This window comes from Cervus canadensis, chromosome 3, assembly GCF_019320065.1.
Source record: "Cervus canadensis isolate Bull #8, Minnesota chromosome 3, ASM1932006v1, whole genome shotgun sequence".
Taxonomy (NCBI): Eukaryota; Metazoa; Chordata; class Mammalia; order Artiodactyla; family Cervidae; genus Cervus; species Cervus canadensis.
Window position 1 is genome coordinate 84337764 of NC_057388.1, and position 144179 is coordinate 84481942.

Sequence of the window (144179 nt, forward strand, 5' to 3'; positions counted from 1 at the left end):
AGTAGTCCATGTGGTAGATGGAATAGACCCAGATCAAAAACAGAAAGATGATTTATAGATTCAAGTAGCTTCAAACATAAATTTTTGATTTATGGCGAAGTGGATTATCTTAGTCATTAAAAGAGATTAAAATTGCAAAAAAAGTAGGACAGTTTTCTTGAGATATGCATGCTCCTTATATTTGAATACAATTTTTACATGTTAAAGTAGTTGTGTGGCTATAATTAAATACAAAGAATTTCCAGGGGCAATCTAGAGCATTTTAAGTGAATCAGTGAAGAGAAAATAATGCTTAATTGTACAAATCCAATCTTGGAGAAGACTGGGACCCCTGTTATGTAACATAGTCATCTTTTCCTGAAAGGTTATGTTCTGTTTGTCTAAATAGATTATGAAATTGTATGTTATTAACATTTGTTTCTTTGTAGAGTCAGTCACACTATGTCTGCTATATGCATGCATGCTCATTCATGTGTGACTCTTTGGACCCCGTGGACTGTAGCCTGCCAGGCTCTTCTGTTCATGGAATTCTCCAGGCAAGAATACTGGAATAGGTTGCCATTTCTTTCTCCAGGGGATCTTCCCAACTCAGGGATGGAACTTGGGTCTCTTGCGTCTCCTGCATTGGCAGGCAGATTTTTTATCACTGTGCTGCCTGGGATGCCCATGCCTGCTACACAGAAGATACTAAAAGATATAGTATTACTATCTGATTTAATTAGTGACCTGATATGGCCTTCCAGATACATGTTCTGTAAATGTTCACCTAAGACTGCCAGCAGAGCCATTGCAGAGGGTTCATAATTGCAGTAATACTATGGAAGTACTGTTAATAACTGTCAAGTTAACCTAAATCCCAAACTTGATGTTATGAAGAGGAAAAGAAAAAACAATCTCCTAGACCCACTCAAACCTACTAATGAGAAATGAAAAACACATGAAAGCCTTATCTTTACTTATCTGTATTTTTTTTACTTATCTGTATTTTTAACAAACATATAGCCTTGATCAAAATATTAACTCTAAGAAGCACAAGATTTTTAAACATGTAATTATAAAAATAAAGTCAATATTGCATTGGAGATAGTCTGTGATGGTTTAGTCTCCAAGCTGTATCCAATTCTTGTGACCTCATGGACTGTAGCCCCCCAGGCTCCTCTGTCCGTGATACCTGCTGCTGCTGCTGCTACTGCTAAGTCGAGTCAGTTGTGTCCAACTCTGTGCGACCCCATAGACGGCAGCCCACCAGGCTCCTCTGTTCCTGGGATTCTCCAGTCAAGAATACTGGAGTGGGTTGCCATTTCCTTCTCTAATGCATGCAAGTGAAAAGTGAAAGTGAAGTCGCTCAGTCGTGCGGACTCTTAGGGACCCCTTGGACTGCAGCCTACCAGGCTCCTTCGTCCGTGGGGTTTTCCAGGCAAGAGTCCTGGAGTGGGGTGCCATTGCCTTCTCCGGTCCATGATACATACCAGGCAAGTATACTGGAGTGGGTTGCCATTTCTTTCTCGAGGGGATCTTTCAGACCCAGAACTGAACCTGAGTCTCCTGCATTGCAGGTGGATTCTTTACCTCATTTGAAGAGCTTCTCTTGGGTCTTCAAAACCAGTGCATGAGAGCTTGACAGAAGCAACTCTAAAAGGAGGCAAATAATTCAGAGCCCCTGGCCCTCCAGGCTCACACTAGCCTCGTGGAGGCAGTATCAGCTGCTGGCCTGCTTCACACCATGTCAGGAGCAGATGTAACATATTTATTTATCTTTAAGCCCCATCCTAAGCTGCAGTGGAGAATGCATACAAAAGAGGAAGGAGATGGACCATGGCTTTCTATAGCTAGACTTCTACTACCTTAATAATATGATCACAGCACACCCCACACTCCCCCTTTACCTTCCGCATAAACCCTTCACATTCTCCTAAATATTATTACTCAAAATTCTCTGGACAGAAGGAAATCAGAACATAATACAAGCCATTTTTGCTTCCTGCTCAATGTTTCTGAATAAATGAAATACAGTAAGTGAAAGTCGCTCAGTCGTGTCTAACTCTTTGCAACTCCGTGGACCATACAGTCCATGGGATTTTCTAGGCCAGAATACTAGCATGGGTAGCCTTTCCCTTCTCCAGGGGATCTTCCCAATCCAGGGATCGAACCCAGGTCTCCCTCACTGCAGGGAGATTCTTGACCAGCTGAGCCAGGGAGCAGAGAAGGGGGGGTGGTGGCGAAGATAAAGGAAAAACTTAGAAAAAACAAATGATAATTTCAAAACACTTATCTAGTCTCTCTGATATTTAAGAAAACTCATGATTTGGGAATATTAAACCTTGTTCTGCTTATTTGCTGAGTTGCGGTTCGTTCTAACCTTTAGTTTCTCAGCATAGGCTTTTCTAATGTCATAAAGATTTTTGCAAATATTTAAATTTTATGTTTTCTTTTCTGATATTTATACTGCTGGGTTTGCTTCACAAGTTAATACATTGGCCATCTTCTCCAGAACTTTAAGAAGTTATAGAATCATAATGAATATTTCTATTTTTCCTAAATATAAAGGAAGTGCTTCCTATAATTCTTTATTAGTCATGATGTTAACTATGGTTATGAAAAAGATATTCTTTGTTATAAGAGACCAGTAGGAAAGAATGGAAAATTCAGTTATTGACAAAATACACAGGATCTTGTTTACACCAAAATAAATCCTAGGTAGATCAAAGATTAAAAAAAATAATTAGATTATAAAAGTGCTTGAATAAAACTATGGAATAATTATTGGGTTGGCCAACAATTTCCATAACATCTTAAGAAAAACCCAAATAAAATTTTTGGTCAACCCAATGTATTTTTATTACAGGCCTAAAAATTATAAGTAATCTTCATTATTTTGATTTAAATTATGGAGAAAATTTAAAGGCCAAATGTATTTGCATTTGAGATCAGAAAATGAAGATTTCCAAAATCTTGAGTTTTCTGCTGATCTTAATAAAAATGCTTTAAAATAGTTTTATAACAGGCAAATACCCTGGTATATGTCACAAAAGTTTCTTCAGTTTTTATAAAAGTTCGCTATAGAAATACTTCAAAGATGGCAAATATATTTATTCTTGAACTTGAAAAAAAGATGCAATTCAATGAAGTAGGCTTCTGTGGTAGATCCATGTGCTAAATTAATGCCAAAACCAGTAAGACATTTGAGTCTAGTTGACTTCTCAGTTACAAGGGCATTTCTGGCCCACGAGATATTTCCATTCTTATTCAGAATCTCACACATATAGAGCTATTCAATTTGTCTTGATAAGTACAATGGATTATGAATTACTATTGTTACATGGCAGATTCATGCATATATGTTAAATGAATGGGCAAAAGAATCTCCTAAATAAACCAGGAAAACTCATTACCTAATAAGAGCTTAAATAAAGAAATGAATTATGAGATCATAGATTTCTAAACCCATCTACATTCACTCATGGTTTTTAACTTTTAGACAAATACTGGCTTTCCAATAGTCAGGATTTTTTAGCTTATTTGTTCTATCAGGATAAGACAGGACAAGAACAAGGACAATTTGGTTTGGATTTAATGCAAGACTGATCTCATAGGCTTCTGATCCTTTTACTCAGGATTGAGATCAAAAGATCTTTAAAGAGATATAGATAGTGGCTACACAGAAAAACCGGTTAGTATTCTGACCTTCTTCATACTCGAATGTTATGCATCTGAAACAAAGTCAACATTTTAAGTTGTTGAAGTTGAAAGCACGTATTTGTATTTGCAATGTGTGCAGTAAGATTCTTTAGCATTCACAAACCCCAAACTCATCCCTTTGTCCTTTTGTAAAGCAATTGCAAATGAATTTCTGATGGAAGAATAAAGAAATCCAAAGGACACAAATCATATCTGCTCAGAGAGGGTGAAATAGAAAATTTTGAGTATTGTAGAAAAGATTTATCAAATGGATTATTTTCTGCCTATCAAATCCTAGAGCTTCCCAGGTGACTCAGTGGTAAAGAATCCACCAACCAATGCAGGAGATGTGGGTTCCATTCCTGGATTTAGGAAGATCCCCTGGAAAATGGAATGGAAATCCACTTCAGTATTCTTGTCTGGAGAATCCCATAGACAGAGGAGCCTGGCAGGCTACAGTCCATGGGGTTGCACAGAGTTGGACATGACTCAGCAACTCAGCACGCACATCACGGTGTGAAGATGTGTAAAATCACTGTGTAATCACTGTGTAAATCACTGAAGTGAAGACAATGACATATATCAATTACCTTAATTTTAGGAATAAGGCTTAAATGGTCTACTGACAGCAGAAATGTGAATTTCCTTGGTTATTTCAAGTTTACTGTTATTTTCTCTGTTACATGCTTGTGATATTTGTTTAAGGTTATAACAAAAGTTACTAATTTAAATCATGGCCTATTTACAACTGACAAAACAGCCAAAAGCTCCTGTCAAATCTTTTAATATTAACTTGAACTTCTATTCAAATTAATATAAGTCCTATGAAGTCCTAACAAAAATTAACCTTCTCATCAAGGGCATAAGAAATAATGAATTCTGCTTAATGTGAAGCTTATGCAAAATGTAGAAGACTTACTTTACATCATGTTAACTTAAAATCAGCAAGGGGTTTCTTGAATTATGCATTGCATCTAGAAACCTAGTGAAATCAAAAAGTTTTTCCAATGATAATTATAAATTGATAAACTCTGCTGAGATCTCTAAATGGGATTTTTAGCATAATTAAAAATGACAGACTATACATAGTGTTCTACTTTATTGAAACGATGTTGAATTAAGTGATTTTATACAGATTTTGAAGAGCCAAAGCATTAATAATATAATATGGTTCTTCCATCCTAAATTTGTAAAGAATGCCTCTCTTGGTTGCAAAATTAAAATACCAGAAAATAGTGAGCTCTTTTCTTTTTATTAGTTTTCCTCCTTATTTCAGAGAGTAGTAACATGTTGTGAAGACTCTTATAATTGCTATGATATAATGAGACTGCTTTCTTTCTGCTAGAATTTTTCCTCATCTAAGCATAAAATAAGTAAAATTACAAAAATGTGTTTAAGCTTTAGTTTGAATGTGAGCCGATGCATGAACTTCATAGGATTCAGAAAAACACAGTCAGGTTCAAAAAATAAAACACAGCCCCAGACTGCTAGCATTCTGGTTGGTTCTGCCTGTAGTTGTTGGCATGCCTGTGATTTTGAAGGAAGGAACTGTCTTTGAGAGCTGTATTGTCAATTCTCATCACGGCTCTGAACAAATACCCGTGAAATATGCTTGCTTATTGAATAGATGTAGAGATACACATACTCAGATGGGGTCAGGTTGTTAGCATAAACCTTTCTTTTTACCTATAACAGTAAATATAAGAATTTTCTTAAATATTCTTCTAAAACATCATATTTGAGGGTTGCGTTATATTACAAATTGGGGGGATAACTTATAATTTGTCTAATTGGTATGTTCTGGGACATTATGGTTGTTCCCACTTTTTCTAAGTAGTATCTTGGGGGCATTATTGTCATTCTCAGTTTTTCATAGTTCATAAAAGAGAGGAAACTGGAAAGACATCGAAGTTAAATAAATGCTATAAAAGCATATTTATCCCTTCATCTATTTAATTCATACTGCACACATGGAAATATATTTGTGACTTCTCTCTACAAAAAGAAAAAATCAAATCAATTATTACTCCAAGGTTGGAGAAAGAACATAGGAATATCCAGGGCAAATCAATACCGCCAGTCTGTACTCTATGGAAGTGCATTATAAATTGTAAAGGGTTATTTGAGTGTACACTATTATTTCTTTAAATCTGTAAATTTCCATTTTAAAATAACACCTATTTCCTAAATCAACTGCCAGGCATTTAAAGAATATTAATCACTCCATTTTAGTTTGCCAGAACACTAGTGTTCAATGTTACAGATTGAAATTAATTGTAAAAAAGTTCCATTCAGATGAAGAAGGATCTAAGTAATTAATTTCCCCCTTTCTTAAAACACTGAAATGAACACAGAGAATCTAAATTTCTCCAAGAAAAATCTTTCAGATTCCAAAGAGAAATTCTCATTTTAGAAGAGGAAAGAAACCCAACAGGAAAGGAACTATGAAAGTAAATAAAGCTAAGTGTCTCTGGCAAAAATGTAAAGAATCTGCCTGCAATGCAGGAGACCTGGGTTTAATCCCAGGGTTGGGAAGATCTCCTGGAGAAGGAAACAGCAACCCACTCCAGTATTCTTGCCTGGGAAATCCCATGGACAGAAGAGCCTAGCAAGCTACTACAGTCCATGGGGTCGCAAAGACTTGGCTATGACTTAGTGACTAAACCAACAACAGTTGTGAAAGTGAAACCAAGTTTCATTAAATCAAAGAAATGTCAGAACTAGGAGGGATTTTAAAGATCATCCTGGTTCACTGGTTTACAATCTGGACTTCTGAACTATTAGAGGACTTTAAAGGAACAATGGGTAGAAAATGGAATTCTCAAACCATTTTCAACTTTTCAAAATGCTTAAAGTGTTGTACAATGACTCGTGAGAAATCTGCTCTGATTCTTTAACTTTGTTTGGGATTATATGAATTTAGTTAGACAGCACTTAGTTATATTAATCAGACCAAAACCTTTTATTTAGTGTTGTTTTTAATAAAAACAAGAAACAAATTCTTATTTAATAGATGAAATTTCACAGGTATAATCTTTATAAACTAACCAGTGGTGAAAACTTGGAAACAAATGGCCTATAAAGATGAGAGTCCAGAGAAGTTAAGTGAATTAGTGTGAAGGCTAGGACTGGATACCCAGTTTGCTGAATCCCCGTAGGTGAGAGGCAGGGTAAACAACTGCATCTTCTAGTACTGCAAACTTCTTAGAGACTGGTGCCTGGAGTTGATCCCATGCCTTAGAGGTGATGCCCAGAGTTGTGTGATGTGGGCTTCTTACTCCTGTGCTTGGGAGCCCTGTCCAGTCCTCTATTTCCAATAATATGTCACTGAAGATTTTATACTAATTTTAAATATTCATAACAACACGAAGTGTTGTCTTCTTTCCAGGCTTCTTTGCTTTTTATGAAGGTCTAAGGCTTTGAACCAAAGAACTGAAGCTCTTCTAAAAGAGGTTTAGCTTTTCACAAGGTGTTCTTTAGACAGACAGGAATTTCTGGTAAAGAGCCAGTGATTAAGGCAAATATGAAGTGGATTTTAACTTTCCAAAAAGACACTGATTTATTTAGAGTAGATCTAGGAAAATCATGTTATGAATGTTTGCAGTATTGGCTTCCCTTATTTTCCAGGCAAGAATACTGGAGCGAGTTGCCATTTCCTAGTCCAGGGGATCTTCTCAACCCAGGGACTGAACCCACATCTCTTGCATCTCCTGCATTGGCAGGCAGATTCTTTGCAGTAGGACCACCTAGGAAGCCATAGCAGAATGCCATGATCCTGCAGGTGTGGTCTAGTTCTGAAAGTTTGGTTTTACCACTATCTTACTGTAAGTAAGTCTTATGTGAGAAAGACAGTGATACACAGAAGCCAGATTTTAGCAAATTTTAAGTACCTAACAAGTGTCCTATCTGTAATAACCAAGTCTTATTTTCTGAGGTAGATAAATTATGATATATATCACATGCTTTTTTTTTTTGTGATCTGAGAGTAGAAACTAATTTTGCAGATTCAATATTGAAAATTCAGTGCTTTCAAAGAGGTGTCAGTTATAGTCTGTGGAACCATAAAATAAGCATTTAAAATATCTCACCAAATATACCAGTATAAAAAATGCACTTTGATTTGCATTTAGATTCAGCTAAAACTATAGGGATTCAACACTAACAGTGTATTACATCATTATTCTTTGTTCAAAGCTCCATTACATGAAAAAGAGACAGGTATGTGGAGTTATATAAGCCCATTCCAAAATTAGATACTATCCAGTATTAAAAAGAGACTTTCTTGATGACTCTCTGAAAAACAAATAGTGGCTAGTGAATGACTTGTTAAATATAACTATTTTTGAATGATGCAAGCATTGGGAAATCCATAGCTTTATTTGTATTTTAGTTTTAAGTGTCCAAGATGCAGAAACTGAAGAGACTTTTTCAAACTGACTATACTGCAAAAAATCTTCCATAAAATTATTATACAATTTTTCCTTTCTTCCTTTCCCATCATTGTTTTAGAGTTATGTTTTTTTAACCAGAAAACATATTTTTCACCTTTCCCAGTGACTGCATACTGTGTCACTGCATACTGTTCAGAGTCCTCCTCTTGTTACTTAGTCAAGCTATTCTCTATTTAAAAATAAAAATCAGTCATACAAGCCCAGGTTTAACTTGTATTTCTTTGTTTCCCTGTATTTTTCACAATAAAAATGAGATATTGAGGGATTTTCCTCATGGTCCAATGGTTAAGTCTTTGTGCTTCCATTGCAGGGGCACAGGTTCAATCCCTGGTCAGGGAACTAAGATCCTATATTTCTGTGGCACAGTAAAGAAAAGAAAAAAAGGAAAAGTGAGGTATTGAGAAAATGGGATTTAAAATAATGAAATTATCCAAGATAATCATCCTGGGAGAGGATTCTTTGGTCCACTGGTCCACTGATATTCATCTCATTCCCATTTTTGTAATAGCTACACTGGACTGGGCTGGAAAGACCCCAAGTGTGTGGTTCTTTCTCTTTGTCACAACTGCAGCAGAGCTTGCTTGGATGTTAAGGATTCTAAAGTATAAGAATAAACAAATTAAAAAAAAAAAAGAATAGCAATAAGGCTTAGTTTTTGTCACCAAAGTTTAGCAATCATATCTAATCCTTTATGAAGATTTCCTATGTGCAAGATTCTAAGTGTTTTACCTATTTATTTATTTATTCTTTCATTTAATCCACTGTCCCCTCCCTCTTCCCACTCCATGGTTTTTTGAGGTGGGTACTATTATTATTCTCAGTTTTCATGAGAGGCTAACCAATTTGTCTATGGTCAACAACTAGATTGGGGTGCAGATGGGGGCTGAATCTATGCAGTCCTGAGGAAAGCCCAAGGATTTGATGCTGCTAAAGCTCCCTCTTGGGTGATTATAATATGAAGTCAAGGCTAAAACCCACAGACTGGTTTTGATTCTAGTTTAAGGTGCTTCAACTCAAATGCTTTCAAGACCAGGTAGATAAAATAAATAAAGCAAACAGATACAGACTCTGTACTCTAAATAATTTGTAAAATAATGGTTCTGAATCTTTCACCTGAAAGGGAGATTGCTAAAAATGCAAATTACTTAGCCTTAGACCTATAGAAACTTTGTTTATTACCCTAGGTTTTATTTTTAAATGCAAATTTCTGGGTGCCAGAAATCAGTTTAAGTGGTAGTATCACCATAAGTGAAAGAAAGTGAAGTTGCTCGGTTGTGTCCCACTCTTTGCGACCCCATGGACTTTAGCCTACCAGGCTCCTCTGTCCATGGTATTTTCCAGGTAAGAATACTGGAGTGGGTTGCCATTTCCTTCTCCAAGTATCACCATAGGTGCTAGTGAATTCTAGTATTTCAGATTTGAGTCTCAAATATTTTGTTGGTTCTAGGAATATTACTAGGCAACGATTACACTTCTAGGTGCTAGGTTAACAGCAATGAAGAAATCAAACGCCTTTCTTCTGAGTTCATGTTTTTTTGGGAAAGGGAAACAGTATGAACTACCAAAAAAGATGTCAGGTGGATAGGTGCAATGGAGAAAAGCAAGTCAGGAATGGGGGGATGAAGCCTGATGGGTGGAGGGGTCTTTACATGATCAGGGAGGGCCTTCCTATAAAGTCTGTATGCCACAGAGGATGTGGCGGGATGAACCATGGAAGCTGGAAGAGTTCAACAATGTCCAGAATAAAGTAACAACATCGAGTTACAAAGTGCAAACAAGGGAACTCGTGTTTGGAGGCTGAGAGGAAAAATGAAATAGTAAAAGACATCAGAGAGGTAGTAAGGAAATGGATCACACTGGGTGGGGAAGGCCATGGTAAGTTCACTTTGTGTGACATTAGAAAACACTGAAAAATGATGGTATCCATCTTACATTTTAATCAATCAGTCCAGTTGCTGAACAGAGACTGTTCCATGTGGGGAAACTGCGGAAGCAGTCAGGCCAGCTGGGGAATATGGCTGCAGTCAAGGCAGGAGATGGCTGCGTGGCCAGTGAGGTAGCAGACGAAGCACTAAGAAGTGGTCAAATTCCGGATGAATTTTTAAGAGCAATCCATGATCACTTTTCAGATGGATTGGATGTGGACTGTGAATGAAATAGGCATCAAGATGACGCGATCTATTGTTTGGGGCAGCCGCTGCTGCTTAGTTGCTTCAGGCGCGTCCGACTCTGTGCGACTCTATGGCCAGCAGTCTACCAGGCTCCTCTGTCCATGGGATTCTCTAGGCAAGAGTACTAGAGTGGGTTGCCATGCCCTCCTCCAGGGGATCTTTCCAACCCAAGGATCGAACCTGGGTCTCCTGCATTGCAGGCAGATTCTTTACTGCTGAGCCACCAGGGAAGCCTGTTTGGGCAGCTAGTGCTCAGTAAATTTGATAAAATACTCTTCCCAGCAAATTCCCAGTTGGGCACCAGTGTGGAGCTTCTTTTACTTATGACTAAAGTAAGTTCCTTCCCTGGAACACTGAAGGTGAAATACGGGAGCGCATTATCTTGCAAAGGACTGTGATTCATTAAAACCCACATTCTTCCTGACATGAAACACTGAACACATGACATCTCTTTCATTTCATTACCTGCAACTAAAAAAGAAAAAGGTAAAAAGCTAATTTTCTCAGTGATATTTATATCAGAAGGGAATTGACTTTTTTCTCTGTGTTAATTCATTAATGCGTCTAGTAATTCTTGAACATACATAGATATTTGAAACACTTTAATCACCAATAGTAAAAAGAAAAAAATGCCTCATATAAGAACCAAAAGGTAGATAGCCAGTGGAAAATTCCCTTACTCTGTTTCATTTTCAGAGCTTACCTCCCACCATTCTAGATCAAGTTTTAAAATAAGTACTATTAATCCCCAAATCATTGTTGTTTCATGTGTTTAAAAATCTACCTTGTCTTCAAATTGAGGTTAATAAAAGTTTGTATCTAAAGAAAGATGTAATTCTTATTATTTAATAAGAACTATGTAACCTGTTATATGTTTGTGTGTTCAGTTCAGTTCAGTCGCTCAGTCGTGTCCAACTCTTTGCGACCCCATGAACCACAACACACCAGGCCTCCCTGTCCATCACCAACTCCCGGAGTTTACTCAAACTCATGCCCATAGAGTCGGTGATGCCATCCAGCCATATCATCCTGTCATCCCCTTCTCCTCCTGCCCTCAATCTTTCCTAGTATCAGGGTCTTTTCCAATGAGTCAACTCTTCGCATGAGGTGGCCAAAGTTTCGGCTTTAGCATCAGTCCTTCCAATATTATTCAAAACCTGCAGTAGCCCATAGGTTTGAAATTTTGAATTGCTTTGACACTCTTCTCTTTATTTAGTTCTTGTCTTCTTGCTCTATTTCCAAAGGCTGTGTCCCATGTTTCTATTTTATTGTAAACCACATCCAGCTCTTCTTTGGATACACACAATATGAATTATAAATGAATGTAAATGCGTGAGCTGACTTTTAAATGCCTACTCTGTATTCTTGATCTAACCTCCATTTAAGCTTTGATCATTGTGCAGAAGTATTTGTTAATGATTCCAAAATTTAAGGGCAAGTTTAACATTCAAGAACCATGGGGAGTAAGCACATAGGACTTCCTAAGCGAAAATGTCAGTCACTCAGTCGTGTCCAACTCTTTGCAACCCCATGGACTGTAGCCCACCAGGACTCTCTGTCCATGGAATTTTCCAGGCAAGAATACTGGAGTGGGTAGCCATTCCCTTCTCCAGGGGATCCTCTCAACCCGGGGACTGAACCTGGGTTTCCCACATTGCAGGCTTTACTGTCTGAGCCACAGGGAAGCCCATAGTACTTGCCACACAACCCCACAAAACCACAACTATGCCTACCTATCACAAGCAGTGTTTTCACCTGACTTCAGCAACTGTGATTTTTAAATGTATAACCTTTGTTATTAACACGGGAACTTGGGACAGAAAATCATTTAAGAGGTAGCTAAACTTGGCAAGAGAAATTCTAGAAAGACTTTGCCCTCTAATGGAGGACAAAAATCTGCTGAGGGATAGTTTTATGTAAAGACAAATTGGCTTTATCTGTAAATCCATATTGCACAACAGGGAAAAATCATTCTGAAGGTACAGGAAAACAAAAAATGTATATACCAGGGTTTCAGGTTATATATGAAAAGGTACCTATTTAGAAATTGCAACAATATTTGATGGAATGTTTTATTAATAGATGATAAGGCTTTCAGTAAACACAGGCTCCACATCTTCAAAGTACTGTGGAATAACTGAAATAAAAGAAAATTTTCACACAAGTTGGAAATGTCTTGCTTTGGCAGTTGTGGGTAAGGTTGTCAAGTAAATCCCAACACAGTGCCCTGCAAAGTGAACTCAAAGCAGAGAATAAACGTGAGCATATACTCACATGCACACACAAATACCAATGTGACTTTGTGGCCTAGATTTCAAGGGGAAGACAAGACAGACATTTATCAGGATATTGCTATGGTCTAAAAATAGTAGAGGAGTCTCTGAACTATCCATGTTTCACCAATCGGCACATCTGAGGGAGAGCTCCCTTATACATTGATGCATTATCTTTATCATTGTAATTGATGCCTAATGCTTTTCTACTCATCAAAAGCAGTCTTGAATGGAAGGGACATTAATCTCCTTGTAAGACGATCAGCACTTTGAAATCCTAAGTGATCTCACATTTCCGAACAGCTTAAATCACAACACTGAAGGGAACAATAATACAGAGTGCTACTGATTCATTTCCTGACTGCCAGAAGATATGATCTCACATACCTGAGCACCCTGGTGAGTTCTGATATTATTTCCTAGTACCAGAGGGTGGAGAAGAAAGATCACTCTGCCTTTCCTAGAGTAGGTGGGAGGCTTTGACACTATCCAGAGACCCCGAGGGGCCAACACAGGAAGAAATATTTTTCATTTCACCCAAAATGATGCTCTAGAACTTGAGTGTGACCCATCATAGCCGTCAAAGAGCCTGAATTTCCTAATGAAAAGTGCTACAGGAGGCCTTTTTTTTTTTTATAGTAACATGATTTTTTCACAATGAGTTCTTTAAAAAAGCATAAAAGAATATATCAAGGCAGCTATGTCTATGGCAGAGTCTTAACCTGTATTAGGAAGTATGGACAGGCTTTCAAAATTCTGATCACTTGAAAACCCCTAGGGGGTAAAAGTGAAATAAGGTCCCAGGGGCTCAGATTTATTTAAAGGGAAAACTCTTAAAAAAAAAAAAAAACAACTTTTAATGAAAGTTTTTAATAAAACTCCAGAATACTGGAGTGGGTAGCCTTTCCCTTCTCCAGTGACTCGTCCCAACCCAGGTATGAAACCCAGGCCTCCCACATTGCAGGCAGATTCTTTACCAGCTGAGCCACAAGGGAAGCCCAGAGGGAAAACAATACCGGATAAAAGAGTCTAAACAGTAATAATTGCCCACTAAAACGTTACTGAGTGATTACAAACAAGTTTCTAACACACGAGTGTGTGTGTTAGTCACTCAGTCATGTCCAACTCTTTGCAACCCCATGGAATGTAGCCCACCAGGCTCTTCTATCCATGGAATTCTCCAGGCACGAATACTGGAGTAGGTAGCCATTCCCTTCTCCAGGGAATCTTCCTGATTCAGGGATCAAACCCAGGTCTCCAGCATTGCAGGCAGATTCTTTACCATCCTGAGCCACCAAGGAAGCCCCCTTATATGTGTACTAACAAAAAAAGTCTGCAGAGTGACAGAAGCAAGTTGCAGAAATATATTCGTAACATGATGCTATTTTAAAGATGTATATATATACATAGTTGTTCTCAGGAAAAAGTCTGGAAAATGATATACCAAGTTATTGAAAGTGTTTTCCTCTGGGGTGCTAGTTAAACCAGCAATTAATACAAACTTATATAGCTTATGCTGTTTCAAACTTTTACAAGTACATAGTACTTTCTTTTTTTTTTAAATGCTGGATAAAAGCAAAACTCAATGAAACACATGGTCGAAATTCAAGACACTGAAAATAATCAAAATAATGTAGTGTTTTTCCCAGGTACCAGTGAAATTTTCCAGAAGGTATAGAAGAGAGTTGGCTGGGTTAAGAGTCACAATTAGTGACAAACGAATGCTTTGACTTTGGAAACAAAATGGCACTAAGCTGGTAAGCAGGCGGGAGGAAGATTGGTCCAGTCTTGTAAGTTCAAGTAGCTTGGGTGGTGGCTTAGTTGCTAAATCCAGTCTGACTCTCTTGCAACCCCTGGACTGTAGCTCTCAAGGCTCCCCTGTCCATGGGATTTCCCAGGCAAGAGCCAGTCCCTTCTCCAGGGGATCTTCCTGACTCAGGGGTGGAAGCTGTGTCTTCTACATTGCTGGCAGGTTCTTTATTCCTGAGACACCAGGGTAGCCCCAAGCTTGGGTGCAGGATTCAAAAATCCAGCAGCCAGTATTGTGTGGCGACTGCTTTCCCAGACATGTATTCAGCTCCTTCAAGACTATCAACATCAACATTTCTGTGTTTATTTAGAAACAATGCCCAATGTGCAACAACGTGACCAGGGTAAAAAGAAGTGGGGAATGACGCACTCCTTCTTGGTAGGTGTAAATCCTTCAAATAAGGCAGTATGAGGGTGGCCACAGAAACAGCCTGCGAGCAGGTACTTTTCATTGTCACATCTAGATAAAGAAGGATCAACTGCCTCAAATTTTCTAAGACATGTACTCTCTTCCTCATATACAACAGGGCAGGGGCTTCAAGAGTTGATCCAGTAGTGTCTGAAACAATGGAAGTTGCGGAGACTAGAAACTGAGGAAGAGGCTGAACACAAACAGCGTTCTTAAGTTTATGTCATTTAGAGTCTGGTGGGAAGTTTCTACCACCATTCACAGGGACCACAAAGGGGACAGGGTTTCAACCTGGGCACAATGAACTAGGTGCTGCTCCAGAAAGGGAACTCCTCTAAAACTTAGGGTTCCAGATTAGGGTAAGGTACATGTATCACTGGATAAACACTACTGGTCAACAAACTCTTTTTGTTCAAAACTGACAATTTAGAAAACAAAACAAATGACAGTCTTGGGGTTTATCAAAATGAACAAAGAGAAAGCATGAAAACTCATAGGAAGAGTTACTTTATTAACAAGACAGCCCAGGCTGACACGTGTGGTACCCACTGCCCTCTGACCGCTACTCCCCTAGACTGGGTGCTTCTCGAAGGAAGAGAAAATGCCTCTCTCCCTCGTCTCCCTAGCGTACCACCAACACTGAAACATACTGACTCAATTGTATGGTTCTGAACACTTTTTTCCTCCAATGGTTTGAATCAAGATTTTGATTCAAACTCTTGATTCAATGTTTTGAATCCAAAACAGCAGCATCAGTCTCCTTCACTGTCTCGAACATGCTGACAATTTGGTGATGGGGGGAGATGGGTATTTAGCCATGGAGATGTGTTAATATACTCAGGAGCTCTAATTTAGAGTTATTGTGAACAGAGGAAATCAGATATCCAATCCTTTTTTGTCAATAATGTGTGAAAAACCTTTTGGTTAGTGTCAGAGAACACATCACTGACTTCTCTTTTAACCTATCTCCAACATTACTTCAGATATTTAAGGGAGAACTCACTTGCAGAAAAATCCCATGCTAGCTTTTGCTCTAGAATCCTGGGGTGGTTATTAGCAGTGCGGCCTCTGAGCAGAGACAGTGTGAATTGAAGTGCTGACTGACAATAATTGTATGCATTTAGGCAAGTCAGCTTGTCAAGTCTTAGTTTTCTTATCAGGAAAGTGGGTTGCCTGAAACTAAAATACATGTTAGTCACTCAGTCATGTCTGACTCTTTGTGATCCCAAGACTGTAGCCCACCAGGCTCCTCTGTCCATGGAATTCTCCAGGCAAGAATACTGGAGTGGGTAGCCATTCCCTTCTCCGGGAGATCTTCCTGACCCAGGGGTCAAACCAGGATCTTCTGCATTGCAGGCAGATTCTTTACCATCTGAGCCACCACAGAAGTCCAAAACACAAGTTAAGTACTTAGGTAATATGTATCTGTTATATTGATACATCTGCTTTGACTCTTCACTTCCAATCATGCCTCAGCTCAACATAGGGCAAATAAATAAAAAATTGAAATTATATATTTATTTATTCTTTATTAATACTGAACTAGGTAGATCTGTATCTCTCAGTTATCAGCAAATAACATACACAAATTTTTACACATATACAAATATATACAAGTATTTGTATAAAACTGAATACTCATGATTTTAAATTTGACAAATATCATCAGGTAAAAAGCAGACTATCATACTGAATTAATTTCTCTCTCAATGTTCAGCCTGAAATAGAAGTCTATTTTACACAAGATGCCTCACAAAAAGGTTGATACAAGTAAGCCACGAACACTGCAAATTTGACCACCTGATTAGATTTGAGGAGGAATGGAATAACTTCTAGTATCATGTAGAGAAACAAGCAATCAAAGCACATGAGTCTGAAAAAATGGAGTTATCCTCAACGGGTCAAAATCAGCACCCGAGGAAAGCAATTCCACTCCTTGCACTTAAAGCGAATCACTCTTTAAAGCACACTGTAGCTCACGCAGACAAGCACTTCTTCAAGGAGTACTTGTTTAAGCAGATCCCTCTGTACAAAAATGAAACAAATCAAATCCTTGCATTCAGTAAAAGTTGAAGGTTTAAGGTGAGGACACTCCCTAAGCCCATAGGCTTGCTAAAATCATCCACATGGCTGATGTAATGCTGATGCTTTTTCTTCAGAAAAAGCAGTTCAACCAGTGATGGTGGATGGCAGAGAGATCAGTGGGTGACACATGGGGAACCAACAGGGGAGGGTTTCCAGGGTGCTCGTGCTCAACAGCTCAGTTGGGTCCAACCCTTTGTGACCCCATGGACTGCAGTCCCCCAAGCTCCTCTGTCCACGGAATTTTGCAGGCAAGAATACTGGAGTGGGTTGCCATTTCCTACTCCAACTGTTAGGGCAGAGAAGCAAAATAGCTTCTCTGAAAGGAGAAGAGTCAAGAGTAAGTGAAAACATAGTCCTTATTTATTTGATGTCTCTCTTTTATACCCCTCACAGCTATCATATTGGAGATTCTGAGCAACAGGAACATTTTGAACTTACAAGAAGGCATTAAGATAACACAATGCCTATTGGTCAAAAAAACAAAAAAACAACTGGCTAAAATGGAAAATCAACTACAGAATTAGATATTTCATGTGTTTTATAGCAATCTCATAGAAAATGGCAATGTTTTCTAAAAGTACAATATTTCATATGCTCTAAGCTGAATGTCAAAATTAGATAACATCATCTGCAATTGTAGTATCAAAAATCTGATAGCATATCTGCTGCTCCTTTCCACTTGTGACATTATATGACCTGATGAAGAATTCCAGCCACGGATACGCATCTACAAATCAAAAAAAGAAGTGATACTGAATCATTAAAACTAAACATATAGCTCAGTAATATGTATCTAAGCATAACACTTAACTAGTAAAATTAACATATTTAATTTAGCTTGAGAAGTAAATAAATACACTCACCAAATTTAACATCATCTGTTCTTTCAAATACACACTGGCTTCATGTTACTGCTTTGCAGCAATTCTGACTAATTTGAATTTTTTCCCAATAACAAGAAAAAGTAATGATGTAGGGTTTTCAAAACATTTGATATCATAGGTAGTAATCTAAATCATTCCAACTTTTTTTTACATTTTATTTTTGGCTGTGCTGGGTCTTTGCTGCTACTTGGGCTTTCTTCTCTAGTTACAGTGAGTGGGAGCTACTCTCCTGGCAGCGCACGGGCTTCATTACGGTGGCTTCTCTCGTTGCAGAGCACAGGCTCTAGAGCGCGCGGGCTTCAGCAGTTGAGCCGCAGGAGCGCTAACGAGCAGGCTCAGTAGTTACAGCACACAGGCTGAGCTGCCCCGTGGCATGTGGGGTCTTCCTGGGCCAGGGATTGAACGTGCGTCTCCTGCACTGGAAGGCAGATTCTCAACCACTGGACCACCAGACAAGTCCCTGGTGCGGACTTTCCTTTCTTTTTTTCCTGCCGAGTACTTGCTGATCTCCCCTGTTTTGCTTGTCTTGGCTGACTGTGAAGAAGCCAGCTCACCTTTACATCTGTCTAGCTGAAAGCCCTGTCAGGTACCAGGTACTCTGTCCAGGCAATATGGCAGCCACAGGTGCCATTTCCGAGCTTTGGTCATGACCACAGTGAATCTATATATACCTTCTAGAACAGTCTGGTAATATTTCTTAAAGTTTGAATTTGAAAGACTCTTAATATAGTCCTAACTGTTGGCAAGGGTCAAGCAAGACAGGCTTCTCCCACACTGTCGTTAGAACCATGAATAGGGAAAATGCTCTTGAAAAGCCATCTGGCAGTATGTATCAAAAGCCTATCACATCTATGCTTTTTGATATGACTGTTTTATTTTCAAATATCTATCCAAAAGAACTCAACAGCCAATAAAAATGAAAACTGACATCAAATAAAAGTATGTAAGTTAGACTTAGTTATGGATGTACAAAAACTCTCTCTTTGGAATTGTTATAAAATGCAAAGACTGATCAGGGGAAAATAAAACCTGATTTAAGACAAACTATAAAAGTTAAACTGACAACAGCTAAATTTGCTGCTGGTAAAATCTGTTACTGATGAAAAATTGTGATAAGAAGTCAAATTGCCTTAAAATGATTTAGATCTGCACATTTAAGGCAAAGAGAAATAATGGCCACCAAAGGGTGTAGGTGTAATCAATGCAACCTGACTTGAAGACTGGCTGGTGATCAAATATTACACAGAAAACAACAAAAGCTAACAAAATATTTAGTAAAATAAAAACTTATAAAATCTGAAATTAGCTAATATTGAATAAACAATTCATTAGTGAACTAAGTGAGTTTTTTATAGGAAATGTTTGTCAAAATTTCATCCCTGTTGGCTCAATTTCAACTGTTTGCATGCACAAGCAGCTTATCAAATGTGTTTGCGATCAAAACTGCCTCCCCTAAAAAAAAAAAAAAAAAAAAAAAAAAAAAAAAAAAACTGCCTCCCCTGATACATTTCAAAATATATAAAAAATCTTTTTTTCATTTCAGGAATTATGATTCATACCTGTCTTATCCTTGCCACAGTCTTCATCAGTAGGTAGGTCATATGGTCTCATCAATCACTAATTTATAAATTTATATGGATTCAGATTTCAAAACTTTTTTACCTCTCAAGGTCCAGAGATTAGCCATAAGCTAAGTATTATTTCAAGAAAAAGAATGAATGGCATTAACAAATATTACTGCCTACCAATTTTTGCTCCTGGGGGACAAAACATATCCATGATCATTTCCATGTTATGCTGAAGATTATCATTGTTTAAGACTTCTGATGCTGGAATCTGGAAGAAATTTTCCTTAAGAAAAACATGAAGAAACAAGGAAATGATTAGAAGTTATAATCAATGTGAAAGTATTTGAATATTATCTAATTAAAATCATCTAAACTATTTCACCCTATTTATATTGTAGAATTCATAAACTAGAGTGCTAAACTCTCCATTACTTTAATCTAAAGACAGCTTTGAGATACACATAAAATCAAGTTAAATTGTTTTGACATAATGATAAAAGTAGTGAGCAGAACACAGTGAAGTTTACTACTCTCTTGACAGCACATAGACTAAGCACCTACAGTGTCTAAGTGCCGAGTTTAAAAGAGTATAATATATACTATATATTTATTTGTTTAACTTTTTTCTCCTCTACTATTTGTAAGATCTAGGAGGGAAAGGAGTTTGCTTGCTTCACTCACTGCCATGTTCCTATCACAAAGAATAGCACTTGGCATAGAGCAGGTGCTCATTAAATATTTAATAAATGGATAAACTGATTAGGCAGAAGAAAAGGTGTCCTCATCTTTATCCCAGATTTGTTCCCAATGTGTGTAGTAAAAACCGCACTGGCCTGTGCCCTCAGTTTCTGAGAGGTAACCTCTAAAACCTTGGAACATCACGCCTCACAGATGTGTCTGCATTTGCCTGGGGAACCTGGGTCACTCTAACACTGTGATTTAGGGTGGAGAGTTTGGAGCATGTGGTTTTAACCTGACCGCTGGAGGGGCTGAAGACTGAGATAAGTCACAGGGGCAGCCAATAATGACTACCTGATGAAGCTCCAATAAAAACTGGATACTAAGGCTCCTTTGGGCTGCCCTGGTTGGCAACACCTCACGTGGACTGCTACACATCATTACCGGGAAAGTAACACTGTCCACAACTCCACAGGAAGAGAACAAATGTTAGCTCCATGTCTGAAACTTTCCTGGATTCAGATTCATGCACCTCTTCCCTTGATGATTTTAACCTATACCCTTTAGCCATAATAAATTGTTAACAGTGAGCATAATGCACACAGTAAGTTTTGTGAGTCTTTCTAGTAAATTATCAAAACTAAGAGTGGTTGTGGAGACCTCTGTACTTTCGATTGGTGTCAGAGGTAAGGGTCTTGGTCTAGGGAACCCCTCAACTTGAAATTGTTAGAAATGAAGGTAGTCTTGTAGATAGCTACCAAGCTTCACATAATACAATGGATCTCCCCTTCAAAGTAATTTCATTCTTTCTAACATGAAATGTTGGAGACTTAAAAAGCCCAGTGAAATGCTAATAGATAACGCCTGAGGGTATGGCCACACCTCGGCCTCCTGTTCTTGGAGTGGAACTTCTGCATGGTATAGAGAAGGAGTCTTTCCTTAAATGCTGATTTTTCAATTTCTCACTATTCACATATTAAGATTACAGTGTCAAATCCAGAGAGTAAATACATACATAATTTAAGATTTATGTGCTTGTGTTTTATTTATTCTTCTGAGTTGCCTTAAATGTTCTCAGTAATAAGGTAGGCATGGATAAATATATTAAAATTCAAAAAAGTACTATTTTGGAAATATCTTCTAATAGTTAGAAATATCTTCACTACCTCTGTTACTTACAGAATCCATGAGGTAAGCTTCCAATACTCCCGTTCCGTCGTCAAGGGTAAATGTCATCACAAACACTTGTCGGAGGGGAACAATGCCCAGTGCTAATGAAGGAAAAAAGTTGAAACCATATGAATCTCCTACGTCATTTTTCTTTGACCACACTATGCTCCCTCCAGTGGAGTCACAACCACTGGACCACTAAGAAGTCCCACTATGCCTTTTAATAACAGTAAAGAAAAAAGTTGTTTTGTGATATTATGTTCCTGTTAATCTTGTTTACTAAAATAATTCAAGAGATTAAAAAAAAAAAAAAAAGCACTCCTTTTTGTTCCCTGATACTAATATGTTAAGCTCATTTCAGAAGGGTAATTTTGGAATATTATACTACACCTGTATAGAGACAATGACTCAAAAGCAATGGTATCTTTGTTAATTTTATTTTCAAAAATTTATGTTTTGGCTGCACTGGGTCTTCCCTGTGCATGAGAGCTTTTTCTAGTTGTGAGTGGCAAGCGGGGGACACTCTCCATTGCAGTGCAGGGGCTTCTCACTGTGGGGGCTTCTCTTGTTGCGGAGCACAGGCTCTTGAGTGTGGGCTCAGTGGCCAGGGCACAAGGGCTTAGCTGCTCTGCGGCATGTGGGATCTTCCCAGACGAGGGAGGGAACCCATGTCCTTGTATTGTCCTGGATTCTTAACCACTGGACCATCAGAGAAGTCCCAGTATCTTTTTAAAAAACTAAATACTGATATAGCATTATCTTTAAAATGAGTCGATCTTCATAGAAAATATAAAAGGCAATTCACTGCATGTTAGCTTATGAAAGAGAAAATTTAAATGTCAGAATGTTCTTAAAAAAAATAGCATACAGTTCAATGGTTAGGATTTTGTAACCTGTCTCTATCCTTTGGATTTTAAGCACAGAGATCACTTATTTTTTAAAAGATAGCATCTGGTTGAATGATGCCAGAATCTGAGATTTCATAATTTGGTTAAGATGAGGAAAAAGGAAGAAATTAAAGTGATACTAAATCATATGAAAATGTACAGGTTAAAATGAACATCTTACTTTGTGTCTATAAATGAAAGACATTCAAGATGCTTATATAATGGAATATTGTCTTCCATCTGTGGAATTCATATTCAAATATGACTAATAAAGGGGGCAAGTAAGAAAAATAAATTAGGGCATACAGACATGAGAAAAATCACTAATACAGAGGAACTGATTTTCAAGATTCAAAAGTACTCAATAGACTGTGGGCTAAAACCAAGAAGGATGAACAGAAAACCTACTCTAAGAGACCAATAAGCAAACGAAGAACTACATTAAGTACAGGATGATGAGACCAAGCTTGAAGGACACAGCAAGAAACTCATGCAAAAGTTAACCTGGATTTTAACTGGACCACAAACAAAACATGAATTAGTAGTATCACATAGCTAAATTAAAAGAGAAAGAAAACAAAAGTAAGAATACAAACCAATATCTACACAATAAAATTTTCAGGCAAGCAGGAGCACTGTCCAATTTTAGGGAATAAAGGTTTTCTCCATATTCTGAACTGGCCAACATCTGCAGTCCTATTTCTAGCTTTGAGTACCAAACTTTGAGAAGAACATGGGTAAAATGGAATGCTTATTGAAGAGAAGAAATAAAGCAGTAAGAAACATGAGAAAATACCAAAGGAAGTGTGGATACCTGCTTGGAGAAATAAGGACTTAATGAATACTTGACAGATTACATTCAAATGCACAGTCTACTGATTTTATAGAAGAGGGAACACACGGACTCTAATTCTCTTAACAGTAGACAGAACATGACTCATGTTGAAATTGCAGGTAAGCAGATTTTGCCCCACTGTTAAGTACTGCATCTGAAAAATAGGATTTGTTACCTTACAATGAAAATCCCGAGGACAGAGGAGCCTGGTGGGCTGCTGTCCGTGGGGTCTCACAGAGTTGGACACAACTGAAGTGACTTAGCAATGTAAATGGGTCCCTAGTCGCTGAGAGTTTTAAGCCAAGGCTGGATGACCACAGTTAATGATGTGATATAAAAAGACTCTTATTATTCCAGCTAAAGACTTGTAATAGGTAAAAAGTTCTAATAGCTAGCTCTAAAATTCTTTTCAAACCCAAGATACCATAAACTGGAGAGATTTTTCACAAGTTGTATTTATGATTAATACTAAATTATTGAAAATTAAAATGTAGTAACTGAAAAATACTGGAAGATTCTTAAAAGTACATTTTCAGGTTTTTAAAATATTTAAATTTTTATTATGATGACTGTGAATGGTTCTGCTTAAGAAAAACTAAACTTTAGCATAACCTTTGCTCTGATTTTAAAATATCCACAAATACTGAAATATTATCAGTGAGATTATCCTATACAAAGACAGTTACAATTACAGGACAGAGAAATTTAGCTAACCTTCTGCCACAGAAGAAGGAATCCACGATGTTTTATTAACCAGGGAATTTAGATTTTTTATTGGTCTCAAACTAGAGCAGTGTTTACATCTGAAATCAATAAAAGAAAAAATAATTTATTATAAGTAATTATTACAACTCATTTAATTATTATAAATCTTTGCTGTTCAAGCATGCACAATTTAAGAAGTATATTATTAAACAAAAGAGCACTGCAATTTCTGTATTTTAATGTGCATATTACAAACAGAATTATTAAAACAAATAAACTCCTTACAATAGAAGCAATCAAAAAAGATAGTACAGTCAGAATTTACATTGCTAAGCTGACAATGAGAAAGGGTCCAGGTGCAGGCTGTTAATTAATTTGGCTAATTTCCTTATTCGTAAAGCGAAAAACTCTAAAGACTCTTTTGATTTATGGCTCTGAGAACAATATGTAATACCCAAGACCTTAAATTTATAAATATAGCCAATAGGAGAAAGTTACTCTAACTAAAGAAGTTAGTACTAGGACATATTTAGAGAATCATAGTTTATGATGCCTAATGCTATAGTTAGGGGTTTCCCAGGTGGCAGAGTGGTAAAGAATCTGCCTGTCAATGCAGGACAAGTGGATTCAATCCCTGGGCTAGGAAGATCTTTTGGAGGAAATGCTAACCCACTCCAGTATTCTTGCCAGGATAATTCAACGGAGAGAGGAGCCTGATGGGCTACAGTCCATGGAGTCACAGAGCTGGACAAGACTGAGCAACTGGGCATGCATGCACAATACTATATTTATTCTTTGTAATATAAACCAGTCTAAAATCATATAATACACTTAAATTGTACATTATCTAGTATAGATATTTTGCTTTACTAATATATAAACATTGTAAATATAAGTAATTTACTTTTTATTATATATTAATATTTAGGAGATATTGATAAGAAAATATGCTTGAACAAAAATATAAAAATTAACATTCAAAAGGTTCATGCAGAATACTTTTCATTTGCAATCTGGGGAGGAACAGAGGGTAACTATATTAAATATTATCTCCTTCCACTCTTCAAATACACCAAAGCATCTTCTTTAACAGAAAAAGGTAACTGGGGGAGTTACCTCTAAAAATGGCCATAATATTAAACTTTAGACATTGATCAAGTATACAAATTAAAAATTAAAAAGTAACAAGCATAAATTAGAGAATTCATTACTTCCAAAGTAATGAAAGAGGAAAAAGGAGAAAAACAAGAACATTTTTATAAACTAATCCAATAGATGACTGGAGAAAAAAAGTAATAACAAAAAAGGATGAAAAGGGAAACAACAATACTATGGTAAGTGTGGAGAAGGCAATGGCAACCCACTCCACTGTTCCTGCCTGGAGAATCCCATGGACAGAGGAGCCTGGCGGCTACAGTCCACGGGGTCCCAAGAGTTGGACATGACTTAGCAGCTAAACCACCACCACCACCACCACCAAGGGTAAAACAACATGAAATATAGTGTAGAAATAAAACCTAGATGTTTCAGCAATTAACTTATTTTAAAATCATCTACAAAAAACAACTAAAATCTACTGGTATTCATTTATGAGACCTACTAAAATACAACAACAAAGAAATATAAAAGCAATGGGCTGAGAATAAGGTACACCATGCAATTAATTACCAACCAAAAAAGCTGATACAGTTATAAGAATATGAAAAAAAATAAACTTTACAGCAAAAAATCATGATTATAGATGAAGTTTTTACATAAGGACATACAATACACTGAATTCACCAAGAAGATGAAATGCTGAACCTGAATGAACAAGCAAAAAAGACTCAAAACATATAAAGCACACATTGACAGAATAAAATGTCACAAACTCACAATCACAGAGGACATTAACTGTAGCCTCTAAGAAGGTACTGTATAGATAAAATGACAAAGGAAAGAAGGTTTGGATACAATTAATAAGCTTGTCTAATGAACATAACTAAATACTACTAAACATTAAACACAACTGTTAGAAAATACACATTCTTTTAAAAATCTATGTAATATGTACAAATTATGAAAAAACATATTCCTTGATAAAGCGAAGATGAATCATTATGAAATACATCAACCTACTTGGTTAAAAAGTAATTAACTAAAATATAAATAAGAAAGTAGCACCTAAAATGAGTGTGTGAAAAATTTAAAATACACAGTGAAATAATTAATGGGCCAAAGAAATCATAATGGAAATTGTGAAACATTTAGAAATGACAAGAAAAATAGGACCTATCAAACCTTCGGTTAAAGCTATGGCTATTTTCTCAGGGGAAAATTATAGACTTCAATATAAATATTTAAATGTATACTAAAAAACAATGAATTAAGTGAGGCAAACATTCAATTTAAAACATTACAAAAACGGAGTACTAAGGAAATCTACAGAAAGTAAAGGAAAAAAGTAAAGAACAATAACAAACAAAATACAGACCATCAACAAAACAAAAGCTAGTTGTTGCTTTGGCAAAAAAGGCCAAGGATCAAAAAGTTGCAAATAATATGAAGTGAATTCAAGAAGAGGAAGATTTAGGCACTATGAATAATTTTATGTCAATAAATTTAAACCTGAAAAACAAACAAAATACTATTCTAGAAAACTTTCATTACTAAAATAGATTCAAGGACAAACAAATTCTTAAAAGATATGCAACTGCTAAAAAACTGAAGCAGTGGTTTCAGTTCTATTAAAAAAGTATCATATCCAGAAATCTAAGTCAAGTTTTATAAAAACTTTAAGGTCTTGTCAAACATTTTGGTAAATATGAATATACTAATCTTGGAAAAATCTATAAAATAAAAGGAACCATAGTTTAAAAAGTATAGGACAGGCTAGAAGTTTGATGAGATGCATGTAACTGCATATAAAAGCTTACAAAAATTCTTTCTACATCTCTTTGTAGAATTATTAGAATCGGTTAAACACACAAGACTTCCCTGGTGGCTCAGACAGTACAGAATCCTCCTGCAACGTGGGAGACATGGGCTGGATCCCTGGGTTGGGAAGATCCCCTGGAGGAGGGCATGGCAACCCACTCCAGTATCCTTGCCTGGAGAATCCCCTGGACGGAGGAGCCTGGCGGCTACAGTCCATGGGGTCACAGAGTCGAACACAACTGAGTGACTAAGCACATAGCACAAACACACACAAGAAGCAAAACAGGGGCCAACAAGTGGAAAATCTGTACATGGAATTCACAGAAGAGAAAACCTAGATAGCCAACAAGCAGGAGAGATGTTTAAACTCACCAAAACAACATAGACACTATTTGATACTCATCAGTCTAACAAAATCACAAGTCAGACTAATACCAAGAACTAAGTGTCAAGGAGAATCCAAGGTAAGCAAATTTTTACACATTGCTGATTCACCCATACGGCAATCCACTCCAGTATTCTTGCCTGGAGAGTTCCATAAACAGGAATCTGGAGGGCTACAGTCCACAGGGTCACAAATGGTCAGACACAACTGAAGTAACTTAGCATGCACACACGCACGACTGAACCATAATCACTGGGAAACAGTCTGGTGTTCTCCAATAAAGCAGAAAATATTCTATAGCCCAAGGTTTCACAAAGCAGAACCCTTTGACTGTTTGATCAGGTGGAAACACAGGTGCTATCTACACTGCCTCTTTCCAAACCTAGTAAGTAGCTCCTAATGTATTTTTATATCTTTTACTTTCTCACTGGCAACTCATTTATAACTTTGTGGCACAGAAATTCTGGAATTCAATTACCTAACTTTTACTAGCATGCAGCTCTGAACCTTCTCTGTAACAAGTATCTAAATTTTTAGAAAGCAAATGAATATTAGCTTTTAGAGCAGCCTTAAACCTAGCAGAGTACAGACACTCAATATACATGCTATTCAAGAAGATACATGTACCAAAAAAATCTATCACCTATAAACTGGTACTCAACCACTATCCACTGAATACAGTAGTAACACGTGGGATAAAATAATAAACAAATACATAAAATTAAAAATTCCCATTATTGAAAACATACCCATAGTGATGTATTTTTCCTTGTATAAGAAATGGAGCTGAAAGGTCAAGGACTTCCAGGTCTTCATGGCCAGATCTTACAGGAATTACACTATGAAACTTGTCTGAGAGTTTGCAGATTTCACTGAGTGTACCTCCTATTAAAAGGGAACAAATAAACCCTTCAAATAGTACAAATATAAAGTAGACAAACTGGGGTATTTATTGTGCAACACCTTAGGGGCAGTAAAAGACTAAAAGGATGGACAGAAAAAGACAACACATGCCATGAATTTAACACACTTATACATTTATTGTTAAAAACAGAAATTTGTAAACTTAGGATCCTATTCATTGATTAAAGAAACCACTAAGCAAAATGCTGAGATATAAGCAAAACAAAAGGTTTGTGAAATATGAACCATCATCTTTTAAAATTTATACAAATTGCTCTTTATGCCTGAACACTTCGGTTCAAATGACCTAAAAAGAATGAAGTTGAGAATGAAAAAATGACAGGATTCCCACTATTAAGTTTGCTATACACTACTAATGTCTAGGCAAATTTAGTCTTGAGTTTGAAATGAATCTTTTCAGTTTTCACTTCAGTTCAGTTCAGTCTCTCAGTCGTGTCTGACTCTGCGACCCCATGGACTGCAGCACGCCAGGCCTCCCTGTCCATCACTAACTCCTGGAGTTTACTCAAACTCATGTCCACTGAGTTGGTGATGCCATACAACCATCTCATCCTCCGTCGTCCCCTTCTCCTCCTGCCCTCAATCTTTCCCAGCATCAGGGTCTTTTCCAATGAGTCAGTTCTTTGCATCAGGTGGCCAAAGTATTGGCGCTTCAGCCTCAACATCAGTCCTTCCAATGAACACTTAGGACTGATCTCCTTTAGGATGGACTGGATGGATTTCCTTGCAGTCCAAGGGACTCTCAAGAGTCTTCTCCAATACCACAGTTCAAAAGCATCAATTCTTCGGCACTCAGCTTTCTTTATAGTCCAACTCTCACATCCATACGTGACCACTGGAAAAACCATAGCCTTCACTAGATGGACCTTTGTTGGTGAAGTAATGTCTCTGCTTTTTAATATGCTATCTAGGTTGGTCATAACTTTCCTTCCAAGGAGTAAGCATCTTTTCATTTCATGGCTGCAATGACCATTTGCAGTGATTTTGGAGCCCCAAAAAATAAAGTCTGACAGTTTTCACTGTCTCCCCATCTATTTGCTCATGAATGATGGGACCGGATACCATGATCTTAGTTTTCTGAATGTTGAGCTTTAAGCCAACTTTTTCACTCTCCTCTTTCACTTTCATCAAGAGGCTCTTTAGTTCTTCTTTGTTTTCTGCCATAAAGCTGGTGTCATCTGCATATCTGAGGTTATTGATAATTCTCCCAGCAATCTTGATTCCAGCCTGTGCTTCCTCCAGCCCAGTATTTCTCATGATGTACTCTGCATATAAGTTAAATAAGCAGGGTGACAAGATACAGCCTTGACGGACTCCTTTCCCTATTTGGAACCAGTCTGTTGTTCCATGTCCAGTTCTAACTGTTGCTTCTTGACCTGCATACAATTTCTCAACTGGCAGATCAGTTCAGTTCAGTCGCTTGGTTGTGTCCGACTCTTTTCAACCCCATGAACCACAGCACATCAGGCATTCCTATCTATCACCAACTGCCGGAGTCTACCCAAACCCACGTCCATTGAGTCGGTGATGCCAACCAACCATCTCATCCTCTGTCATCCCCTCTCCTCCTGCCCTCAATCTTTCCCAGCATCAGGGTCTTTTCAAATGAGTCAGCTCTTCGCATCAGGTGGCCAAAGTATTGGAGTTTCAGCTTCAACATCAGTCCTTCCAATGAATACCCAGGACTGATCTCCTTTAGGAGGCAGGTCAGGTGGTCTGGTATTCCCATCTCTCAGAATTTTCCACAGTTTGTTGTAATCCTCACAGTCAGTGGCTTTGGCATAGTCAATAAAGCAGAAATAGATGTTTTTCTGGAATTCTCTTGCTTTTCTGATGATCCAGTGGATGTTAGCAATTTGATCTGGTTCCTCTGCCTTTTCTAAAACCAGCTTGAACATATGGAAGTTCATGGTTCACAGTTCTTTTCAGTTTAACATTTAATTTAAATATAGATGTGAACAGTTCAAGTAATCGAAACTCCTGTATAGTGTTTGTACATTTTTCCTATGAAAAATCATCACACCCAAATGTTATGACAGGAAGGGCACTAAAACCATCAAGTTGGCTGAGAAGAAATAGAATGTTCAATGGCATACCATTATTAGAAGGCAGCCTTATCTCTGATTACTCAAACCTACCAGTACCTTTTCTGGTACACTTTTACTTAGACTGATAATTTTTCCTCTCCAGGGAAACAGAACAGAATTTATAAAAATAGTTCTGTGTATTTCCTAAAGTTTGTGTAAAATTTGTAATGTTGAAATTCAATTGTGAGGGGGAAGTATTTCTGGCATAGCATAGTGGAGTAAAAACATTCAAAAATACACATCTCTATAATAGCAAAAATAACTTTGGCAAAAATTATCAAATTCAACTTTTTCAGAACTCTATTTACGGTAAAGAAACTGCCTGCAATGTGGGAGGCCTGGGTTCAATCCCTGGGTTAGGAAGATCTCTGGGAGGAGTGCATGGCAATCCACTCCAGTATTCTTGCCTGGAGAATTCCAACCACAGAGGAGCCTTGCAGGCTACAGTCCGTGGGGTCACAAAGAGTCAGACAGGACTGAGTGACTAAGTACAGAAATTAACCAAAGGTTTGCAACAATTCAAGGAGTGTTCATTCAAAAAAAGTGGATAAATCTTGGTGAGAACAGCAAGCTTTGTGGCATTTTAACTTGCCCAACTCCCATACCTCTTTTCTCAGCTCTGTAATAGCAGGATCTAACTACAGTTAAGATCCTAGCCTAGGCTTGGAGTTATAATACTCAGAAATATGATAAAATAAAAATAGCCTGGCTGGCTATAGTCTATAGGGTTGCAAATAAAGCTAGTTACACATCAGGTTTCCTACTCTAGGTGTTGAAGTTACATAGATTAAAATTACATGCATTCTGACCTCAGGGAATTTTTACATTCTAATAAAGACAACAAATCTATAAACAGACAGCTAAAGCACAAATATAAGAAAAATACCCTACTAGAAGTTCATATGGTATGTAATAAGAACCACTCAAATCTGCCTGATGAATCAGAAAAATGCCTGATGCATGTAGGTGTTCATTAAATATTATATGTGAATTGCTGAATAAGGAGAATTGCTGCATTTACTTCTGAAGAAGTTTTAGAGCAGAATTTCCCAGGAAAGTGGCAATGGAATGGCAAAGTGCTACAGAGAAATACACTAGGTTTAGGATGTATGACCAGTTCAGTACGCCTAGAGGGTGGGATGGGAATTGAGGTAGGAGATGAGACTGAAAGTTGGAGGGATAACTGGTAATTAAAGACAGAAGCAGGAACTACAGGGACTTCTTTGTTAAGCTTCCTTTGGACGCTCAAGGCCAACTTGGCTAAGCACAGAATTCTGTGGGAGGCAGGCAGCAAAGCACAGAAGGACCCGAAGGCGTATTTGACATCCTCTTAGTTGGCTCTACAAGGACAGTTCTAATATAGTCTGATAGGATCATGGCTTTATTTTATTTTTAGGGCATATAAATAGTCTTACTCCATTTGTGTGTGTGTGTCTTTCTGTTTTTATGTCTATCTCCTGGTACAGGTAAAAATACTGTTAATGGAGTAAGATATCACATTTCACTCATAAAAGTGGCCAAGTCTTTTAAAGCTCTAGTATATCATAATGATGAGGGTAGGGGAACAGATAATTTCATATGCTACTAAAGCATATGCACACTACGATAACTTTCCTAGAGAGAAACTGGGTAACATTTACTTAATTCTTTGTGCTCCCATAATTACACTTCATCCAGAGGGAGATAAAGTTTTTCACAGAGTTACTATGTCAAAAAACAGGAAGCAACTCAGTTTCACTAGTCATTATACTGGGAAAGATCTTTCTCTCTCTGTGGTTGTTTTCTCATGTATAAAATAGCTTATAATAATAGTACCAACTTCACAGGATTATTGTGATTAAATCAGTTAAGATATAGAAATTAATTCGAATAGTTTCCTGTATGCTATAATGTATTAAAACAAGAAATGTTCATGAAAACACCACCAATGTTTATACACATATGTACTCACATATATATATAATTATTTTTTTAAAAGATTACAAATTACTTTTATAAACAGAAAAATGTAATAAAAATGATCATAATCCACTGTAATAAAGATCAGTTCATTTACAAAATGAAACTAAAGTTTTCTCTATTTCAAATTAGAAGTGGTCTTCTTTTATTATGGATTGTTATATAAATATTAGATAAAAATAAGACAAAAGTATAAAAGAAATGCAAAAATAAATCTGACTTAAAGCTTCATTCTTTTAAAATACTGTATGTCAAGTTATCTTTACTTGAGTTAGGATTCCTTCCTTGCTTTTAGCTATCAATAGATGACTTTCATTATATTTTTTATGAAACAAGAGTGACATCCGGAGGCCAAGTCAACAGCAACTATATATAATAAACAGCTTCTTGATTATTATTTAGCTCAAAAACCACACTGGATCTCATTAAGATTGCATGCAGGACTCCAACAAGATGAACAAATGCAAACACTTGAATTTAATGTCTAATTTCAAAATGTCATTCAGTTAAGCTTAGATATGTATCTATTTGAATCTAATTGTTACATATATTATTTGAAATTTAAAGCAATAATATTTTGACTTTATATGTCCAAGGTTGCCCCTAAAATAAATTTAACAATAATTAATCAGAGAAAGGCAGAAGAAAAAGCTGTATGTTAATAAAACAGTAAAAACATCATACCTTCTATCAAAATTAGACAGTCATTTGAAAGTGGAAGAATACCATTATTTTTCACAAAATGAATAGCTACTTTTCGTTCTCCTTGATCTTTAGTGGTCCAGACCTTCGAATTATATAAGGATGTATTTTGTAGCTTTGTATCTGGGGTTGTGCTTGCACCCTCTTGGAAAATCTTATCCAAATCAATCTCATGTGGCACTTCTTGCCTAAAATCATCAACAATGGAATAACACAAAAACAACTGGTATAGCTTAGAAAGTCAAATTTAACAAATTATCCAATTAAAAGAATGTTTATATGCTTATGAACCATCTACTTATTTTAAAATATTGAGATAATTCACTCTGCAGATTAAAGGACTCATTCAATAGAAAGATATTTGATGACATTTCATGGCTAATTAGATCCATATCATAATTACATTAACAACCACCAATTTCCTTGCCTGGCTCTGTGATGCCAAGATTATGTATAATTATTTCTTCAGCAAACTGTTCTCCTCTGTAAGGAATGCTAAACCTCCCAGTAGGAACCCCATCTTCACTCCAGCTAAATATTCATTACCATTTAAGTAATTTCACTTTCATAGGGTGCCTACTTTATACACCAATATTGGATTCCTTTTAATGTAGAATATAATTTTTTAATATCATATGGCAAAATATGATACAGTAGAAACTGCATAATCTGGAATCAAAAGGTCTATTTCCTTTCCTGGTTCTGTCACCAATCAAGTGTGTAACTTTAGGTAAAATCTCTTAACCTTTCTAAATGTTCTGCTTTTCGGTGTTGTTTTTAATATTTATCTAATTTTACAGCTATGATTGGTCTTTGTGGCTGCACATGGGCTTTCTCCAGTTGTGACGAGTGGGGGCTACTCTGTTGGAGTGCACGGGCTTCTCAGGAGACTCCCTCGTGGCTCCCCTGGTAAAGAATCCGCCTGCAATGCGGGAGACCTGGGTTTGATCCCTGAGTTAGGAAGATCCCCTGGAGAAGGGAAGGGCTACCCACTCCAGTATTCTGGCCTGCAGAATTCCAGGGGTCACAAAGAGTTGGACACAACTGAGCAACTTTCACTTCACTATGGGCTTCTCACTGAGGTGGCTTCTCTTGCTGAGGAACACGGGCTCCAAGGTGCACAGGCTTCAGGAGTTGTACATGGGCTCAGCAGTCGGGGCTTGTGGCCTCCAGAGTATAGGCTCAGTAGCTGTGGTACACAGGCCTAGCTGCCCTCAGGCATGCGGCTACCTCCTGGACCAGGGACTGAACCAGTGTCCCTTGCAATACAAGGCGGATTCTTAACCACTGGACTACCAGGAAAGCCCCAAACCTCAACCTTTCTGAAATGTTTTCCTCATTTGTTTAAAAAAGGATCATACAGGGTGGCTTTGTTTGGTAAAGTTATATAATTTTACAGAATTTTACCAACTATAATTTGATAATACTTAAAGATCTAAAATCTGTACTTATACTCTATTATTTCAAGCCCAAATAGACAGAAAACAATCCCTTGTTTTGCAGAAGGAGATCTGATGATTAAAAATCTCCACAAACAGTACTATACTTACATTTCAGAGGGGAAACCATATGTATATTAGTGTATAGAGCACACCCACAAACAACATGTCCAAATGATGATGCACATACATGTATTTGTTACATACATAGAGGGAAGACAGTCAGGTTGCATAAATAGAGAAAGAGGGATTAAAAATAATTTTCAGAATATGTCTTGAGCCAATAATAAGTACATATATATTCTAATGTCCTATATATTTACTCATTTATATAAAAATTGATGCTTAGAATAAAGATTTTCAGAAACTGAGAAATCCTCAATTACTAACAAAAGTTTAAATTATGTTCACTGTATTGTAGTTATTAAGCAGGACAGGAATATTTCCAACAAGGTTTTCTCTAACAATTAAGAATTTCAACTAACCAGAAATCTTATCGATTTAAGAATTTTACTTAATAATGGTTTACTTTCAAGATTTTTTGTTACAAATAAGAAAGTCTGTTCAAATATTTTCATAGTCTGTTACTTGTTTGCATGTATCAGAGCTACTAACTTGAATTTCAGATCTAAAAATAGCACCTACTTTTTTTTTTTTTACTATTATGAAGAAATATCAAAAGGATTTATCTTTAAGGAATTAGTGTCTTTTCTTAAAAAGATTACAATTCTTTCAAAATACAATAGATTTAAACCATAACTGATTCACTTCCAGGACTTAAACTTATACATAAGAAAATATATATACACACATTTTATGAAATGAAAACTTTGGTTTTATTACAGAAAATACTTACAGTAAGTGACACTTAGGACAATAAAGTTTGACAGACTGAAAGAGTCTTTTGGGCTTATATGATCTCAGTTTTGCTCGGATACGATATTGTTGAGGAGCGTTTTGCTTCAAAATAGCACACAGTGGGGTTTTCTCCAAATATTGATGATCTGTAAGTACTACAAAGAATTTTTGGATTAAGTTAGATAAATCTATAAGGATATTAATGTATTCACGACAAGAATCTCCATGAAAAAATATACAATCAAATCTAATTAAGTTGTATTAACTGTCAACCTTGGTAACATTTTGCCACATCATCTCTGTCATTTTCTCAGTCTCTCCATATATATATATATGCATATATATATATATATAAATCTTACAGATACATGACTCACATATGCATATTTCACATATTTATATATACATATATATATATGAATCATTTGATAGTAATTTCCAAACATTATACCCCTTTATCCCTAACTACTTCAGTGTATATTTTACAAGAACAAGGAATTTCATTAACATATTATAATGCAATTTTCAACATCAAAACACTTACCAATGATTATTACTGAATCAACAGACGTTCAAATTTCTCCAACTAGCCCAACACTTACCAATGATTATTACTGAATCAACAGACGTTCAAATTTCTCCAACTAGCCCCATAATGCTTCTATTTAGCATTTTATTTTCAGGTCCAGGATCTAATCCTGAACAACGCATTGTATTTATTTCTTCTGTCTCTTTGGGGTCCTTCAGTGTAGAATAGTTCCTAAGCTTTTCTTTGTCTTTCAAGACACTGATATACTGAGAATTTGAGGCTGTTTATTTGGGTGTGTCTGGTTTTTATCATGATCAGATATCAGTTATGCGTTTTTGGTAGGAATACTACCATATAAGTGATACTGTGGCCCTCTCAGAGCATATGAAGAGGCACATGTATCAGTGTTTTCATTCCTGGGGATGTGAACTTTGCTCAGCTCATGAAGGTGGTGTTCAGTAGGTTTCTCCACTATAACCTTATTATTTCCCCTCCATAATTAATAAGAAAGCATTTGATAAAATATAAATATCCCAATTTCATCAAATGCTTAGAATCCTGCTAGCTTAGGATCCACCAATGACAGGCAACTGGCAATTAATAAATTATCTTAATAAATTATCACTATCATAATTAAAAATGGTGACTTTGTGCCCTAACTTGATTATTTCTTTTATATTTATCAGCTGCCATTCTACTTAAAATAACAGTTTTCTATTCAACCTCATTTATTTGTTTTCTTCTTTATTTACTCTCCATATGGACTAATAGATTCCTACTTTACTCAAGCAGTACTATCCCATCACTAGTAATTTTAATTTTGACACTTAAATTGCACCAGATTTGACACCTGTCACCATTAACCTGGTGGACTTCTCTACTTTATGGCACAATAAGATGTTCCAGAATCACCTTACAATTCTGCTTCCCAATTCTGGAATATGCTATTTCTCCAAGAAGCCCTGATTGGGGATATTATTTATAAATTAAGATCTGAATACTAGGTGTGCTTATTGCTACTGGGTGTCATTGTTTCCATTAGAGCTGGGGCACATATGCATGTATGTTTACACCTATACTTACACATATGAGCCTGCATGTGTATGAATATATACATGAGTGAATACATATATACAAACACACATATATATTTCTTTATCTGTCTCTAACACCATGAGTGCATACTAACACCTCCAATTCTAATATAATACCATAAGCTTCTTTCTTCCAGCCCTCTGCCATTTCATAGTTATACATCCTTTCTCCAATCATGAAAAACTCATGTTTTTATAATAGTATATTACAGAATTTTATTTAATACATTATGTGGAGAAATATTTTCTTAATTGTTCTATTTCACCTTAGCTGAAGTAACAGACTTCCACACAATTGCACTCATCTCACATGCTAGTAAAGTAATGCTCAAAATTCTCCAAGCCAGGCTTCAGCAATACGTGAACCATATACTTCCAGATGTTCAAGCTGGTTTTAGAAAAGGCAGAGGAACCAGAGATCAAATTGCCAACATCTGCTAGATCATCGAAAAAGCAAGAGAGTTCCAGAAAAACATCTATTTCTGCTTTATTGGTTGTGACAAAGCCTTTGACTGTGTGGATCACAATAAACTGTGGAAAATTCTGAAAGAGATGGGAATACCAGACCACCTGATCAGCCTCTTGAGAAACCTGTATGCAGGTCAGGAAGCAACAGTTAGAACTGGACATGGAACAACAGACTGATTCCAAATAGGAAAAGGAGTATGTCAAGACTGTATATTGTCACCCTGCTTATTTAACTTAAATGCAGAGTACATCATGAGAAACGCTGGGCTGGATGAAGCACAAGCTGGAATCAAGATGGCCGGGAGAAACATCAATAACCTCAGATATGCAGACGACACCACCCTTATGGCAGAAAGTGAAGAGGAACTAAAGAGATTCTTGATGAAAGTGAAAGAGGAGAGTGAAAAAGCTGGCTTAAAGCTCAACATTCAGAAAACTAAGATCATGGCATCCATTCCCATCACTTCATGGCAAATAGATGGGGAAACAGTGGAAACAGTGTCAGATTTTATTTTTTTGGGCTCCAAATTACTGCAGATGGTGATCGCAGCCATGAAATTAAAAGACGCTTACTCCTTGGAAGGAAAGTTATGACCAACCTAGATAGTATATTAAAAAAGCAGAGACATTACTTTGCCAACAAAGGTCCGTCTAGTCAAGGCTATGGTTTTTCCAGTGGTCATGTATGGATGTGAGAGTTGGACTGTGAAGAAAGCTGAGCGCTGAAAAATTGATTCTTTTGAAACTGTGGTGTTGGAGAAGACTCTTGAGAGTCCCCTGGACTGCAAGGAGATCCAACCAGTCCATCCTAAAGAAGATCAGCCCTGGGTGTTCATTGGAAGGACTGATGCTGAAGCTGAAACTCCAGTACTTTGGCCACTTCATGCGAAGAGTTGACTCATTGGAAAAGATCCTGATGCTGGGAGGGATTGGGGGCAGGAGGAGAAGGGGATGACAGAGGATGAGATGGCTGGATGACATCACCGACTCGATGGACATAAGTTTGAGTAAACTCCGGGAGTTGGTGATAGACAGGGAGGCCTGGTGTGCTGTGATTCATGGGGTCGCAGAGAGTCGGACACGACTGAGCGACTGAACTGAACTGAACTGAAGTAACAGAAGATGGGTATCTGATGAATTGATTATCATTGCTAACATTAAAATTTTGGGGAATATTTTAAGGAGCTCCTTTTTGGGTATACCATTAAATACATAGTGTGGATTGATTAATACTAGATAAAATATTTTATACTCTCTGCTATGCAATGGGGCTTATTTTTATAAATATGCCTTACAAATTTTATAGATAAATGATATAAAAATACACACTCAATTTAAAAGCATATATCTTTCTGGGTTCCATTTTATGCCACTTAGCATGAGGTAGAGGAATAAAAGATAAATATGGGTATGTTTTTGTTCTCATGGATATGTGCTCTCAACATTAGATAGTGATAAGTGAAAGTCACTCAGTCGTGTCTGACTCTTTGTGACACCATGGACTATACAGTCCATGGAATTCTCCAGGCCAGAATACTGGAGTGGGTAGCTGTTCCCTTCTCCAGGGGATCTTCCCAACCCAGGGATTGAACCCAGGTCTCCCACACTGCAGACAAATTCTTTACCATCTAAGCCACAAGGGAAGCCCAATGATGAGTTCCTTATTAAATTTAAAGACAGACTTCATTAAGCTTATTATTGTGTCTCAATTTCAAAGATGAAAATGGTCTTACTTGTAGCTGAGAGTTGTTGACATCTTTCGACTTCATATAGTGATACTGATCCAGAGCCTATTAGGAAAAAGGAGAGAATTATATTTGAAAATCCATTAAAAGCTCAATGTGGCAATGAAAACTATAAAACATTACTGAGAGAAACAAGAAACCTTAAGTCAATGGAGAAATTTGTTTATGGATTCATGTCATTTGTTCATGGAATGGAGAGTTCAATATTGTAAATAACTGATATTCTTCCCAATTGATCTGTAGTTTCAATGAAATCTTAATCAAAACTGCATAGGCTTTATTATAGAAAGAGACAAGTGGATTCCATCACTTAAGTGAAAATGGCAAGGAATTTAAAATCTAAACATTCTAAATTTCTTGTTTAGAATCCTAAACAAATATTGAACTGTAGATAATGATGTTCATTCACTGAAGTGTTTGGGAGGTGTACTTACGTCTGCAAATTACTTTGAAATGCATCACAAACTAAAACAAACTGATGGATTAAAAAAGAGATAAAAGATACAGCAAAGAGAGTAAAAGGTTAACTGGAGAAACTGATGGTGGGAATACGAATGTTGACTGAACAACTGTTTCAACTTTTCTATATGTTTGCAAGTTTTTCTTATGTTGAAAAAGTAGACTGTGATGGAAATAAGGGATAAGTGGATAAAATAATAAATTTACTAAGTTTAATAGGATGACTTGATGAATGGCATCAAATACAATTTTACTTAAACAAAACAGCAAAAATAGTGATCACAGCAATGCATTTTCATGATGCTTTCTAAAATGAAGAATTGAAGACTTAAAAAAAGTATTCACATTTTGCACTTATATTAGCTTACCACATTCTGTTACATATAATAGTATGTTATATTTTTATAATTTATTATATGAAACATCATATACAAATATATGGATTACTTGTTCTTCTTCAACATCACTATTAAATGGCACAAGGACCCATGGTAAGAGAAACTGCATGGACACATTAAGCTGGCAAACTATCTGATTACTTAATACCTGCTATTCTGCATGAAGTGAAACAATGTAAAAGCCTGATTAGTAAACAAATAATAAGAAAATAAGAGAAAAGATGTGCAAAATTGTATTAAAACCGTCTCCCACAGACTGATAAGAATAAAGATAAAGAGCCCAACAGAAAATCAGGTAAAGGGTAAGAGCAGACAATTCAAAGAAGTAAGAAGGGTCGATAAATATAAGATTTTTTAAGTTTACAAGTACTCAGGGAAACTAAATATACCTAACACCTGCCAAACTGAAAAAAGTACATATATTGTTAAAGCAGTACCACTGACAGTTTGAGGAAGGGACATGCTCCCACACTGTTATTTGCATTTGAATTCTATGACATTTTGGCATATAATCTGGTGTCATCTATGAAAATAACATGTGTTTACTCTTTGATCCTTCAACCCCACCTTTACGAATTTTAGAGAAAAAATAAGCTTGAATGTGCAATTGTTCAAGGATGTTTATTAAAGCATTATTTGTAAGAGTAAGAAACTGAAAACAACTGTCTATCAAATAGAAAATGGCTGAATTCATTATATTAGATTAATGTAAAATATAATGCAGCTATTAAAAGAATGAGTTTGAGTTATATGAATTAGCCCAGAAAGAGGTCTATAATCTCTCATTAAAGAAAACAACCAGCATACTAAGGTCTCACTTTTGTGAAAATTTTAAACAGAGGAAGAAGATATATATGTTCATATAGAAGTATGTATATTTTTATAAACATGAATGGTTTGAAGAATTCATAGTCAGCTGTTACCTTTCCCTCAGCAAGTGGGAATAAAGGCATGGGAAAGCTATACGTAACTTGATACTGTCATATGTACTACTTCTGTAATTTGAAAATAATCAGAAAAACATTTTAGGAGAAAAGAGATTTCAAAAAGTATAATTATAAATCACATTGGCTCTAAATGATTGTCAACTGAAGTAAATTGGCCTCATAATGGGTAGTTCAAGTAGTCACAGATTAGGCTAAAATGCTGTCATCAAGGTGCTAGGAAATATGAAGAATTTTAAAGCACATAAAATGAAGAAATAAACATGGACAAAACAACCAAATCGCCAGCATTTGAATGGCACTGACTTTGCCATCAGTTAACAGTAAGGGAGGTTGGGCAAACTATATGATTCCCATTACTCAAAGCCTCAGTTTCCTTTCTGCAAAAGGGAAGAATAGCAACCTCACAGGAGTGCGGTTAGGATCAAATAATGACTGTTAGCACTTATTTAGTGCCTATCGAGTCACAGATGTTAATTTTAATGCTTATTATTACTGATATAGATAGAAAGAGCATAAATATTCATTAAACAGATCACAGTAGGGAAGAAGTTAGGTTGTAAGAAAAAAAAAACAATCATACGGGATAGAAACATGATATAGATTTTAAAGCTCAGGATGTACAAGCAAATACTGAGACAAAATGGTAAAGGAAAAATTACTACAGATTTAGCAAATTTTTAAAATTTATATTTGAATAGCCATCTATTCAGGTAGATAATAATATAAACATACCACCAATTATCTGTTAATATTTTATAATTAGGTACTTGATTAATTCAATACAACTGGGAACTCTTAAGATATGTATGATGAAAAAATACTTGGGCTATTGGAAGTAAAGCAGCAAAAATAACCTTTGTCCCTTTGAGAAACTAACAAGCAAACAGTTGAATGGGAAATGAATACAGATTTTTAATAAGTTATATATATTTTTGTTGTTATTGTTGTTTACGCGCTAAAGTTGTGTGGGACTCTTTGCCACCTCATGGGCTATAGCCCATCAGGCTCCTCAGCTCAGTTCAGTCGCTCAGTCATGTCCGACTCTTTGTGACCCCATAGACTGTAGCACACCAGGCTTCCCTGTCCATCACCAACTCTTGGAGCTTGCTCAGACTCACGTTCATTGAGTCAGTGATGCCATCAAACCACCTCATCTGGTCGTCCCCTTCTCCTGCCTTCAGTTTTTCCCATCATCAGGGTCTTGTCCAGTGAGTCAGTTCTTTACATCAGGTGGCCAAAGTATTGGAGCTTCAGCTTCAACATCAGTCCTCCAATGAATATTCAGGACTGATTTCCCTTAGGATCTATTGGTTTGATCTCCTTGCTGTCCAAGGGACTCTCAGGAATTTCTCCAACACCACAGTCAAAAGCATCAGTTCTTCGGCGCTCAGAGTTCTTTATGGTCTAAATCTCACATCTATACATGACTACTGGTAAAACCATAGCCTTGACTAGATGGACCACTGTCAGCAAAGTAATCTCTCTGCTTTTTAATATGCTGTCTAGGTCGGTCGCCCTTCATGGCATCTGGTCCCATCACTTTATGGCAAATAAATGGGTAAACAGTGGAAACAATGACAGACTTTATTTTCTTGGGCTCCAAAATCACTGCAGATGGTGACTGCAGCCATGAAATTAAAAGACGCTTTCTCCTTGGAAGAAAAGCTATGACCAACCTAGACAGCATATTAAAAAGAGAGACATTACTTTGCCAATAAACGTTCGTCTAGTTAAAGCTATGGTTTTTCCAGTAGTTATGCATGGATGTGACAGTTGGACCATAAAGAAAGCTGAGTGCTGAAGAACTGATGCTTTTGAACTGTGGTGTTGAAATAGACTATTGAAAGTCCCTTGGACCGCAAGGAGTGATCTCCAGTCCATCCTAAAGGAAATGAGTCCTGAATATTCATCCCTGAATATTCAAGGGACTGATGCTGAAGCTGAAACTCCAATACTTTGGCCACCTGATGCGAAGAACTGACTCATTTGAAAAGACTCTGATGCTGGGAAAGATTGAAGGCAGGAGAAGAAGGGGACAACAGAGGATGAGATGGTTGGATGGCATCACCGACTCTACTGGACATGAATTTGAGCAAGCTCCGGGAGTTGGTGATGGACAGGGAAGCCTGGCGTGCTGAAATCCATGTGGTCACAAAAGTCAGACATGACTGAGCGACTGAACTGAGGTTGGTCATAACTTTTCTTCCAAGGAGCAAGCATCTTTTAGTTTCATGACAGCAGTCACCATCTGCAGTGATTTTGGAGCCCAAGAAAATACAGCCTGTCACTGTTTCCCCATCTATTTGACATGAAGTGATGGGACTGGATACCATGATCTTCATTTATTGAATGTTGAGTTTTAAGCCAGCTTTTTCACTGTCCTCTTTCACTTTCATCAAAAGGCTCTTAAGTTCTTCACTTTCTGCCATAAGGGTGGTGTCATCTGTATATCCGAGGTTATTGATTTTCTCCCAGCAATCTTGATTCTAGCTTGTGCTTCATTCAGCCTGGCATTTCGCATGATGTACTCTGCATATGAGTTAAATAAGCAGGGTGACAATATACAGCCCTGACGTACTCCTTTCCCAATTTGGAACCATTCTGCTTTTCCATGTCTAGTTCTAACTGTTGCTTCTTGACATGCATACAGATTTCTCAGGAGGCAGGTAGGTGGTCTGGAATTCCCATCTCTTTAAGAATTTGTTTAGGAAGCATAACTACAAAAAAAGCTAGTGGATGTGATGGAATTCCAGCTGAGCTATTTCAAATCCTAAAAGATGATGCTGTTAAAATGCTACACTCAATATGCCAGCAAATCTGGAAAACTCAGCAGTGGACATAGGACTGGAAAAGGTCAGTTTTCATTCCAATCCCAACAGGTTCCTCTGTCCATGGGATATTTTCAGGCAACAATACTGGAGTGGGCTGCCATTTCCTTCTCCAGGAGATCTTCCTGACCCGAGAATCAAACCCATGTCTCCTGCATTTCCTGTATTGGTAGGTGGCTTCTTTACCACTGAGTCACCTACAAAGCCCAATAGGTATATATACACACACATAAATGTATATACATAAATACTAATATAACCCAAATCAAGTAATCCTTACCATTCCAATTTGAAAATGTAACTACATAATTAAGGGGGTTAGGGTTAGTAAACAAATTAATGTTTATCTTTGTACTAGGACACGTAAATGTTTAGCATGTCTCTTTATAATGAATATCAATTTAACAAGTAAAAAAGGAGATTGGACGGTATTAAAAAAGAGAATTTATGTTGATGTAGTAATTTTACTTAACAGAAACTAAACTGGCAGCATCAAAAATCACCCTTAGTTCTTAGGGGTATGGAATTAGCAGATATACACCACTATATATAAAAACTGGTAAAAAACCAGAATTTACTGTAGAGCACATAGAACTATATTCAATATCTTGTTAATAACCTATAATGTAAAAGAATCTAAAGCTGTACACCCGAAACTAACACAATATTATAAGTCAATTACAGTTAGGTAATGTATTAAAAAACTGTCCTTACTTGAAATGTTTGAAAAGCTGTCCTCTTGCTCTGATTGACATACACCGACAAAACTCTGGTTGGGGGGCAAATGTGCAGATTCTAAAATCCTATAATTGAAAGAATACAACTTTTAATTGCATAAAGCACAATCAAACAATGGTCAGTTTACCCTTAGAAAGCAAGAGCTTAGTGAAATTACGTAAAAATTCTGTGTGCGTTTGTGTGTGTGTATGCATTCTGCAGTAGGTCTATAGCTTTCATCAGATTATCAGGGGGTTCCAAGAGACTCTAAAATGTAAAAAACCCAAGTCTAGAAAGATACAAGTGAAATAGTGGGATCATGAAATACTGCAAATAAGCTGGGTATATAATGCATGTCATTCTAAGTCAGAACAATCTCACTCTAGACTCAAGCAATGAAATACTATATGGCTATATACTGCAATCTAAGAAATAAAGTAGGAAAACTGATATAAGGTTATTAAAATAGCTAATTTCATTGATGTTAAAGTCATCTTGATTTCAATATGTTAAAACTTAGAAAATAGTTTTGTCATTTCAATTTACTGAACAGGATATTTTCTATATCTCTTTGAAAATATGCAGAAGACTTTTTATTTCCCCAGAGTATAGATCAAAGAGTTTCTACACACAATGACTAATAGGAATACTTCAGGGAAAAGGGAAGTACAAGTGTAGCAGGATTTAAGGTACTATTCACTTTCTGGGAACACCTAAAAGTTTTAAAAATATGACACCATGAAATATTTATGCTATCTATTTTCTTAGGTATACACACTTTAAAAAGGCAGGATTTTTTTCCACAGAGGACCAAGTACGTTTGGCATCCTAGGTATATATATCAAGTTTTCCAAATTTTAGCTAAGCTCCAGTTTCCACTGTTTGTTTCCATACTTAGAGAAGGTGGAAAATGGTAGAACATAAAGTGCAAAGAGTAAAAGTAAGAAAGAATATAAGTAAATGTTGGAAAACTAAAGACTATTCAGCTCTGCTACTGTTTAGCTATTTGAACCAACAATCACTTGATTTGTTTCATTTGGTTCAGCCATTTAAAAAAAATGAATAATGGTACAGAAGGCGCTGAGAATGAATTACAAGGGATTCATTAGATTCCCTCTCCTCACCTCAGAACTACATTATCTTAGAAATCAGCTTAATTAATACCTTATTTACAATTTCTAGATAGGTATATAATAGGCTTACTTTTTCAGCTGATCCACATCGGAGTTATTTTCAGGCAAGACTCTGATTCCCCGACCATAACTTGTGCCTCCATGGAGATGAAATTCTAGGGCTAAAGACGTTGCTAGGTTCTCTGAACTGACTGACTGAAGTTTGGTATGGAGGCTATAAATTCTAAGGAAGCTTCCAACCTAAAAATAGACGGTTTATTATTTAGAAAATGGAGAAAACTAAAAAAAAAATCTGTGATATAGTATTTAACAACTAATATGGGGTACAGACCAATAACCAGGGGTGTAGACCCATCAGAAAGGGAACTGGTATACTACACTGATGTATACTCAATATCAGCCCCAAGGACACCATACTGAAACCAAAATGTGTGTATGTATACACACATATACATGTATAGATATGTATGTATGCATTTTTTCAAATCTAAAGGCACATTTTCATTTTGGGGATATTAAGACATGAAATATGACTGAGTCCTAGCTCTGGTAAAATACAGTAGCTTAGAAACCTATTACCTAAATCAAATCCAAGCCCCCTATTTGATTAGGGTTTTTGAAAATAACCTGCTTTAACTAATTTAAGGTATCACTGATGGCTGGCTCACTCAGTTGTGTTTGACTCTTTGCTACCCCATGGGCAGCAGCCCACCATGCTCATCTGTCCATGTGATTCTCTAGGCAAGAATTATGGAGTCGGTTGCCATTTCCTTCTCCAGAGAATCTTCTTAACCTGGGATCAAATTCGTGTCTCCTGTATTGCCAGGTGGATTCTTTACCATTAAGCCCACTGGGAAGCCCAATTTAAGGTAACATTTAATTAAATATGACCAATAAAATACTCTCATTATGAGAATACTAAAATATTTTCAAATGTATTATTATATCAAAATAATAAACTTCCTCTATTCCACAAGTTTGGGCTTCCAAGGTGGCTCAATGGTAAAGAATTCACCTGCCAGTTCAAGAGATGCAAGAGACACAGGTTCAATCCCTGGGTTGGGAAGATCTCCTGGAGTAGGAAATGGGAACCCACTCCAGTATTTTTGCCTGGGAAATCCCATGGACAGAGGAGTCTGGTGGGCTACAGTTCATGGGGTCTCAAAGAGTCTGAAACAACTGAACAACTTTGAATGCAGCACACATTCCACAAGTTTGATGGAAAGAAAACATTTGCAAAAACAATTTCTGTCAGGACACCATAATGTGAAACACATTCCGTGAGTTCAAATGTATAATTAAACAATATATTTTTGAACTAAATGTCCTATTGTTAATTTTAGATGTTTTGCCAAACTTAGTCTTAAAAATTTAACTCAGATGACCATTATATCTACTACTGTGGGCAAGGATGCCTTAGAAGAAATGGAGTAGCCATCAGAGTAAACAAGAGAGTCTGAAATGCAGGACTTGGATGCAATCTCAAAAACAACAGAATGACCACTGATTGTTTTCAAGGCAAACCATTTGATATCACAGTAATCCAAGTCCATGTCCCAACTAGTAATGCTGAAGAAGCTGAAGCTGAACGGTTCTATTAAGACCTACAAGACCTTACAGAACTAACACCCAAAAAAGATGTCCTTTTCATTATAGGGAACTAGAATGCAAAAGTAGGAAGTCAAGAGATACCCAGAATAACAGGGAAATTGGGCCTTGGAGTACAAAACGAAACAGGGCAAAGGCTAACAGAATTTTGCCAAGAGAATACACTGGACTTAGCAAACACCCTCTTCCAACAACACAAGAGAAGACTCTACACATGGACATCACCAGATGGACAACACCGAAATCAGATACATTCTTTGCAGCCAAAGATGGAGAAGCTCTATACAGTCAGCAAAAACAAGACCGGGAGCTGACTGTGGCTTAGATCATGAACTTCTTATTTCCAAATTCAGACTTAAATTAAATAAAGTAGGGAAAATCACTAGACCATTCAGGTATGACCTGAATCAAATCCCTTACGATTATACAGTGGTAGTGAGAAACAGATTCAAAGGATTAGATCTGATAGACAGAGTGCTTGAAGAACTATGGACGGAGGTTTGTGACACTGCACAAGAGGCAGTGATCAAGGCCATCCCCAAGAAAAAGAAATGCAAAAAGGCAAAATGGTTGCCTGAGGAAGCCTTACAAATAGCTGAGAAAAGAAGAGAAACTAAAGGCAAAGGAGAACAGGAAAGATATACCCATCTGAATGCACGGTTCCAAAGAATAGCAAGAATGCCCTCCTCAGTGATCAATGCAAAGAAATAGAGGAAAATAACAGAATGGGAAAGACTAGAGATCTCTTTAAGAAAATTAGAGATACCAAGGAAACATTTCATGCAAAGATGGGCTCAATAAAGGACAGGAATGGTATGGACCTAACAGAAGCAGAAGATATTAAGAAGAGGTGGCAAGAATACACAGAAGAACTATACAAAGAGGATCTTCATGACCCAGATAACCATGATGGTGTGATCACTGGATTAGAGCCAGACAACCTGGATTGTGAAGTCAAGTGGGCCTTAGGAAGCATCACTATGAACAAAGCTAGTGGAAGTGTTGGAATTCTAGTTGAGCTATTTCAAATCCTAAAAGATGATGCTGTGAAAATGCTGCATTCAATATGCCAGCAAATCTGGAAAACTCGGCAGTGGCCACAGGACTGGAAAAGGTCAGTTTTCATTCCAGTCCCAAAGCAAGGCAATGCCTAAGAGTGCTCACACTACTGCACAATTACACTCATCCCTCATGCTAGCAAGGCAATGCTCAACATTCTCCAAGCCAGGCTTCAACAGTACGTGAACTGTGAACTTCCAGATGTTCAAGCTGGATTTAGAAAAGGCAGAGGAACCAGAGATTAAATTGCCAACAACTGCTGGATCATGGAAAAAGCAAGAGAGTTCCGGAAAAACATCTATTTCTGCTTTATTGACTGTGCTGAAGCCTTTGACTGTGTGGATCACAATAAAGTGTGGAAAATTCTTCAAGAGATAGGAATACCAGACCACCTGACCAGCCTCTTGAGAAATCTGCATGTAGGTCAGGAAGCAACAGTTAGAACTGGACATGGAACAACAGACTGGTTCCAAATAGGTAAAGGAGTCTGTCAAGGCTGTATCTTGTCACCCTGCTTATTTAACTTATATGCAGAGTACATCATGAGAAATGCTGGACTGGATGAAGCACAAATGAAATGAAGATTGCTGGGAGAAATATCAATAACCTCAGATATGCAGATGACAGCACCCTTATGGCAGAAAGCGAAGAAGAACTTAAAAGCCTCTTGATGAAAGTGAAAGAAGACAGTGAAAAAGTTGGCTTAAAACTCAACATTCAGAAAACTAAGATCATGGCACCTGGTCCCATCACTTCATGGGCAAGTAGATGGGGAAACAATGCAAACAGTGACAGACTTTATTTTTTTGGGCTCCAAAATCACTGCAGATGGTGACTGCAGCCATGAAATTAAAAGATGCTTGCTCCTTGCAAGAAAAGCTATGATCAATCTAGACAGCATATTAAAAAGCAGAGACATTACTTCACCAACAAAGGTCCATCTAGTCAAAGCTATGGTTTTTCCAGTAGTCATATATGGATGTGAGAGTTGGACTATAAAGAAAGCTGAGCACCAAAGAATTGATGCTTTTGAACTGTGGTGTGGAGAAGTCTCTTGAGAGTCCCTTGGACTGCTAGGAGATCAAACCAGTCCATCCTAAAGGAGATCAGTCCTGAATATTCATTGGAAGGACTGATGCTGTAGCTGAAGCTACAGTACTTTGGCCACCTGATGTGAAGAACTGACTCATTGGAAAAGACCTTGATGCTGGGAAAAATTGAAGGCAGGAGGAGAAAGGGACGACAGAGGATGAGATGGTGGGATGGCATCACCGATTCTATGGACATGAGTTTGATCAAGCTCCGGGAGTTGCTTATGGACAAGGAAGCCTGGCATGCTGCAATCCACAGGATCACAAAGAGTCAGACATGACTGAGCGACTGAACTGAGTCCTAAAAATACCTTTAATATAGAGTATTGATACTCTCTTAAGAAGACTTATAAAGAGATACATACAGAACATTATTAAAGCAACTGACATCTACTAAAGGAAGAAGCTGTAAAACCTAAATCACATTTATTATAAATCAATTTCCCACCTCTGCTTATTACTGTCTCAGTTCATTGTATTTCTCATCATCACTCTCTCGATTTGATAGAGGAGAGAAATGGTGGGGGAAAGAAAAGGAGGGGGAAATCCACACTCCTTGAGCTACTTCTTCATTCTCAAGGATACTTTTCCCAAATAATCATGTGTTTTATAAAGAGGCAAACATTTAGTCTTTTCTTCTCTGACTTCTAACACTGACAGAACAGCAGGGGAGCAGGGTAAATAAACTCAAAGGAAAAAAACACAAAAGGAAAAAGAAAAAAAAGGATGACAAATTGATTTTCCTCATGGTCTCCAAAGTAAAGTAAAAAGAAAATATAAAATATATTTCTATTTATGCACTTCTATCTCATTCTTTTTGAACATTTATTACTCTATAATTCTTTTTAATATACTCAATATATTAGAATAGTATTTGTATGTAATCTAAAAAGTACTTAAGGGCAGACCCAGGTGAAAGATACCATATCCATAAGTGAAAAGTTTCAAAATATAATGATAATTTCCTAATTAATTATTCTTTAAAATCAATGCAATTTCTGTCAAAATCCCCAGTGCCTTTCCTGCAACTGTAAAAGCTGATCTGAAAGTGAATAGTTAAGTTAGTTTTGAAGACTGAATTAGGAGTGAGGTATCATTTAAAACCTGTGAAGTATCATTTAAAAATAAAGGTATAAAAATTAAAACAGGCTGGTTTTAATGGAGACACATGTATGATCATGCATAAATCTTAGAAATATAATGTCAAAGGAGAAAAGCAATTTATAGAATGATAAATAACTATATGCATTTTTCAGAAAAAAATCATAAAATAAAAGCATACTAAACATGGTTGTATACACCTACATGTTAGGATAAATAAAAAGAGGATATTGGGAAGCAAAAAATTAGGATAAGCAGAAGTACAAAGAAGGTTCCACATGTAGAGTTTCATTTCTTAAAGTTAAAAGTACCTAAAATAAGTGTGCAAAACATTTATAAATATTAAGTTTGGGTGACAGACACATGGATGTTCGTTTGTCTCTACTAATGCATTTCATAATTAAACAAAATCATATTTTAAAGATCAAGAGAGAATTTGTATATACACAGGCTATAAAAATGACAAGTTGCTATTTCCAGAAATTCCTTCTGGAGGCAGCATTGTATTTTTTTAAGCTTGCTAAATATACTATAAAATATGCCAGATGCTCTGTTAAAATAGACAAATACATAATAAATAGTCTTGTTGTTAATGTGGTAATATTCCAAAAATACAGGTGAGGGAATCATAACTCAAAAATTATAAAACATATTTCTAAACACTGTTATAAAAGTCCATTTTAATACATAAACCAAAAAAGCAAAACAAACTGGCTATTAAGAAATTATTATTCCGTTTCAAATAATTTAAATATTCCTTATAAACTTTCAAAACTTTCCCTTTAGATTTAACATTTTTAATAACCTGTATATGTCTGAAAATAATCAAACTATAGTTCTTGGGTCACCGAATGCCAAACATACTAACTAGGTATATTTTATAATTATTTTTAAATTGTGTCAGAGTAAGTCTGGGGACTGAAAATACCCTGCTTTCATTTATAGACAAAATGTTTGAAATGTCATTATGTGTGTGTTTGTGTATTAAACATATAGGGAATGTGATATCTTACTTAAAAAGCAAATTTTCAGAAAAATGTTAAAAACGTTACCGCTAAAAAAACTTAAGTTGTAAAATGTATTGTACAGAGAATTCAATTATATCGTGCTTTATAACTGCCTTAACTGTTCTTTATTAAATATAATAAAAACCACATTTTTCCTGTTCCTACTCAACAAAAATACATGCATTCCATGCATTTCAATATACATATGCAATTTTAACCAGTTTTCTTCAAGCACTGATAAGAATTCATTGGCTATCAGTATCATTCGACTCTGGGGATTTCTTAAAGTAGTATGAAATGGTTGGTATGGAGGTTACCTCAGAACAAATAAAATATGCTATCAGTGTACATTAAATAAAAGCCTACAGTTATATTACTTATATACAGATAAAATTCTTTCCATTTTTCTATTACATTACAGATAAATATGTCATGATATCTTTAGATAAAAATTAATTGCCTACATTTTCTTAATTATGTGTGCTCAGAGCACCCTCTAGTGGGTGAGATAAAGCAGCGAAAAGGGAGAAGAAAAAATTTTTTTAAATTTCAGGAGGCTCACTGATTGATTCATTCATCAGAAGATAGTATTCACTTCACCCTTACAATACGGAAAGCACTTGGTAGGTACTGTTCAGGACTTGGACAGGAGAGGAACAGAAAGACCTAGAGAAGCAGCACAGGAAGGGAATTAAATGGTAAAAGTCCAATTTTAAATGTAAATTTTTTCATTTGTAAAAGAACTCTACCTGTATCTTAAAAAGATTTTAGAATTGGCTTTATCATTATATTATTTTTGAAACTAATCAATGCAGATAAAATCAGGGAAAAGCATCAAAATATATCTTCAACTGTCAGTTTTCTGACATAAAGTATGAACACACTCCCAAGGGAAAAAAAAGTGCACTTATCACCTTCCTTGACCTGGACTTGAACCTAATTTCTTGAGTTGGGTGGGCTTATTTGTAACATGATATGGAAGTGGAAATATTTCCTCTTCAAGAACATTTATTTGCAAAAAAGAAATTAGGCAGTAAAATTCATATCTAAAAAAAACTGCAATTCACTTTCACTGTTTTCTTCCTATTAAGTTGGCTGTATAACTCCCTCAAGGTAGGATGGAAGCTTTATTTGCAATAAAGGAAATCATTTCTTTATACTGCTTAAGAGGATTAGCTCTAGAAGCAGACACTGTACATTCAAATACAGGCTTCACCCAAGTGGCTGTGAAATCTTGGGCTTAACCTCTCTGAGTGCCTCAGTTTTCTCATTTGTAACAGAAATGATAGTACCTACTGCCCGAGACAGTGCTAAATACATATGAAGTGCTTCATCAATGTTACCATTATGATTGCTATTATTAGTGATACTATTCTTGGCAAGAAAGGATACTTGCAAACATAAAATAGAGTAAAATGAAGAAAAATATTCTTCAAAGTGTTATTAATAAACAAGAAGTGCCATAATTAAGCAGGATGCTTTTACCTAGAAAATTTTATCTCAAAAACTGAGCAAATTCTAATAAACTGCATGATACACACAATTTACAATATATTTTAGAGGTAGATTAACAATTTCTTAGACCAATGAGTACAAAGTTAAAGACTGGATTTTATCAAACCAATTAAAAAAGCTTAGCATTTTTTAAGTTTACAAATATTTCATACATCCTCCATCAGTTTCAGCAAATTTTATTGCAGGATGAAATTTTTATTTCTTATTTTCATAGCAAAATTGGGCACAGCTTTAAGATATTCAGAAATGCTCTTAAATTTTAAAAAGTTGTTCAAGCCATTGTAATTTAATGTATCATCTAATAATTTATTTTAAACATGCATTTTACAAATTAGAAATTAAAGAAAAAATAAATTTGGAGTTAATTTCTGGACCTCAAATATCACCTACCATGTGATTTACCCTAAAATTAATGAAAATACAAAAGACAAACAAGTTTGCAATGTAACATCACCTTTAGAGATTTAGCCACTTGAACATGGTTATCATAGACTAAAATGTCTACTGTCAGATTCTGCAGCTGATGGATGCGACTTAAATCACCTTCAAGAGCAACGTCTTGTATTAAGACTCTCCAAGATGGGAATGGGGTCCTGGTGCCATCCCATACCTGCATAAGAGGCAGAACAAAACATTTATGATCTTTTTATAAAACTGTGGAGGCTAAAAGAGGTTTATTTGCTGGTGATATGGCTTAAAAGTAATTAAATATATTCCCCCAATTATCTGGTAAGCTTTAAATATGATCTATATTTTTTCCTGATTGTACAAGGACTACCTATGTAGAGGCAATGAATAAAATATAAGTAAAAAAATTCAAACTGAGCTTAGAAAAATGATTAACACATTGCTTAATTTTATTCTTTTTTCTTTTGTGTATTTATAATATATATGTCTTTTCCTTTTTACCAAACTGGCATTCTACTCTGCTTTTATGTCTTACTTTACTGCTGGGTAGTTTTTCAAGCAACCTTATATTAGATGTAATGAACACAAATGAATGAAAATCATGGGTCCTTGAAAAGGGAAAGGTATGCTGAATTGCTACTTAAGTTACCTTGAGACAGAGATGGGAAAGGAGCCCAGGACAAGGATGCACTATCCCATCCTCAAGACCTGAACTAGCCTGTGCTAGGTTGGTAGAGATGACTGATGCTTTGTTATGCTAAAAAGGCATTGCGAAAGACATTTAATAGAGGTGGGAATGGCCCTGCATGTCCAAAGTCTGGCTGTACACGAGAAAACAAGCTACTTAAGTAGAAAACTGAACTGAAGTAGAAAACACATTTCTTTCTTTAACTGTTTTTGCTTTTTTTTAGTTGATGTAGAGCTCATTTACAATGTGTTAGTTTCAGGTGTACAACAAAGTGATTCAGTCACACATGTGTGCAACCAGTTACACATGTGTGAGCACGCACATACATACATGTTACCTTTTTCATATTCTTTTCCATTGTAGGTTATTACAAGATATTGAATATAGTTCTCTGTGCTATATACAGGTCCTTATTGTTTACTTTATATATAGTAGTGTGTATCTATTGATTCCAAATGCCTAATTTATTCCTCCCCTTGTCCTTTCCCTTTTGGTAACCATAAATTTGTTTTCTATGTTTATAAGTCTATTTCTGTTTTGTAAATAAGTTCATTTATTTTTTAAGATTCCAATCATAAGTGATATCATATGCTGTTTGTCTTTCTCTTTACTTAGTACCATAATATCTAGGTCCATCCATGTTGCTGCAAATGGCATTATTTCATTCTTTTTTTGGCTAAATAATATTCTAGTGTGTGTGTGTGTGTGTGTGTGTGCATGCACGCACATAAAAATGTATATCTTCTTTATTCATTCATCTGTTCATAGATATTTACGCTGCTTCCATGTCTTGGGTATTGTAAATAGTGCTGCTATGAAAACTGGATGTATCTTTTCAAATTAGCTTTTGCCTTTTCCATATATATGCCCAGGAACAGGACTGCTAGATCATATGGTAACTCTATTTTTAAGTTTTTTAAGGAACTTTCACACTGTTCTCCACGGTGGCTGCACCAATTTACATTCTCACCAACAGTGTAGGAAGCTTCCCTTTCTCCCTACGCTCTCCAGCCTTTGTTATTTGTAGACTTTTTAATAATGGCTATTTTGCCCAGTTTTGATAACTCACTGTAGTTCTGATTTGTGTTTCTCTAATAATTAGTGATATTGAGCATCTTTTCATGTGCATTTTGGCCATTTTCATGTCTTCTTTGGAGAAATGTCATTTTAGGTCTTCTGCCTATTTTCTGATGGGGTTGTTTGGAAAACACCACATTTCTATACAAGTGTCTGCCAGGGTCAGCTTACAGAGGAAGTATTAAATAATGCTGGTGCCAGTGTAGGTGTTAAAGTATCGTGAGTTTGTGTCACTAGCTCTGTCACTTAAAAGAGCTAGGACAATAACGTTGGAAGTAGTAACATTATGTCCCAGACACTTAGCTTTACTTGGAGTTTGTTCTTTCATTGTGTGTACATGTTTTTGAGACTTTAAATGGCTCTACAGACCAATTCATGAGTCTTTTGAAGGATGGACTAAAAGAGTAGAGTGTAAGTCAGACTTTGCTTTGAAATTCTGGAACTTTTGCAATCTTGTATCAAAACTCAATGTGTTAGGAATTTGCATATTATATATAGATCTTTTTTCCAAATAGATAACAATCACCATTTAACAATCTTTCTTTGTCAATTTGAAATGCTAATGTTATTTTTATTATTATATTAATAGCAGCATGGAAACAAGAGAGGATGGCAAGGAGAGAAACTTTTTTATTAAGTATTGTTTTTAAAAAAATCTTTTAAATTTCTGGGCAATGCTAAGATTACCTACCCCAAATTAAATACCTTATTAAAATACTACCTTGTACTTTCCACAGTTATGTTTGTTACTTTTTCAATTTCTTGACTTGAAAGATTATTCTAATACGCTATGCCTTTTTTTCTTTCTTTGTTCATGAAGACATTTAAGGCTCTAAATTTTGTCTTTGAGTATACCTCCAGACATAGCCTTTAACTTATCTTATTAACATAATAGTCTTAATAACCTATAATTAAAATTAATTTCTTTTAGAAACAGCACTATATAGGGGAATCATGTCTACTAGAATAGTTAAAGTGAATGTATTATAGTTACTAACAAGGAGACTGATATTAGTATCATCTCAGTTGAGAGGAGAAACAATTATGTTATATTCCATGGTGACCAGAACTCATTTGGAGTAAGATCTGGCTCCTTTTGTTTTCAAAATAAAATTTAAAAAATATATAGTTCCAGGTTGGGATAGGAAAATCAACTTCAGAAAAGAAAGTATTAAAATCTGACTTCCTATATGTAAAATGAGTAAAATATTGCTATATATTCATTTCAATATATTTTTGCTAGGTATAGGAAACATTTTTTAGTATATAAGTGAAGGTGCATTAATCACTAAAGAGAATATTGTGTATTTCTATCTCAGTAAGTTTATGTCTACAATGTCATTTTAGAGTACAGTATTCCATAATACATAAATAATTCACAAAATTCTCTATTGCTAGTGCCCAAGTTTTTTCTGATTTTTGTCACTGTAAGAAATATATGGAGAAATATTCCCTTAAAGGCATTTTCTCACATTTTAAATTATTAGTATAAAATAATTTATGAAAAGAGTTGTTGAGATGTATAGAGAGACTTCTGAGATTTCTTTCAAATTGTCCTCAAGGAAATCTTACTAAAATAATTTCTTATATTCAAAGCTGAATGCTATATTTTAAAATAATCTCTACAGGAAAGTTGTTTTTACTTATCTGAAAATGCTATTGATAAAAGTGGGATGCGCGCATGATTTCTTGCTTTAGAGAGAAAATGTAGATTCAGCTATGTCAGCTAAAAGGTGGCAGGTTTTACCTCAGAATTACATACTAACAACACAGCAGTCAAAAGATGGAGAATATTTCTGTGCACAGCAGATTCATTATCGTTAGAAATGTTTGATGATTAACAAATGTTCATTTGTTAAGTAAGTCACTTTGGGCATAAAGTACGACTGGTGGACTTAAAATACCTTCTCATTTTGTTTGGATGATTTTATGTTTCTTTAGCTTCAGTTTTGTCATATTTAACTCATTCACCCTTTTTTATAGCACACATTTATTTTCTCAGATTATCTCATGTATATATAAATATGTGCTATTTTCAACTTCAGAAACTTCCTATTTTATTCAATCATTTCTATCTTTGCTATTTTTTTTAATATGGGCAAGATACATCTGATACCCCAATATCCGCCCAATGACACTGAACTCCATTTCCCATTACGTTCCATCATTGTAAAGAGCAGAAAGCTAAGAAAGAACCACAGAAGCAGGGCTGAAGCGTTTGTTTAACAGCATCCTTCCTTGGCAGGGTTCGGTGAAGATAATATCAGACAACAGACCTCTCCAGAAGCTATTCATAAATAAACTCGAATAGATATAAACAAAGATTAGATGGGTCTTAGGCCACCTTTTTAATCCTGTGGATTTAAAAACAAAACAAAATACAAGAAAAATAAACACTTCAAAACCATCCATGATCTACCCATGAAGCAGGTAGTGAAATAACCCAGAAGAGAACCCAATGACAACAAACCAAGAAAGCAAATAAGTGAGAAGAAAGGCTACATCCACATAAAGCAACAAAACCACACATTTTTTGAAATGTAGTTTAAAAATAGCAAGAGGAAACAACTCTTTTTACCAGTACTAAAATAAGAAATACATAAACAGCATAAAGTACACTATATTTAAAATATAGAACTGATAACACTATTTTTCTCTAAAAGTTTAGGATGAAGAAGGGAAATTCAAGAATAAGGATGCATGGAAATACAGGACCATTAAAAAGGTTAGATTTTAAGTTCTTAATACATAGCTGCTTATTTATTCCATCAGAATGCTGAAATAAAAGGTCTTTTTGGCTTTGAGGTCATGCTAACTTACAGTTTTAAGTACTTAAAAATACCTACCTTTAGAAGAAATGATGCTCCATCCACTTCGGCTTTGCCCAAGAGCTGGCAAGTCAGGTCAAAATACTGCATTGGCTGGACATCACACAATTTGACTAATATTGAAGAAGGTGAAATATGAGTTGATGCCCAAATACGTAAAGCTTCTACCATTTTCTGGTCCTCAGCAGTGAAGTTAAAACACTTGCTTGCAGTACGAGGAATGATAGGAGCCCCCAAAGTTCCCTCAAATGTCAAAGATGCAAAGCCAGAGCTGGTGATACCTTGAGTCTCCTTTTTATATACTTGGATCTAAGAAAGTGGCAACGTAGAAAAGAAAACAAACAGGTTACTGATGTAGAACCTAGGAACTGGAAACAGGAGACTATAAAATTTTGCCAGTACAGATATTAGAGGACATAATCTTTAAATAATTAGAATATGAAATGATAAAAATCTACTCAGCTACGTCAAAATCCTTTAGTACCATGTGATCCTTTTACCATGTAAACTGTAAAACATTATGCAAAATTTATTTTTATTTTTTAAAGAGCTATGTGGTAGCTCCCCTAATACTATCAGTACACTTTTACTGACAAGACAATCATTAGCTTATTTTAAGATATAGTTTATAAAAAGAAAAAGGATAATAAGAGATAGTTACTTATGAATATTGTAGGGAAAACTAGAACACTCAAAATAAAAGAGTATGAAGTGGATAAAACGGAGCTGAGGCTAAGGTTTCATCAGTCTGACTGAGAGAACTCAGATAAACCTTAAAAACACTGGCTTTCTGAATTTTGAAGCTCAGTTATTAGGTGCACATGCATTTATGACTGTTACATCACCATAAAACAATCCTTTTGAACTTATGAAATGCCTTTTAAGTCTCCTGTAATACTGTCTGATATTAATAAATATATTTATATATTTATGGAAAATTGGAAAATGTATTCAACTGATGGATGCTTAAACTGTGATGTATTAAAACTTGTTTGATATAACTAAAGCAGTACATAGAGAAAAATTTATAGAAATAAGTGAATATTTTACAAAGGAATAACGGTTAAAAATCAGAAATTTAGGCTTCTATCTCAAGATGCTGCACAAAGAATATTATCTCAAATCCAAGGAAAGTAGAAGGGAAACACAATCAAAGGTAAGAGACATAGAAACATATAGTAGAGAAAATCAAAGCTAAAAACTAGCTCTCTGAAGAGATTAACAAAAATAATAACCCTAGAAAAAGGTGGATTTGGAAAAAAAGAAAAGAAACACAAATCATAATATTAAGACTGCAAAAAAGGATTTGTCATTACAAATCCATCAAACACCTAAAAGATGAATAACATATGACCAAATTTATATCAATAAAGTCAGCAATTTGAATGAAATAATTTTTGATAATGATATAATTTTTTCTAAAAATTGAATACACCAAAGCTGATAGAATTAAAAAAACCTCATTCGTCTTAAAGAAATCTTAATTCATTAAGATAATCTATCAATAAAGAAATCATCAAACTCAGATAGCTTTACCAAGCATTTAAGTAAGGAAAAAACTCTGTAATCTTGCATAAACTCTTCCAGAATTGAAAAAGAAGGGCACATTTCCTGTTTTCATGAGGCAGAAAAACTTTAACTTCAAAATTGTAGGAAAAGGAAATTACAGGTCTAAATATGAAACAAGAAAATTGTAATGACTTCGAGGAAAACTTAGAAGCTATCTTCATAAAATGAGTAGACAAAGAGCTCTTAAACAAGAAATTAAAAAAGTACTGATCATAAAACAAAAGTTAATAAAGCAGAATATATTAAAATAAAGAACTTTTGTTCATCCAAAGACACCATTAAGAGGGTAAGTAGGCACCACATAGAGTGAAAAAGATATTCACAATCCATATACCTGACAAAAGATCTGTAGCCTAAATATATAAAGAACTTTCACAAATCATTAAGAAATGGGAGTTTAAAATCCTATAAAAAATGAGCCAAAGACTCCAATGGACACTTTATGCTTCAGAAGACACACAGACTTTAAAAGGTTCTCAGTTTCTTAATTTTTCAGGGAAATTCAAGTTAAAATCACAATAAGATACTAATACAAATGCAACAGAATGGTTGAAATTCAAAAAACTGGAAAATATCAAGTGCTGGTGAAAATGGGGAACAACTAGAATTCTTCTGTATCACTGAGAGTATAAGTGGTAAAAATCACTCTGCAAAATTAAATACATAGTTTAGCTATAAACTAAAGCAAACATATGCACAGCCTTGAACTTAGGAACTACAATCCTTGGTATACAATCAACTGAAATGCATATTATATAATATACATTATAATTACATAATTATATGTAAATGTGTATATTATATAATTATACATATTCAGTAAAATATATGTACTAGACTGTCTATAGCAGCATAATAGCCCAAACTGAAAACTACTTGAACAACTAACAGAATAAATATACAAATTCTAGTGTATTCAAACAATGGTATACCATTTAGCAGTGAAAATGAAGAAAGTAAAAACTATATGCAATAGTACAGTTGAATCAAACAAGCATAAACCAAACGTTCAAAAAAAAAAGACTAACTGTATTCTTTTTATATAAAGAACAAATGTAGAGAAACTAATAAATGTTGTGAGAAGTTATGAGATTATTTACTGCTAGGGGTGGGAAGAGTGTGAATGGCAACCCTAGGTGAGGGTATGGTGGAAGTTTCTAGAGTGTTAGATATATGAGCATGCTAGTACTGTGGAAAGAGAGATGTATATTCCACTTCAATTAAACAACAGACAAAAATTGTAAATATAGTTGTCCATGAACACTGAGGTTAAGGGCACCAACCATCCATGTAACTGAAAATCCTCTTATAACTTACAGTCAGCCCTCTCTCCTCATTTCAGCATCCATGGATTCAACTAACCATGGGATATTGTTTACTACTGAAAAGAATCTGTGCATAACTGGACCTGTGAAGTTTAAAACTGTGTTGTTCAAAGGTCAACTGTACTATAGGAAACAGTAATGTGTGCCAATCAGCTATTTTTTTTTGAAATGTGGATAAGCATGTAATATAGTGCTATAATAATAATCTTTCCAGTTCTCTTTAACCAATGTTCTCCAATATTCTTCTGTTCTCAGAGGAAAGGCATTAATAGAGCAGCAGAGTTATTTCCCACCATATCTAAGACCACTGATAGAATACACCCTGAGTACCTCACTCATTTATGAGCATCAGTGATCACAAGAACCACAGATAAACCGAAGCATTAGAAGAAAAGACAACAAAGATAGTGAAGGAGTTGCATTGAAACTCATGTAACAAGAGCAAAATAGCAAGGAACTAAATGTTTAAAAATTAAGAGACTGAAAATATTAAAGTACTGAAAAGTTGATTATTAAAAAATCACATACTATCTAATAGTTTTGCTTTTTTACTAAAATTCTTTCACAGAATGCAGCTAGTCTGAATGACAGCAGCTAACACTTCTGTAGACGGAGGGCAGGTAGTTTGTTCAAATAAAGAGGTTTCCTAATATAAATCACTTGAAGTCTGATCTTATTTACATTTCTTCTTATCTCTTGAAATGCCTGAAGTCACGTTCTAACAAAGCAACCATATATAATTAGCGTTAACTAGTTTCAGTGAGCAATGCTGAGTTCTCTTCAAACAAATATAAGTTCTAAACAGTATGAGTTATACCTTCAGCCTGTGAAAGCGAACGATATCTCCATTTTTATAAATCATTGGAAGGGCTTCATAATTTCCACTAAAGAACAGGCAGGTTAGTTTTACATTTGTCTGGTCCACAATTGTTACAACTGAACAATAATCTGGAAAACACAAAAATATTTTACCTGACTTTTTGTATTTCAAAGCATCTAATAAAATAATAATACTGAGTTCAAAACATCAAACTTTATTCCTTCCTTTAGTCTTCTAAGAATAGGATCAAAACATAAAGAAATTTTCTTCTCTCTTGAAACGCACTGCCAAATTATTTTGCAAAAATGTTTCACAAAAAATTCATTTTAGAAAGTTTAATAAAACAAAAATAAAAACCCTACTTAATGTAAATTGTCTGTCATTTTTATTACCTCAAATTTATAAATTGTAAAACAGATAAAATATTTAAATAACATAATTTATAAACACAATTAAATTTAGAGCAAAAACAAACAAAAAATACCATAGGATATTTCAAGAGTGAACATACTACAAAAAGAAACCCCAGGGTTTTACCGTGAATATGAAATTCAAATGAACAATTCATAGAAAACTATATAATACCAAATTAAAAGGAAAAGTGATGATCTGCTATTAATACTTACAAAAGGTTACACATCAAAACAAGAGGGGTATTTCATACAATTTAAACTGGCAAAAGAAAAAAAACTAACCAAATATAATGATAGTTGGGCTGCATGAAAAACAAGTAACTTCAAACCGGTAGCAAAAACTACAACAGATGTTATCATTTAAAGTAGAAGTTTCAGAAAAATGAACACTGAAAATATGCGTTGATTTCCCTCCTTCTCAATACTATACTCGTGACAGTGCAGACAGAGGAAAAGATAAGCCCAAAGTAGTGAAAGGAGAGGAGAGCTGAGGAGAGGAGGGTGAAAAGACATCAACATTATTTCAGGAAGTTGGGAAAGTAGATGGTTAAGGGATCAGATGGACAGAGGAGGATGCAAACAGAAAATACTCCTAAGCAGCTACAGCAAAGACGGGAGCCTTTGGGATTAAGGGAGACAGAGAAAAACAGCTGAAATTAGGGCTAGTGAAAAGTTTACACATGGAACAACTGCTTCAATGATCACCCATCTTAACCTTCTTTTGAAGATGATTTCAGGTAGGCAGGTAGGATATCTCAGTCTCTAACTGCACCTCTTCGTGGAACACAGACTGCTTTCCAAGTAAGTTTCACTGATACACCAAGAAGTGGTAAGCCTTCTGATGAGGATGTTAGTACCCAGAATAAACCCTCTGCATTATCACATTAGGAGGTCTATAACCAGGTAGAAAGCTGTCTTCTCACCCACCTTAGACTGACACTTTCAATGTGTCCTGTTTGAGTACTGTTTGTCTCCTGTTATAAGATTTGTCTCATTAGAAGTTTGAACAGTGTAAGATTTCCCATTTAAAAAAGAGATCACGTTGAAAAAACAAATTCTTCATATACAAAGCAGAGGAAACAAATGTCTACGATCTAAAATAAATGATACCTACGTTTGTAAATGTAAAAACAAGACACAGAACAAAAATAGAAGAAAAGGAGAAAGAACACCAAGAGGGGGAAGGGAGAAGGAGATGGAGGAGAACAGAGGAGTATGGAGAAAGCAGAAGGAATGGGAAAATGGGGAGACAGGACTGGAGGTAAAAAGGAAAAACAGAAACCTGATTCTGTGAGGAGGGGACAACAATTAACTGACAGAACATAAAAAACTTTATTTATTTTCATTTATTTTTATTAGTTGGAGGCTAATTACAATATTGTAGTGATTTTTGCTGTACATTGACATGAATCAGCCATGGATTTATATGTGTTTTAAAAAACTTTAAAAACAAAACCTTAACGAGCATCTTCAAAAACAGTGAAAATATATTACATCCTCATCTCTTCATGTGGAGGGTCTATCGGACCCAGTTTTTAGTTCTGGGGTTTCCTTTGTCAGTAGTTCTAACTATTTGTAAGGAGTGTTATTTTGTGACATTTTTTCTCTTAGCAGTCTTCCAAAGATTAAAGGTAAATTCACTTATTTTTTAATAGAATAAAACACATTCTTTTTTAACAGAATAAAACACACTCTTGCTTGTGATAACCATATGGCTGCTTTTTACCCTTTTATAAATCTAAGATCCATTATGGAATTTTTAATCATGTATTTTCCTTTATCTTGAAATATTTTGCAATTTCATTCTCCTATTAATTATTTCATCATTATTCCTACCTATGCTTAAAAAAGACTAAATTACTATTAAAATGGGAAAATGAGAGACTTGCTTATGAGAAAGATGCAAGAGTGTAAAGAGTCATCCCTGGTGCCCTGCACTGCTCAATGTGCTATAACACCTTTCAAGACGACATAAAAAACCAAGTTTGAAAATGATCTTTGGAATGTCTTCTTCGGCTTTAAGAATTCAGTTAAGAATTTAGAACTGAAATTTTCTGCCAATGGCCATAGAAAAGAAAATCGACAGAAGTCCTTTAACCATTATTAGATGAAGCAGAAGCTGAATGCAAAGACAGGCAACAGCACTGCATAATGAGTAATGTACTTTGAATAAAACACAAATGATCTGAAGGTTTTAAGCTTCATGTAATTTCATGATAGGCAAAACATAAGGGCAAAGAGATCACTAGTCTAATGAAATCTAATTCAGGTACACAAAGATCAAACTTGGTATCTTTACATTTTTGTTTCCTGACAGCTTCTCCAAAATCATGTAAAACAGATTTATTTGTATTAGAATACACAAACTCACATTTCATATTTATACCAGAGAACTAGTTACTTCTTGTACTTATAGTGTTATTTTAAGTTGCAGTGATTCTAAATTACTCCTCTCATTTTAAATGCTTCACAATGAGCCACTTTTGTAAATTGGGAATACAATACATCAACAAAATTGCAAATTTAGCAGGCATAAATAACAGTAGTTGAATCTAAATGTTAGCCAGGATGAAATGACAGAGCCCAGTCTCTCTGGCATATACATGATACTGAAGAGTGGAATAACTGAAAAACAAAACAAAACTGGGGTGTGGTTAAAAAAAGATCAGGCTTAACCTAAATTTCAGAATATTCAAAACTGCCTCACGGTTTTGTTCTTCCTGGAAAATGCAGCCTTCCCGTAGACAATTTGACAGGTTGCAAAGGACTCCATATGACACTCTGAGAAACAGTGTGGAGACCCATTGTCCAGAGGGTCTGATAGAGGGTCACCATTAGCTTTTGTAGTATCTTTGTGCAAATTAGAAAAAGACTCCTCTTTCTCAAACAGAAATACTCTACAACCTAACCAGCTTTCAGGGGAACTTTACTGAGCCCAAGAGAGTAGCAGTCTTGGCACACATTTACTTTCTGGCCTTTCTATCCAATGCTTTGGCCACTGGATGTAAAGAGCTGACTCACTGGAAAAGACTGTGATGCTGGGAAACATTGAGGGCAGGAGGAGAAGGTGTCAACAAAGGATGAGATGGTTGAATGGTTCAATGGACATGAGTATGAGCAAGAGACAGCGAGATATCCAGGAGATCGTGAAGGACAGGAAAACCTGGTGTGCTGCAGTCCATGGGGTCACAAACAGTTGGACACGACTTAGTGATTGAACAACTTTCTATGCAAACCTTCAGAAACAGGGACACTTGTACACACGACACCTGCAATGCACACATTCCTTCTCTAGGTCCTTCCTCCTCCCCACTCCCCTTGAAGTGTCTGTGTCAGGTTAGGAGTTAGGTAGGAACGGACTGCCAAGAAAGAAAGAAGTGACCTTGGGATTGCCCAAAGTACAACGCAACAGTTGTGTGTGTCAGGGTGTACAGATACAGGCTCAGAATTCTAAGCGGGTAAAAGGAATGGCTCCACATGCTGCTATAGATTTATGTAGCAGAGGACATTCCCAAGTGGCAGCAGAACTTGGCCTGAAATCTACACAGCTGTGTTTTCAGCTAAGTGACTCCATGTGGATGAGAAAGGCACCTCCTTAGACAGTGCACACCTGGGCACCGCACACATGAGTCATCACATGCCGAGTCTCTGTTCTTTGCTTCCTTTCTCTTTCAACGGGAAGTACTACCAATGGCTTTTCACAAGTGTAAGCCAGAAAGATCTACCTAGTGCTCAAATCCTTTTATAAAAGTAAGATTTTATTAACAGAGAAAAAAAGAGAATCTTTCCATAGAGCAAAGGCTTCCTTGAAAGCAAAAAAGATAGAGACAAACTTAATACTATATACATATATACAGTGATAAAATACTGACATCTGTAAGCATATAAGACTTAGTTCAGCAAGGATCTAAATATTACGCAACACCTACGGTAGAATCACCATAGATACTAACTATAGGTGAATGACAAAGCTCTCTAGAACATAAACCTCCTTCGGAATTCCCTCCACCACCACAGAATGCTGGGTATTTCAGGGTGGTTAGTAGTTTGTATTTCAGCAGCAAGGAACCCTGCTTGGGTCTCTGCTATTTTCCAATCCATTTTTAAAAAAAATTTAGTACATAAGCTAATCTAAATTTTATTGAGTGTCTACCTAATGCTGCTGCTAAGTCACATCAGCCGTGTCCGACTCTGTGCAACCCCATAGACGGCAGCCCACCAGGCTCCCATCCCTGGGGTTCTCCAGGCAAGAACACTGGAGTGGGTTTCCATTTCCTTCTCCAATGTGTGAAAGTGAAGTCTCTCAGTCGTGTCCAACTCTTTGCGACCCCATGGACTGCAGCCTACCAGGCTCCTCCATCCATGGGATTTCCCAGGCAAGAGTACTGGAGTGGGGTGCCATGCCTTCTCCCTATCTAATGCTAGGTATATATATATACTAGTTGGGAAGACTACTAAATGAACAGGGCATGGCACCTTCTCTTATGAAGTTTACATTTTCCTTACATTGACTTACATCTTTAAACACTAATGCTGTGATCTCAGTTTGTGTGTTATTTTATATGCGAACATCTGCTAGTGTATAGAGTTTATACTCTATATACGTAATGATTCATCACAATAACCACAGAACTAATGATCCAGATGACATTTTCTAGCATAACTGGAAACTGACATTTAAGCTTGACACTGGATAAACAGACAGGCTTAAGATGGCCCTGGATCCTTGGTGAACAGTAAAATAAGCATTCATATTTCAGAAAAGTGGTGAAAACAAAATTTTTCATACATTTCATACCCAGCTTTGGAGTTCAACACATAAGGGACCTTAAGATAAATTTCAAACCATGACTGAAGCTTAACCAGAGTCTGAAATTATGTTTAACATTAAAGGATGTATACTTTTGTAAAAGATATTTATAGTCCTAAATATAGTTTGAGTTATCAAATAATAATAGTAACGTGCAAAATAAAATGTCAACATTCTAAATTAATTTATGAAATGGAATAATGTATTTGTCTTCTCAGACAGAAAAAACAAAACCACAGTACCTATGTTATGCAAGGTATCTTATTCTCAGGACTAAAAATGGGGGGGAAATTATGTTACTTAGCAGTCAGCAACTACTGAGGGCTTACTAAATACCAGGTTTCTGCTAAGCAATTTACATGCATTGTCTCCCTGAATTTTTAGATAGTTTTATACTGCAATTAACAAACAAGAGAACTTAAGTTTCTTAAAAGGTCTAGGTAAGATTCCCAAGTATGAAAGTCACATGTAGCTTAGCATAACTGATTCCTGTGTTTCTATATTTAACCAGAACACTGTACTGTCTCCATATTACATATTTTTCAAACATACACAGTAATTTCAAAGAAAGTAAAATATTATGCCTAAAACTGTGATGGAGGCTTGAGAGTTTTTCTAAATAGGAAAAATTATACTGTATCTTAACTCTATATCATCTACAATTTCATGCATCTCCTATTAAGGAATTCATTACTGAAGAATTAACATACCATTCATTATAATGAAACTTCCTTCACCTATAAATTTACTCCAGAAACAGACCTCACATCATAGAAAAAGTCTATAAAAATTCATTACAATAATGCTTGAATTTATTTTTACATTCTTTGCAACAATTATTTTTTGACTCATAAGTTAAAAGAAGAAAAGGAGACAAAAAAGAGCATCTTCTGAGGTAGTTGAACAAGAGTTAAATCCTAGTGAAGAGACAAAGGCAATAAAAGCAGATATATGGTTAAGTGTGAGGCTACTTAGAGAGGTATTTTGAGTGGTTAGAAGAAAAAGAAGAGAGCACAGTATTATAAATTAGGAGCTGGCAAACTATGGTCCACAGCCAAATCCAGCCCACTGCCTGTTTATTATCTTTCCAAAGCATTCAACTTTCAAAAAAAACCACAAAAAAAACTGCCTTTTAACATTCATATTCACCTGTCTCCATAAGATTTAATGAAATTACTTAATCAGAATAACAAGGAAAAAGAGTACAAAGAGATTTGGGAACAAAACTGTAAGAACACAACTCTTGAGAGAATACAGTTCCACTAGTAGGAGCAGAAATGAGCAGGGGCACTAGGGCTGGTCAATTTCGGATAACCAGTTCCCAGTTGTGAGAGCTCAGGATGATAAAAGCATCAGTAACAGGGTTTAATGAGGGAGTGGAAACACTTTGCTCATTGTCAAATTAGATAAGAGATAGGTTAAGTTTCTTATTTAAATAAGGACTTAGCTGTGGGAAGACACCCAATGTGCCTTGAAATAGATCACATATATTTATTGTGTAATGAATGACATATGTGAACACAGCAAATATTTTTCAGAACAGTGACTGTATATTTCTAAAGCATGCCAGAAACAGACCTTCTTTAACCAGAAAACACAGACAATAGGCTTCCAGATTTAGTATTAAGTCTTCACAGTTCACAAATTCTATAATACACAGTAGTTGACCAACCATCTTTACCAAATTAATGCATGTCATTGTGTGTTCAGTCGTTCAGTCGTGTCTGACTCTTTGCAGCACCATGGACTGTAGCCTGCCAGGCTCCTCTGTCCATGGAATTTTCCAGGCAAGCATACTGGAGTGGGGTGCCATGTCCTACTCCAAGGGATCTTCCTGACCCAGAGATTGAACCCAAGTCTCTGGCAATGACCCTCCTGCATTGGCAGGCAATTCATTACCACTGGCGCCACCTGGGAAGCACCACCTACAGTGAATATATGGTACTTGTAAAAATTCTCCTTCTGAAGCCTACTGCAGACACTGAAAATCATTTAGCTTCTTTATGCCTCAATTGCCTTATTTGAAAAATGGAGGAAATTAGTATTCACCTCATATGATTGCTAAAATTAAACATGTAATCACATGTAAAGTGCTTAAAACTGCACCTACAACATGGCTAAATGGTATATATAAGAGCTGGTCAGTGGTGGTGATGGTGGTGGTATTTCTATTACTGTTAATAAACTGTAACATTCTTATCTAATGAACTCAGATATAATCTTAGAATCTGCCTTAACAAAGAACCTAAAGACACTACCAATATACAGTGTCAAACTGATTGCAGTTGGTACATGAAAAGAAAAGTACAGATGTAAGAGATTGCAAAAGAATTCCAATTTGAATTTCCACTGGAATTTTAATTAGTGGCCTTTAGATATGCATCAATCAACCTCCCACAGAGAAATATCTTATAGTTAACAAGATAATCTGGTTCTCAAATGAAATATCATTTGGAACACAAAGAGTTTCTGAGAAGCTATAAGGTGGAAAATAACATTAACCACTTATTCAAAAATGAAAATGTTGAAGATAATATAGAACTGCTAAAGAGATAAGAGAATCCTGCTACTTTTATCATTTGTTAAAGATAAAAATACTTAAAAAAAATGTGAAACAATACCACACTCCATGTTTTTGGAAAATATATTTTTCATTAAAAATGTTATTTATGTTTACATGTAATAGACTATTTTTGGTTTAAAAAATTATTAAATGTTAGTCTTTCACTTTTAATTTCCTGTATGTTTAAATATCAGTAACTATGACCCATAAAAAATATAAGCTCCTTGAAATCCTGATAATTTTTAGAAGAATAAAAAACTTAAAAACCACTGATTTAGGGCATCAACAATATTATACTCTTTGAAAGTGAAAATTCACAAAGTACTACATTTTATATAGAAAACTACAGAGACGAGGCCCTTGCAATTCTACCATAATCAAATTGCAAAGATACAGATATATACTTATGGCTGATTCATGCTGATGTATAGCAGAAACCAATGAAACATTGTAAACCAATTATCCTCTAATTAAAAACAAACAAATTTTTAAAAATTGCAAAAAAATAAGAATTGGCCCTAACCCTTCCTAGTTGCTAATCTCTAAACTTGACTCTACAGAACAAGTTTCAGCAAACAAAAATCAGAGTACATTAAAAAGGGTTCCATGTTCAAGTAATTCCAAGTGAAATATGCTAAAAATAAAGTTAAACAGGTTCCTTTCTTAAAACTTTTCAGAGGTGACAACATGCTAATAATGCATTGTGAACCTCAAGAGCCAGATACAGTATGCAAAATTTACCACTTTTTCATAGAATGTTTCACAGAATTGGTGTTTCTCCCACTGAAAATGCTTTTCTAAAAGTGTACGCAGATTAGATCTGCAACTTATTTTAAGGGAAGTATTACTGAGAAAATGGAGAACTTACAGACTCACTTGATGAAGAGGCAGACACCTCTTCAGGACTGCAGTTTACTGTTGTCTTGGGATATTCTCTTTAGCAGTTCCCACCTCTCCATTATCTACCGATCTCCTGGCTATCCACTGTTTTATACTTTTGTCTCCTCTTTTTTGCCTCAACTCCCTCTTTGTTGTTACTTACAAGAGAACAACTTAAAATAAAAATCAAAAAATAAAATCTCATTTTGATGCTTCCTGATATCGAACCAATTGATACACTGACTTCTCCTAATCCTCCAAAAGGGATGTCAAATGGCTGTCCTTATTTGCCCATAAAATGAGTCTGGGACAACCGCCACATTGAAGAATATTCCCAATTTACACAAACTATAAAACTAAGTAACCAAAATAACCTAGACAGTGTGTTGAAAAGCAGAGATACTACTCTGCTGACAAAGGTCCATATAGTCAAGGTTATGGTCTTCCCAGTGGTCATGTACATGTGTGAGAGCTGGACCCTAAAGAAGGCAAAGCACCAAAGAATCAATGCCTTGGAACTGTGGTGCTGGAGAAGACTCCTAAGATTGTGTAGCAAGGAGATCAAACCAATCATTCTTAAAGGAAATCAACCATGAATACTCGTTGGAAAGACTGATGCTGAAGCTGAAGCTCCAGTATTTTGGTCACCTGATGCAAACAGCCAACTCATTGGAAAAGTCTCTGATGCTGGGAAAGATTAAGGGTAGAAGAAGAGGGTGTCAGAGGATGAGATGGCTGGATAGCATCACTGATGCAATGGACATGAACTTGGGCAAACTCCATGAGATGGTGAAGGACAGGGAGGCCTGGAATGCTGGAGTCTATGGGTCACAGTCAGACATGACTGGGCTCAGTTCAGTTCAGTATAGTCGCTCAGTCGTGTCCGACTCCTTGCAACCCCGTGAATTGCAGCACGCCAGGCCTCCCTGTCCATCACCAACTCCTAGAGTTTACTCAAACTCATGTCCATCGAGTCTGTGATGACATCCAGCCATCTCATCCTCTGTCGTCCCCTTCTCCTCCTGCCCCCAATCCCTCCCAGCATCAGGATCTTTTCAAATGAGTCAACTCTTGGAAATGAGGTGGCCAAAGTACTGGAGTTTCAGCTTCAGCATCAGTCCTTCCAATGAACACCGAGGACTGATCTCCTTTAGGATGGACTGGTTGGATCTCCTTGCAGTCCAGGGGACTCTCAAGAGTCTTCTCCAACACCACAGTTCAAAAGCATCAATTTTTCAGCACTCAGCTTTCTTCACAGTCCAACTCTCACATCCATACACAACCACTGGAAAAACCATAGCCTTGACTAGACAGACCTTTGTCGGCAAAGTAATGTCTCTGCTTTTAAATATGCTATCTAGGTTGGTCATAACTTTCCTTCCAAGGAGCAAGCATCTTTTAATTTCATGGCTGCAATCACCATCTGCAGTGATTTTGGAGCCCCCCAAAAATAAAGTCAGCCACTGTTTCCACTGTTTCCCCATCTATTTGCCATGAAGTGATGGGACCAGATGCCATGATCTTTGTCTTCTCAATGTTGAGCTTTAAGCCAACTTTTTCACTCTCCTCTTTCACTTTCATCAAGAGGCTCTTTAGATCTTCCTCACTTTCTGCCATAAGGGTGGTGTCATCTGCATATCTGAGGTTATTGATATTTTTCCCAGCTATCTTGATTCCAGCTTGTGCTTCATCCAGCCCAGCATTTCTCATGATGTACTCTGCATATAAGCTAAATAAGCAGGGTGACAATATACAGCCTTGACATACTCCTTTTCCTACTTGGAACCAGTCTGTTTTTCCATGTCCAGTTCTAACTGTTGCTTCCTGACCTGCATACAGGTTTCTCAAGAGGCAGGTGAGGGGGTCTGGTATTCCCATCTGTTTCAGAATTTTCCACAGTTTATTGCGATCCACACAGTCAAAGGCTTTGGCACAGTCAATAAAGCAGAAATAGATGTTTTTCTGGAACTGTCTTGCTTTACGACTGGGCTACTGAACAACAAAAGCAACCAAAATAAACTTTGAAACAACTGGGTGAACTAAAATCCAGTGAATATGTAACCTTATAACTTGTCCCTAATAATACAAATAACTAGCAACCTTCTTGGCAAAAGCTTAAAGATCATCAGAAAAGTCTAAGATTCAGTTTCCATCTTCTTTATCTTCTTTAAAGTTTTATCTTCTTCCATCTTCTTTAAAGTTTATAGACCTTTTTTTATTATATCCTATACAAATGAGTATTTTCAAGCAATAAAGTGATAAAGCTTTTCATTTTTTGAATATCCAAAAGTATTATAGTATTTATATATTTATATTATTATGGATAGACAAAAACATATTCATAAATTGTACTACACATAATGGATTTAAGTGGATCAACATGAACAAAACCCTCATACATTTCATTGCATGTAACAGTTTTTCCCCACAAAAAAAGAACTGCATGTAAACTCTAGTTGATAGTTAGTGATGTATATCTGAAAATGTTTAGGGATAATGTGTACTGGTATCTTCAACTTACTCTGAAATGGATCAAAAAGTAAATTAACTAATAGAATCACCAATAATGGTCAGTATATATGAGTGTTCACTGCATAATTCCTTCAAATATTCTGTATATTTAAATATTTTTATAAAAATGCTGAGAAAAACAAGTACTTTTTAAAATATTTCCTGTATAACAGTATTTTCATTAGCTGTTTGACTAGAACACCTTTATAGAATCTTTTGACCTGTTAAATTCTCAAAAAATCCTGAATTAGGTATATCAGAATTTAAAAGGTATTAATAAACTTATCTCAAAAGTACCAAGAATTAAAGAAAGTATTTCGACAGTATTATGGAAGATAATAAACAAATCAATAAACCATAGTTTTGATCTTTCTTCTTTTCTCAATTTGAAGTGTTTTCTTATCTATAATGCTACATGAATCTTATTTCAGTTATAGAAGGTGATTATTGGTGATGATACCAGTTTCTCCAAAGAATCATATGTACTGGGAAATTGAGAGGAGTTAAGAGAAGCCTGAAGAATCTGCTAAAAACTGATGGACAGTTGTTGAGCTTTTGGTAGGGATTGGGGTATACCCACTTTGTTTATGATTAAATGATCAAAACTGTTTCTAGTGGTAACAAAAATTCATGTGTATTTCTAAGTTCTTATTCTGTTGCTGGTACATGGTTCCATTAACCTTTTGCTTAAATCTAATTTATATAATGCATTCAATGACAAATCTTTCAAATACTTAACATAAAATATGAGCTTTCTTATCATGACATTTCTGCAGGGAATATGTATTTGGTTTATCACTCCACCCTAAAAATCAAATTCACTGGTTTTCAACTGGTAATAACATCCAGGTATACACACAAATTCTATGAAGTCCTGATACTGTTTTCCAAATAAAGCAAAAATTTTCAAATTCCTAAAAGTAAAAAACTAAAAGTATAAAAAAATTGTATGGCAAAACCAATACAATATTGTAAAGTAAAATAAATAAATAAATAAAAGAAATAATCCAAGGCATAAGTTAATTTTCATTGCTTTTCCTATTCCAAACTTCTTTTTTTTAAAAAAAAAAATCCTTCTTATTTTTTAACCAAAACAGAAATTATTTGAATGTATTTTCACTCAGAGAAGAGGAGATGGGAAGGTGGGGTTATCATACAACTCTCAGAAAGTTGGAAGTTTAAGAAACTTGAAAAACAATCTATTTTTAAGCCATTTGAGTAGAAGTTATACATTTCAGCAGAATGTGTCTTGTTTCAGAAACAACTTTGCTCTCAAACTTATCCTATACATTCAAAAGGTAACATTAATATATCCATGTGTGGTAAGTCATTTCAGTTGTGTCTGACTTTTTGCAACCCTATGGACTGTAGTCCACCAGGCTCCTCTGTACATGAGATCCTCCAGACAAGAATACTGGAGTGGGTTGCCATGCCCTTCTTCAGGGAATCTTCCCAAACCTGGGTCTCCTGCACCAGGGGCAATGTTCTTCAAAATATCATCAGTTCAGTTCAGTCGCTCAAGTCGTGTCCAACTCTCTGTGACCCCATGAACCACAGTATGCCAGGCCTCCCTGGCCATCACCAACTCCCGGAGTCCACCCAAAGCCATGTCCATTGTTTTGGTGATGCCATCCAACCATCTCATCCTCTGTCATCCCCTTCTCCTCTGGCCCTCAATCCTTCCCAGCATCAGGGTCTTTTCAAATGAGTCAGCTCTTCGCATCAGTTGGCCAAAGTACTGGAGTTTCAGCTTCAACATCAGTCCCTCTAATGAACACCCAGGACTGATCTCCTTTAGGATGGACTGGTTGGATCTCCTTGCAGTCAAAGGGACTCTCAAGGGTCTTTCTTCTCCAACACCACAGTTCAAAAGCGTCAATTCTTTAGTGCTCAGCTTTCTTTACAGTCCAACTCTCACATCCATACATGACTATTGGAAAAACCATAGCCTTGACTAGACAGACCTTTGTTGGCAAAGTAATGTCTCTGCTTTTTAATATTCTGTCTAGGTTGGTCATAATGTTCCTTCCAAGTGTCTTTTAATTTCATGGCTGCAATCAACGTATCATCTACCAGCTACAAAACAAGCTCTCTAGAAGAGCATAACTAAACCTGAGGAAGTTCTCAGACTCTCCTAAGGTTATTTACAAAAATAATGAGTTTCAAAATAAAATTTTATATATTTTGGTGTTTAGACATGTATACAGTTATAAAAGAAACAAAACTTCAGATCCAAGAAACAGGGGGCATTAAAAAAAAATCTGTCTAATAATTTGCCCTCAAGAACAGTAAAGTAGCAATACAAATGAAATATTAAAGAGCTTTCAGGTTCTTTCACAAATTACCATTAGATTCCTGACATAACTGGAAACCAAGCTACTCATTTTAACAAATACTAACAGGGCAAACTGCCAAACAAGTGTTCCACCAAATAAATAATCCTTCAATAATGACTACCTAAAATAATAAAAAATATTTATTTTCCCTATGCCTTATTTTTGACTCCCAAATGAATGAAAAAAAAAAAAAAAACTTGTGAAGTCACAGTCAACCTAGAACTTTGTATTTTAATAACAGAGTTACAAAACAAAGGTAATTTAAGTTTACTTTCTTGAAAGCTAATACCAGTAGAGAAAGTACGGAGAGTAGAAAGACATTTAATAAATCACTGTTCTTTCTTAGTTTATCAAAATAACATATTCATATAATGTCTGTGCATGTGTGTGCTCATTTTTGTCTGCCTCTTTGTGACCCCACAGACTGCAGCCTGCCAGGCTCCTCTGTCCATGGGATTCTAAAGGCAAGAATACTGAAGTGGGTTGCCATTTCCTCCTCCAGGAGATCCTCCTGACCCAGGGATCAAACCTGCATCTTTGGTGTCCCCTGCGGTGGCAGGCAGTTTTTCTACCACTGAGCCACCTGGAACCCTGCAAATAACCTCTAAAACACATATTTAAACTTTTGATAAAGGATTGATTTTAACTACTTTAATGCTTCAGTAAGACTTCATGTTTAAACTGACAAAGTGTTTTAACTACTTTAACACTTAGGTAATACTTCATGTAACTTGATATAAATCTAGAAAAGGTAACAAATGATAAATTAAGCCCTATAGTCTGCAATCTTAAGCAATTCACCTAATTTCCTCAGTATGATTAAGTGTAAATTGCCTTGGAGTTATATTATAAGGAAAAGCTGGTAGTTCATCTAAGCAAGGTCTTTAATCAAAGAAGCATGCATGCATGCATAAATTATATAATCCACAAAATATTCCCCCATGAAAGTTGCTTCACCATCTTTTATCTATTATCAATACTAGAGCAGCGTTGCTTTTAAACCAATCAGTATTTCCCCAACAGCTTTCTATCTGTATGAAAGTTTATTATTGAAGCACTAAAGTAAAAGCCATGAAGGCAAATCACTGAACTAAGGTGATACTATATGCTACAACCTTATCTGTTTACAAGGATACTTGCTATATAATACATAACAGCACTCTCTAACTATGCTGGTGTGATGTTAACATAATTTCCACTCATGTTTTTATAATATTGGAAGCAGGGAATAGGAAGAGAAGAAATGGGAAGCAGGAAGAGAAGAAAGCATAAACAGTATGATAGAGAGATAGGTTCTAAATACATGTGTGCATATACACACAGATTACACAGGAGAGTAAGTAGGTAGGTAGACAGATACTCGACGAGTTTATAAATGTTATTCTAGAATTATGCCTGGAGGCATTTTCCTCATGTTTTACTCTATGTATTGAGCAACCAAAGGTCATAGATGGTATACCAGGTTTAAGGGTTTATATTAAAACTAGCAGTGGTCTTTATCTTTCCAGAGTTTGTGCTTAAAATAATGTAGATAAAATAAAAAGAATGACTTTTAAAATAACTATAAAAGTATATTGATATTCATCAATAAAAAGGAATAAACTATTAATACATGCTATAACATGGAGCCTCAAAATCATTATGCTAAGTGAAAGAAGCCAGAGGCAAAGTGAGGCTGTCTATATGAAGTGTACATAAAAGCATAAAAATATTAGTTTGGTACAAAAGTAATCATGCTTTTGCATTATTGAATTTTGCTGTTTGATATTGGAATACATTCTTAAATAAATATGGTTATATTATACATCATTTTAACACACATTTCTCCCTTTATGTTTTTTTGCTGACTTACTATTGTTGATGTTCAGTTGCTAAGTCATGTCCAACTCTTTCCAACCCCATGGACGACAGCATGCCAGGCTTCCTTATCCCTCACCATCTCCCGGAGTTTGCTCAAATTCATGTCTATTGAGTCAGTGATGCTATCTAACCCTCTCATCCTCAGTCGCCCCCTTCTCTTTCTGCCTTCCATCATTCCCAGCATCAGGGTCTTTTCCAATGAGTCAGCTCTTCTCATCAGGTAGTCAAAGTATTGGAGCTTCAAGCTTCAGCATCAGTCCTTCCAATGAGTATTCAGGGTTGCTTTCATGTAGGACTCACTGGTTTGACTTATTACTTGCTGTTTATTGTATATTTATTTTAGACTATGGAAATGATGTTAGACAAAAAGCAAATTTGAGTACTTTTCTTATTCAAGTTCAAATGGGTTGTAAAGCAGTGGAGACAACTTGCAACAACACACGTGGCCTAGGAACTGTAACGAACATACAGTGCAGTGGTGGTTCAAGAAGTTTTGCAAAGGAGACAAGAGCCTTGAAGATGAGGAACACAGTGGCATAAAAAACTCATGTAGAGGCTGTAGTAAATACACTGCCTAATGATTAAAAATTGGGCAACATCTGAATAGTCCTCTTTTTGAGGAGACTTATTGCAGGTCATACACTGGGAGAAGAGAATTCACCCCAGGCTCTCTGTTAGCTGTTCTTCCACAGATCCTTCTATGGAGGTACAGATAATATACATGACTTACACACATCACAATATTTAATAGATGATTTTGAAACAAGGCAGTTACCAATAAAAAGTGAGATCATTGCACATTACATACAAAATAAAATTCCAGGCAATACATCTAATTTTAAAAAATATAAAATGATTTTAAAGAAAAATATCTTTTTGCAGATCTTCTATGGGTAAGAGTCTTCAAACAAACAAATTATGACTCCACAAGCACTATAAACATTTATATTTCAAAAACTATTGGCACAAAACTAAAGTGCTGGGGAAAGCATCATAACATATATGATGAAAAAGAGTAAGAAGCTGCCAGAAATCACTGAGAGAGGACAACCAAACTGAAAAACACAGAAGAGATTATATTTTTATTTTCTTAATTGATGTATGTGAAGTTGGGAGGGAAAGTAATATACTGAAGTAGAAGAAAATCTTAAAAATGCAGGTAGAAATCAAAGTTTTTTGTAACTTATAAGTAATTTTTATGAGTCCAATATTAATAGAATCCATTAGACCTGTGGAATAATATAATGAAGTATTCCATTGACAGCCACTTAAAATATGAGTGTGTGTTAGTCACTTAGTTGTGTCTGACTCTTTGTGACCCCATGGACTGTAGCCCACCGGATTCCTCTGTCCATGGGATTCTCCAGGCAAGAATATGGAGTGGGTTGCCATCTCCTTCTCCAGGGGATCTTCCTGACCCAAGGATCAAACCCAGGTCTGTTGTACTGCAGGCAGATTCTTTACCATCTGAGCTATAGGGAAGTCCACTTAAAATATATTTGTAATAATTCTGAGTAACCTTGCAAAGACCAATTGCCAATGATTGATACATGACAGCTCTAGCATATAAAGATGCTGACTGTATATATAACCAATACAATCTGAACAAGCTGGTTTTACCACATATGGAAACCATAAATTAAATACAAAATTTTAAAAAAATTTTATTCAGGAATTTAAACAAGGAGTGTATCACACAGTGTATCATAGGTCCTTAATAATGATCCCTAAAAAACCCTGCTACAAGAGCATAAAAGTATGCATCGATATACTGCTGACATTCTATTGCTTCAAATTATATTTAAGTTGACTGCTTCAGCACTAGTACACATTTTTATTATAAAGCTGACAACTTTTGTTGCTATTTTCAAAGTATGGAATGTTACCTCTTCTTCCTCATCTATCAAAATCCAATATCCTTTAAAGTTCAGCTCAAATGCTACATCTCCTAGAAACTTTTCTCCATTAGCATTAATCTCTCCCTTCCCACTCTAAAAGCAACTTGTTTATTCCTTTAGTCACAGCATAATACAACTCTGCCTTGTATTAATTAGCTGATTACCTTTGGGTCTCTCTCACTCATAAACTCTCTGAGAGTTATTTTATCTATGAACAACAATCTATTAGTCTCTGTCTTTAGACAACAGCTAACTATAATATAATGCTACACAAGGCTAGCAAAAACATTTTCCAATTGAATGAATAAAAGAATGTACCATAAGTTTCATGAAAGAATGAGAAAATACTCATATTATTATTCACTGAAATAATTAAAACTATAAACTCAAGAAACATAGTAAGTAGGCTAATAATTTTTTAGACGAAAACATTCTGAGAGACATATTCTTAGGATATGGATAAGGAAGAGGGGATGCCACAAACCTCCTCAAAGAAGTCATCTTGAATATAAGAAAGCAAGCCATACAAAGGTTCAGTGACAGAATAAGAAAGAGCTTTCTTCACCTTCACTCTCCAAGTGGAAACCTAAGTATTTCCTACCGGCATGGACAGAATAGCCTGAAAATAGTGAAGAGAGGCTTAGCTTTCCTTTCCAAGTCCTTAAAGGAATAAGTGATGACTAGCCGCTCTCTGGCTGCCCTCCCCTCATGAAAGTAAGACAGCCAAGCCCTTGAGAAGAGTCTCAAGTCACTCAACTAGACATAATGCTTTAGCTCAAGAGAAATGGAAAACTCCATGCCTGCCCACAACCTTCATCTCATATAAAAGGTAAATCCATCATTCAGCTTTAAAATACATATTCAAAAAGTTTAGTATGCTTCACAATGATGATTCTGTTAATTTTCAACAATAAAATGGACAACTAGAATTTTACAAATTGGGGAAAGACTAAAACCAAAGTGAAATCATGAACAATTATAATTATTGTAATGATTATCTGTCTAAAGTAAAAATTTTAATTTCTTGAGGGTGGAAAACAATTACATACATCTTTGAATGTTTCACGTCTAATATAACACCTGGAACATAGAAAGTTGTCAATGTTTGTTGCATAAATGCAAACGAGTGAACTGAAAAAAAACTATATTTTGTTTTAAATGCCATACATTAAACCAATACATATGCTGTAGCTTTGATATTAACTAATTATTCAGATAAGTGACTCTAAACATATCACAGATCAGGAGTTTCCAATCTGAAGCTCAAAGGAAGCAGGGAATGAACCTTTGATATTGTATGTTTAAGTCTTTACACATGCATATGTTTTTTTCTAGAAAATATGCCCAATGTTATCTGTACAAGATGAAACACTGCACACCTAGCTCTCTATATCCAGCTCTGCAAAGCAAAAGTAACTGTAAGGCTTTCACAGGAGGTAACTGATATAAATCTCAAAATCCCAAGAAGGTGACAATAACCTTGTCTTCCTACATGAAAGAGGCCATATTATGTACCCCAATGAGTGATAAATCAATTTGGATGATACAATGATCTTTAATACATGTTGTTCTCATTATCCCTGAGAAATTCTCGGTTTTCATGACATCATCACAAATTAGTAAGAGACTGAGTAACTATAGTCCTTTTAAAACAGGACTGAAGAAAGAAGGGAAAAAAAAAAAAAGACTTCCGGAAGAATAAAAGCTGCAACTGCCCTGAAACTCGATACAAAGCTTAGGAAATAAAGCATGAGCAATGCTTTAAAACAAGATGGCAATGTGCTACAGGTCATGTGTATTCATTATCATAGAGGAGGAAAGTCTTCAAGAAAAATTTCAGCCAAGTAGTAAGGATGCAAAATCGCACCAAACTGTCTCTACTGCACTGAATTGAACATTTATAAAATGAATTTTAATGAAAAATTCTAGCTGATGATATGTAAGAGAATAAATTTTTTCCACCTATCTAAGTTTGAGTTGCATAAAGATAACTTTCCTCCACATAACTATTTTATACATTAAGATGTAATATTTAGGTTGTGACCATGTATTTGTGAAATAACGTTGCTTTATATCATACAAAAGAGGCACAGCTGTGTGTTATTCCTATACATTTATTCTAGTCTTTCTCAGTGGTAATACTAATGAAGTTGATCCTTTCCTGAACACAAAAATCAGAGCTTTCTGTCTGACTCTCCTGCAGCATGTTGAAGGATAAACTCTATCAAACAGAAATAAAAATTAAGTGTAACTAAAATGAAAAGACAGTTTGCAAATGCTACTATCTTGCTATTAGTAAAGATATCTCCCCATATCTTCAGACATATTTTAGAGCTTCAATGAATATATTCAGAAAAAATTGATGACATTCATTTTAACTTAGTATCTCAGAAGAAACAGAAATATAGGGACTTGGATATCTGAGAGACACAAGATGCATAGACTATATAATAAACATATTATTATATAGTTTCCCAGTGCTTTCATTATATACACATGAATTAATAACATTGTCAGAAGAAAACGATTATGCTATACAAAATTAATGTTGAGTCATCACAGCTGTTTTAAAAACAGCTATATTTTTATTTCCTAATTTCATTTCATGTTATTTTTTAACATATTTGCTGATTAATTTACTATATAAACTTTTAATGATAAGCATTTGCAACACACCAAGTGCAAAAAAGCTTTAAAATTATATCTTCTACCAAGTTAGAGAACATTACTACCAGCGCTTATTCCTAAATTGGTCAGGTCAATGAAAGCCAGTGGGATAACACTCACCACCGGAAGATCACAGTAACAGAATTCTCAGGATGAGCAATGAAAAATTCAGTGAGAAGATCCTACTAAAGTGAAAGTATGCATGTGTATTTTGAATGGTAAGATGGGGTATGGAATGTAGACTTTGCAAAAAGGTAAAGTTGAATAAAAATATTTGAGAAATTCAAACAAAAATTTCTCTGCTTCAACGTTAGTGTTTAATTTTTTTCCCCTCCTGCTAAAATAACAGAAGTCAGGGTTTTCAATAAAACATCCCTCTGGGCTCTTCAAACTTAGCTACCTTCTATTTCAAACTTCTTATCTCTAGATTTAATAGGCTTCACATAGTCATTTTCACATAAACTAAGTTGTGACTACACATTAGCAAAATATAAGGACCACATGAAAATAAAATTTTCCTCCATCCAACAAAGCAAGGAGTAAACTTAGAGGTCATTTCACAATAAAATTTACACATGTAATTTAATGAGGGCTTCCCAGGTGGCTCAGTAAAGAATCTGTCTACAATGCTGGAGACACGGGTTCGATCCTTGGAAGGTCCCCTAGAGAAGGAAATGGAAACCCACTCCAGTATTCGCACCTAGGAAATTCCATAAATAGAAGAGCCTGGCAGGCTACAGTCCATGGAATCACAAAAGCATCAGATAAGACTTAGTGACTGAACAACAATTTAATAAATTAAATCTTTAAAGAATATTAACTCACTGAGAACATCTTAGTGTTCTCAGCATGAGCCACAGCAGTTGGCAGACACACAGTAGATAAAGAAAATGTTTCATTAACACCACCCGTTTCATATTTTTACATCTTAAAACATGGCTACATCTTACAACTGACAGTAAAGTATAGCTTTTCTTAATAATACATAAAACAATGACACGTTTTACAAATTGTTGTCATTTAAAATTAGACTCAACAGAGTTCAGTTCAGTTCAGTCGCAACAGAGTAATAAATGTGAAATTTAATGCTGAACTGAATTAAACCAAGATGAAGTGCATTGTCTGTTAACTACATTAACTCTCAGAAAACTGAAATTCATACTTTTTGAACACATTATTTTACGTTAGTCTGTTTAAAAGTTTGCACTTTTACATAAATAGGTTCAGTTCAGTTCAGTCGCTCAGTCGTCTCCAACTATTTGCGGCCCCATGAACGCAGCACTCCAGGCCTCCATCACCAACTCCCTGAGTCCATCCAAACCCATGTCCATCGAGTCGGTGATGCCATCCAACCATCTCATCCTCTGTCATTCCCTTCTCCTGCCCTCAATCTTTCCCAGCATCAGGGTCTTTTCAAATGAGTCAGCTCTTGACATGAGATGGCCAAAGTATTGGAGTTTCAGCTTCAGCATCAGTCCTTCCAATGAACACCCAGGACTGATCTCCTTTAGGATGATGCAGTCCAAGGGACTCTCAAGAGTCTTCTCCAACACCACAGTTCAAAAGCATCAATTCTTCGGTGCTCAGCTTTCTTTATAGTCCAACTCTCACATCCATACCTAACTGCTGGAAAAACCATAGCCTTGACTAGACGGACCTTTGTCGGCAAAATAATGTCTCTGCTTTTTAATATGCTGTCTAGGTTGGTCAAAACTTTCCTTCCAAGGAGTAAGCGTCTTTTAATTTCATAGCTGCAATCACCATCTGCAGTGATTTTGGAGCCCAGAAAAATAAAGTCAGCCACTGTTTCCCCATCTCTTTTCCATGAAGTGATCAGATGCCATGATCTTAGTTTTCTGAATGTTGAGCTTTAAGCCAACTTTTTCACACTCCTCTTTCACTTTCATCAAGAGGCTCTTTAGTTCTTTTTCACTTTCTGCCATAAGGGTGGTGTCATCTGCATATCTGAGGTTATTGATATTTCTTCCAGCAATCTTGATTCCAGCTTACTTCTTCCAGCCCAGCGTTTCTCATGATGTACTCTGCATATAAGTTAAATAAGCAGGGTGACAATATACAGCCTTGACTTACTCCTTTCCCTATTTGGAATCAGTCTGTTGTTCCATGTCCAGTTCTAACTGTTGCTTCCTGACCTGCGTACAGGTTTCTCAAGAGGCAAGTCAGGTGGTCTGCTATTCCCATCTCTTTCAGAATTTTCCAGAGTTTATTGTGATCCACACAAAGGCTTTGGCATAGTCAATAAAGCAGAAATAGCTGTTTTTCTGGAACTCTCTTGCTTTCTCGATGATCCAGCAGATGTTGGCAATTTGATCTCTAGTTCCTCTGCCCTTTCTAAAACCAGCTTGAACATTTGGAAGTTCATGGTTCATGTATCGCTGAATCCTGGCTTGGAAAATTTTGAGCATTACTTTACTAGCGTGTGAGATGAGTGCAATTGTGCGGTAGTTTGAGCATTCTTTGGCATTGCCTTTCTTTGGGGCTGGAATGAAAACTGACCTTTCCCAGTCCTGTGGCCACTGCTGAGAATAGATTATATCTTCTAAATTAGCTTTAAAGCAACCCAAGTTTTTTGAATAGGGTGTTTAACCCTTTTACATTTAAAGAACTTACTCTTGCCATTTTGCTAATTCTTTTCTGACTTGTAGCTCTTTTGCTCTGTTTCCTCTTATGATCTTCCTTTGTATTTCATTGATTTTTTTTTTTTTTTGTCATTACATAAAGTCTGATTTCTTTCCCATTTTCTTTTGAGTATCATCCACAGGTATTTTCTTTTTGGTTAACAGAAAATTTACATAAGACATTTTACAGTTAAAACTGTCTCAAGCTGATAAAAAATAAACTATCACACACAAAAATGCTACACTTTTACTCTCCCCAACACATACTCCCTGTCACTGATGTTACAACATTACAATGGTATCCTTTTATATTGTGTACCCACTAACATGTATTTACAGGTAGTTCTTTTTTATACATTTGTTATTTAACTTCCGTACCAGAATTAAAATGATTTACAAATCATCATTACAGTATCACAGTATTCTGTAATTGGCTATATATTTACCTTTTCTTATTCTATACTTTCGTATATACTTACATATGCTGTCACGGTACTGTTTAGCATCTTTTAATTTCTTTATTCTTTAGAACCTAAAGACGACACTTATTTTATAACTAAAACTGGCCAAAAAAATCTGCATCAGTATTGTTTGACAATGACAAATCAGAATTGAGCTTGTAAGACTTAAGAGTACCAAAGGAGCTGTGTTGAAACCAATAAAGCAGATCCAGTTCATTAAAATCTTCACCCATTTGAATACCTACCAGTTCCTCTGCTTAGGTACGGAGGTTTAAAGAACTTCACGACACCATAGACGTTCACAATCATGCCACCTTTAAGCTGATTCAGGGGTGTATATACATAATGTGTGGCTGGAGCCTAAAGAAAGACAGTGAATATATCAATATTATTAAGTATTTATTTTTAGATTTTAGAATCATGTTATGATCAATCTGTAAGTTAGTAAACTGATCTGCATCTATTTCTTCGTGTCTAAAAAAGAGATGTCTAAAAAAAAGGGAAATGTACAGCTTATAAAGGTTACTGTATATACTTTTTCTTATAAATAGCTTTGATTATTAATTTTGCAATCTGTATACAACTTAAAAAAAATCAGTTTAAGAGATTTTAGTTTTAGCTTTTAACTTTAACTAGAATCACTTCAAAACTTATGGCATATATTTGTTTTTCTTATACTGCTATGAAGATTTTACTAAGGCCTATATAAAGGCAGATTTGATTATAAATGATATAAAGACTTTAAAAATGGTAATAAAAGAAGAAAACATATGAAATAACTGTACATAAGTTTGGAAATAAAAGTTTTACAGGTATTAGGTAAACCATTTCTTAAAATCAGCAATAAAAGGATAACCCAGGAGACCTCCCTGGGATGGAAGGAAGCTTTACCAATAGCTCTCCTCCACACCCGTACTGCCCCTAAGGAACAGGTTGCTCTTAGTCCTTATGAGATGCTATATGGGGGACCTTTTGTTTATGTCAATGACCTCTTCCTAGATTCACAGGCTCAGACCCTCCAGTCTTATACCATGGCCATTGTGCACTTCCAACAATATATACACTTGTGGGGTGTCAACTAAGGCCTAAAAGATTCTAAACAGCCACCATTATATGCTCCAGAGACTCAAGTCCTAATTAAAGTCTGAAAAGATGGGTCCCAAAGGCTCAACTCCAGCCCACATGGAAGGGCCCCTACCCTGTAATACTTTCTACCCCCGCAGCAGTCAAGGTACCCAGACATGACTCCTGGATTCACTACTCATGAGTCAAGCCGTGAAGAAAAACAGAAGAGGACACTCAATATTACCTGTGAGCCCCTGGAAGATCTCAGATACCTATTCAAGACTACAAATGAGTGCCATTCCAATGAATACCCCCAAAATTAAGTTTCTGGGGATAAGATTTCTCAGGACAGTTCTAAAGAGCAAACACAGCTTGGCAGGGGCTGTGTTCCAAAATAGACATGAGATAGATCTCCTGATCCCTGAACAAGTTGGGACTTGAGCCACCTTGAATGAGACGTGTTGTTTCTGGATAAATACCTCCAGGTAAGTTAAATAAAGTCTTACAGTCCTCAAAAAAAAAAAAAAAAAAAGCAAAAATTCAGGTCCTACAGATCTCAAAGAATGAGCATGAGAGTTCTCAGGGTGGCTACAGTCTCTCTTTGGGGGATCCTTCTCCTGGTGATGGGGAATTTGGAGTTGGCTAATAACTATGGTGTTGGAGAAGACTCTTGAGAGTCCTTTGGACTGCAAGGACATCCAACCAGTCCATCCTAAAGGAGATCAGTCCTGGGTGTTCATTGGAAGGACTGATGCTGAAGCTGAAACTCCAATACTTTGGCCACCTGATGCGAAGAGCTGACTCATTGGAAAAGACCCTGATGCTGGGAGGGATTGGGGGCAGGAGGAAAAGGGGACAACAGAGGATGAGATGGCTGGATGGCATCACCGACTTGATGGACATGGGTTTGGATGGACTCCGGGAGTTGGTGATTGACAAGGAGGCCTGGCGTGCTGCAATTCATGGGGTCGCAGAGAGTCGGACACGACTGAGTGACTGAACTGAACTGAATAGCCCTACTAATCTTTGTTATCACCATATTGGTGCTGCCTATGATTGCTCCATGTAGTATCAATTGTCTAACCCGTTTTGTCTCTGCCCAGGTCAACAAGCTACAACATGCAGTGCCAGTTCAACAAGGATATATAAAAAAAACTACAGCCAACTATGGAAAATATCACTCACCCTTAGATGGACACTGCTGTAAGGACTCTGAGGCTTGAGACTAGCAAGAGGGGGAGGCCCAATGCCTCTCCCCATCCCAGTTCAGCAGGAAGTAGCCAGAGACCTCGACACTCCTATTCCCAAAGAATTGGGCCTCCCATCTCGAGTCTCTTGAGGGAGGAATGTTAGGTGGTTAGAATAGGAAAAAGGAGTCCAGAATGGTGGTGGCTAACAGACAAAGAAAGGAAAAAGCCTACAAAAATAGAACAGAGGAAGATCCGAGGAGTGGAGTGAGAACCTCAGGTGAAATAAAAAGCCCTCCTGGCTAGCCCAATTTACATAGGGCAGGCTCAGGGGGAGGAGAAAAGAAAAACATATAAAAAGAGGAGCCAAAATTGAGACTCTCTCTTCTCTGCGCTTCTTTTGGGTTGGCCCTCCCTCATGCCTCGAGGATGTATTATCCTTTGTTTGCCAAATAAAACAGAGCTGTAACCAAGCAGTAACACCGAGCTGTAATAACACTGGTCCGTCCATCACTTCAAATTTTTGCTGTGGCAAGACAGAACCAAGGAAATTACAAACACTATTAGTCAAACAATCCTGAAAAGGACTCAGTCACCTGGCTCTGTCACCCACCAATGTCACTCCCAACTGAAATAAGGTTACCTATCACACTAACAGTTAAAATTTTAAAAATCAAATCAAAATGAATTGATTTTTTTCAAGGAGGCTCAGGTCAAACACAAGAAGGACAGAGCTTGCTTAGAAATCTCATCAAACCATGATATTAAAAAAAAAAGAAAGAAAAATAATAGTCAGCATATAGGACAGGAAGACCTGAGAAGAGCTCAGCTCCCAAACTAACTGGATCCAATAAACTATCTTAACAAATATCTCCCTAATGTAGAGATGAAGCGAAGGCCAGCACAGCTCCAAGACCCTAACCATTATGGTCTTCCAAATAATGTACTTGTTAATTCACAACTAGCAATAAACTTCTTGACAGTAATTTGGTTTTCAATGTAAGTAAAACATATGTATATGTGTGTATAGCAGGTAAGTTATATGCTAATATTTCAGTTATAAACTAATGCCTGAGCTTCCTGAAGAAACATTTTTGCTAAGTACAGAGGCTTTCATTTACTTCTGCCTTATTTACAGGTGCATGGATGAATCAAATATTTGAACTTGATCTATTTATAACAATTTTGAAAAATACTAATATCAGAGTTAACTGATATTTTTTTCAAAGTATATCAATCCTCTTATTGGTTATAGTTTCCCTAAATAACAAATTTAAATTATACTGTTATGGTAGTATTCAGAATTTAAAGCCTATACCCTGAAGTTACCGTCAACTAGAAACAAAGTTGATGAACTCTGTCCAATAGAAAGTAAAGGTTTAAGAACATAGGTAGAACATAAACTTTATATTAAACTTTATCAACATATTATCTTCTTTCTAGTTTCACTCAGCTACAAGTAGTTTACTTGAAAAAATGGGGACTTTTTCATTGCTATGAGATAACAATGTTTTTAAAAATATTGAAAAAATGATTTAAAAAAAAAAAGCAAAATGTATCACAAGTATAAAAAACTTCTTTACTGAAAATTACATAATTTATTAAATCACAGTTTAGTGCACAATAATCAGTTTTAAACATAAGCTGATGAAAAGCAAAATAAATGACTGCTTAAGATTTAGAAGTAGCAAAAATCCTAGTGTCTTCACACAATAAAACTTTTTTTTCCACTTTAATTTTCTTGTGCACATAACTTTCACAAAATATAAGCAAATATTCCATGTAACAGACAAACCAGATATTAATTATTATGCAAATATATAACTCAAATGTAATATCATCATGTATTGAAAAAGCAGAGATTATGTTTTCCCACTGTACTGATACAATTTCAAAGTTTATAGCTAGCTATAAAGTTGCCTGAATACATATTTGTATGTAAATATAGGTATGTGTGTGTGGGAGGGTGTACATTTCTAAATTAAAATGAACATCATCTTACCAAAGACATTGATTCTGTAGAACAATCTCTTACGGATTTAACATAAACCTGAAAAAAAGAGAGGATTTATTTGTATACAATCATGTCCAATGTGATTACAGACATTTAACTGTATTAAACCTACAATCTTAATTTTATAATATTAAAGTTCACTAGAACGGCATAACAGCTTACAAATGAACAGTGACAGTGACAAAATTGTCTAAGCTAAGCTTCAGTTTAATTCATTAATTTTAATATCACAGGACCACACTGGTTCATATAATGCCCTGTTCAGACAAACAGAACACAACAAAACAGGTAGATGTTGGTCTGCAGGCATGTGGCTTGACCCAATTTTGCTTCTCTACCTGACAGCCTTGACCAAACAGGTAGTTTCCAACTGTGTGTGTGTGTATGTGTATCTGTGTGTGTGTGTATGTGTATCTGTGTGTGTTGATAGGGGTGGGGATGAAGAGAGAGGAAGAGGATGCACACTTTCGTGTATGTGTATGGTGGGGTAAAGAGAGAGGGAGAGCATGATCATAAGCAATGAAACAGGAGGAAACATCAACCAGGAGAAATATCAACAATCTCAGATATGCAGATGATATCACTCTAGTGGCAGAAAGCAAAGAGAAACTAAAGAGCCGCTAGGTAAGGATGAAAGAGGAGAGCGAAAAAGTTAGCTTGAAACTCAAAATTCAAAAAACTAAGATCATGGCATCTGGTTTCATCACTTTATGGCAAATATTAGGTTGATGCAAAAGTAATTGCAGTTTTGCATTGCTGAATTTTGCTGTTTGATATTGGAATACATTATTAAATAAATGTGGTTATATCATACATCATTTTACTGTGCATTTTTAACTGTGGTTTTCCTAATGACTTATTATTTGGTGTTTATTTTATATTTATTTTAGAATATAGAAATAATGTTAGACAAAAAGCAATCAAGCAACTTGTTTATTTGAGTTCAAAATGGGTCACAAAGCAGAGAAGACAACTTTCAACATCAACACCACATTTGGCCTAGGAACTGCTAACTGCTAACATACAGTGCAATATGTTAGCAGTGGTTCAAGAAGTTTTGCAAAGGAGATGAGAGCCTTGATGAGGAGGAGCTGAGAGGCTAGTGTTCAGAAGTTGACAACCGAGAGCAAACATCGAAGCTGATCCTCTTACAATTATACAAGAAGTTGTCGAAGAACTCAATGTTGTTCATGCTACAGTCATTTGGCATTTGAAGCAAATCAGAAAGGTGAAAAAGATTGATAAGGGGTGTCTCATGAGCTGAATGAAAATCAAAAAGATAATTGTTTTGAAGTGTCATTTTCTCTTATTCAACACAATAACAATGAACCATGTTTTAATTGGATTGTGACGTGTAATGAAAAGTGGATTTTATATGAGAACCGGTGATGACCAGCTCAGTGATTGGACCAAGAAACTCCAAAGCACTTACCAAAGCCAAACTTGCACCAAAAAAAGGTTGTGGTCACTGGTGGTCTGCTGCTGGTCTGATCCACTACAGCTTTCTGAATCCCAGCAAAACCATTACAACTGAGAAGTATGCTCAGCCAATCCATGAGATGCATGAAAAACTGCAAAGCCAGAAGCCAGCACTGTTCAACAGAAAGGGTCCAGTTCTTCTCCATAATACCTGACTGCACCAGCACTTCAAAAGTTGAACAAACTGGGCTATGAAGCTTTGCCTCATCTGCCATATCCAACTGACTACCACTTCTTCAAGCATCTCGACAACTTTTTGCAGGAAAACGCTTCCACAATGAGCAGGAGGCAGAAAATGCTTTCCAAGAGTTCAATGAATCCTGAAGCACAGATTTTTATGCTACAGGAATAGAGAGACTTATTTCTTATTGGCAAAAATAGGTTGATTGTAATGATTCCTATTTTGATTAATAAAGATGTGTTTGAGTCTAGTTATAATGATTTAAAATTCACAGTCCAAAACTGCAATTACTTTTGAACCAATCTAAAAGAAGGGGAAAAAGTGGAAACAGTGACAGATCTTATTTTCTTGGGCTCCAAAATCACTGCAGATGGTGACTGTAGCCACGAAATTAAAAGATGTTTGCTCCTTGGAAGGAAAGCTATGACAAACCTAGATAGTGTATTAAAAAGCAGAGACATCACTTTGCCAACAGAGGTCTGTTTAGTCAAAGCTATGGTTTTACCAGCAGTCATAAATGGATGTGAGAATTGGACCATAAAGAAAGTGGATCACCAAAGAATTGATGGTTTTGAACTGTGGTGCTGGAGAAGACTGTCCAGAGTCCCTTGGACAGCAAGGACATCAAACCAGGTAATCCTAAAGGAAATCAACCCTGAATATTCATTAGAAGAACTGATACTGAAGCTATGATCACCTGATATGAAGAGCCAGCTCATTGGAAAAGATCTTGATTCCAGGAAAGACTGAAGGCAAAAGAAGGGGGCAAACAGAATGAGATGGTTAGATAGCATCAATGACTCAGTGGACACGAATCTGAGCAAACTCCGGGAGATACTAGAGAAAGGAGACTGGAGTGCTGCAGCCCACAGAGTCGCCAAGGGTTGGCCAGGACTTAGCAACTCAACAACAACAGGAGGAAACCAGTTTTATCTGAAAAGGGGAATCTGATTAATTTAAGGTAAATTTAAGCAGACCATCAAAAGAGGATGACAGTACAATTGCAAAGAATAGGATCAGGTTTAAAGTGCCTGTGAAGTTTTATGAAATTCATTAACAAATTACTTATCTTTAAGGGATATTATGTTTAGAATGACTTCATTCTAAACATAAAGCTAAGAAAAGGATTTCTATTTTCTAAACTTAAAATATTTAATTACAATAATTCAGTCAGACAAAATAGTTTATCTGCAGATATACAGAAATACTACTTCTATTCCATCACTTTAGCTCATTAAAATCATAAAATGATTAGACTAAAAAAGTTGCACACTTACATAAACAGTTGATTTGAAGTTCTCAGATGCTTTCAAAAATAAGCAATGTTTACCATCTCTGCTTGGAGATGAAGATGCTGACAAAACAACAAATCCAGCCACTGCAATGGTGTCCTATATAGAATAAAATAATTTAAAACCATCAATATACCATAATTCTGAAAGCCACATAGATTTTGGTTTTTATTACTATGTAAAAAAGGAAATGATTTCTGTAAAATGGAAAACAGGCTTCCCTAAACTTACTTAATGTTTTCTGACTCTAAGATTTAGAATACCATCTCCTACAAAAATGGGTATCAGTAATGTAGGCATAGACAAGTACAATGCCTCTCTTAATGGACCAGGAAAGCACTAATTAAATCACATAGAGATTTTTAGTGAAGTGAATCTGTTATACATATACATATATCCCCTCTTTTTGGACTGTTTTGCCACCTATCACGTTACAGAGTGCTGAGTGCTATAGAGAGTGCTGTGCTATCCAGCAGGCCCTATAGTTATCTATTTTACATACAGTAATGTGGATATGTCCATCCCAACCTCCCAATTTATCCCTCCCCAATTTATATGTTTATATTATAAACGTGTGTGTCATGTGTTCAGTCATCTCAGACTCTTTACGACCCATGGACTGTAACACACCAATCTCTTCTGTCCATGGGATTCTCCAGGCAAGAATACTGGAGTGGGTTGCCATTCCCTCTTTCAGGAGATCCTCCCAGGATCAAACCCACGTCTCCTGAATTGCAGACAGATTCTTTACTGCTGAGCCACCTGGGAAGCCCTATATACATGAATTTATGTTTAATTTATACATATAAATTGCCCTGAAGGGGCTCAGTGATCTCATCCCAACGGAATTTGCCTGTTTTATCTCCATATACTTCCATTCAATACTACATAAATCATATTCTTTTAAATATCTAGTGCTTTTCCACATACATTTTTGGAATATTCTTAGCCCCCACTAATAATAAATAACATTTTTCTCTTCTGCACATATCTGATCCTACCTATGTTTGAAAATCTAGGCTGTAAATGTTTCTTCCCTGTGAGGTTTACCTTAGATTGTACCCCAAAGAAGGGAGAAGGAAAAACTTCTAAACTCTCCTATACATCATTTTAATATTTTTTATATTCTGTGTTATTTATAAACTTTCTTAATATTTTTACTGCCCTTAAAACTCTGTCAGATCCTTGAGATGAAGACTGTCTTATCCATATGGCTATCTTATACAAGTGACTGGTGGAGGCTGCTGTTCATAATCAATGGTCAATAAATATGTTCTGAATAAATTAATCAGCACTGGTAAAAACTGAAATACTGAACTTCACAAAGAGAAAAATAAGTGGCCTAGGATTCATATTTAATGAATTTATTAATCATAATGGCTCTCAAATTAATTCAAATACACAGAGGATAAGAAAGATAAATATACAATAGGTTGTTTTAGTTTGCATGAACATTCATTAGACTAAGTTGAAAATGAGATTTAATATAAATTGTTCTAAGTTTCTGAGAAGAGCATACTGAAGCCAATCAAACAAGAATGGGAAATACATGGTTCAGTAGTGAGACTACAGTATTCTGATATATCAGAGTGGGCCCCTATCTCAGTCTACTGAAAACAGAAATAGGAAATCAGCCTGAGAAGCATAACCCTGCTACTAAAAATGATAAGGTTTTAATCACTATCTTTGCATCAATGTTATAAAAGTGAAAACACATGAAATGAAATCTTTGAACCAACTTAGAATACTCAGGTATCACAAAGGGGTCATTTCCCTTTTGTTACAGTGCTTTAGAAAGACTGAGTCAAAAAGAAAAAAAGAGAAAGACTGAGTCCTCATCATTAAACCATTTTTAGTTTAGCCAAAAGGAATATTTCTACCACAAATGAGTCTCCGAGATAATGAAATCAGGACACATCTTTTTAACATAAGTGTTCTTTAAAAATGAACAATTAAAAAAAAAAAAAATCAGGCAACTTACTTGCATATAAACAAACATTGTTTGTACATGCTAATATTTCCTAATGATGAACACAATCAGTGGTGAGATAGGAAGTAAATCAATAGATATCAAAAAATGTAAATCACAAAACTAGTGTACTAATTTGCTAATTTTAATGGATAATACATTAAAAATTCTCATGACTGAGCAGGAAAAAGGCAGAGAAAATATGAAGCAACTGATAATCCAAAAAGAAAAATTTATCTGACTTTACCAAGCATTAAAGTAATTTTTACTATACAGAACTTGCAAATATTGTTAGGTTATTACACCTTAAAACACTGCTCAAGAGTGAAAGGGTACAGGGAAAAGTCAGGCACCTGATGTCACTGATAGTAGAGTGACCGACAGAAAAGATTTCTCTAACATATGAAATGTATTTCATGGGTATTACTAGCATCTATTGGATCATGTAACACCAAGGACATAACTGGAAGTAATATATGCAATATTAGCATGAAAACCAAAATCTTTAAGTGGTCTCAAAACATTTTATGATCTGATACCCCCACCCCAGACCAACAGCCATATTTTGTGGGACTCACTATGGAATTCTGCCTTCCCATAATTCCTTAGCATTCCAGGATCCTCAGGCAGGGATGATCTACTCTCCTAGTACCCCTGTGCTCATTCTTCCTGCTATTTTTCTTATTCTGCTACTCAATCTTCTCAGTACACATCACATCTGGATAAAATAATTAATTACATAATAGTTGTTTAATTTCACTTTTCTCCACTGAAAACTACTGCATGATGGCAAGGTTCATAACTGTCTTCATCAGTTAAGATTTTTCAGACATCAAGCATAGAAGACAAAAAACAGTCAACAAAGCTTTAGACAACTCAATGAAGACTGAAACATATGAATATACACATGAAACATACACACATATTATATAAAATGTACCTTCATTAAATCTTAACATAAACTATACAACTACCACAAAAATTACTTCAAAGAAACTTGGCATTTTAGAATTGCAAAGGACCTTAGAAATCATGTAATCACGTATATCTTCACTTTTCAGATAAGAAAATAAGGGCCAGAGAGGATAAATGAACAGTCTGTGGTCACATACAGCTAATTATTGTAGAACAAGACAAGAATCCAGATCTCTGGCTTCCAGGTACTACTCTACCTGCTCTTTCAAAACTAAATCTTATAGGGGTGGGAAAAAAAATATTTTAAAGTACTTTGAAAAGGTTGTATTTTATATCTACATACTAATGCTAAAACTTTCTTTAAACGAAAGCTAAAACTGAAAAAAATGCCTCAGATGAATGGAGTTTGAATCAGAGCATTCATATTCTCACAAAATGTGCATTAATCTAGCAAAGATGTTTTAGGACTGCTGTACTTAAACACAGAGCCAAGCTTAAGAAAACAAGTGACGAAGAATGGTATAAGAACTGAAGTACAAATAAAGTTCATCCTTTTATGCAAAAAGTTTTACCTTTGATTTGCAACAATCTTTACCCTTGACACTAAAAACTCTAAAAAATAGCCTAATTAGACCTCTCAGATGATTAGCATTCATGATTTTAAATGCAGAAAGTATTTAAATTGTGAACTCAGTCTTCTCACCATTATATTTTATTTTATTATTATTTTTTTCACCATTATATTTTAAAAGGAGAAACACTGACTTACCATTATCAATATCCTGTTACCAGACAAGTACTAATTAGTTGTGTAGTTTTATCCAATTTTAATGAATACCTACTTAAAATATATTTCAATAGCAGAAAACATCTTTCATATCAGTTAGGAAAAATACTAATATCTAACATACCACACATGTTTCACAGAACACATACATGCTAATTCATTTTATTACAAACTTTTTATATTGCTTTTCAAATAAGAATAAACACAAGAATTTTAAGGATAAAGATAAAAATGTATTTAAAATATAAGCAAACAGATCCCTAATATTCAATACCATGTATTTATTTCTAAAACACTTCTCTAAGATGTCCAAGATATGTTGTGAAATAAAGCAACTTACAAAACATGGATAGTATGATGTCATTTGATAACACACATATGAGTTTACATATACATATATATACGCATACATACGTAAGTATACATACATACATACATATATACATAACACTGGAAGGATACCAGAAAAATGGCATAGCAGTGGTATTATCTAATAATGGGAGTAAGTGATGGGAGTGAAACTTTCCCTGTTAAACACCTACTAAGTATTCTCACTTTCATTCCCCTCTCTGCCTCCCTCTCATCATTTCTGAAGAATATCTTTCTTAAAAAAAGACATGATTTGGAGTCTTATGAAACACTGGATTCTTAGTAATTCAGAACTGTTATCATAAATATTAATTATTTAAACAAAGCTGAAATACAGTCATGCCTTTAAAGGCAAGAATAATCATAAGGAATAACAGTAATAACAGACCGCTACTGGAGCCACTCACAGAAGTGCCTCACTAAAATAGCTATACAGAGATGCTGATTTTTACCCTACCTAAACAGCCTCAAGCAGATTTGATTGTGTGTGTGATACACTAGCTTCATAAACTTTTATTTCTTAGTCCACTTTCCTGATAAGGCTGTCGGGTAGTACTTTTTTTTTTTTAGTATACTTGCCTCTAGAACTTCACAGTGCCATACCAACTATGTTAAAACTATATCACAATCAAAACTTTTAAAATTGCATCAAAAATTACTCTGGTTACTATTGTGAGAGAAAGCCTAATGAACTATCCTAGGAGTTTTAGAACATGAACTGCATGGCAACTATTTGCTTTCCTCAAGTTTTAAAGTAAGATTTCAAGATACACCACTGATTTAATAACAGCTGTTCACTGAGGAAAAAATAAATCACTACACTAATTCTTTTCTTTGTTCAAATTAAAAATTAAAGAAAAAAGTTAACTGACTTACCATCTCTTCACAGAAACTTAGCAAAACAATCCCAGAAGAGAACATACGCAAAACATTCTCTGACACAAATCGTAGCAAAGTCTTCTCACGTCAGTCTCCAAACACACACACATATATACAACTAATCAATTCTATGTCAAGTCAGCAAGTGCCTTATTAGTTTTGGTCTTTACAGTTTCTGAATTTCTGTTAAGCTCTCACTGATTCCTCTACCTTAAATCTCTTCCTGGTAGAAGAATATAGATTGAAAAATAATCTGGCAGATAATCAGGGAAACTGGAACAGGCTTTATATATATACATATATATACACAAATTATTATAGGCATAATGATGAAACTGTGCTTACACATGTATACAAATACATAGGAAAAGAAAAATATACATAGATATGAGTGCGTGTGTACACATGACTGCACCGATGACGTCATGATTTATAAAAGCTGATGTTAACACTTCAGTAGTATAATTATATTGTGTATATATTCATTTGTGTATATACATAAACACATACATACATGTACATATATACATAATTTTAGGATGCTTTCTCTTTTATATACTGAAATTTTTAGGGTTTAAATTATATAACTCCTGCTATTTGCCTCAAAATAATCTGTGGCGGTAAAATGAGTAGATGAAATGGCTGAAATAAGAGCCTAAGTATTGATTACTACTGAAGTTAGATGTTCAGAATATGGACAGTCATTATACAACTCTTACCACTTATACATATGTTTGAAAGTTTTCACAATAAAAAATTTTAAAGACTAACAGATAAAATGTTCCACCAAAAACTTTGTGCCTACTGTTTGATGTTTTTCCCCAAATCCTCCAGGCAGATTCAGTTTATTGAGGTTGCTACTCCAGTTCTATTACAGTCACCACCATTAAATGATTTCCAATAGACTAGAGATAGTGGACACCATAAGGTCAAGCACTGTGTCTTATTCATTTTGGTTTCTCTAGAGCCTAGCACAAAGTCAAGCAAAATGTCAGCCCTTAATAAATGTTTACTGAACCTAAATGAATGTAAATGAAAAAAGAGACAGAGTACAGACAATCTCATCTGACTTTGTCGTTTTGCAGAAACCATTGTTTTTCCCCGTATCATTTACTTGTTAGTAACAACCATAAATCAACCGTATGTCTAATATTTCTGTAGCATCATTTTAGAAGTACTTGCTAATACTAAACAATTTATCTGGAGACTTATCAATGACTCAATAAGTTTTATAGCTATATGCTTCAATATTAGTTAATTGCCAAAACTGGTATTGCAAATATCCAGAGGATCACTAATTAACATCAAAGATGTCATATGATTCTTATTAAAACACAATTTTAAATCATTTTAATACACACGAAGAAAAAAAATCTGTATTATACACCAGAGAGTGGTTAAGTTCTGTAGATGTACAGTCCAATACAGTAAAAACTAACCATATGTGGCTATTTAATTAAAATGATACAAAGTTTAAAATTCAGTTCCTCGAGCCATATTTTAAGTACTCATTGGCCAAATAAGACAAGTAGCTACCATACTGACAACAGAGATCTAGAACATTGCCAGCACAGCAAACAGATCTATTGGATGATACAACTGTTTTTGCTGTGTCTATCTTATACCCTACAACACTGCTAAATTCATATATTAGCCCTCTCAGCTTTTTTTTTTTTTTGGATTTTTAAAGATTCTATATATATTGGATCAGGTCATCTGAGAAGACTTGTTGTTCAGTCGCTCGGTCATTTCTGACTCTGCAAACCCATAGACTGCAGCACACCAGGTTTCCCTATCCTTCACTTTCTCCCTGAGTTTGCTCAAACTCATGTTCATTGAGTCAAGGATGCTATCAACCACCTTATCCTCTATCACCCTCTTCTCTTGCCCTCAATCTTTCCCAGCATCAGGGTCTTTTCTAATTAGTCAGCTCTTCACGTCAGGTAGCTGAAGTACTGAAGCTCCAGCATCAATCCTTGCAATGAATATTCAGGGGTGATTTCCTATAGGATTGATTGGTTTGATCTCCTTGCTGTTCAAGGGACTCTCAAGAGTCTTCTCCAGTACCACAGTTTAAAACCATCAATTCTTCAGTGCTCAGCCTTCTTTATGGTCCAACTCTCACATCTGTACATGACTACTGAAAAACCATAGCTTTGATTATATGGACCTTTGTCAGCAAAGTGATGTCTCTGTTTTTTAATACACTGTCTGGGTTTGTCATAGCTTTTCTTCCAAGGAGCAAGCATCTTTTTTAATTTCATTGCTGCAGTCGCTGTCTGCAGTAATTTTCAAGCCCAAGAAAATAAAGTCTGTCACTGTTTCCATTGTATCCCCATCTATTTGCCATGAAACGATGGGACTGGATGTCATGGTCTTCATTTTTTGAATATTTAGTTTTAATCCAGCTTTTTCACTCTCCTCTTTCACCTCCATCAAAATGTTCTTTAGTTCCTCTTCACTTTCTGCTGTTAGGGTGGTGTCATCTTCATACCTGAGGTTACTGATATTTCTCCTGGTAATCTTGATTCCAGCTTCATCCAGCTTCATCCAGCCCAGAATTTCACATGATGTAATAGAAGTTAAATAAGCAGAGTGACAATATACAGCCTTGACATACTCCTTTCCCAATTTGGAACCAGTTTGTTGTTCAACTTCTGGTTCTAACTGTTGATTCTTGACCAGCATAAAGATTTCTCAGGAGGCAGGTAAAGTGATCTGGTTTTCTCCTCTCTTTAAGAATTTTCCAGTTTGTTGTGATCCACACAATCAAAGGCTTTAGCACAGTCAATGAAGCAGATGTTTTTCTGGAATATCCTTGCTTTTTCTATGATCCAGTGCATGTTGGCAATTTTATCTCTGGTTCCTCAGCCTTTTCTAAATCCAGCTTGATCATCTGAAAGTTCTTTGTTCATGTACTTACTGTTAAAGCGTAGCTTGAAGGATTTTGAACATTACTTTGACAGCATGTGAAATGAGTGCAATTGTGCAGTAGTTTGAACATTCATGGGCATTGCCCCTTTTTGGGATTGGAATGAAAGCTGATCTAGTCTTCCGGTTTCTATTGTTTTCCTCTATTTCTTTGCATTGTTCACTTAAGAAGGCTTTCTTATTTCTCCTCGCTATTCTTTGGAACTCTGCATTCAGATAGGTATATCTTTCCTTTTTTCCTTTTCCTTTCACTTCTCTTCTTTTCTCAGCTATTTGTAAGGCCTGCTCAGATAACCATTTTGCCTTTTTTCAATTTCTTTTTCTTGGAAATGATTTTGGTCATCACCTCCTGTACAATGTTAAGACCCTCTGTCCATATTTCTTCAGGAACTCTATCAGGTCTAATCCCTTGAATCTATTTGTCACTTTCACTGTTTAATCATAAGGGATGTGATTTAGGTCATACCTGAATGGCCTGCCTACTTTCTTCAATTTAAGTCTGAATTTTCAAATAAGGAGTTCATGATCTGAGTCACAGTCAGCTCCCGGTCTTGCTTTCGCTGACTGTATAGAGCTTCTCCATTTTCAGCTGCAAAGAATATAATCAATCTGATTGCAGTATTAACCATCTGGTAATGTCCACATGTAGAGTTGTCTCTCGTGTGTTGGAAGAGGGTGTTTTCTATGACCAGTGCATTCTCTTGGCCAAACTCTTGTTAGCCTTTGCCCCACTTCATTTTGTACTCCAAAGCCAAACTTGCCTGTTATTCCAGGTATGTCTTGACTTCCTACTCTGAGAAGACTTCCTACTCTGAGAAGAGAGATATTTTATTTCTTCTTTACAGATTAGATGTCTTTCTTTTCTTTCTTATTTGATTGCTCTGGCTAGAAGTTCTAGTGCAATGCTGAGTAGCAGTGCTTTTTATCCCTTTGTTCTATTATTAATGAGGCGTATTTTGTTGCTGTTCAGTTGCTAAATGTGTCCAATCCTGAGACCTCATGGACTGCAGCACTCAGGCTTCTCTGTCCCCCACTATGTCCTGGAGTTTGCCCAAATTCATATCCATCTAGTTAGTGATGCTATTACAATGTAATACAATGTAGTACAATGATTTTCTTAAGTTGAACCAAACACAATTTCTGGGATAAATCCCTTTGGTCATGGTGTTTACTCTCCTTTTAATATGCTGCTGGGTTTGGTTTGGTATCATCTTGTTGGGGATTTTAGCTGGCATTTATTTTATAATAATTACAGAAAATATTATAGACATACTCATATAGACTTATAGTTCATATTATTTTTTAGTTAGTAAGGATTATTTTTAAGTAAGAGAAAATGTACCTATCTTTAAGACAGTCTATTGAATTCTGAAAATTAAACTTCAGTGAGAGGAAAAATTGTCCCTTTTTCTGTCAATGATAAGTTTCACTAATCTCTTCGGAGTGTTCAGTTTTGAGGATGTTGCTTTTTTAAAAAGTATAATTTTTCATACATCTGCAAATCTATAATGAACTTCTAAAAAATGGCTTGTAGGATACATATAGCATGATCAATAATTCTATTTCTAAAGAGATAAAGTAATATAAAATGATTTTACCCCTTCATAGAAAACTTTGGCACAGTCCTTTGCTAAGCTTCCAAAAAATAATATATTGATCTTGCTGATCTCTGAACTCGAATTATCTTGTTCTATAGAGAAACACACAGAAAAACACATCAGATACAGCTTTATGGACACAAAAAATTGCTGACAACTAAATTCTAAAACCCATAGTTACTTCAAAATAAAATTATGAAGAAGAGTAATTAAAATGCTTATAATTCACTTTTAGTTTACTCTATCACCTTAAAATCACAAAAATAATGTACAGAATGCTACTAGGCATTAAAACCAGAATTATAACTAGTTTCAACTATGTTTTACAAATTTCTGTAAATACCACATTAACATCACATAATGATCACTTTCAATTTATTTTCCCACGGTTACAATCAAAAGAACTGAATAAGATACTGAATAAGAACTAAATAAAAACAATTCAATTTTTATAGTGTATAACATCACTCTCCAAATACTTTATTTTTACTGAACTTCTGGTAATATATAATTATTAGAACTTTAAGTTTTAAGCTAGACAAGTGAGTTCTCTGCAGCACCCATTTATTGAAAAGTAAAAGAGCAGTGTGTGTATAAAAACTGAACTTTTTGTGGTTTTGACAACAAGAACTATTTGGAAAAGAAGAAACAGATATGCTACGAGGAATCTCATTTGGAAATTCTAGGCTTTGGGGAAGACTCTCCATAATCTTTGTTCTCCAGAAGTCACCTCCTAGAACCACTGAAGCAAAGCCAAATACTAAGATTCAATTACTGTATCATCTGAGGGAGGTCTCGTTAATATCAGCTTTCAAACAATTACTCCAACGGCCCTCACATCAGACTTTCATGTATATATGAAGTATATGAAACATCTTTCCAAAACTTGCAGTGTAACTTATAACTCTTCAATCTGCTACTTTATCACCAGCAGTGAAAAAACTATCACACATCTGCCTATTACCTCCTTTTGTTTACTTCTGTCATCCAATTCCTCAAAATAAGTAGACACATAAATTAAAACACTAATGTTCTCAAAAATACAATGGCTTCTAATCAAGATATACCTTACTTCTTTAATATAGTAAATGCCCTGTCAGATGTCTATTTCTGGCCATGACAAAAACAACAACTATATATATATATATATGTATATATGTGTATATGTATATATAAAAACACAAGTTTTCAGACACTGGACAACAGGAAGTGCAGGCAACTATTCTCTTTGAGAAGGAAAGCAAAGCCAGAGCCCTAATTTATTTCCTGGAGATTCTAGGCAACAGGAAATGGAGGTAAAATCTAAAGAAAGCCCAACAGCCTCACTGAATTCAGGAGAGTTCAGATTTGAGGACAGCAAAGTGGATAGAATTTGTGCAACATGTTGCTGAAAGGAAGACAGCAGCATAGACAAGTGCTCTGGAAATGAGTGCCTTTGGATCTTTGGCTGAGTACTGATCTCCAAAAGCACGGGAGGAAAGAATCCCAAAAAGGAATCAGAACCACTTGAAAGAAAGAGGCAGAATAATTCTGAGACTCACACAGTGCTGTGAACTGTTCTGGCTCCAGAGTGGAATCCTCATACACAAAGCATATGGTAAACTTGTCAGAAGGGCACTTCCTTAGTTATCAGGACAAATTAGTCCCCACATAAACGCTGCTCTAGACCCATCCTAACAAAGTTAATCAAATTGATTCCAAGAGAATTTATAGTATTCCAAAATGAAGATAAATAATATTTAAAGAATTACAAATAAATCTAATATGTGATAATATAAAATTCTGAATGTCCAGCATTCACTTAAAAGCTGATTTTAAAAATCAATAAAATAAATCTCCAGCCACAATGATCAGGAAAAAAGTAAGAGAGAGAGACAGAAGTCATGAATTATCAAATCAATGAAATACGACATCACTACAGATCCTACATACAATAAAAGCATATAAAAAGTATTTTATGAATGACTTTACACCAACATATTGACAACCAAGATGACCTGGATAAATTCCTTTAGAAACACAATCTATCAATGCTTACCCAAGAAAGAAAGAGATAATTTCAATAGCCCTATGTCAATTACAGGGACTGAACTTAGAATTAAATCTTCCTAAGAAGATCAGTCCTGGGTGTTCACTGGAAGGACTGATGTTGAAGCTGAAACTCTAATGGCCACCTCATGCGAAGAGTTGACTCACTGGCAAAGACCCTAATGCTGGGAAGGATTAGGGGCAGGAGGTGAAGGGGACGACAGAGGATGAGATGGCTGGATGGCATCACCGACTCGATGGACATGGGTTTGGGTAGACTCCAGGAGTTGGTGATGGACAGGGAGGCCTGGCGTGCTATAATTCATGGGGTCGCAAAGAGTCGGACCCGACTGAACGACTGAACTGAACTGAATGAAAAGATCTCCAGGTACAAGTGGTTTCACCAGTGATTTCTATAAACATTTAAGGAAGAAGTAAACAATTCCAGGTAAAGTCTTCCAGAAAATAGGAAAGGAGGGGCCATAAACAACTCTTTACTAAGGACAGCATTACCCCAACATCAAAATCAATCAAAATCACTACAGGAAAAGACAGATTCCTACCATATTTTTAATAAATTTAAATGCAAAAATTCTTAACAAGACATTAGCAAATCAAACCTAGGAATATATAAAAGGATAATACATCAGGCACACCACCACATCCTGCTCTATATTTCTTCAAACCAAATTTCTGTCAATTATTACTTTGTACAATTATTTGCTGAATTTACTTATTCCCCTACAATGTAAACTCCATGAATGCAAGAACCTTGTTTTCGTAATTGCTATATTCCCTGTACCTAGAACACTGTCTGTTATGTATATGGTTTCCAATAGTTTTGGAAATATACTTCAAAGTTTATTTCCCATTTCCTGCTGTAGACCATTCTTCATTCATTTAACTAATTTCAGACTTCAGATGAGATTTACTTTGGTCTCCAAGTATTCTAAACTCTTACCAAGATTATTTATGGGTTACTAGGGAGAAGAATTAGCTTACGTAACACCTAGGAAAGAAATAACATGCTGAAAATAGAATTATCTTACAATTTGCTGTTTGGGTCACATTAATGAAACTAGAAATAGGGAGATAAGTTAGCCATTGTAATATCTGGATAGGACATTAAAGGAATCTGAAGTAAAATGGAAGCCATGGGGGAGTGAGGAGTGAACAGACTTTGAAGAAAAAGATTTAGAGAGGAAAAGAGTAACTTTTCATTCCATATATTTGATGTTGGAGTAAAAGAATAACTTTTCACTCTATAGAGTTTCATACTAAAAATGATTTTTGTGGTTATGTGTGTATGTATACATAAAGTTACCCATTTCTAGATTACAAGCAAAAAGTTAAGTAGAAATGGTCTTGTCATTTACCTTGAAGTCCAATCTTTAAAATAGCTCTTCTGTTTTCACCACAAATTAAAGAAGAGATAAGTGAGAGTTTTCCCTGAAGTGAGAAAAAAATAGTTACACATAAATTCAAGAGACTGTAATAACATAAGTAAAAATTGGAATAAAATTTTAACGTTTCTTTATTCATCATTACAAAATACTGGAAAGAATCCAAGTACTGCTACACTGGGGAATGTTATAAACAGACTGTGGTGGAATTCCAGAAATCAATAAAATGTAACACTGTTGATAAACATAACAACCTGAAGAATTGCGAGGAGTGAAAAGAAGCCACAGTCAAAAGGCTGCACACTGATACATGTAACATATAATATTGTACATCAACTATAATTAAAAAAGAAAAAAGCTGCAAACAGTTCAGTTCAGTTGCTCAGTCATGTCTGACTCTACTCAGTCGTGTCCAACTCTACATACTGTATGATTCAATTTACATGGCATTCTTGAAAGGCAAAAAATACTGTATAACCTGAGAAAACTGTTCAAAAGTGGTTGCTATGGATTGAAATTAAGGTAGTAGCAGACTATAAAATTTTGGGGGAGTGAAAGCCTTTTCTACAGCTTGATTATGGTTGCAGTTACACGTTTTTATACATCTGTCAAAACTCACAGGCCTATATATACTAAAATACAGTGAATTTCATAGTAAAATGCATTTAATAAAATTCAAGAAATGTAAATGTTTCTTGAGATACCTGCAGACATGTACAGGTTAGAAAAAGGAATGTAAGAATTCAAACTGACATTTCATTTATATCTAAAAGGGTTTATCTTAATAACACTAATAAAAATGCTAGAATTTTTTAAATATTTCACTTAAATTCTTCTATATCAAACACACAAAATAAGTGAAGAATGATGAAGTTAGGTACAGCATAGTAACAATTAAGATTAATGATCCATCAGAAAGAAAATTAATCAAAGCATTTTATTAATAAACACAAGTATGCAAGAAGCATCATCCTAATCAACCAAATGTGAAGTGAGTTTGCAAATACTAAAAAACATTTGATTAGGAATTTAAATACAATGAAGTAGAGAAGACCAGCTGTAATACACAGAACTTTACTTCATATGACAGGAAATATCAGGAAAATGGAAAACAAAAAAAATGAAAGATAAATGTCTACATGGAGAATATTGATTATGGGGTAAAACTGAAAAGTTACATCATTTCTCTTTCACTATATGACACATTTTGTCAGTAAGCCATTTACCTGCTTCCCATCACTCTTAACTTTGACCCAAAATTAAATACACAATAACTGAAATTTTAAAATTCACTAAATATGCATAACAAATATTGGATATAACCCCCCAAAAAGTTCAGGAACTTAAAGACAAAATCAATAGAAATTCCACAGTCTGAAAATCCTCAGCCAAAACACAAAACAAAAACAGTACTGAAGAAAGACAAACAGTACCTGACAGACCAGAAGGACAATATCAAAGAAACCAACATGCAAACATACATGTAAGTGACATCCAGAAAAAGAAAAGAGTAAAAATAAGCAAGAAAAAAAAAATTCCAAGACACATTAGTCAATAATTTCCCTAATTTGATAAAAAAACTATTGACCTGTGCATCCAAGAAGTTCAGTTATTCACATCAGGATAAGTTCAAATAAAGAACACACCAAGGCACTCGACAATCCAACTTCTGAAAACAAATGATAACTATTCTGAGTTGCGTCAATTCTTACCTGGATATATTTCCTGTCATAATCACAACCTGGCTGTAGAGATCTGATATCGACTTTGTGTAATTTATTTAGCAGATCAACTTCAGGCACTCCGTTGACTTCTTTTATTAATTCAAGTGGCATATCAGATCTGCTTCATAGTGTGATGGAAAGCAAATTCAGTTAGAGAAGTTGATAACTTACTGCTGAAAACACAAAAGCCAGTATTTTATCCAAAATATAGTAAATAATTTGCTTGAAGCGTCCTTGACTTACTTTTGCTTTTCCTTTCTAGTTAGTCATCACTTGTTGGGGGAGAAGAAGGACCGGTGAATTATTCCGTAATTCTATAACGAGGCTCAATACACACATCCTCCTAAGGCATTCAAACTTAACCATTTTCTATTAGTCTTGCATTTTAAGAACTGCTTGTACAATTTAGTTTTAGGATCTGTGAAAAGTGCCCTAACAACTGCCTTTACCACTGTGCTTTAAAGTGTACAAACTATTGAGGAAGGGAAAGGAGGTTGAAATGTTTTTCGCTTGTTTTTAAATCCCTTTGGCAGTTGTAACATTGTGTAGACAAACTGTGCCCCAAAAGTTTACGACTCCAAAATATATCGGTTGCCTCCTCCCTCCAGCCCCTACGCAGTCTAAAGAAACTATTGAACTGCTGTTAACTTGCGCATTCTCAGGTTCTTTTTTTCCCCAAACTTATTGCCTGGGACACGCACTAGTATCTATATTTAGTTTTAGTGTGTGCGCCCCAAGCTTCTCCAAGCCAGATGACCGTCTTGAGGGCGGAGACCTGGACTAACTGAAGCCAGCTGCTCACAAAATGCAATGCTAAGATGCTCAACACAAGTTAAGCTCACGAGACAGACAAGTATGAAGAGTTTCCCTGCAATAACTCCTCCAAATGTTGACCTAAACTAAACCAGGCTCTTCATAATATCGGTTCAGGTCCCAACTCACCTGGCAACCACGTCAAGATCTCCAAACTTACTTGGAAATTGACTAACCCCACTCTCTTAAGAGAAACTAGGAAGAGTTCGGACGGGCGCGCTCGTGACGTCACACGCACGCCAGCAACCCATTCCCACGCATGCGCACACGACCGCTAGGGCATACCCCCTGCTCGTTCTCGGGCCTTTGGAGGACGAATTACGAGATGGTGTCTAGGCCTAAAATGCGCTGGAAGTTTCCCGGAATACCTAGAGGATCCAGCGCGTGGCGGGGCGGGTGGCGGCTGTACTACCCCGGCGCCCCGAATTCCCGCCGATTCACTTAGGGCGTCTCCCGCCAATTTCGAGCAGTCTCTCAGGCCGGAGACAGAGGGAGGAGAGGAGGTGCTACACGTTTCCTAAATCCCGTAACCAATGAAAAGCCTTTCGCAAACCTAGGCGCGTTTGGTAGGTTGGAAGCTCCTGGGGACAGGGCCCTTATTTTAGTCCCCAGTTGTCTCCCCCTAAAGGCAAGAGCTCTAACGCAGTTTTTACAGTGAAATAAATCTAGCAATGAGGAATGCTACTTTTCAGATTTGATTAACTACTTCAATGATTTATAGGACTGTGATTTGATGCTATAATTAATGAGCTGTTTAGTTGCTAAGTCTTGTCAGACTCTTTTGCGACCCCATGTGCAGCTGGCCAGGCTTCTCTGTCTGTAGGATTTCCCAGGAAAGAATATTAGAATGGGTTGCCGGTTTCCTTTGCCAGGGGAATCTTCCCCTCCCGGGGATCAAACCTGCCTCTCCTGCATTGGCATTTGGGTTCTTTACCACTGAGCCACCGTAATTAATGAGATGCTGTTAAATGTGAATCTTCTGCTTAGTTTTTATTTCTCCCTCCAATCATTTACGTGAAACCACCCCAGTGCAAAACTAGAATGAAATAAAGATTCACATAAATATTTCCAAGGCTATTTGGACTGAAACATCTGCTGTACGTATATATTTGCAGGAAGAAGTAGCTAACATATTTGAAGAAAAAAATTTTTTTCAGCAGGAAGCACGTGTGTTAGTCCATCTTCCCTTTCTCTCCCATCCCTGTATTCATATAGCACCAGTTGTGATAACAATTTGAGCTCTGCAGCTGGTTATTTGAGGAAAACTATCCAAGGGGTCAATACACATCTTTTCTCAACCTATTTTCAGCTTTTCCTTCTTATTCTCTGTGTTGACCTGAAACAAGTAAGACTACCAGATAATTCTCCAACAAGGATGTGTTTATTTGGGATCAGTAGAATGGGGCAACCCAAGGTTTGCAACCACGGGGAAATATGCAAGAAAAGAACTGGAAAGGGAAGAAGAAAGCTGGTATATAGAGAGAAAGGGAGCTGGGAGGGTTTTAATAGCAAAGAGTTCATGGCTTTTCATTGAGTCTTTTTTTAACCTTATTTTATATTGGAGTATAGTCAATTAATAAACAATGTTGTGATTAGTTTCAGGTGGACAGTGAAGGGACTTAGCCATACATATATACATATTTGTTCACTCCCAAACTCCTTTCCTATCCAGGCTGCACATAACAGTGAGCAGAGTTCCATGTACTATACAATAGGTCCTTGTTGGTTATCTATTTGAAATATAGCAGTATGTACTTCATCCCAAACTCTCTATCTATCCCTTCCCTCCATCCTCCTCCCTGCAACCACAAGTTTATTCTTTAAATCTGTGAGTCTCTGTTTTGTAAGTTCATTTGTATCAAATATCTTTGCCAGGAAAGGGAAGTCTGTCTTCTTCCTGTTGAGGTCAGCAGGGTATGAGACTTCAGTTTTCTAGTCTCCCAACTCTATTTTTTTTTCCAATATCTAACTGAATTAACAATCACCCAAATTATAGCATTATGGAAACATAAAGGTAATTACTATCTTTTTAAACTTATCCAAATGTAAGCTTATTGGAAAGAAAAAAAAAACAAATTTATACAAGATATTTTCATAAGCTTACTGTTTAGCGTAGGCCCAAAGCCTTGGTGGTCATCTTATAGGATCCTTATAAATATACAGGACTGAGACAGGATTTACTATTGGGTCCTACAGAGAAATACACAGGAGCAATTCATTTCTTTAGGAGTCAAACTATCCACTGACCTTATGACTACTGGTTCTCCAAGTTTACTAAAGCCCAAAATTTTAACACCATGATCACTACAGGGGAATTTTTTTTTCAACTGTCACATGTAAACTTGGCAACACAGAACCTGTATACATGTTCTTAGTTTTAAAAATATACACCATCTAAACTATCTTTTTAGTTTAATCCTTCAAGTTCTCCTTTGCCCTAAAATGAGAAAAAAATCCTAGTTTCAATTTAAAAAAAAAAAAACAACAGGGAAAAGTGCCAAGTTGATCTTTTTGAAAGTGGAGTAAAACACTGTGGGGTTCAAACAGTATAGTTGTCAATTTCTATATACAAAAAAAGAGAGAGATAGTTAGTCCTTATTGATATACAGATATGTCCACCTATCACTCCCAGCAAATCTTAATACAAACATACTAGTTCATCTCCATAAACCACAAGACAATTTACTCAACAACAAAGTTATATAAATCAGGTATATGTTGGAAAAGTTTAGAACACAAGGACTGTTTTGAAAGTTCAGTTTGACTGTGGAGAATAATATGTCATTGTATCCAATGGCAATTCTAAATGTATCCAATCCAACTCTATTTAATTGAGGTTTCTGCTTATTTTATTTTATTTATTTTTTACATTTGCAATTGGCATTTAAACACCTTCTTCCACAGCCTAAGCTTACTATGGGCAAGGAGGATTGTTTGCTATTGTGACCAGTGTGACCAGTTGTGAACAATGTCTGGCACATTGTAGGTGCTGAATATTTGTTGAATGAACAAATGTTCAGGAAAAAAATTTTCTCTTTCCTCACCTCTGGCTTCCATCATTCCATTTCACCCCTAATTTACCATATTACATTGAAATTGTCATTCCAAGATAACTGAAGAGCTCTTTGTTGCTAAGCCAAAAGGACACTGTTTAGTCTTTCTTACTCATCTTTTAAAAAAGTATTTTCATCTTGCTACTGTAACTGCACAAGGCCTTTTGGGGCCTCTCTGGGACAGACCCTCACCACTCATGTCCTCCACTTGCCTCTTGTCTGTAAAAAAAACTTTAGCCAAATAATAAATTTAATCAGAAAAATGAGAAAATGCAGAAACAAAGGAAAACTGTCAAACAAGACAAAATAATGAAAGTTTAGCTATTAAACAAAGTCAAAGACAGTTTTTCTTAAGGGCTATATAAAACATTCTGCACCATATCTTTTGAACTATTTTGCATATACTAAAACCCCCATCAGACGAGTTTGCTCACAAACATGCTGCCCACAAGCATGTAGACCCACAGACCATTTGGAACCAGAAGTTGATGATGTTGACTCCTGGTTATCTCATCACCAGTCAAACAAAAGGATGTCCATGAACTGAGCATATATCCTGAAACCTTCTCACGAGTATGTAGCTCTTTTTCGCTTTCCCCTGTACAACATCCAAGCAAACCATGGGGAGTAGGGACTCAGTTCTTTGGTCTGTGAGTCAACCTTCTCCTTGGGATTGTCAACTTTCTTAATAATGCTCTTTCCTTTTACCCAATATTGGTCTCTCAGTATTAGATTCTTGAGCCATGAGCAGCCAAATTTAAGTTTGGTAACACTACCACATGTTCTTAGTTTTTCTTTTACCCTCTATCAACAGAAAGAAACCTTTAGAGTTTTCTTATTTTCTTTCCTGTTAAAGTCTATGAATGTCCATATTCTACTATGATGAAGATATCTAAGAGAGGTATACAAAACTGCTTTTTTGTTGTGATTGTTCTCAATTACTCTAGGACCCAAATGCTCCTTACACATTCAAGCAACTTCTAATCTTGTTCTTCTTCATAACTTCCCAGTTAGTGGCTGAGATGGGGATGGGTCTGGCTCCGGATCCTACACATTTCTTCCTCACATTAGCAATTAGTTTGTCCTACAAATTAAAAAAAAAAAACACAAAAAACTGAATATGAAATACAGTATAATTTAAGATAATAAGAGGAGGAAAAAAGAGATTGAATCAACTAGATAGGGCAATGAACTCATATAACGCCAAATCAATCCATTATTGTTTTTCTACCTTTACTGAAGCAATCTAAAACGCTACACTAAGACTAACAATTCATGTAACAGCTATTCCAAGTTATAATTTTTAAAGGTGCAGAGAAGGAAGTTTTGGTATAAAATCTACAATGTAAAAATGTTCAATTTTAAGAAAAGTTAAAATGAGATTCTCACTAATAAAAAATAAGTGCTGAAAGTAGAATTTTTAACTAAGAAAAGCATGAATGTAAGGATTCGGTGCGCCCCTAGTGGCTCAGTGGTAAAGCATCCACCTGCCCTTGGAAGAGATGCAGGAGATGTGAGTTTAATCCCTGGGTCTGAACGTTTCCCTGGAGTAGGAAATGACAACACCCTCCAGTGTTCTTGTTTGGAGAATCTCATGGACAGAGGAGCCTGGCAGACTACAGTCCCTGGGGTCGCAAAGAGTTGGACACAACTGAGCATGATGGATGGACACTTTTTTCCTAAGTGACTGACCAGAAGGAAAGAAATTAATCTACAAGCTTCTGGTACTTCTTATCTCTCATAAGCATTTTTAAACTGCTCTTACCTATTTATTTTTTAATGTTGATATTTTGAATTGAATTTTCTAGTCACCCAATACTCCAAATTTATTTCCTATGCATTAATTGTGGGGTTGTTACCCATTCCTGTTGCAATCAGCTATCTTCCTGCAAGCATTTGGTATCATGTTGCATCCCAAGTGCTTGACAATATCATGTTCTACTTATTCTTTAGTTTTCCTAACAGTAGTAACTAGATTACATTGTTTAGAGTTCATTTCCTTGCAATCTAATAGCATTTGTGTCCAATCCTAATGAACATATCAGTAACTGTATAAAATCTTATTTCTAAAGCATCAACTTTTTATATTGTTATATAGTTTAAAAGATGTTTCAAACATAAATTTATAGCAACATTATATTTCAAGCATAAATTTAAATAAGGAATGTAATCACAGGGTATATTATGAAAACAATAAAGATATTTTTAAAACATAATATTGAATATCACAAATTGAGAAAAACGTTAGAGTCTCTTGAAGAGATTCCACCACAATTTCTGTAGTTTAGTAGTATTTTTTAAAAATTACAATTAACTTCCAGTTATCATCACATCAAGTTCAGTGAAAAGCTCTGTCTGAGAGGAATACTAAGGGACAAATCACACACTAAGGAAAACGTGAATGACTGGAAACAGAACATAACAGCCTGAACGTTTAGTAACATTACAGGGATACGGATACATGAAGGAAGGGTGAGCAAAGCAAGAAGGACCATGATCTTATCAGAAAGAAGAGTGAGACACTCTTCTTTTTGGACTAAGCCATTCAGTTCAGTTCAGTTCAGTCACTCAGTCGTGTCCGACTCTTTGCGACCCCATGAATCGCAGCACGCCAGGCCTCCCTGTCCACCACCAACTCCTGGAGCTTACTCAAACTCATGTCCATCGAGTCAGTAATGCCATCCAGCCATCTCATCCTCTGTCGTCCCCTTCTCCTCCTGCCCCCAATTTCTCCCAGCATCAGGGACTTTTCCAATGAGTCAACTCTTCACATGAGATGGCCAAAGTATTGGAGTTTCAGCTTCAGCATCAGTCCTTCCAATGAACACCCAGGACTGATCTCCTTTAGGATGGACAGGTTGGATCTCCTTGCAGTCCAAGGGACTCTCAAGAGTCTTCTCCAACTAAGCCATTAGGCACCTAAGTAATTCATAGAGTATAAGAGGCACAGGGTTGACTGAAACAGGCTGTCTCAACAGAGAGAAATTTTAGTTAAGTTACACTAAAGATAAGTATTGGAAACAATCTGCATTTACAATATCAACATAAGTTAATTCAGAATAAGATTCTCTGAGAAAACTGTTTATAGAAAAAAAATTTAAAAAACAAACAAACAAAACCTCGAGGTGCCAATGTGTGAAATGAAACACGTTGCCTAAGAAAATGGTTCTTTGTTTCTCTGTAGAGGTGGAGAAGAGAGAGGAATTGAGAGGGAGCTAGCAAAAAGCCAAGGGGTATACATGACTCCCTGAAGAGATGTTATTTTTTGATGCCTGTGCTGTCCTTCATTAACCCATTAAAACAATTTCTCATTTGGTAAAGTTGTTGATCACATGAAATTAAAAGATGCTTACTCCTTGGGAGAAAAGTTGTGACCAACCTAGACAGCATATTAAAAAGCAGAGACATTACTTTGACAACAAAGGTCCATCTAGTCAAGACTATGGTTTTTCCAGTAGTCATGTGTGGATGTAAGAGTTGGACTATAAAGAAAGCTGAGCACCAAAGATTTGATACTTCTGAACTATGGTGTTGGAGAAGACTCTTGAGAGTCCCTTGGACTGCAAGGAGATCCAACCAGTTCATCCTAAGGAGAGCAGGCCTGAATGTTCATTGGAAGGACTGATGTTGAAGCTGAAACTCCAATACTTTGGCTACCTGATGTGAAAAACTGGCTCATTTGAAGAGACCCTGATACTGGAAATATTGAAGGTGGGAGGAAAAGGGGACAACAGAGGATGAGATGGCTGGATGGCATCACTGACTCAATGGACATGAGTTTGAGTAAACTCCAGGCATTGGTGATGGACAGGGAGGCCTGGTGTGCTGCAGTCCATGGGGTCGCAAAGAGTTGGACAAGACTGAACTGAACTGAACAGCCGTCAGACTGTAGCCACTCCCTATATTAAGCCCTGAGGAAAGGAAGTTCAGGATGCGAAAACAGGATAGTGGCCCCAGATAGATTAGGTACACATGAAAGAAATGATTTCAGTAAGCCCAGCTTGCATCTTCCCATACATAGAAAAGCATTAAGTTCCTTGAGATATCTGGTTTTCCTTAATTAACAATCAAGCACTAATCTGGGTGCTTCTGTGAAGGGATTTTACAAATCAATTGATGTTAAGTATGGAGGTTATCTTTTAGCATTGATAGTCAGACACAACTTAGTCACTAAACATAAAAAAACTGGAGGTTATCTTGGGGCCTGACCCAATCAGGCAGAAAGCAAAGAAGAACTTATGGCAGAAAGCGAAGTAGAACTAAAGAGCCTCTTGATGAGAGTGAAAGAGGAGAGTGAAAAAGTTGGTTTAAAAATCAACATTCTGAAAACTAAGATCATGACATCCGGTCCCATCACTTCATGGCAAATAAATGGGGAAACGATGGAAACAGTGACAGCCTTCATTTTGGCGGGGGGGGGGGGACTCCAAAATCACTGCAGATGGTACCTGAAGCCATGATATTAAGACACTTGCTTCTTGGGAGAAAAGTTATGACCCACCGAGACAGCATATTAAAAAGCAGACATTACTTTGCCAACAAAGTTCCATCTAGTCCAAGTTATGGTTTTTCCAGTAGTCATGAATGGATGTGAGAGTTGGACTGTAAAGAAAGCTGAGCATCGAAGAATTGATGCTTTTGAACTGTGGTGTTGGAGAAGACTCTTGAGAGTCCCTTGGACTGCAATCTCAAACCAGTCCATCCTCAAGGAGATCAATCCTGGGTGTTCATTGGAAGGACTGATGCTGAAGCTGAAACTCCAATACTTTGGCCACCTGATGCAAAGAACTGACTCATTTGAAAAGATTCTGATGCTGGGAAAGATTGAAGGCAGGTGGAGAAGGGGACAATAGAGGATAAGATGGTTGGCTGGTATCACTGACTCAATGGACATGAGTTTCAATAACCTCCGGGAGTTAGTGATGGTCATGGAGGCATGGCATGCTGCAGTCCATAGGGTCACAAAGAGTCGGACACGACTGAGCCATCGAAATGAACTGATCTGATTGATCACAGTAAGGAAGTACGGGATTTGGTCTATGTTCAGACTGATACAAGTATAATCGAGGCAGCACACACTGAAGAGAGAGAAAGAAAAATAATAATGAAAGACCTGCTGAAAATGAGCAGACATGAAGGATAGACTAGTCAAAGAGGAACTTTCAATTTCTTAACACTGTAGATGTATGGGTTTATATCTTGAGTTTAGAGTCACTATTTTCTGAATGTCCTGCAGAGTATAATATGAGGATAGTTCTGGACAATCCTGCATGCAATAATACTCACTATAGAACTTTATATAATCTTAGGATTAAAAAAATGTGTTAGACTTCAAAATACGTGTTTTAAAAAGACTCTGGTCCAGTGATGAAAGTTGGAGAGCATGATAGCAGGTAGTAAAGTGTAATCTGATTTTTTTTCTCTTTTTTACCCATCTTTTTCGAGTGATCAAAAATAGGCACACTTTTAATCATTCATAATGAATAATTTAAAAATAGTTTAAATAATGGAAAATTGATTAGGAAGCTGCATTTTTTTTTTAGTTCTTCATGGTTATTTGGCATAATTGAGAACCATTTGCTTTAGGTTCAAAATATGTTTTTAACACAAAAAGACATTTTGTACTTTTGTCAGATCTTTCTTCTATTAGTTTAAATAGAATCTGCATTTATTCATTACATTCATACATTTTTTGAGGAATTGCAAAATTCAACATCATAGAATCCCCTTGATGAAAATTGAGGGTATGTTATTCTTTTTTTACTTGTATACAATAACAGTGAGAAGTTCTGTATATAAATGACAGTTTATCTTTTCTCCCTACAGTGATAGGTTATAGCTACTGTATTGGAGGATGAAATATGATTTGTGTTGGCCCTACTTTTATCTAGTCCTCAGTAGTAAAAAAATTAGTTCAAAGCATCTTTCCTATGATTAGAGTAGAATAGAAATGATTACCATATAATCATGTTTGAAAAACTTCTAGTTCAATTAGGATATATTCAACCCAGAGTACAGTGTCAAAATCTGGCACGTCAAAGTCTGGCATAGTCAAAGGAATAGAACAGATGGAGAAAAGCAAATACTTTGCTTTTCCTGCTTATTTTCATATTAAGATGGTGTAAATGAGTCCAAAGTCTAGATGCATGTTTGTTTAACAGTTTTGTAACTCTATCAAAAAGAAAGGAATCGGTGAAAAGAAAATTTATTTTTTCTGCTTTGTCATTTATACTTACCATGAAGAATTGTTTATGTACTCCAAGTAATCTGCTAATCAATTCTATTCATATTACATTTACAATACTAATAATATTAATCCTGATAAATCTCAATTTTCCCTCATATTAAACATTCTTCTTTTCTTTCAACTTCTGCCCATTAGCCTTTATATCAAACCATTCATTACTCCCTCAGAAAAATTCTATTCTCTTTGCCACAATTACACATTCAGAAATGAGCATGTGGCCCAAAGACAGATGAAAAAGTATTTGCTGGGGACTTCTGTGAGAAAATTTTTTCCTCTCTCTGTTGTCATAGCAACAGTATGGCAAACCAGCCTCCCATCTTTCTGATACAAAGTGAGGAAACATGTAGATAATTACTCCTGTATGCCATTCCATGGCCAAAAAGGAAACACATTTAAAATGAAGCCAGTCTGTGGTAAAGGAGCTGAATGTCAGATTTTTAAAAAATCTGCATTTGATAACTTTAAGCCCTTGTATCAACTAACTCTGAAATTCACATGCCTCTGAATTTCAAGTTTTATGAACTTGTTTCAATTTTACATGACTGGCAGTCAAAAGAAGACTTCTTTCAGGCTAGCACCAGGGAATTCATAGGTGTAGACATCTAACATTGCTAATAATAATCTAATATTTTCATTGGCATCCTGGATATCTCCACTCATATGTCTGGAAGATATCTCCAACTTTCAAACCGGAACAGGCTTAAGAGAGAACTCCAGATGTTATGAACTCCAAATTGTTCCACTTTAATATTCTCTAATTCAATGAATGGCACCACTTTCATGCAATTAATTACTCTGGCTAAACCACATTGAGGATGCTCTTATTTCTTCTAACACTCCACAACCAATCTGAAAGTTCTGATGTCTCTGTTTTCAGATCATATCCTATTCTGGATCCAGGCACTTGCCATCACCTCCATCAAGTCAATTATCTTTCACTGTTTCAAAGTAACAGCCTTCTAAAATGGATTACTAACCATCATTATTATTATTTTACATCTAATTCCCCACATGGGGCCCAGAGGGATTTTTAAAAAAATATATTGAGAAAATGTCACTTCCGCTTACAGTATCTTTCAGTGGTTTTTCACCACACTGAAAAAAAAAAAAAATCTAGCCTCTCAACACTTCCACTTTTACATGCAGATATTCCCCCCTGTCTCTCTGCTAGAAAGTACTGACTTCTGCTGGTTTGGAAACAGACTAAACACACTGAAATTCTCTTCTCCAAATAGTCAAGAAACTTGGCTCTCTTCCTTGAGGTCTCTACTGAAAAGTCACCTTGCTGGAGGGTGGTTTTCTAACCATTTGTTCACTATTCTTTGCTATCTTGTATTAGTTCTAAAGCAAATGGGTGACTATATATTATCAGTCCAACTGACAATGTTTGACCACCAGATCTGTTGATAACTGATCATCTACTCTTAGATTTTTCAGTGATAAGAGCTATAATCCATTTTTGCTTACAACATTTTGACATGAGATTGTTTTTTGTTTTGTTTTGTTTTAATTTGCAACAAAATAGTTCAGTTCAGCTCAGTTCAGTCGCTCAGTCGTGTCCGACTCTTTGCGACCCCATGAATCGCAGCACACCAGGCCTCCCTGTCCATCACCAACTCCCGGAGCTTACTCAATCTCATGCCCATCGAGTCAGTAATGCCATTCAGCCATCTCATCCTCTGTCGTCCCCTTCTCCTCCTGCCCTCAATCCGTCCCAGCATCAGGGTCTTTTCCAATGAGTCAACTCTTCGCATGAGGTGGCCAAAGTACTGGAGTTTCAGCTTCAGCATCAGTCCTTCCAATGAACACCCAGGACTGATCTCCTTTAGGATGGACAGGTTGGATCTCCTTGCAGTCCAAGGGACTCTCAAGAGTCTTCTCCAACACCACAGTTCAAAAGCATCAATTCTTCTGTGCTCAGCTTTCTTCACAATCCAACTCTCACATCCATACATGACCACTGGAAAAACCATAGCCTTGACCAGACAGACCTTTGTTGGCCAAGTAATGTCTCTGCTTTTTAATATGCTATCTAGGTTGGTCATAACTTAATAGTTAGTACAAGTTTTTAACTCTCCATGAGCCAAAATCTGAGCTTGGCTATATTATGTGAACCTCACTATTAGAACTACTGCCATCTCCTTTTCGTTACCAGTTCCATTACTCTTTCCTTTGTGAAACTTGAGACCACCTATGTCAACAGTAAGGAGAAGGAGCAGATGCTAGATCTTAGAAGGAGAAAGTCACGTAGAGAAGACTATGTTGAGCAGAGATGTGACTTTCAGTGTAGTGATGAAGCCAGCTTCAGGATAAACCACAGATCCCTAGTTTTAGGAAACCAAAAGGGATGGGGTACAAATGATTGGTCTATACATGTAAGGCTCTTCTGGCAGAGAGCAGATCAAAGAAGAAGAGTGAGAAGGTCTAAAAAGGCAAAGAGAGGGCATATGGTATATTCTAGGTATCTCTATCTCACTTTTTGAAAACTGATTTACAGCTATCTATTCCAGGACACAGAATTAGAAGGTAAAGCACTTACCCTTGGGGAATATTAAACAAAAAGAAAAAGTCCAGACAGTAAAAACCTCAAAGTAAAACAAATCTCATCCAAACTATTTGTTTTTGAGGATGAATCAGCAATCCGTGAGAAAACAATAATATGAACACTTTTCAGAACATTCTGGAACCTGTAATTGATAATCTAATTCTGGTTTCTTAGAGGCCCTTTGGCAAATAAAATTATCTATTACTCTAGTTTATCACTGTTGTTAATATTGGAGAACTGTAAAAAGAAAAAAAACTCATATAAACTATTAATATAAGATGAAATATCAAAATTATAAGACTTTCCAGAATAGTATATGGGGCAATTTCCACAGACAGGCCTGTATATATGTCACAATTTTCCAGCTTTCCCCAGATTCAAATAATAAAATACACACTACAGCTAGAGTCATATTTGTAGACTGATGGGCTAAGCACATTCTAATTTTAATTGTATACTTTGATTACTCTCTGATAGCTCCAAGTTTAATTGCTGGACTTTTGAAGCTAGACTTTTGACATATCTCCAATTTTTTAATGAAAGCAAATATTAAAACAACACTCATTTAAGTGAGTGAGCAAATATCCACATTTTTGCATGGATTCATCTACACCATTCCTGAGACCTGATATTTGTATTCTGTGGAGATGACTACCACAGAGGTGAAAAACAAAGACACTATTAAATATTGAAAATCCCCATGCATGTGTGCTTAGTCATGTCTGAGTCTTTGCACCTCCACGGACTGTAGCCTGACAGGCCCTTCTGTCTGTGGAATTCTCCAGGCAAGAATACTGGAGTGGGTTGCCATTTCCTCCTCCAAGGGAATCTTCCCAATCCAGGGATGGAACCAGTATCTCTTGGGTCTCCTGCATAGGCAGGTTGATTCTTTACCACTGGTGCCACCTGGGAAGCCCCAAAACCCCTAAAGTTAATTAAATTACAAGCTTTAAAGGGCCCCTTTCAATTAGGACCACTAGATAATACAATATCTAATGATACTCTTCAGAACTTTGTACCACAAATTATTGTGTTTTAATGTGTAAGCCATAATAAAGCCATTCTTCTACCATTATGGGCTTTGCAATATGCCCCATCTCTTAAATGCACATGGAAAAAACATTCTGCAAGTGACAAATTCCCTCACCAAAAATACCGTTAACACAACCTCCTAAACTTCTAGAATAAATAAATCCACAAAGACAATTTCTTAGGAAAGTTCAACCTGGACCAGAGAAAAAAATCAGGCTTCTAATCAGTAATCATAGGAAGTGCTGAACAAGGACATTGGATGAAGGTGGCTGACTAAACATAAGAACCCTCTCCTAGCCAAATCTCTTTTAAATGGTCATATATATATTTTACAAAATAATAAGTATAAAGTGGTGATAGAAAACTAGAATATCTTTTATCAATGAGCCATGCAATTTGAGGAATTAGTTACATATGTAAAACAGAGAAAAGCGACTCATGCAAACTACAGCCCAAAAGACATTAGGAGGAGGACAGAGGGACAGAGGTGAAATGTTTACCAAAGGATGATTCAATAACAGAGCAATGCATTAAAATGGTTGGGGAGATCCCCAGAGAAGGGATTACTTGGGTGAGTGCATGTGGAATATCTGGGCGGAATCTTCTCCTTTTCTGGGCCTCAGCTGCCTTTGCCCTCAGAGCAAAGTGGTGACAGTCAGTGTCTGAGTCACTGAAACCAGACATAATCAGACAGAAATCTCAGGCAGTCAACCAGCATTTCAATCCCATGGTTTCTTGAGGCCAGCTCTGATGTCAGAGCATATACCACAGCCAGCCAAACAGAAATTAACAAACAAAATCATAAGGATCTAGTGTAAGGAACGGAGAAGGCAATGGCAAGCCACTCCAGTACTCTTGCCTAGAAAATCCCATGGACGAAGGAGTCTGGTAGGCTGTGGTCCATGGGGTCGCTATGAGTTGGACATGACTGAGCAACTTCACTTTCACTTTTCACTTTCACGCATTGGAGAAGGAAATAGCAACCCACTCCAGTGTTCTTTCCTGGAGAATCCCAGGGACGGGGAGAGCCTAGGGGGCTGCCATCTATGGGGTCGCACAGAGTCGGACACGACTGAAATGACTTAGCAGCAGCAGCAGCAGTGTAAGAAAAATAGACTTTATTAGGGCTTCCCACATAGCTCAGTGTATAAAGAATCCAGCTGCAATGCCGGAAACAGGAGAAACGTGGGTTCTATTCTGTGGGTCATGAAGATCCCCTGGAGGAGGGCTTGGCAACCCACCCAGTACTCTTGCCTGGAGAATCCCAAAGAGAGAGGCACCTGGTGAACTACAGTCCACAGGGTTGCAAAGAGTCAGACACGACTGAAACAACTGAGCAAGCACACGTGCTTTATTACGTAAGTTGTCAAACCCAATTTTTGAAGAAATTGATTTCAATATTTAAGAGACCAAACAGGATTTGAAAGGCATTTAATTAACAGCTTTAGACTGAGCCAAATGTTATAAAAATATCAGAAATAGTAACATGACTTATCATAGATGTGGGCTTGCCTGGTGACTCAGTGGTAAAGAATCTGCCTGCAGGAGGACCAGGTTTGATCCTGGGTGGAGATCATCTGAAGAAGGAAATGGCAACCCACTATAGTATTCTTGCCTGGGAAATCCTATAGATATGGGAGCCTGGTGGGCTACAGTCCACAGGGTCACAAAAGAGTCAGACACGACTTAGAGAGTAAACAACAACATGTCATAGATGTAGATTACTCAGTTCAGTTCGGTTCAGTCACTCAGTCATGTCCGAATCTTTGTGACTCCATGGATTGCAGCATTCCAGGCCTCCCTGTCCATCATCAACTCCCGAAAATTACTCAAACTCACGTTCACTGAGCCTGTGATGCCATCCAACCATCTCATCCTCTGTTGTCCCCTTCTCCTCTCACATTCAATCTTTCTCAGCATCAGGGTCTTTTCTAATAAGTCAGCTCTTTGCATCAGGTGGCCAAAGTACTGGAGTTTCAGCTTCAACATCACTCCTTCCAATGAATATTCACTGGTTTCCTTTAGGATGGACTGGTTGGATCTCCTTGCAGTCCAAGGGACTCTCAAGAGTCTTCTCCAACACCACAGTTCAAAAGCATCAATTCTTCAATGCTCAGCTTTCTTTATAGTCCAACTCTCACATCCATATATGACTGGTGGAAAAACCATAGCCTTGACTAAACAGACCTTTGTTGGCAAAGAAATGTCTCTGCTTTAATATGCTGTCAAGGTTGGTCATAACTTTCCTTCCAAGACGTAAGCATCTTTTTATTTCATGGCTGCAGTCACCATCTGCAGTGATTTTGGAGCGCAAAAAGATAAAATCAGCCACTGTTTCCCCATTTATTAACCATGAAGTGATGGAACCAGATGCCATGATCCTAGTTTTCTGAATGTTGAGCTTTAAGTCAACTTTTTCACTCACCTGTTTCACTTTCATCGAGAGTCTCTTTAGTTCTTCTTCCCTTTCTGTCATAAGGGTGTTGTCATCTGCATATCTGAGGTTATTGATATTTCTCCCGGCAATCTTGATTCCAGCTTGTGCTTCATCCAGCCCAGCATTTCTCATGATGTACTCTGCATATACTCTGCATTCTATTTTATTCCCCCTCTATTTCTTTGCATTGATGACTGAGGAATGCTTTCTTATCTCTCTTTCCTATTCTTTGGAACTCTGCATTCTAATGGTATATCTTTCCTTTTCTCCTTTGCCTTTAGCTTTGCTTCTTCTCACAGTTATTTGTAAAGCCTCCTCAGACAACCATTTTGCCTTTTTGCACTTCTTTTTTTGGGGGATGGAATATAAGAGGGACACATAAAACAAAGTCAGATTATAAAAGCTGACAACAAAGATGACTAACAAAATGTTTTAACATGGAGTAGATAAAAACTTTTGCAAAGTATTTTATTATAGAATCAAATAGCTTAATAAATCAAAATTTTTTTCTAATTATCTAAAGCCTTCCATGCATGAAGATTTAAGGTAGAAATATGAGAATCAAAGGAGAAATCATAAAACAACAAAATAAGTGGGAACAAAAATAAAACCACAATAATGATACAACAGTTGAAGCACCCACACAATTTTAAACAAGTCTATCTAATGAGGGCTTCCCTTATTCATTACCTCAGTGGTGATGAATCTGCCTGCCAATGCAGGAGACACAGCTTCAATCCCTGTGTCTTGAAAATACCCTGGAGAAGGACATGGCAACTCACTCCAGTATTCTTGTCTGCAAAATCATGGACAGAAGAGACTGGTAGGCAACAGCCCATTGGGTTGCAAAAGAGGTGGACGTGACATAGTGGCTGAACAACAACAGCTATCTAACGAAGGACAAATTTCAGCATATTGAATTAAATGTAAAGATAAAAAAGCATTTAATAATTAGAAAGAGATAATTGTGGAAGTTTGCCAACATAGACTCATTATACACATACCTGGGATCCATGTAGAGGAGAATACAACAATCTGAACCTAAAAGAGTTAAAAATATAAATAAAGAAAAATTTCTGAGATAAAATTTTTGATTCAGTAAACAGAAGGTGGACACTGAATTGTAATTAAAATTGGCTCAGAATTATAAACACTACGACACTTTCATTTACATTTCCTGGACTTAAAACTGAAGAAAGATTCCTATGGATTTTAAGTCACCAAATCAAAATAAAATGGAAGAGTAACTTATTTTAAGCTACTTGTCAGATTGGTTTTAACCCTCACTACAGCATGTTTCATCGTTAGAAAGAAATAAAGCAATTCTAGGAAACCCTCAAGTAGGAAAAGTATGACTCAAATATTTTGTACTACTCTAAATTTTTGCTTATCTGTAAAAGCAACAGACAAGTGACCATAGATGACTCTTTTACTATTGCAAGCTTTGGAAGAAAGATTGCTCTAATTTGGATAGTTTACATTATTTCAAAAATAAAATTAAAAGGACTTACCAAAAGCTGGACTTCACAAAGACTTCAAGATGAAAATGTGGTTTTTGAACATCCTACAAAGGGAGGCAAATATAATGTTTCCCATGCTATTCTCCCAAGTATTCTTCTTTTCTCAGAGCATATTCCAGGAAATGGGTTTGTGTAAATGTTGTGCAAGTCTTCCCTGTGAAACTCTTTTTTATCTTACTTTCCAGTTACCTTCCTGGAACAATGAATACTGGAACTTGTACACAAGTAAAGAAAGTTCTTTTTTTCACATTTGTAGGCATAATTTTATTAGATTAAGCTTAGATATAAATGGTAAATATTTCTTATAATTTTAGATTACATTATGATAAATATTTTCCTTCTTAATGAGAACTATCTTCTTGATATTACACATTAGTAAGTAGATAAAAACCAAACATCTTTACTGTATAGCTCAGAAAACCCAGCTCAGTGCTCTGTGGTGACCTAAATGGGAAAGAAATCCAAAAAAGAGTGTTTATGTATATATGGCTGATTCACTTTTTGCTGTACAGTAGAAACTAACACACAATTATAAAATAACTATACATCAAAAGTTAATTTGAAAATGCTTGTTTCTCTTTTTTGGTCATTCTGTTTAGTTACTAAGGTATGTCCCACTCTTTGCAACCTCATGGACTGTAGCCCACCAGGTTCCTCTGTCCATGGGATTTCCCAAGCAAGAATCCTGGAGAGGGTTGCCATTTCCTTCTCTATGATTTCTATTCTGCATCTTAAGTCTGAAGATAAATGGCAGAGATTTTCTATTTGCTTTTCCCCATTCTATTTCCAATTCTACTATAAAGACATATATAAATTAAAAATAAGAGACAATTCTCCATGTTGAAAATAAAGGAGAGACTTCCCTCACCCCTTTTCGTAGAATGCTTACTTTAGAAAGCCACAATTGATAAGCTTTTCCTTTGTCTCTGAAACTTATGTAAATCTTTTAGAAATGAAATAAAATTCTTAAGAACTTTATGACCCAGCTATGTCTCTCTCTAGGAAACTGGAAGGCCTCGCCTTGAAATGAAATCAACAAGGAGGAGAGCATCCCAATCTTCTCATTTTTGAGGGAGAGTTGCAAAATCACCTCTTAAAATGAGAACAGAACTCTTTCAGAGAGGGGAAAAGGAAGTTGAGAGGGTTATGGGAAGCAAAGCATCCAAGCATTTTCATTGGTTGACTTGTGACCATTCTCACTGGCTGACTTCTCACTGCCAAGAGACAAGGAGTCTATCTTCTTCCAAGCTTCATTAGATACTGGTCACAGGGTGTGAGAGCTCCCCTTCTGGTCTCCCGACTTTTTAAAATTCAGCTTTCTGTTTATTAACTTACAGTCCAGTAAAATCTCACTGGAGATCCAATGCTTTATAACCAAGTTCAGTTTCTGTTCTAAGCCAATGTCTAACTATGCAGTAACATTGCAATTTTATTACAGGGTAGACAAATTCAAGGTTATTATTGATAAAAATCTTTGACTGTATAGTAAAATGTTTCTGTGCTTATGCTCAAAAATGTATTTTACCAATTATTGTCATCAGTTCTAGAGAATTCTTTTTTATAGTAGTAGTTACACAGCAGAAACTAAGAAAGACTGAAGCATGAAAAGTGACTTTATTAAGTTGCCATAACTGGATCTGAGCGGTTTTTATTTTGAAATAAAACTGCAAGCACTTAAATATTTTGAAGTTAACACTTTTTTAGGATAAACAGAGGAAATCCCCACATCTCTTGGTATCAAATTGTTCCAGGCTGTTTGGCTTCATAGAGAGTCTACATTGTAGACTTTGCTGCATTTTCACAACCTAAGATTCTACTTGTAGCTAGTGCTTTGATTTATAGCATAAACACTATCTCTGAAACCAGAGAGGCTAGTTATTTTATTACTTGGTAACTAGAATCTTAGGTTGTGAAAATGCAGCAAAGTCTACATTGAGAAGAGTATGCCCTCACAATCTGTAGCTCATATACCGAGTCTGTGTAAAATTTAAAGTAAATCATCTGAAAAATGAAGATATTTTGAAATGAAAACATTCATATTACTTTGAATTCTTATGTTCAACCATTACCTCACACTCATTTCAAAATCTTTCTGCGAACAGTTACATAACAGAAAAAGTGGTAGGTAAACTATAACACCAATGGAAATCTTTATAGAAAATTTAAATTTATCAAGTGACAAAAACATATACATTGTATTTTGTACTTGACATTATTCTTGTAGTTCTGATAACTTGTACAAAAATACTTAAGATTTTTAGGACTAATTTTTAGTTATTGGTGTCTAGGAAACTGTTATCATTTTCACAGTCTCTTGGGATGGGTCAGATACTAAATTTTCACTGCAATGGAAAGAATGCAGGCAGTGATACTTTTTCTTTTTGACTTAACAGAAAAGTTCTGAGATAAATACAAGGCTTTTTTTTTCCTGTTGTTCTTTCGGGGAGAATGTCATTTTCCATTTATCAATAACTAATTGAAAGACTATTGAAGCTTATGCATCTTTAATGAAAAGCCCTTATATTTACTTTATGGCACTACTGTTATTTGACATCCAGGCAACTGCATGGAAACTTTTAAATAATGGATATAGAAAAGTGAATGAGCTGCGAAACCCGACATGCTTAAAACAAAAAGATTACACTTTCACCTAAATGTGAAAATGAGTTGATTATTTCTACAAGGTAAAAAAAAAAAAAAAAAAAATTCGTTAGAAGGTAATTAACATAATAATAAAACATCACTTGTAAAGATTTTAAAAGATTAAATTATGAGAAAATGAGATTAAAATCTACTGGGGAATGCAACAGAGCAAAACAATTCTCTATGAAATAAGCTCACAGCTAAGGCATGCAATATCAGCTGTTAATTTTGTTGCAATGGCATGCTTAAATCTTCATCCTACGACACTGAACCTGTAGAATTACACAAAATCAAATACATATTTTAATAAATTGGAAGTGTGCTTCCCAGCTGACTCAGTGGTAAAGAACCAGCCTGCCAATGCAGGGGATTCTAGAGACTCCAGTTCGATCCTTGGGTCAGGAAGATCCCTTGAAGAAGGAAGTGGCTAACCCACTCCAGTATTCCCACTTGGAAAATCCCATGGACAGAGGAGCCTGGAGGATTACAGTCCATATGTTAGGGGAAGTACACTGACTGAAACCGCCCACCCTGGCCAGGCACCATACTGACCATTTGCATGAGTTGTTTTATGACAGGAGATCCTGGTAAGGAACATAGAACTAATAAGGCACCACCAACCACAAGAGTTCAGGAAAGGTCAAAAGGTGATACCATGCGTCCAACCACCTCCCAGAATCCTTCTCACTGGCATCTATCTTGGCTGAGCAATGCGTGCACCACCAGGAAGGACTCTGCTCAGAATGACTGGCCAAAGACAACCCGGAAACTAATCCCATCACCATCAAACCCGAGACTGTGAGCCAGAGCTGGCAGAGCTGTTCTCCTGGGCTCTCTTAGCCTGCTGCTCTCCTCCTGGCAGCCCCTTCCCGATAAAATATCTTGCTTTGTCTGCACATGTGTCACCTCAGATTCATTTCCAAGTGTTAGACAAGAGTGCATTTTCGGCCCTGGAAGGGGTCCCCCTTTCTGCAACTCATGGGGTCGCAAAGACTCAGATAAGAGTGAGTACACACACATGCCCATGTTTAAATTAGATCAACAATCAACCATAACACAAGTTCAAAAATATATAAAATAATGTCAGCATGTAATATAAAACAAAGTTTTAAGTTCTGTAAAACCTTTGAGAAATGGAGTATTTCCTGCCACATTAGTAAAAAGAATTTCACAGCCATCAATGATTGCAGCCCTTCAATGTGAGCTGGTGAGACCTGAGGGAACTCAGGAAGAAGAAACCTGCCGTTTAGCAGCCATCAAACTATAGCCACTCCCTACGGTGAACCCTGAAGGAGTCAAATCAAACTGATCACAAGGAACACAGCCTTGTCTAACTCAGTGAAGCTATGAGCCATGCCATGTAGGGCCACCCAAGACAGACGGGTCAAGATGGAAAGTTCTGACAAAATGTGTTCCACTGGAGAAAGGAATAGCAAACCGCTTCAGTATTCTTGCCTTGAGAACCCCATGAACAGTATGAAAAGGGAAAAATATAAGACACTGAAAGATGAACTTCCCAGGTCAGTAGGTGCCCAATATGCTACTGGAGATCAGTGGAGAAATAACTCCAGAAAGAATGAAGAGACAGAGCCAAAGAAAAACAAGGCCCAGTTGTGGATGTGACTGGTGATGGAAGTAAAGTCCCACGCTGTAAAGAGTGATATTGCATAGGAACCTGGAATGTAAGGTTCACGAGTAAAGGTAAATTAGAAGTGGTCAAACAGGAGATGGCAAGAGTGAACATCGACATTTTAGGAATCAGTGAACTAAAATGGACTGCAATGGGTAAATTTAACTCAGATGACCATTATATCTACTACTGTGGGCAAGAATCCCTTAGAAGAAATGGAGTAACCATCATAGTCAACAAAAGAGTCCAAAATGCAGTACTTGGGTGCAATTTCAAAAACAACGGAATGATCTCAAATATACAAGCAACTCTTGAAGCTCAATTCCAGAAAAATAAATGACCCAATCAAAAAATGGGCTAAAGAACTAAACAGACATTTCTCCAAAGAAGACATACAGATGGCTAACAAACACATGAAAAGATGCTCAACATCACTCATTATCAGAGAAATGCAAATCAAAACCACAATGAGGTACCATTACACGCCAGTCAGGATGGCTGCAATCCAGATCCAAAAGTCTACAAGCAATAAATGCTGGAGAGGGTGTGGAGAAAAGGGAACCCTCTTACACTGTTGGTGGGAATGCAAACTAGTACAGCCACCATGGAGAACAGTGTGGAGATTTCTTAAAAAACTGGAAATAGAACTGCCATATGACCCAGCAATCCCACTTCTGGGCATACACACTGAGGAAACCAGATCTGAAAGAGACATGTGCACCCCCCAATGTTCATTGCAGCACTATTTATAATAGCCAGGACATGGAAGCAACCTAGATGCCCATCAGCAGATGAATGGATAAGGAAGCTGTGGTACATATACACCATGGAATATTACTCAGCCATTAAAAAGAATTCATTTGAATCAGTTCTAATGAGATGGATGAAACTGGAGCCCATTATACAGAGTGAAGTAAGCCAGAAAGATAAAGAACATTACAGCATACTAACACATATATATGGAATTTAGAAAGATGGTAATAACAACCCTATATGCAAAACAGTAAAAGAGACACAGAAGTACAGAACAGACTTTTGAACTCTGTGGGAGAAGGTGAGGGTGGGATGTTTCGAAAGAACAGCATGTATACTATCTATGGTGAAACAGATCACCAGCCCAGGTGGGATGCATGAGACAAGTGCTCGGGCCTGGTGCACTGGGAAGACCCAAAGGAATCGGGTGGAGAGGGAGGTGGGAGGGGGGATCGGGATGGGGAATAAGTGTAAATCTATGGCTGACTCATACCAATGTATGACAAAACCCACTGGGAAAAAAATAAATAAATAAAGGAGAAATTGAAAAAAAAAACAAAAAACTGTGATCAAGATGGGATTTTCAAAGTCTGTTAATTTCATAACTATTTTATCTATGAATGAAGAAAAATAACACAATAAGAAATATGAAAAAAAAAAAAAAAGCTTAACATTCAGAAAACTAAGATCATGGCATCTGATCCCATCACCTCATGGGAAATAGATGGGGAGACAGTGGAAACAGTGTTAGACTTTATTTTGGGGGGCTCCAAAATCACTGCAGTTGGTGACTGCAGCCATGAAATTAAATGATGCTTGCTCCTTGGAAGAATAGCTTTGACCAACCTAGACAGCATATTGAAAAGCAGAGATGTTACTTTCCCAAAAAGCTTTATCTAGTCAAAGCTACTATTTTTCCAGTAGTCATGTGTGGATGTGAGAGTTGAACTGTGAAGAAAGTTGAGTGCCAAAGAATCAATGCTTTTGAACTGTGGTGTTGGAAAAACTCTTGAGAGCCTTTTGGACTTCAGGGAGATCAAACCAGTCAATCTCAATGGAAATTAGTCCTGACTATTCATTGGAAGGACTGATGCTGAAGCTGAAACTCCAGTACTTTGGCCACCTGATTCAAAGAAAAGACCCTGATGCTGGGAAAGATTAAAAGCAGGAGGAGAAGGGGACGACAGAGGATAAGATGGTTGGATGGCATCACCGACTGGATGGTCATGAGTTTGAGCAAGCTCCAGGAATTGGTGATGGACAGGGAAGCCTACCATGCTGCAGTTCATGGAGTCACAAAGAGTTGTAAATGAGCCACTGAACTGAACTGAGACTGCAGCCATTCCCTAAGGTGAGCCCTGAGGGCATACCTAAAGAGCTCAGGATGTGAAAACAGGATCCTGGCTCCAGATAGCTGAGGTCCATATCAAAGGAATAATTTTAGTGTTCCCAGACTCTTCCATTTCTACTACAAGGAAAAAAACTAAATTCTTTTACTTGTGATATCTGTTTTTCTTTAATTTACAAAAAAAAAAAACTTTTGATGTTTACACTACCTGCCTTTTGTTACAAAACATCTATTTACCTGGCTAGTCCCCTTGTCTCCTTGAGTAGTTCTTTCACCTAGGTCACTTGAGATGATGTCTCCTGGGCTTGAAATTCTAAAATTCCCACCAAATATAACATAACCTTCAACTTTTAAGTTGTCAATATTTTTTAAGTCAACATCTTTCTGTTGAAGCTAAGAAAAATTATAGTTATACCATATGGTACATACATTTATTAAATGTATGACTTCACAATCATTCTAATTGATGAAGTAAGCTATATATATATATAAATTCATACAAACTGCCAAAGCCTTTGACTGAGTGGATCACAATAAACTGTGGAAAATTCTGAAAGAGATGGAAATACCAGACCACCTGACCTGCCTCTTGATAAACCTATATGCAGGTCAGGAAGCAACAGTTAGAACTGGACATGGAACAAAAGACTGGCTCCAAATAGCAAAAGGAGTATGTCAAGGCTGTATATTGTCACCCTGCTTATTTAAATTATATATATGCAGAGTACATCATGAGAAACGCTGGGCTGGAAGAAGCACAAGCTGGAATCAAGATTGCCAGGAGAAATATCAATAACATCAGATATGCAAATGACACCACCTTTATGGCAGAAAGTGAAGAAGACCTAAAGAGCCTCTTGATGAAAGTGAAAGAGGAGACTGAAACAGTTCACTTAAAGCTCGACATTCAGAAAACTAAGATCATGGCATCTGGTCCCATTACTTTATGGCAAATAGATGGGGGAAACAGTGGCTGACTTTAATTTTTGGGCCTCCAAAATCACTGCAGATGGTGACTGAAGCCATGAAATTAAAAGATGTTTGCTCCTTGAGAGAAAAGTTATGACCCATCTAGACAGCATATTAAAAAGCAGAGATATTACTTTGCCAACAAAGGTCCGTCTAGTCAAGGCTATGGTTTTTTCAGTAGTCATGTATGGATATGAGAGTTGGACTATAAAGAAAGTTGAGCATTGAAGAACTGATGCTTTTGAACTGTGGTGTTGGAGAAGACTCTTGAGAGTCCCTTGGACTGCAAGGAGATCCAACCAGTCCATCCTAAAGGAAATCAGACCTAAATGTTCATTGGAAAGACTGATGTTGAAGCTGAAACTCCAATACTTTAGCCACCTGATCGGAAGAACTGACTCATTTGAAAAGACACTGATGCTGGAAAAGATTGAGGGCAGGAGGAGAAGGGGCTGACGGAGGATAAGATGGTTGGATGGCATCACCAACTCAATGGACATGAGTTAGAGTAAACTCCAGAATTTGGTGATTGACAGGGAGGCCTGGCGTGCTGCAGTCCATGGTTTCGCAGAGTTGGACACGACTGAGTGACTGAACGGAGCTGAACTGAAGCATATTGTATACCTTGATTTCTGCTTGTCTTCCTTTCTGAATAAAACCCATACATATTTAATGTATATATCCAGCTTGTTAACTTTCTCACCAGGTAAGATGAAGGTAGTCAAGGTTGTATGGCTAGAAGATATTTTGGAACTATGTGAAATCATTCATAATTTGTAAGAAGACCTGGATTTGTAATAAATGTTTTGTTGTGATATTTATCTGGAAGAATAAGTTTTGGTGTTAAAATGCAATTTATTGCTTCTTAAAATGTATTTGGCAGCACAAAACATTACAGCCTTCCAGAAAGAAAACTATTTTGACAAAAGAAAATTTAAATATTTTATATTTTTGTTTAAAAGCACATTTCATTGATAATCATATAAAATAACATTGTCGTCAATGTGAATGAAATCAGAACTTTAAATTAAAAATATTAGAAATAAGTATTTACCTTAAGTGCCCTTCAGTATATATGAAAATAAGGGGAATAAAAATGCTGTATCTGACACATATTAACCACAAGAAGATTCTGTGACTATGTAACTCTCAGGGAAAACAGTTTAAGGAAGGAAACATTAGTCAGGTTAAAAGGGTCATTGTAAAATGATTTTTTAAAAAACTCACTAGGAAGATATAACAAGAAAAAAGGTATAGAAATCCATTTTCCTGTTACTTATGAATGTATGATTCTCAAAAAGCTTCAAACTAGATTAGTCCTACTTGAACAAACTTCTCCTTATTCCTTGACATCTCTCCTTGAAAGTTTAGAACACATTTCTCCCACTAAGCCTACCAGTATTGATTTTTTTCTAGCCCATTTCTACCTCCCCCTATGCCTTTATATAGTGTACCCTATATTGAGTTAGATAGAAAGTCTCACAGGAGCTTTGTATTTTATGTGTTTATAAGTGCCATGTACCCTTACAACTATTATAAATAAATAATAATGACCATCTTGGGATAACAATAAAACATAAAAGTGTCAACCTTTCAGACAAAAATGAGTTACCTTCCTTTCTTTAACTGTGCCTTAGAGATGCATTCTTGTAAAATTCCAGAAAGTCTTTCAAGCATATTATTTAAGTTAGAAAAGAAAAAATAATGCTGTCAGTCTAAGGTGAACAACCGTTTGGTCTGCCTCATTTTAGCACTGAAAATCAAGTTTCTCAAGTTGTAATTCAATCTCAAGGAAACTGGGCTATCTTGTTGCCTAAATAATCTCACTCTTCTTTTAAGAAATCTATAGCACATACAACTCATACTTTTTACTTAAATTTTATTAAGTACATGTTTGGGCAACAACCAAATTAATATCCATAATAGAGAAAAGTATAACAGTTTTTAAAAATCAAAGTCTTCTATTTCTATTGCTACAAAAGGAAAATGTCTATGATTTTGTAGCCTACATATCTCCTTCTATTTTGGTTAAATATAGTGTTTTTATTAAATGGAAATTTGCAAAATGGTGGAATATGACTTCCTTTAGATTAATATGTATTGTCAAGTCTCTAGTACTCCTTGAGTTTTTATGAAGCATCGTAGAGAAACTCACAGTTATTTTCAGCCATCATACCATCTGGTAAGTTCAAGAAAGTGAAAAAGCTATTAAGTTATTTATCAATTTTTAGAAAGAATACTTTAGAGTTTGATAACATTGCATGTGCCTATATTGACAGCTATTTTTTTTAGCTAAGGAAGTGATTAGGGTATAGAGCTTACAAGTAAAGAAATACATATAATTAAAATATAACATATTTTCATAAGTAAATAATATAAACCTCTCTGCTCTCTGAATTTAAAGTATATTTTTCATATGCAATAACAGAAAATTTGGTTTTTCTCTTGCAGTCAGGATGGTTCTGGACCCCCAATAATATATTCTCAAAAATGTTCATCTAATCACAAAACTGTACCCTAAGTGGGAGTTCCAAAGAGAAATAATACATGACCCAGCCTTTAAGGGACTAATATTCTGTGAGAAGTCAAAGGTGAAAAAATGATTTTATTAAAGTGGAACACAATACAATGGTATATAGAAGGTACCCTCACTATAAGAAGTTATTAAGGTGTATAGTAAAAGCTTTACAAAGGATATGATGCTTGAATTAGACTTTGAATTCATTCATTAATTCCTTCATTTATTCAAGCATGAATGTATGTCTCAAAATTATTAGGCATCAATATTGTGCCAGGCACCATGCTTAGTGCTGACTCTATGTTGTAAACAAGAGAGGCTTCTGACATCACACAGCATATACTCTATTAGGAAAAAGAGCTGATAAACATGTTCACAAATAAATGCAGCACATTAGTTACAGATGCTGCCAAATGTTGTAAAAAAAATTAGGAATTATTCAGGCAGATTGGAGTGGGGTGGACAAGGGTTTTCAAGGAGACAGGCAAGTCCTATTAAGTTTTCTGACTTACTTCTACAACACAGTTGGCATGCTACATAAGTGGTCACCAACATCTTTCCTTTTTTCTTGGTAACTCTCTTAAAAAGTGCATCTCATTATTACAACCATCACATTCTAATATGTCTCTGATTGTTCAGCCTTTTAATTTCACATCATTTCCCCCCATTTATTGCCTTGCCAGACTTTTTATTTAATAACATTTTCCTACCTACAAACTTTCCCTAATGCTGTTTCCTATTCTTTCTCTAGTATGACCAAAGATAAAGGGAGTTGGAGAGTAACGGGATGAATATCAAACCAGAAAGCCAAATCTTCTATATAACTTCCAGGGAAATACACATAGGAGCAGGAAGAGCTAAATAAAATCAAGAATAAACCTGGATAGAGGTGAAAATGATGTAGAAGAGAGAAAAAGAAAAAGATCAGAGCAAGAAAAGTAGGTCCAAAATTTTCCAATTAACACGGATGAAACACAGTTCTACCAACTAAGGGAGAGGGTCAGCTTCAGATGAAAGTTTAGGGTTGTTAGAAACTCACCAACACTTTGACCTTGGGTATCAGTTCCTGGCTTTATATGAATTGTACAAATGACTATCCTAAGCAACATGTACCTCTAGAATGCTCTATCAGTGTAGATCTATGCTTTCTCTTGCTAAGTCTAGCCCCCTGTGAGGTCCGCCCAGCACATTCACTACCTGTCCCAACAACTAAAAATGAAGAATTAGCATGCACAGTACATAAGGGCTTATATTCCTGATGCCATAATTGTCTGCTTTAGAACCACGGCCTGAAGAGAATGGTTATCTTCCTCAAAGAAGCTGCTCGGGGTCTACCTTGCTCCTGTGTGTGCCAGCTAACTCGCTTCAGTTTGTGTCCGACTCTGCGACCAACATCTTTTAGGATGTGAAATAGCTTAACTGGAATTCCATCACCTCCACTAGATTTGTTCATAGTGATGCTTCCTGAGGCCCACTTGACTTCACATTCCAGGATCTGGCTCTAGGTGAGTGACCACACCATTGTGATTATCTGGGTCATGAAGATCTTTTTTGGATAGTTCTTCTGTGTATTTTTGCCACCTCTTCTTAATATCTTCTGTTTCTGTTAGGTCCGTACCATTTCTGTCCTTTATTGAGCCCATCTTTGCATGAAATGTTCCCTTGGTATCTCTAATTTTCTTGAAGAGACCTCTAGTCTTTCCCATCCTATTGTTTTCCTCTATTTCTTTGCATTGATCACTGAGGAAGGCTTTCTTATCTCTCCTTGCTATTCTTAGGAACTCTGCATTCAAATGGGTATAGCTTTCCTTTTCTCCTTTGCCTTTCACTTCTTTTCTATTCACAGCTATTTGTAAGGCCTCATTAGACAGCCATTTTGCTTTTTTGCATTTCTTTTTCTTGGGGATGGTCTTCATCCCTGCCTCCTGTACAATGTCATGAACCTCCGTCCATAGTTCTTCAGGCACTCTATCAGATCTAATCCCTTGCATCTATTTGTCACTTTCACTGTATAATCATAAGAGATCTGATTTAGGTCATACCTGAATGGTCTAGTATGGTCTTCCATACTTTCTTAAATTTAAGTCTGAATTTGGCAATAAACAGTTCATGGTCTGTGCCGCAGTCAGCTCCCAGTCTTGTTTTTGCTGTCTGTGTAGAGCTTCTCCATCTTTCGCTGCAAAGAATATAATCAATCTGATTTCAGTGTTGACCATCTGGTGATGTCCACGTGTAGAGTCTTCTCTTGTGTTGTTGGAAGAGGGTGTTTGCTATGACCAGTGTGTTCTCTTGGCAAAATTCTGTTAGTCTTTGCCTTGCTTCATTCTGTACCCCAAGGCCAAATCTGCCTATTACTCCAGGTATTTCTTGACTTCCTACTTTTGCACTCCAGTCCGCTATAATGAAAAGGACATCTTTCTTGGGTGTTAGTTCTATAAGGTCTTGTAGGTCTTCATAGAACCATTCAACTTCAGCTTCTTCAGCATTACTGGTCGGGGCATAGACTTGGCTAACTCTGATATTGAATGGTTTGCCTTGGAAACTAACAAAGGTCTGTCATTTCAGAGATTGCACCCAAGTACTGCATTTAGGATTCTTTTGTTGTCTATGATGGCTACTCCATTTCTTCTAGGGGATTCTTGCCTACCGTAATAGATATAATGGTCATCTGAGTTAAATTCACCCATTCCAGTCCATTTTAGTTCATTGATTCTTAAAATGTCAATGTTCATGCTTGCCATCTTCTGTTTGACCACTTGCAATTTGCCTTGATTCATGGACCTAATATTCCAGATTCCTACGCAATATCACTCTTTACAGCATGGGGCTTTACCTCCATCACCAGTCACATCCACAACTGGGTGTTGTTTTTGCTTTGGCTCCATCTCTTCAATCTTTCTGGAGTTATTTCTCCACTGATCTCCAGTAACATATTGGGCACACACTGACCTGGGGAGTTCATCTTTCAGTGCCTTATATTTTTCCCTTTTCATACTGTTCACAGGGTTCTCAAGGCAAGAATACTGAAGTGGCTTGCCATTCCCTTCTCCAGTGGACCATGTTCAAGTGGGCCTTAGAAAGCATCACTATGAACAAAGCTAGTGGAGGTGATGGAATTCCAGTTGAGCTATTTCAAATCCTAAAAGATCATGCTATGAAAGTGCTGCACTCAGTATATCAGAAAATTTGGAAAACTCAGCAGTGGCCACAGGACTGGAAAATGTCAGTTTTCATTCCAATCCCAAAGAAAGGCAATGCCAAAGAATGCTCAAACTACTGCACAATTGCACTCATCTCATACACTAGTAAAATAATGCTCAAAATTCTCCAAGCCAGGCTTCAACAGCATATGAACTGTGAACTTCCAGACGTTCAAGCAGGATTTAGAAAAGGCAGAGGAACCAGAGATCAAATTGCCAACATCCATTGGGTCATAGAAAAACCAAGAGAGTTCCAGAAAAAAACATCTATTTCTGCTTTATTGAGTATGCCAAAGCCTTTGACTGTGTAGACAACAAATTTTGGAAAATTCTTCAAGAGCTAGTAGTACCAGACCACCTGACCTGTCTCTTGAGAAATCTGTATGTAGGCCAGGAATCAACAGTTAGAACTGGATATGGCAGGCACAACAGGCTAGCTCCAAATCGGGAAAGGAGTACGTCTAGGCTGTATATTGTCACCCTGCTTATTTAACTTATATGCAGAGTACATTATGAGAAATGCTGGACTGGATGAAGCACAAGCTGGAACCAAGATTGCTGGGAGGAAGATTAATAACTTCAGATATGCAGATGATACCACCCTTGTGGTAGAAAGCAGAGAAGAACTAAAGAACCTCTTGACGAAAGTCAAAGAGGAGAGTGAAAAAATTGCCTTAAAACTCAATGTTCAGGAAATGAAGATCATGGCATCTGGTCCCATCACTTCATGGCAAATAGATGGGGGAACAATGGAAACAGTGACACATTTTATTTTCTTGGCCTCCAAAAACACTGCAGATGATGACTGCAGCCATGAAATTAAAAGACACTTGCTCCTTGGAAGAAAAGTTATGACCAATCTAGACAGCATATTAAAAAGCAGAGACATTACTTTGCCAAGAAAGGTCCATCTAGTCAAAGCTATGCTTTTTCCAGTAGTCGTGTATGGATCTGAGAGTTGGACTATAAAGAAAGCTGATTGTCGAAGAATTGCTGCTTTTGAACTGTGGTGTTGGAGAAGACTCTTGAGAGTCTCTTGGACAGCAAGGAGATTCAACCAGTTCTTCCTAAAGAAATCAGTCCTGAATATTTATTGGAAGGACTGATGTTGAAGCTGAAACTCCAATACTTTGGCCGCCTCATGTGATGAGTTGACTCATTTGAAAAGACACTGATGCTGGGAAAGACTGAAAGCAGGAGGAGAAGGGGCTGACAGAGGATGAGATGGCTGATGACATTACCGACTCAATGGAAATGAGTTTGAGTAAATTCCAGGAGTTGGCCGTGGACAGGGAGGTTGGCATGCTGCAATCCATGGGGTTGCAAAGACACGACTGAGAGAATGAACTGATCTCAACTGAAGTGCAAAACCATATGAAGTGTAACCCACCAGGCTCCTCTGTCCATGTGATTCTCCAAGCAAGAATACTAGAGTGGGTTGCCATTTCCTCCTCCAGGGGATCCTCCCTATCAAGGGATCAAACACATGTCTCTCATGTCTCCTGCACTGGCAGTCTGGTTCTTTATCACTTCTGCCACCTGGGAAGCCCTTGACGCTACCTTGAGCAAATTCCATTGATATCAGTTGCTTGGATGAAAGACTTTAGCAGATTATAACAATAATTTTAAAAAATATGTTTCAAGGTATTACTGTCTTAACTGTTAAAAAAAAATGAGGGGAGAAAATGGTTACTTAAATAGAACTGTGAAATGATTCACAATCTCACTGATGCTTGTGCTACTTTTATACCCTCTTCACTGTTAGTGTTTTATTTATGGGGTAAGTGAAGCATTCATTTAGAGATTGTCATTTCCTTCATTTCTTTAAAAGGGAGCAGAAGAGCCTGTTTAAAAGGAGATATCTTGGCTTGGTGCCCAATTCTCCATTCCTTTCAGTTAGTGTTGTACTAATTAGTTCAGCATGATCATCCAAATGTCAGATAGTATTTAATTCAATTAAGTTCATTTCCACCCAACACCTTTCCATAAAAGTGAACAATGACTTATTGTTTGTTTTCATCAATAATTTGTCATAGTGAATGCTCTACATTCAGGGATAGCATTTGTTACTCTGGCAGATCAAAAATTCTGTACACATACAGAGACAAGTAAACACCAGTTTGCTGATAAATTCTAGCATGAAAAATGCACTTGCTTTACTAATGAACTATTTCATAAACAATGAATTTTTATTATGTAACTTTTATGTGTCTTTAGGAACATTTCATTTTGACTTTCTAAATAAAGGTGGACAGTGTAGGGCATATGATTTTTTCCATATAAACCTAAAAGAATTTTTTATTATACTTTCACTGAGAACTTAACATTATAAATATTTGCCCTCAATGTTTCTTAGTATGATATTTAAAAATTACATGCAACTTTATTATCTGTGACATGACAGCTTAGCAGCCAATTAAATTCTAAAAGTCAGTGTACTTTTAAATGTAAAAAAAAGCAGGCATGGGAGAAATATTCTGTACTGAGCAATTATGAGTAAGATGTTTTTAAGAATGTATAAAGTTACTTTTGCAAATGCATTTTACTTCCATATTCTGGCAGAATTACTAATGTCTGTCTATGTATCAAGAGATTCATATTTTAAAGTATTATCAAATTTTTCTCTATTTGGTATGAATTTGCTCTCAAATGTGTTCTAATTCTCTCAGTGCATCTGGATAAAGACATTTGCCAAGAAGATAAGCAGGCATGACTCCTAAAATGGCTAATTTTTTGGTCCAGAGAGGAATGAGGTTTGTTAATGAATAGAAATGTAAACATTTGTTGAATAAGATATAAGCCTGTTTATAGTACAAATGTGAAACTATTTGTAGCTATAGCAAACAAAATAAACAGAACTACTAAATCTCACTAATATTCACAAGACACTAATATTCATAATACTTGGACATTTACTCTGGAGAATTCTTGGCTTCCTTGATTTGATATAAATGTTCACCTAGGACTGGTTTAATGTAATGGAAATATAGGAGTCTTTCTAGATGGCATGGTTTTGAGATATTATTTCTGGTCTACACTTAAAATCCTTCGAGTCTGCTTGGGAATAAAGGCAAAACACATGATAATGGGTTTGCCAAGATGGCATCAGTGGGAGGTGAGGAGCACCCAGGGCACCTAAGATGGGGAGGCATGTAGACCATGAATGGAGAATTTCATATTTGCTGTAGATTTTTATTTTTAGAATTAATGTTTAACTTTCATAAATGTTGACAAGATTTCCCATATCTTAGTATTCATTAGGTAAAAGTGTATTCATAGGGAAAACTAGATCTTAATGCCAGTAAAAGGATCACATTTTGTTCTAAAATATAACATTTAAAGATAAACCATTTCTCATAGTAAAATTTTTAAGCTCAATGCTTTTAATAAGTTGATTATTTGAGAAAAGTTGAGAAGGTAAAAACTGCTATTTATGATTGCTTCTTCAGGCAGTGGGTAGAGAAGCCCCTAAAGAACTGTAAGGAAGGAAGCCAAAGACAGACAAATAATAGGTTCAGGTAAGAGAAGCACCCAATGCCATGTAAAAGCAGAAAACCGGGCCTGGTGCCCTGGGAAGACCCAGAGGAATCGGGTGGAGAGGGAGGTGGGAGGGGGGGTCGGGATGGGGAATACATGTAAATCCATGGCTGATTCATGTCAATGTATGACAAAAACCACTACAATATTGTGGGGTGATTAGCTTCCAACTAATAAAAATAAATGAAAAAAAAAGAAAAGAAACCAAGAAAAGCAGGACTTCTAAGGTTCAAGTAAGTGATCAGGAACAAAGAGATCCGGAGAAGCTGAAGCAGCAGTAGGAGAAGGGTTGGTCAAAATATTGATGAATCAGAAATATTCACCAGTTGAAGGAGCTAGGGCGATGTAACTGGAGAACAGAGATACAGAGCCAGAGTAATGGAAAAAGAAATGATTCTGAAACTGGGGCTATTTACTCCCACACAGCCCAACTTACTTTCTTCTTATCTCATGCCAATGAGTTTCAGTCCTGAGTAACTCTTGCCTGGATGCCTATAGGTATTAGCATCCAAAAACAAAGACCTGACTTCTGCGGGATTGCCAGAGCAGAAAGTCACAATTTTCTGGGAGAGATAGTTCTTATGTTGATCATTTAAGCCTGTGTTTTCATAAAATGTTAATATGACAAGGCTTAGTTAGTAGATGTTAACTGCTGAGAGTGTCTAGAGGAGATATGAGCTCATATCAGAGAATAACTCCAACATAATGCTTTTCTTTTAAATCAGTGAACACAAAGATCCTTTTCCTTTTTGCTGCATAGGAAAATTCAGAATGTCATTGTGGAACACCCTGCAGTTATTGCACATCAAAGAAATGTTTCCATTTTAGTCTGGCATCTGAAACTCCACATATACCTACAAGTATATAATAGTTATTGTCAACATCTCATGTCTCCAACTTTAATGTTCAGCGTTTAGAGTGCAGTCGGCATGATGTTCTGCTCAGAGACTGTTCTTAAAATCCCAAATGAGAAGAAATTGTGTGGTGCTTTTGGGCATGAACACATGATGCTGTGGTGATGTACCAGGAGATAAATATACAAGTCAATCTAAGAAGAATTTTTCAGAACTTTATGACCCTAGGATCATACCTGGGCACTCAAATGGCAAAGTAGACTTGTGACAGAAGATCCCAGAGGATATTTTTCCCCATTTACAAAAAATGGAAAGTCAGGCCTGTAAAGACAGTCTGAGGTTTTGTTAATTTTTTAAAATAAAGGATATTTAAATGTAACATTGATTAACTAGTCTGCTTATTCATTCATTTAGTTAAATTCCACAAACCTTTCAAAGAGAAATGAGATACAAAGTGACAAAAATATGACTCCTTACTTTTAGGACTATATATACGGAAGAGACCGATAAATACAATTAACTATGATTTATGACAAAAAGTGTTGAGTCAGCTATAGAGTCACCTCAAGATCAATATGTGCAAAAAGAGTATAATGCTTGCTAGGAAATCAGGGGTATTTCCTTGGAAGATATGGGATTTGAGCATTTGTACTAAGTATTAAAAATTAGGTAAGATTTCAGCAGTCAGAAGTGGAGAGAGAGAAAGGAGTTCATGGAAAGAGACTAGCAGTGAAGGCTAGTAGGCAATGTGTAGACATCAAAAAAGTGGACTAGTGCAACTGGAATGTAGGGAACAAGGAATAAGACTGGAAAGGCAAATGGGGTTGAGATCACAGAGGGCCAAGTAGCTGGATGGTATTCCTTAAGAAATACCTAGTCATTGCACAGTTGAATATTTGCAATTATATTCCATGTAAAAACTAAGATCATGGCATCTTGTCCCATCACTTCATGGCAAATAGATGGGGAAACAGTGGACACAGTGACTGACTTTATTTTGGGGGGCTCCAAAATCACTGCAGATGGTGACTGCAGCCATGAAATTAAAAGACACTTGCTCCTTGGAAGAAGACCTATGACCAACCTAGACAGCTTATTAAAAAGCAGACACATTACTGCCAACAAAGGTCCGTTTAGTCAAAGCTATGGTTTTTCCAGTAGTCATGTACAGATGTGAGAACTGGACTATAAAGAAAGCTGAGTGCCGAAGAATTAATGCTTTTGAACTGTGGTGTTGGAGAAGACTCTTGAGAGACTCTTGGACTGCAAGGAGATCCAACCAGTCCATTCTAAAGGAAATCAGTCCTGAATATTCATTGGAAGGGCTGATGTTGAAGCTGAAACTCCAATACTTTGGCCACCTAATACGAAGAACTGACTCATTGGAAAAGACCCTGATGCTGGGAAAGATTGAAGGCTGGAGGCAAAGGGGAGGACAGAGGATGAGATGGTTGGATGGCATCACCAACTCAAAGGACATGAGTTTGAGTAACCTCCGGGAGTTGGTGGTGGACAGGGAGGCCTGGGATGCTGCAGTCCATGGGTCGCAAAGAGTCGGACATGACTGAGCAACTGAATGGTTATCCTGCTGTGAAAGAGTAAAATCCAAATCTGGACACAGAGGGAAAAAAAAAAGAAATGTTAAGTCATAAAATATTTTAGTGCATGACAGAATAGAGTTTTTAGGAAAATCATGTTCCACTCAATATGTCAACTGTACATTTGATTCTTGATCTCATTGCCCAGATGGCAGATTGCAGGTCTGCTGTCAGAGAATTACTGCTTTCCCCCTATTCTCAGATAGATTTTCCCTTCAGATTCTAACATTTGAAGATCTATTACAAGCCTCTGACTTATAGTATTGAATTATTTGGCTAAGCCATAGACATATCTGTTTATTATAAATTTTTGCCTTAAATCTTGGTTAAAAACAAGCTTACTTTGTGATAAAATTTTGGCATGAATGTCATCTTGCTCTGATGACATTAACTAAATCTATGTTTCAAAATCAATCTGACTGTTGTTACTTTAACCTGATTCTTCGCATGAGACCCATGGAGATTACTCATCTTGCATCAAAATATGATGTAGGAATAAGATAACTGAATTGACAAGTATTCCTTAGAGCAACCCTATCCACTATTTCTCTCTCCAAAAGAGTTTTGACAGCTTGTCAAACATCTTCTTATAAAGAAATCATATGACTACCTTCATCAGACTACCTGTTGGTTCACACCCATTCAAGCTTGAAACAGAATCACTGTTTTCCCATTGGTTTCTATTGCTGTAAGAATTACTCAGCCCCACATATCCTGAGAGGCAACATGGTCTATTCAGTCAGGCAACAAAGATAAAGTTTAAAGTTTGGGCATCTATTTCTTTTTTTGTTTTTCCCCACAGATTTGTCATATGACTTTAGAAGAAATTTCTTCATTCTATTTTCTCTTGCCTGGTTCCTAAACTTCCCTTATGGAATTGATACTTGCCATCTGTCATTAAGAAGATGAGGCTGATGTATAAGGCATACCCTATAGAGGAGAGTATTATTTCTAAAAGCTCTTGAGAAGATATTTATTGAGAAAATACTTACCCTCTTTGCTCCTCTAATTGTAAGTTCTTCCATGGTGATTCACTGCATATCTCCATATAAAAATACTTGTTACGTTTTGCCTTTCTTCTTAAGATGTTAGATCTGTCAAAGGGAAATTATCCATGTAACTCTTCTGTTTGGGGGATAAAAATGAAATCTCAGTTAATTTTAAAGAAATAAAAATGGATTCCTCTGCTCTCCCTCTTTCTCTCTCTTTTATTCTTGAGAATGATTACAAGTGTATACATTCATGCAGTACCCCTACCTAATTTTGAGATGTATACATTTATTGTTTTTTAAATCTTAATTTTCTCGCTGATAAGCTTATTTAGTAGTTCAATTTTA

At 36.2% G+C, this 144179-nt stretch overlaps 1 protein-coding gene across 12 annotated transcripts; it reads right to left on the minus strand.

Moving 5' to 3' along the window:
- Nucleotides 1-16294: 16294 nt before the first annotated feature.
- Nucleotides 16295-107450, minus strand: POT1 (protection of telomeres 1). Of its 12 annotated transcripts, none has more exons than XM_043463626.1 (21): nt 107327-107450; nt 106389-106417; nt 106134-106263; nt 104395-104467; nt 100991-101082; nt 91528-91641; nt 88579-88626; nt 84570-84684; nt 61285-61415; nt 57592-57882; nt 53027-53182; nt 45262-45431; nt 44056-44144; nt 38698-38754; nt 34872-35028; nt 32559-32764; nt 27654-27789; nt 23613-23701; nt 21186-21277; nt 19506-19611; nt 16295-17603 (listed from the first exon to the last, which is right to left on the minus strand). In XM_043463626.1, the coding sequence occupies exons 3-21, from the start codon at nt 106254-106256 to the stop codon at nt 17491-17493; spliced, it is 2358 nt and encodes a 785-aa protein (XP_043319561.1). In that variant the 5' UTR covers nt 106257-106263; nt 106389-106417; nt 107327-107450; the 3' UTR covers nt 16295-17490. The 12 variants fall into 12 exon arrangements, with proteins under 12 accessions (XP_043319561.1, XP_043319558.1, XP_043319557.1 ...); XM_043463623.1 differs by having other exon boundaries at nt 106134-106266; nt 107327-107443; XM_043463622.1 differs by lacking the exon at nt 107327-107450 and adding an exon at nt 107088-107242.
- Nucleotides 107451-144179: the final 36729 nt, after the last annotated feature.

What these genes read in the sequence shown, in the direction of transcription:
- POT1 (XM_043463626.1), bottom strand. Translation starts at nt 106,256, where the DNA reads ATGCCACTTGAATTAATAAAAGAAGTCAACGGAGTGCCTGAAGTTGAT. An exon ending in ACTTCAAATCAACTGTTTAT is followed by an intron (nt 88,627 to 91,527) that starts GTAAGTGTGCAA and finishes TCTTTTTTTCAG; the next exon opens with GTTTATGTTAAATCCGTAAG. An exon ending in TCCTTCTTCTGTGGCAGAAG is followed by an intron (nt 21,278 to 23,612) that starts GTTAGCTAAATT and finishes TTCCTTCATTAG; the next exon opens with CACTGGGCATTGTTCCCCTC.